The following is a 144,179-nucleotide window of genomic DNA, read 5'->3' on the forward strand; positions in this document are numbered from 1 at the left end:
CTCTGAATGGGCATGAAGGCTATAATAAATTGCCACCTACACACAGAATTATATTTTGTAGATTGACAGTGTGTGGGCAGAAGCAGCAGAAGCTTATGTTAAGATCTTATAGTTGGGCTTATTTTATATTGACAGGCTTATTTCATACTGACTGGCTTCTCTTTGGCTGCCAAAGAATGGATCACGTTCGAAAGCTAAAGCCAAGTTGGCAATCCTTTCTTTTTGCCTTTCTCTCTAAAAATTACCCTAAATAGGGGCGCCTGAGTGGCTCAGTCTCTTGAGCACCCATTATTGGTTTCAGCTAGGGTCATGAAGGCCTCAGGGTCTTGAGATCAAGTCCTGCCTGGGGCTCTTTGCTCAGCAGGGAGTCTGCTAGAGATTTTCTCTCCCTCTCCCCTTCAGCCCCTCCCTCAAGCGCACACACTGTCTCAGATAAATGTCTTTTTATAAAAAATTAATTCAAAAATAAAAAAATAATTACCCTAAATAAGTTAGGCAACATAACCAGTTTATACATGGAGGCCTGATTCAAAATTTTAGTTCTTTAAATCATTTTGCCTCTCTTCTCAGTGATACTTAAAATTCTAGGACTCCAGAGTCACATTCATAAACACATTTATAAATACCACTGACCCCCCCCACCAAACATACCACATGACCAGTATATGCCCCAATGGAGACTAGAATAAAATAACACCCTACTGTGGAAATGAGAGCTGGCACTCTCCTTTTAACCATGAATAAGGCATTTGGGATAGCTAAGACAACATTTAGCTTTCAAAAGCATGCTGCTACCAGGAATGGAAAGAAAGGATCTTACACCTCCTTTTCTTTCCTAAATCTAAAGTGGTGGGCAAAATGTCTACATTTATTGGTTTGAAACTGTCAAACCATTGCCAAAGAATGAGGAAAGCAAATTACATACACATGCTCTCCTCCTAAAATGCTACCTCCTTTGTGAAGCTGTCTCGATTCATTATTTAGCATGCATAGTTTTCTTCTCTACATCCTGTCTTATAATTTATACTTCCACTGATAGCTGCATTAATATTTTCTCAATGAGTAATGTGTTTACAGATATCTTACTAAACTGTAAACTTCCACAGCTCAGAGACCAAATTATCATCTCTCTGGTCCCCAAAATGCGACGCAGAGTGCTTTATAAATGGCAGGTGCAAAATAAATGCTTGATGAATGAATAAATATGATGGTGTTATGATTAGAAGTTACGATTTAAGAGTTCTAATAAAAGTTGAAAGTAAATAGGGTAAAGAAAGCACCCTTCTTTTCTCTGTATTTGGTATCATGATTGTGTACACTGAAGAGGGAAATGCATCTAGAGATGTCCTCTTGAAAATACATTTATATTCAACATGTCTATTTTTGACAACCTTCAAGTAAACTATCTTTAGGAGAAGACTTTCAAGCTTACACTGAACTTCATCAGGAAAGTTCCAATCAGTCAGAAAAATAGTATCTATTTCCTATGATGAAGAGTGCTATCAGATGTCTCAGAAAAAACCCGCAAAATCCTAACAGCTGAGAGCATGACGCCACAAGACTCTACCAACCAGGTGCTGCCTATATAAACTGATCAAGAAGAGAAAAAGAAGAAACCCTGAATTTAACTGAGAAGGAAAAATGGTCTTTAGTTCTCAAAAAACAAGGGCTTAACTAGGGACTGATTAATGAGGAGTGACAACTGTTTCAGGTACACAGAGTAAGAAACAGCACATGTGTCTAAAGAGAGAAAGGCAATGAAAATCATCTCAACTAAAAATTCCCGGGGCGCCTGGGTGGCTCAGCTGGTTAAAGCCTCTGCCTTCAGCTCAGGTCATGATCCCAGGGTTCTGGGATCGAGCCCCGCATCGGGCTCTCTGCTTAGCTGGGAGCCTGCTTCCTCCTCTCTCTCTGCCTGCCTCTCTGCCTACTTGTGATCTCTGTCTGTCAAATAAATAAATCTTAAAAAAAAAAAAATTCCCTCCCCCACTGTTTTAATTTGTTTTGCATGTTATCTTACTATTGGATACAGGGTTTGGCCAAACTTTAACAACTGGTTATTTGGAAATTTCTACACAATGATCAATTTCTCCCACAATGTGCATTTTTTCCTTCCAAAACAAACAAGATACTTTGCTCTGACAAGGACAATTTCCAGACTCTTATTGAAAGGTACAAGAGAAGATGGGTAATTGAATGTCATACAACACTTTTGAGTTCATTAGGCCATTATCCCCCAGGGTAGATTTAATCAAAAGATGAAGAGTACAAGCTCAAAAGCTTTTAGTTGACAAGAAGCAAGTCTTTGGCTTGGGATTTTTGTGTTTCAGCTGTAAGTCAGCTTCACAAAAAAGTAATCAGAAACTAGACTGGCCAGAGATTAGAAAAGAACCTTGAAAAGAAAGGTGTGAGACCATGGGTCCTACTTGTGATTTGGTCTCTTAACAAGTGTAGGGACTTTGCACAAATTACGTAATTAGGAATTACTAGTAATTCCTAAAGCCCCCTGTGGCACTCTCCATTTTTCATTGTCTAATACTGTTCCTTAAGTCATAGACTGGTTCTTTCAACTATATGAATACCTTCAACATAATAAAGGACAGTTTCTGCCCTCAAGGAGTGGATAAGTCAGTGATAAAAGTGAAGACTCTACCCATAGCTTCTAGGTGCTCATTCATCCATTTAAGTTCTAAACAAAGATCACAAGGAGCCCAGGAGGAATGAGAATGAGAAGTAGAAGAAACTCCACGGAAGCTTTCAGAAGGAATAAAGGAATTTATTGTTTCAGTCTACCAATGCTGATTGGTCCCTATGTATCAGGCACTGTGCTGGACACTGAAGATCCTTGAGTGACCCAGACAGATCAGGCCTCTAATAAAGCTTATTTGCATTCTTAGCGGTGAAGAAAAACAGATTAGGAAATAAATGAAATCCAGATTGTGATAAATTGTAGGAAGGAAAACAACAGTAATGAGAGAGGGAGGGGTGGGATGAACTTTAATTAGTATAGGGTTGAGGAGGAAGGCTCTTTGGAGACAGGAAGCTGAGACCCGAAGGCAGCTGAGAATGAGGGCAACCAGCATGGAAGGAAGTGGGTAAATACTGACTCCAAAAGGGCTGGGGCAGACAGACCATCTGCCAGGCTGGAGCTTAAGCAGCAATTACTTCTGGAAAGTTTAGGATTTAAAGCAGTCATTCTCAACCAAGGGCGATTTTGCCCTTGTTTGGGATACCTGACTGCATCTGGAGACATTTTGGGTTGTCACAATGTGGCAGGGAGAGTACTACTCCGGAGGTGGAGAAAACCTGAACTAAAGAACCATTACAGCCCAAATTATGGTTTTCGTGATTCTGTTATTAACTCGTGTTTTTACCAACTTGGGTCTTTTTTCCTTTGCTGCAGAAACAAAGTAAAAACAAGTTTCAAGTAGCCCCATGCTTCAGCCACTCTCTAAGAAATCCCACCGCAGAGGTTCCAGGGACTCCGCGAACCTTTGAAAAGCTACACAAGGTAGTGACTATGTACCCGAATGCGCGGGAAACGATCTGAAGAGACCCACCACCCAACTGCTCACGGGGGTCACCCCTGCGCAGAAGGGACTGGATTAGGCGCCCTGGAAGGGGAGAACGAAGTCAGGTCTCATTTGCGTAATTAAAATCGATGTTCAAGATAATGCAAACTGGGGTCCATGCTACAGAAGAAGTGGAGATGCCTCAAGGATTAAAACCTCTGCCCTAAGACCTCTAGCTCCCACTGCCGGCTTCCGCATTAACACCCGTTCCCCAAGGCTCTAGAGGCTTCTTCCCCGACGCCGCCTTGCGCTGGCCTCCGACCTCTCTGCCCCACCCCCTCGCCCCAGTCCGGGTCCCAGTCCCAGGTTTTCTCACCTGGCCCCGCCCGCGTCGACCCTAGGCCCCTCTAGGACCGGGAGGGCCTCCCCGCCGCCGCTTCACCTGGGCGGTCAGGCGTCTCCCCAAGCTGTCCTCGACGTACCGGTTTGCCCAGGCAGAGCGGCCGGGAGCGGAAGGCCTCGCCAGGGTCTGTGGGCGGCGCCACGAGCCCGGCGCAGGTCCCTAAGGCCCGGGAGCGCGGGGCCGGCCCTCGGAGGGGCGAGAAAGGCGGCAGCAGAGACACTGCGCCGGCGACCCGAGGGCATGCGGCACGGAAACCTGGGCTAAGAAGGCTGGGCGCAGAGGACGCTGACGCTGAGGGGGCCGAGCCCATGAAGGGTCCGTTAGCGGCCGCTCGCCCCTTTTTGCATATTCATGAAGCCAAACGGGGCGGCCCGCCCAGGAGGCAGGCAGTGGAGAGGTCATGAATTATTCATGAGTAAGCGTCTCATCCCGCCCAAAAAAGACCTCGTTGACTATTCATGAGCCCGAGAGGGTTTGGGCTGGAAAAGGCCGTTGGGTAGCCACCCTTCTGAGAGAGGCGTCGACGAGCTGAGGTGAGGGCTGTCCAGACGCTAGGGCTCCGGAGAAAGAGGGCGCTTGAGCGTCGTCAGTTTCTAGGCTTAGGTTAATTTTTTTTTCTTTGTTTTTCCTTTTCCTTGCGGCATCAAGTTTGATGTGAAAGTATTTCGCTGAAGCCCGAAGTACTCTGAGGAGAAACGGGAAGGTGGGGGCTGAGGAAAAAGACAAAGGGAAGCTTCTAGATAGCACCCCACCCCCTCCTTCAATTCCCGCCCTCAGCGCTCGACTTTGAAAAATTTCACATGTAACGGGGGGTGGGGTGGGGGAAGGGAATGGGGGGAAGAGCGGAGAGAATAGTAGTGGGAACACCCGCATTCCCGCTATCAAGGTAGCTGTTGAATTCAGATTTGGGTGGAAAGGAGTGAGTCTTGGTGAGGAAGCAACAGCGGTAATTAGCGGCCAAGCAGTGGGTGAGGCCAACGACGTCTGTGTATTGCTGGAGGTCGGGAGTGAAGCTTTGGGGATGATCTTGGCTAGGTCAGGTTTTCTCCAGTCACGGATATGTTCTGCCAGATCAATGCCTGGCGCAGACCCAAGAGGTGACAGAGCTGGGGATAGTTCCCCACGGAATGACGTCGGCTCCTTTGCTACCTTTTCCAGGACGTGCCATTTAATCTCCGTGGACTTTAGTTCCCCAAACAGTACAGGAGGAGAAAGTTTCTTGAAATGCAAGATCAGCCAATCACCGACATGTGTTCAAATGTGCAGCGCCTGGGACGGGGTGTGCAGTACACCGAGCACTTGGCTGGTGAAAACGGAGATAAAGCACGGTTCTTGCCCCTACAGGGGTTTTTTATTTAATTAGTCTAATTTTTTATTTAGTTAGTCTAATTTCTCCCCCACTGGATCATCAGTCTCTTGAGATGTGAGCAGTATTTTAGATCTTTGCAATCCTATATGGTGCCTGGCACATTGTAGTCACCCAGTAAATGTTGAATGAATGAATAATTGAAGTAGCCGGAAAAGGATATTAAAAAAACCAAAAGAGCATGAACAAATATCCAGTTAATATAGTGGAAACCATTTTCTCTGAGTGAGTGTGGAAAAGGGGAATTAGAGCCAAATGGGATTTGTTAAAATGGTGAATAATAACTTACAGAAGCAAACTCTGTGAAGCCTCTGAGTAACTGGGTAACCTCTGACAAACCAATTTCTTTTGTTGGACTTCACTTTCCTCTTCTTTATAGTTTTGTATTTTACATTTAAATCCATGACCCATTTTGAATTAGTATTTGTATATAGTGTGAGAATTAGGTTGAGAGTTTGTTTTGGTTTTTGAGTGTTTTGTTTTGTTTTGGCCTATGGATGTCATGTTGTTCCAGTACCATTTGTTGAAAAGACTATCCTTCCTCCACTAAGTTGACTTTCCTTTTCTCTAAAATGAAGGGATTGGATTATCTATTTCTTCTTTCCCTTCCAAGTCTATGATGCTGAGCCCATTTATGTCAAAATGTACTTTCTTTGTGTAAAGCCGTCCTTTGTATCAGGCAAGAAGGGTCACCTAGTTGCATTTTAGAATCCAGCAATTAGGTATTATTCATTTGATAGAAGGGGGATTTTCTTGTTAAAAAAGTGGTGTTGGAAGATTGGGGAAGATGTGTGGGGAACATTAGAAAATCAACTATTACTGTCTTTGTGCAAACATAGTAAACTGGTTTTTGCTTCACTCAGAATGGCCAAAGGCAGGGGGCAGGTTCTGGCTTAGGCTTTAATATGCTGAACAATAGCTGGTTAATCTTATCTGAATCTTGGATTCACACATACAAAGGTAAAATAGTAAGCAATTGTGTCACCATTTTAAATAGGGCAGTTGAGATGTAGGTCAAGAGTCTTTAAGTAGCATGAGTCTTTATCTGAGAAAGCACAGAATTCTTACCTCCATCTCCAAATCATAATTCTTGTCACAGAGTGGACATATCAAGTATTAAAGTGAATGATTATTGATGCCCTGTGAAGTTTCAGATGTTTGTGGGTCAAATATGCAAACAAATATATATAAGTGAAAGACATTTGAAAGTTAGAGTTCTGCTCTTAAAATCCATAAATATGAAATCTCTCCTAAGCTTTTAGATAATGAGTTAGAAAAAGGTGATAAAAAAAATCAGAGTTATTCTCTGAAGAGTACATGATCTGTAGTGTCATACCTCCTGGGGCTGTCAGCTTGTGAGCTTTCAAAACTAAACAGAGTTTGTACTTGAAAGGAAACTTCCACAAAACACCTGCTCAAAGAGAAAACAACAGTAGCAACAGAATAATTAGAGGTTGAAAAGAGCCTGGCTACTTAAAAAAAATTATTTAGATATGTTTTGCTTTTCTCAAGCAAGCTCATTCTAGAACAACTGAAAAAGACACTACTGTGTTTAGAAATAAACAAGCAAGCAAGCTCCACAACTAAGAAGACACTGGTAGTGCATCATTTTAAATGGAATGAAACAAAAAAGGAATTTCATTTTAGGGAGTCCTTGTAGAAAACCCCTAATTTGTGAGTCAAAGTTTCTTGAATTTCATTCTCAGTTCTACCACTAAGTGTTTGACCCTGAGTAAGTCAGTCGACTTCTCTGGACCTTGATTTCCTCATCTAGAAAATTAGATGTTTGTATTAGATGACATTTAAACCTCCTTCTATCTCTAATAATTTGTAATTCTTTTCTAGATACTTAATACTTCCTTGTTCTTATATTAACTCTATTGATGTAGCAAATATTTGTTGAGCATCTATTTTGTTCTAATACTGTGATGGTGCTGGGGATTCAAGAATGAGCTGAACCAGACATAAAAGGTCATATATTACATGATTCCATTTATATGAAATGTTCAGAATAGGCAAATCCATAGAGATGAAATGTAGATCAGTGGTTGCAAGGGGCCAGGGGAGGGGGAGTGGGAAGTAAATGGTAATGAGCGTGGGGCTTCTTTTTGGGATAAGAAATATCTTTTGAAATTAGTAGTGATGGTTGCAAAACTATGAATATACTAAAACTTACTAAATTGTACCTTAAAAAAAAAAACACGTAAAAAGTAAAGAATGAGCTAGAAAGACACAACTTTACTCTCATGTTAGCTCACAGGCAGGGTGGGATGGATATATAAAGCCAACCATGATACTGTAAATGTTACAATGGGCACATAACCCAACTTGGTGGTGGTGGTGAGTAAGGAAATAGTTCCTTGAGAACACTATACTCCATATCTAGGAGATAAGAAGGAATTGAGAATGAAGAAGGTTTCAGGTGGAAGGATTATTGCAAAAACCTGAAAGCTGGAGAGAATATGGTTTAGGGTAACGAATGTTGATAAGAATAATTGGTGCATAAAAGTGTAAGGGAAAATGGTTAGAGATGTGCCTAGGGAGGCATGATGAGCCAGATCTTAAAGCTACCTTAAGGAGACTGAATTTTATCCTTAGGGCTGTGGGAAGCCATTGAAGGATTTCAGGCTACAGAGTTACAGTCAAGTTTGCAATTCAAAAAGAAAACTCTGGCTGCAATACAAAGGACAGACGGGAGAAGGGCAGAATCAGTGACCAGCAGACTGGTAGCAAAAGATGAGGCTAATCTCATCTAAAGCAGAGATAACAACAACTTGTGTAAAGTGAGGAATGGACACATTTGATAAATATTAAGAAGACTAGATGTGTAAGTGAGGGAGGGGCAGGGTTGAGTCATAGTTTTTAGGCTTGAGAAATTAGGTATTTGATGACGTTATTTGCAGGAAACATTGAGCTAGAGAACAGGAATAGGTTTGGGGGAAAAGAATTGACATTTAGATGTGTTGGGAACATCAAAGTGGAACTGTCTCTTAGAGGTACAGATCTCTAACTCCCCAGAAAGACCTGGGCTTCTGACATTTAAGAATCATTAGAATGAAAAAAAAAAAAAAAAAGAAAAAGAAAAAGAAGAATCATTAGAATGGATATAGTAATCGAAACAATGAAAATGTATTTGTTCATCCAGGGTGGGTGTGTTTAGAAGTAGGAAGAAGAAGGAAAAAAAAAAAAGGAGCTCCTAGTATAGAACCCTGAATACCAAACACTCAAAAATGTGCAGGGGAAAAGTGTGAAGTAGAGAATGAGAAGGAACAACTAGAAGGCTGGTAGAAAACTAGGAGTTCAAATACTAACATAAGATTTTAAAAAATAAATATGCTTTGTTACTTATAATGAAAATATTTGTCAGACAGTGTTCTAAGTGCCCCATAAGTCTGACTAAGTAAGTCCTCACAACAACCCTATGAAGCAGGTACTAGGACCATCCTTATTTTACAGATGGGGACACTGGGGCACACAATTTACCCAAGATGAAATGGCAAGTTAATTGCAGACTGAAATTTGGCTGTAGGCAGTGTGGCTCCAGAAGAGTGTGTGTACTTAACCATTAGGCTATGTATGCTCTCCAGATGAATACATGCCCCCATAAACACTATAAGAGCCCTGAGAAGTTGGATTTATTGTCTCTATTTTACAAAAAGGAAACTGAGGCCCAGAATGATTGGGTGACTTAACTAAGTCGCAGAGCTACGAGGTAGTTGAGCAGAATATGGGCCTACGTTCCTTAACCCCAAAGCCTCTTTCTACTATATTATACTACTGGTTATTTCTCTCTTCATGCACACATATGTGTATATAAACTTTAACTTTTTTCATTTTATGAATATTAATTTCTTAGGTATTTACCAAATGCATTATAATAGTGACTGGCTTTGAATCCTTTCTCAAAAGCAAGTGCCATGGGGGACCTGGGTGGCTTAGAGGGTTAAGTTTCTGCCTTCCGCTCAGGTCATGGTCTCAGGGTCCTGGGATTGAATCAGGATCCTGGGATTGAGCTCCGCATCAGGCTCTCTGCTCAGCAGGGAGCCTGCTTTCCCCGCTCTCTGCCTGCCTCTCTGCCTACTTGTGATCTCTCTCTCTGTGTCAAATAAATAAATAAAATCTTTAAAACAAACAACAACAAAAAAAGTGCCCTGATTGCCTTGGAGTTTTCAATGATAGTATCAGTTTAATCCAGGTTATCTGTACATTCCAGTATAGATATAATAATGCATTATGTTCTAATTGAATGATGCTTTTTTCAGGGCTTGATTCTCTCTCTCTTTTTTAAAGATGTTATTTATTTGACAGAGAGGGAAGAGCGCAGGGGGAAAGTGAGAAGCAGACTCCCTGCTGAGCAGAGAGCCTGGCCCTGGCTGAGGACTCAATCCCAGGATCATGGGATGATGACTTGAGCAGAAGGCAGACACTCAACCGACTTTGCCATCCAGGCACCCCAGGGCTTGATTCTCTAAAAATGCCACCAGAATGTTTTATGACCAGAGAAAAAAATTTTTTAGTTTATTCATTTGAGTAATCAATATACCCAATGTGGGACTTGAACTCACAACCTCAAGATCAAGAACTGCATGCTCTACTGACTAAGCCAGCCAGATACCCCCATAGAGAAATTAAAAAAAAAAAAAAAATGTAGTGGGGCCTCTAAGTGGCTCAGTTGGTTAAGAGTCTGACTTGTTATTTCAGCTCGGGTCTTGATCTCAGGGTTGTGAGTTCGAACCCTGCATTGAGCTCCACACTGGGCATGGAGGTTACTTAAAAAAAAAAAAAAAATCAGAGCGCCTGGGTGGCTCAGTGGATTAAGCCGCTGCCTTCGGCTCAGGTCATGATCTCAGGGTCCTGGGATCAAGCCCCACATCGGGCTCTCTGCTCCGCAGGTGAGCCTGCTTCCTCCTCTCTCTCTGCCTGTCTCTCTGCCTACTTGTGATCTCTCTCTCTGTCAAATAAGTAAAATCTTAAAAAAAAAAAAATCTAGAAATCTATTTAAAAATTCTTCTTATTATTATTTATTGTCTCTAAGGCTAATAACTACCCCAGTAGGGGGCATTTATATGACTTAATTGGCCAGAACTAGAGCTTAAACTCTTATAGTTACTTATTTTGCTCATTTTATTACGTGAAGTTGTAGGGGAAACAGTTTGTGTGTTGAGTCAGATTTGAAGGTTATACATAGAAATGAAGGTCATATTCTGAAGTCAACAAAAGATACCTTGGAATCTTTAAGGACTGAAGGACTATTAGGTGGTTGTCACTGTCCTGTAAGATATTGTAAAAGAGTGTCCCCTAGTGTTGCTTTGAAGAAATTGAGAGAAATTAAGTAGTACTTGTTTATAATCTCTATCACCATCTTGTGGCAGTGTCCTCAAATAATTCTACCTTTTTTTAATTTGCAAAATCATCCAGAATCTTGCATTAATCTATACACCAAAAAGGTCACAGGCTATCCTGCGAGATCCAGAATGGAATTACTTTAGATGGGTTATTTTACAAATATATTGGTCAGAACTATATAAAACCTTGAAAAGCCACAGTATAAATTAAATTAAGGTCTTTGAAAAGAAAAAGGGAAATTTGCTGCTTCTTTTTTTAATGGCAGTGAAGCAATAAAAGCGAACTGGATGGATTTTTTTATAACTTAAAATAGAACTTTGTTCTGTTTGTTTATTTTATCTTTATTTTTGTTTAAGATTTTATTTATTTGATGGAGAGAGACGCAGTGAGAGAGGGAATACAAGCAGAGGGAATGGCAGAGGGAGAAGCAGGCTTCCTGCAATGCAGGGAGTTTGATGTGGGCTCGATCCCAGAACCCTGGAATCATGACCTGAGCCGAAGCCAGACACTTAACAACTGAGCCACCCAGATGCCCCTATTTATTTATTTTTTTAGTAAACTCTACCCCTAACGTGGGGCTTGAACCCATGACTCCAAGATCAAGAGTCACATGCTCTACCAACTGTGCCAGCCAGGTGCCCCAAAATTAGATGTATTTTTAACATTAATATTTTTATTGTGTTAAAATGCACTTAAAATTCACCACCTCACCCATTCTCAAGTATATGATTCAGTGGTACTGAGTGCATTCATGGTGTTATGCAACCATCACCACTATCCATTCCTAGAAAATTTTTGTCATCCTGAACAGAAACTCCGTGACTTTTAATCTTCCAATTCCTTCCACCCTCCAGCTCTTTGTAACCCTATTCTTTCTGTCTCTATGAAGTTGACTACTTTAGGTACTTCTACCTCATATAAGTGAAATCATGCAGTATTTGTCCTTTTGTGTCTAGCTCATTTCATTTAGCATAATGTTTTCAAGTTTTATCCATGTTATAGCATGTATCAGAATGTTGTTCCTTTTTAAGGCTTGTATATATCATTGTACATACCACATTAAAAAAAAAAACCATTTAACTGTTGATGAACATTTGGGTTGTTTCTACTTATTAGATATTTTAAATAATACTGCTGTGAACATTGGTGTACAAGTATCTGTTTGAATCCCTGCTTTCAGTTCTTTTGGTTTATACCTGGAAGTGGAATTGCTGATTAATATGGTAATTCTGTTTAACTTTCTGAGGAACTGCCATACTGTTTTTTAAGGCAGCTGTATGATTCCCAACAGCACGGATAGGTTCCAATTTCTCTACATCCTCACCAACATTGTTATTTTCCATTTTTGGGGAATAGCCACCCAAATGGTGTGAAGTGTAAATTTTAACATTTGAATTACCTTTGAAAACCAATAACCCATAAAGTTAATTCAAGAAATGTTTTTGAGCCTCTGCTACATACAGAGCACAGTTGCACTCTAAGAGAATAACAATGATGAATAAAATACATTGTTAAATCTTTAGGTGATTTACAGTTTATTTTTTTCTTCTCCAAATGTATGTGGGAACAGGCGAATCAACCTAAATTCTCACTGGGTGGTTGAAAAAACTAATCCAGAGCTCTTATGCTAAATTCATAGAAAATGGATAGTAGAGATAAAAATGTTCATTAAACTAATTTTCCAAAGAATATAGTCAAATACTAATTATATGTAGTTTTCTTTGGAAAATTCACAAAAGACATTATGTTAGGCAAAGTCTCTAATTTTTCTCCCCCCCCTCCACAGGTTTGACCTGTCAAAAGAATCCTGATACATTGTTAAAATGGCCACTGCTCAGCTCTCTCACTCTATCAAAATTCACAAAGCATCTAAGGTAATTACTAAGAATTAAAAGAAAATCAATGGCTATTTAGTACGTTAGTTCAGAATCATAACAAAACAGCAGTTTTATCGGTTAATTGGTGCATAATATTTCGTCAGAGTATGTCTACATTTTAACTGTATTAGTAATGGGCTGAGAATGTTCAAGAAATTAGGATACACTTCTACAAAGTAACTGGGTGCTTATTTCATGTTTATATATTTAGATTTTCTAGAGTGAAAGAAGTCAGAAACATAAAAGATGTTTAAGAGAATTTTTTTTTGTTAGACATTTACTCTGAAGCAGTTAGGAAATTTCTGATATAATATGATATAATTATAAGAACTGAGGAGAGAATACAGAGAAGAACTTGGAGGCTGGGACCTTGGGGTAACATGCCAAAGCCAAGGAACATTTCTGGGTTCACAAGGGCAGGTTTAACTTACCCCAAGACATTCATTAATGAATCATGCATTTATTAATGGAGAGCTCAATATTATATAATACATGTATTTACATATATATGTGTGTGTGTGTGTCTATATAATATGGTGTTATTCTCTGAGAGAATAAAAAAAAATCTTTATCTTCTAGAAGTTTAGAATCTGACAGGGGAATTACGATTTAGAGGAGTTAAGCCAATTTACAAAGCAGTATATGTATTACATATATGTGAAAAAGAGTAAAGCAATACAAATTATAGGAATTTAGAGATTTTGTATAGACTAAAATGGTTTGTGAATTACTCATCAGAGAAATGTGACTTAAGGTGGACTTTGAATAATGTAAAGGATTTGAGTAGAGGAGAGAGAAGAGAATTCTATGAGGAAAACCTACCAATGTGCCTTGGCTCAAAATAAATGAACATGGCATATTTTAGAAAATAATAAAGAATCCATCCTTATTGGAGTTGAGAGACATTGTGTTGTACAGAAGTAGGAAATAAAGTTGAATGGGAACTTTGGGGTGCAAATTAATATGGATCTTAAAAGCCAAGCTAAGGAATTTATGCTTTGTTCTTCAATCCGTAGACAGTCAGTGGGTTTGATCAGTAAAGTGAATAAAACAATTGTTTTAGGAACATTAAGCTGTAGCAAAAAAGGGACAAGATTAAGGTTGAAGGAGAATTATGGCAGAGAGAAAGCAGTCGTCTTTCTGGCTCAAATTCAGTATACTCACTGGATTCCTGATCTCATTTGGTTTCCTAAGTGGCTTCCTTCCTAGGGGGAGATGCTGAGCTGGGTATACGAATTGCAATCAGTTTAGCAGTTATTTTTCTCACTGTAAATTAACAAATTGAGTTTTTGATGTAAACAGATCTTTGCAGTTTGGGTTGTATGAACTACTTTTCCCAGGAAATTTTAAGTGACTGTATGATTTTGCTATTTAATATTTAAAACAAGAATAACAATTATAGAAGCTAACATTTATTCAGCACTTACCCTGTACTGGGCACTGTGCCAAGGGCTTTATATTATTATTTCAATTAAACCTCACATTAAGGAGGAAACTGAAGTGTGGAGAAGTAAAGTTAACTTGTCTTAGGTGGTGTAACTGGACAGCTAAGCAGTCAAACATCACTTATGTCATTAGCACACTAACTTGTTAAAATAATTTATAATAGTGTTTTCTATTATCAAGTCATAGTATTTCCATGTATTAGACATTTTTTTAAAAGATTTTATTTATTTATTTGACAGAGAGAGATTACAAGTAGGCAGAGAGGCTGGCTGGGGAGTGGGTGGGAAGCAGGCTCCCCGCTGAGCAGAGAGCCCGATGCGGGGCTCAATCCCAGTACCCTGGGATCATGACCTGAGCCAAAGGCAGAGGCTTTAACCCACTGAGCCACCCAGGTGCCCCTTATGTATTAGACATTTATAAAAACATCGATGATGACCCTTAAAACATTAGATCATTGAGCTAAGAAAAAAAAAATCTCTGGCGTATAGAGAAATAATAGAACTCTAGAGGGCTTTTTCAACTATTGATCTTCATTACTACAAATGGCTTTTTAGATCCTATATTAAAAATAAATGTCTTTATACTTTCAGGTTATTTAATTCTACAAATGGTTATTACTCAAGTATTGCCTCTAAGTTTTGGCAAGTTTTCAGTAAGTTACTATATATGCATGCCATGCCAGCTATTACTCAATTACTCAAAAGAACCGTAATTTCTCAGGATCTGTGAATACAAAAACAATTTTCTGTAAAATTTTAAATGCACACACATACACCACATACACACCTAATATCCTTCAGCTTCAATTTTTCCTACTTCTACTATAGCTTAATATTACTAAAATAATTATTTTACTCACTCTCCTGATCAAATCCACTGACTTTCCACTGATTGCAGAATAAAGCACAAATTCCTTAACCTGGCTTTTAAGATCCATACTGATTTGTCTCCAAAGTTCCTTCCATACTGCAAGAGTAATAATTTTATTATATATTTTTAATAACTGAATATAATATAGTTTGATCATTCATTGCCACTATATGGTATACCAAAGAAGAACAAAGTTTATAGAGCAAAATCTAGCAAAGACTAGAATGTCTTTGGAGTATAGAAGGCTTTTTGGGGGGATACCTGAGGGATTTAGTTGCTTAAGCATCTGACTCAGTTTCAGCTCAGGTCATGATCTCAGGATTGTGAGATTGAGCCCTGTGTCGGGTCTGCTTGAAATTCTCTGTGCACCCACCCCCCAAATAAATGAATCTTTAAAAAAAAAGTTTTGGGGGGGTACATGACTGTCTCAGCTAGAAGAACATGTGACTCTTGGTCTTGGGGTAATGAGTTCAAGCCCAACACTGGGTATGGAGACTACTTAAATACATTTAAAAAAAAGGAAAGAAAAACTTTTGGGAGTTCCTCTTCATCAAAGGCATATTTTTGGGTAGTACCTGCCTCTAAGTAACAGAATTATTAAAACTTCAATAGCTGAAACTGCTTAATATAGTAAAAAGAGCTCTGAATTTGATTAAGATAATCAGAGACTTAACCATCCTGACTTCTGACAGCATAGAAATAGTAGTTTCACCTACTTTCATATTTTATATAAATGAAGTCAATAGTAGTCACTTGTATCTGGTCTCTTTTATGTATGAAAATCATCAGTATTGTTAAGTATAGTTATAGATCATTCATTCTCATTTCTCTATAGTATTCCGTTGTGGGAATATATTACAATTTGTTTATCTATTCTTTTGTTGATGGGCATTTGAGTAATTTCCATTTTGGGTCCATTATAAATAATAGTGTTATGAATGTTCTTTTGGTGGGGAGATGTATGCGTACCTTTCAGGTGTATACTTGAGAGTGAAATATGGGTCATGGAATATGTGTGTATTTAGCTTTAGTGGATACCACTGAGCAAATTTTCCAAAGAGGTTGTGCTCACTTATTATGCTCCTATAACCAGTGTTTAAGTTTGACTGATTCACATCTTTATCAACATTTGGTATTTTCTGATTTTTAAAAATTTTAGCCTCTGTGTTAAGTGCATACTATTATTTCATTGTGGTTTTAATGTGCACGTCCCGGTGACGTTTGAGCACTACTTTTTTTAGGGCAGGGAAGGGACTGAGAGAGGTAGAGAGAGAATCCCAAGCAGGCTCTACACCCAGCACAGAGCCCAACATGGGGCTCAATCTCACAACCCTGAGCTCAGGACCGGAGCTGAAATTAGGAGTCAGATACTTAATCAGCTGAGCCACACTGGTGTTCCATTTGAGCACTATTTATTGGCCATTTGGATATCCTGTTTTGTGAAGTGTCTACTCAAGTCTTTTGTCCCTATTTTTCTTTTTGGTTGTCTTTCTTTTTCTTAGTGAATTTTAGGAGTGCTTCATATATCCTAGATATGAATCCTTTGCAGATGTATATGTTGAGAATATCTTCTCCCATACAAGTTGCCTTTTTGAACAAAAGTTCTTGAGTTTAATATAATCTAATTCATCAATATTTGGAAAATACTTTAAAATTAAAATGTATTGACACCATACCAGCTGGAGTTCATGAGACGTATTTTGTGCTTGGATTAAATAAGAGAGTGAAAAGCAGCCTCAGACTAATTAATTGTGACAAAAATGATCAAATTTTCAATTTTTATACATGTAGGTAGTAAATACTGGATATGACAAACAAGTTGAAATGATAACTCAAGATACAAAACAAACTATCAACAAATACTCTATTTTATTTGGTAGACTTTTTTAAAAAAGATTTAAAAATTCATTTTAGAGAGAGAGCAGGGTGATGAGGGGCAAAGGGAGAAGGAGAGAGAATCCCAAGGGGATTCTTGGGGAGCCCAATGTGGGGCTTGATTCCACGACCCCGAGACCACAACCTGAGCCAAAACCAAGAGTTGGGCAATCACCTGTCTGTGCCACCCCGGTGCCCCTAGATAATTCTTATACACTGAAGTAAAATTCATGCATCTGTCACTGTCTTACGACATTCCTAATATAGCACACCATTTCTTAGGGCAGACTATCCAGTCATTTAAGAATAACTGTATATGGGTGGGTGGCTCAGTGGGATAAGCCTCTGCCTTTGGCTCAGGTCATGATCCCAGGGTCCTGGGATCGAGCCCTGCATCGGGCTCTCTTCAGTGGGGAGCCTGCTTCCGCCTCTCTTTCTGTCTGCCTCTCTGCCTACTTGTGATCTCTCTGTCTGTCAAATAAATAAATAAAATCTTAAAAAAAAAGAATAACTGTATATATTTTTCAATATATCATACACACACATAAAATTTAGAAAGAAACTACTGTTAATATTGATATATTTTGTGAAAGGCTGACATTTTATAGAACCTTAATATTCTGTAGAACTCTAGCTTAAGCAAAGCACAAAAGTATGGAGATACATGGTGGTAGAATAGTAAATAGTAGTTACATACAACTAGAGTAAGGTACAGAAGAGGTGATAGGGAATAGGGGCAGAGGGGTGGGGGTGTCAGATGAGGCCAGAGAGTTAGGCAAGGATAAGTCTTTGATAGTTCTCACAGCCACACTAAGGTACTTGAACTCTATCCTTCACGAATACTAGTCATGTCATAATAATTTTGTATTCTTTAAAGTTAATAATGATGGCACTATGAAGGACAAAGTGAATGAAAGGAACTGTTGGCAGGAAGATCACGGTCTACTGCAGTAATAAAGGGGAGAAGTGAGTATGCCCTGAGTCAAGGCAGTGAGAGTGAGAAGGGAAAGGGGAAAATACATTTGAGAACTCCTTCAGAGAGAATTATAGGGTTTAGTGATTAGAAATAGGGTATGAAATAAAAAGGGAAACCAAAGACAACTCTTCTTCTAGCCTGAATGATTGGCATGGAGGCTGATTCTTTACTCTGACAATGAAATTTGGGATCAAGATGATAGAGATTAACTGAGTTTGAGGGGGCTACAAAATGGTCTAGGTGTAGGGGTTCACAGAACGGAAACACAGAAGTGGGGCTCAGAACAGTCTTGTATATGCTATAGCCGAAGCAGTGAGACTAGATGAGATTACCCAAGAAGTGAGAACTATGCAAAGAGAAAAGGACTGAAGACAGAATTTAAATGTTTAAATGTCAGAAAAACTGGAAAAAATAAAAATAAAAGAGATTGAGATAGATGTGGAGGGATGGGTGAAAAATCAAAAGAAAACAGTATTATGGCAGCTGAAAGAGAAGAGGGAAAGTGTGGGCAAAAGTGTCAAACTGCAGAGAAGTTAGTACAAATGACAGGAGAGGTCAATGATAGGATATACTTGATGACTTTGGAGAGAATAGTATAAAATGCAGGTTACAAAAGGCACATTGCATTGCATTCTGAGGAATGTGTGAAAGGGAAGGAGATTATGTAATCTTAGTAAAACTCCCAATTTTGCTTCAAACCTGTGGATCATTGTGAAATAAATTATACTAGTCTTGAATTGCTTGGGTAACTCTCCCTGCCTTCCTGCTCTGCCTTGTCTATGGAGATCAAATTGAATGCAATTTTCAAAGCCCTGTTTCCTTTTGATTACCTATAAAGGTATCAGATTTGAAGTCTTGAAAAATCTTCCCATCATTATCTGTGGTAATGGCATGATGACTGAATATATTAAAGAATAACTAATCTTCTTCATCTTTTCCCCCCCAGGAAACCGTTTTTCCATCCCAAATCACTAATGAGCATGAGTCATTGATAATGGTGAAGAAACTTTTTGCTACTTCTATCTCATGTATAACATATCTAAGAGGCCTGTTTCCGGAGAGCTCTTACGGAGAACGCCATTTGGATGGTAAACTTTAACTAGTTACCTTGCCTGTTGTAGCCCTTCCTCTACTTGGCAGGAGTAAACCTTTCAGTTCTCACAGTGTGCTAATTCCAGTTCATGGGGTTGTTCATCAAGATCAATTTGATAATTCATTTTCCATTTTAATTTCAGTATGTTTAGTGATTTTACTTATAGGAATCATTAGTTCCTGGCTAGATACCAAATGACAGACTGAAAAGAAAAATCTGTATAGACAAGCCCAGTAATTTTAAATCATACCTATAAAAGCAACAGCTGGATCAAAATCTGTTTGGGTGCTATAGATCTGTGCTATTTTGTGCCTCAGTTGAGTTTGTTCTTTGAGGTTAACTTTGGCATTGAGGCCATTTGATGGAGCCAGGTGAAAAACTCTTCTTCCTGTTAACACATATAAATATGCTGGAAGAACAGCATATTCATGCCAAACCCATTTGTTGATTAGCATTGATAGACAGTTACTATTCTAATCAGCACTTTTCTTTTCTCAATTGCCAGGTCTTCTACTTTACTCCCTTTTATTTCTGCATCTTAAACCGATGATCTCATTTCCTTATATTAGAAGCTGTTTCTGGCTCCTTTCCTTGTCTTGGATTGAAAGATAAAAATGTACCTAGGACTCTTCAATTTTTTAGAATCGTATTATTAGCTTAAAAAGCTGGATTGTGATAACAATTCAGAAAATCTTGCTGTTCTGTCACTAAAATGGGAACTGTCATTTGGGATAATAAATGGAGAGGGCTGTAAGTTCCCTTATAAGATCTCACTTTTCAAGATCTAACTTTACTTTAAATTCCTCACATCTGTATTTAATGATATACCTTGGCCTCATTCCAATTGTATTTTCTTAACATGTCATCCTCTATACTAGTAGCATCAATGAAGTGCATGTGTGCCTGTGCACAAGAGCATGACATTTGCAGTCGTGACAATTTCATTTGTGTCATGTCTTCTTTTGGTCTATAGAATATAAATCTGTAATAGTGAATATGGTTGCATTTCTTCTTGTTTGGAACAGAATTGGGAAAAACTGGAAAAAGACATGTTTGGGGTAATTAATTAAGGGCTTATTGTGTGCCAATCACTACCCTAGGCATGGAGGTTAAAAAACAAATGTTAAAAAACAAAATTCAACCGAGTACATTTGAGGATCTAATTGGTTCTATTCAGTGATTCACAAAAAGTGTAGTATCCCATCTAGCAAATAGAAAGGAGCTCTGAGGAGCAGTACAAATTGTTAGACTGTTATAGGCAGAAATAGGGCAGGACAAGGAAGTCACTAGTGAAAGAAAAGAAAGGTTTATTTCAGGCAAGGTCACCTTCCTTGCAGGGGGAAGAGTAGGGGTCTATCATGCAGATTACTTCACAAGTATTCATCAGGAAATTCCAGATTGACTGGTTAAAGGTTACATTCCTGCAATTACGTTTTGGTTTGCTCCTCCTTGTGGGGGGCAAGTGACTCCATTTTAGGCTCCCTTGCTCTTTCCTTCTTCCTTCCCTCCTTCCTTCCTGCGTTCCTTCCTTCCTTTCAACAGAGTTGAAATAATATTATTATTTAGAGCTTTATTTTTTGTGGTAGTTTTAGTAGAAGTTGTATGTCTCCCTCTCAGTTCTTAAAGTAACATACATCATAAAAATGCTCAGTACTTCTATATTACTCTCTTCTGGTAATCTCTAAATATTATACCAACATGGAGTAATTTTCATGTACCTCAATAGAGATAGAGGGAGCATCAATTTTAGGAAAACAATATGAAAAGGTGAAGTGACATGCAAAGTCATAAGTGAATCAGGGATTGATTTTGGACTGATGTAAGCCAAAACTCTTTTAATATGATTTTCCTATTCTTCTCTACCTGTAGTCAAGTAGTTGAATTTCAGATGGAAATTAATATGGAGAATAATCCATGGGAAAATTTTCATCTTTATTTTCATTTAGGGGAGACAAATGTGAGAGAACTGACTGAGATTGAGGTACACGTTTTAAATTGGAGATGGTCTCAATAGTTACTTATGGTTACTCGGAATTCAACAGAAGCGAAGAAGCGACACAGATTGTGCTGCATTGTTGAAGGGGCGACCACGAGACTATAATCAGAATTGGAACTAAGCTAGTTTTCAACATAGGACTTATTTTGAAAGTAGATATTTAGAGATTCAAAATGTTTTTATAAGCTATAAAACTAAGTTATATAAGTAAAATAGTTAAAGGAAATACCCTTTTTTAGCATGGACGATTTTAGTACAGTTATCTTTTAGTAGAGAGAAATAGACTATATTTCTTTCTGTTTTTGTAGACCTCAGTCTAAAAATCCTTCGAGAAGATAAAAAATGTCCTGGGTCACTACATATTATCAAATGGTAAGTAATTGATAGTCCACAGAAGTTGAACAACATTATTTTTATCGTGGTTGAAATTACCCATAAGATTTTATTTGGTAAGATTTTTCCTTAAAACCCTTCCTTCCTTTCTTTTTTTCCTTCTTTTTTTTTTCGCAGTTTCCTGGAAATTTACAACAACTATTCAATATAATTTTAAGATACTGATTTAGTTTTGTTTTTGAAAAAAATGGACTTGTATAAAGAAAGAAAAATATTGTACTCCTGAAACAAATATTATACTGTCTGTCAAGGTCAATAACAAAAATTTTTTAAAGAGAAAAGTATCAATCAAAATTTGATTACTCACCATATGCATGGCAGTATCTTAAACATTATGGGAGGCAAAAAGAAAAATAAGATGTGGTTCTCTACCTTTAAATTGCTTGCCTGTTACTTATAAAGATCTATCAATATATTAAATGGCATTGGGAGTTTTAAAAAAAGTTCAAGTGGGAAAGGTAAAATGATTACCAATTTAATGTACTTAAAAGCCAAAATTATAAATCAATTCTATTCTTGGAATTTTTTTGGCTTCTGCATCTTGTCCAAATTGATATCAAACATTTATTTCTTGACAGGATCCAAGGTTGTTTTGATGCTTTGGAAAAGAGATACGTAAGAATATTTTTAAGTTTATACCAATATTAAAGACTTATCTTTTATACCTTAAAAAAATTTAGTTTTTATTTTGTTTTTGTGTATTAACAGTGCACTATGCCTACATTTGCATTTATGAAAGTTTCTTTTTATGTCTTTGTTGTCCTGTTGATGTCTTGTTTTCATCAATTAGAAAGGAAACCTTCATTTTTCTCTTTTACATACTCATATCTTTTGACCACAGAATTTCCTCTGAAGTCACTGGAAGAGATCCAAAGGATGTGGGACAGGGGAGACAAGAATCTCGTATTTAGCACATTGAACATGTTCAAAATAGTTGTGATTCAATTCACAGATATGAAAGGAAAAAACGGACTTGAATAATTAGTTTTTATTCTATGATAGTTATTTTGTTAACTGTGTTTTGTGCATTTATATAACCTGTTCCCTCAAATAGCTAGTATTGTACCTTGAATTTTTATTTCTTGAAAAATTTTTTAAAAGATTTTATTTATTTATTTGACAGACAAGAGATCACAAGTAGGCAGAGAGGCAAGCAGAGACAGAGAGAGGGGGAAGCAGGCTCCCCGCTGAACAGAGAGCCTGATGTGGGGCTCGATCCCAAGACCCTGAGGTTATGACCTAAGCTGAAGGTAGAGGCTTAACCCACTGAGCCACCCAGGCACCCCTGTACCTAGAATTTTTAAAAATGCAGGTTGAATTTTAAATGTATCAGATCTTTCTTGGTGCCCAAGACTGCTATGAAGGGTATAAAAAGTAGAGGCTCTAGTTCTAGTTGAAGAGATAAGATGTATATAAATGAACCTTCTACCACTGCTTCCCCTCCTTTCCCCATCTATATGTTCTTTTAACTCCTTCTCAATTCCCATTCCCTTAAGTAATTTTGAGATGAAAAAGGCTTATATTGGATTATTTAGTTGAACTCATTCATTTCCTTTTTCAATGAACAGTTATTTTTTTGATTTATTCAACACTGACCCGGGGGACTAAGGGATATAAAATTAAAACAGATATGGGATTGTGCGTACAAAGATCTTCTAGACCATGGGAGAAGAGAAATGATACTTCATATGCTTGGGTGATGATCAGCTATTATACACTGGTCCAGCTGTGCCTGTTGTTAAAATATTGAAATACTCTGTATCAGGTGGTAAATAGCTGTTTTGCTGAGACCCTCACTTTCTCCCCGTCACTTCACCATTGTCTCTTTTGGGATCTCTCCAGACCTATCCATAATCTAGCAGCTAAAGGGTTAATATCTGGCCCGGGGGAGCTTCCAGGAACCCAGTGCCAAGGCTAAGTTGTCAGTCTTTCTGATTGGCCAGTACCTGTGCCATATTGGGCTATAAATATTGACTTTTTTTCACATCAGCTTGATATTTTTGTGTGGAAATAGGAATTTTGACAATAACTCTATCATGAGTGTAAGTATCCATAATCCTCATTAGAAATTAATGCATACTAAAGGAAAGATACTGCTTGTGTGCAATAGAAATATGGAAAAGGAGAGGTTGTATCTAGTGAGGAGCATGAGGGAAATCTTTGGGAGAAAATGGCTTTTGAACTTTGAAGGCCCTTAGTACTTGGATAGGTTTAAATGGAGACAGTCATCACCAGCATGCTGAACACTACTCATTCATTCTCCTTCATCCATTCATTTAGCAACATTTCTTGAACATCCATCATTGAGAGGCAGTGCAATAGAGTTAAGAGCACAAGTTTTGGAATCAGTCTAAAGGGAATACCAGTTCTGCACTTAACACCTGTGTGATCTTGGGCAAGTACCTTAGTTTCTTTACATACAAAATGGGGATAATAACAGAACTTCTTAAGGTTGTTTGAGATAATGAACTAATCTAAAGCACTGGTTTTCAAATGTATGCTTGCACTGGAATCACCTGGAGAACTTGTTAAAACATTGTCGCCTCTGCCTTCGGCTCAGGTCATGATCCCAGGGTCCTGGGATGGAGCCCCACATCGGGCTCTCTGCTCCGCGGGGAGCCTGTTTCCTCCTCTCTCTCTGCCTGCCTAGTTGTGATTTCTCTCTGTCAGATAAATAAAATATTAAAAAAAAAAAAAACAAAAAACATTGTTAGTCTCCACCCCAGAATTTTTGATGTGAGAATTTGCATTTCAGATAAATTTCAGGTGATGTTGAGACTGTTGGTCTAGGGACCATACTTTGAGAACCACTGATCTAAAATAGTTAGAACAATGCCTGGTGCCTAATAAGTGCTATGTAAGTGTTAACTCTTTTTTTCTCCCTCCCTCCCTCCTTCCTTCTTCTCCCTTCCCTCTATCGCACCTTCCTTCCTTCCTTCCTCTCTTTCTATCTTCTCTTGTTCTTTGCCTCCTTCTGTCCTTCCTTAATTCCCTCCTTTCCTCCCTTCCTTTCTTATCTATTTAATCTCTGCCATACATTTACCTAAATAGTAGATGAGATAAAAATGAGAGAAAGATGTGATTCCTCCACTCAAGGAGGTCACAATCTAATAGCATCACTTCTTAAATAACTACAATGTTACCTGTACTAAAAGAACAGTGTGATGAGAAAAGATTATCTAGCTAGTTTGATGGATTAATTTTACTTAAATGACTACCTGTATGACTGAATCAATTAAATTTACTGTTTGGGGAGATTAAAAGACAATAAATTAGATGGATGACTTAAGCTGTTAATGGTATTTACATTTGTTTTTCAGTTGTTAGTATCTTAAATTTCCTATTAGGAAATAATTAATGTGTTAAAAATAGTTTGAGTTGAGTCAAGTTTGAGTATCGAGATCTTGAAAGATATTCCTCTGTTGAAGATGATTATTTCTGCTTGTGAAATTTTGGGTGATTTTACGCTGTTTTCTTTGTAGTTGATATTATGTTCAAATTCTTTAAAGTAAGTATGTGTATATTTTTAGATAATTATTATAAAGAAGAGACTATATTGTACCTAACCTCCTAATCTGTCTCCCTATTCCCATTTTCAATCCCCTGCCATTCCAACTCACTATCCATACTACATTCTTTTAGAAACCTGAGTCTAATTATTCCAATCTCTTGCCTGAAAATCTTGCACAGCTTTTAAAATAGTTGAGAGTCTGTCACAGAGAACCTGTATGATCTAGTCTTTACCTGCCTTTCCAAAAGTCATCACTCTCACCACTGTTCTAACCACATTCAAGCCACACAAGGATTCTAGAACATGCCAAGTGCTTTTTTGCTTTGTATGTATTGTTGCTTTTGCCTGCAAAATTCTCTTCCCTACCCATACATTTACCTGGCTAAATCCAATTTATCCTTCAGGTCTCAGCCTAAATATTTACTTTCTTAGAGGGGTCTTCCCTGGCATATACCGCCCCACCTCAGCCTAGATTGTCCTTTTGTTTAATGTTCTCAAGCACCCTGTGCTGCTTGTCATAGCAATTAATACAGTTATAATGATGTCCCTATCTGTTTGCTTTTTTGTTTAATGTTTTCTTTCCTGTCGGTCTGCATGTTCCCTGAGATCAGGAGTCATGTCTATTTTTGAATGAGTGAATGAATGAACTATTAATCAAATAATTAATATAGAGTTTCAGTATGTAGTCTCAAAATTATATTGTATGCAGTAACCAAAATAGCCACATAGTGTCACTAAAGTTTTAGTCCCTTGGGTGAAATAGGTGAATAATTTTTCTAAAAAATAGGTGAATAATTTGATATGAAATTATGGTTGGGAAATTTTCTTTAAAAAAAAAAAATTTTTTTTTTAAACTAGGCTCCATGACCAACATGGGGGCTTGAACTCACGACCCTGAGATTAAGAGTCACATACTCTAACAACTGAGCCATTCAGGCACCCCGGTCCAGAAATTTTCTAATTTGTATTCCAGTTTTTAAATTTTTATCAGAGGCTAGATTATATCTCTATATATTGGCTTACTCTTTCAAGCAGAGGGAATCTGTTTATAGTAATATGTATGTAGGTAGGGCAAGGGTTTTATAGACCTATCAGACTTTAAAAATTTTTACTTTAGTAGATTAGTTTCAAAAAATATTTTTTGAGATACTGTGGCATATTTAATATTTAGTAAAAATGAGTTATTTTGTATATCTTTTGCCTCCCAAACTAAAATATAACTTTTAGAGAGTTAGATAGTTATCTTTTTCTTTTTTTTTTTTGCATCCCTCCTCTCCAGCAGAACCCTATGTATGTAAATTTATACTTACTTGAATGAATGAGTGAATTAATATCCCTTTTTTAGGTCTTCTACCCAAATCTTAAGAACCTCTCTGAAATCATATTTTAATTAGCCTTTATTGAAAATAATAATAATATCGGTACAAGTATATAATGACAGTAGTTTTCTTTTCTCTTGAAGCTACACATGGCAGTACTTACAGTAAGTACACACTTAAAGACCAAATCCATGTCTCTACTATATTGTTTTTTGGCAAGTAAAACATTAAAACAGTACTATCCCCACTTCTCCCTGAATTTATCTGTCCTATGACATTTTAGAATTAAAAAAAAATAGAATCTACCAGAAGTTTTTAAAAAAGATTTTATTTATTTATTTGACAAAGACAGAGAGACACAGCAAGAGAGGGAACACAAGCAGGGGGATGGGAGTGGAAGAGGGTGAAGCAGGCTCCCCGCCAAGCAGGGCTCGATCCCCAGACCCTGGGACCACAACTTGAGCTGAAGGCAGACGCTTAATGACTGAGCCACCCAGGCAGCCCTAGAATCTACCAGAAGTTTCAATGAAAGATCACAGATTATGTATTTCTTAGGTATATTACAGTACATGGGAAAGTATATAATATATACTATCTGCTTCACATATTAGTTATCGGGATTTCATTTTTTTGAATTACTTTACACACGGGAGTTTTTTGTTTTTGTGGTTTTGTAGCTTTCTTGAAATTTTGTGTGCTTCTGAATATAACATGCTATGTGTATAGTTAAGAGTAGAAAGAAAATGAGAAGATAACATGGAGAGTCTTAGATATTTGATTTATTTAAATATTTTTAAGCCATAACAAATTATCTTAAGATATGTATATCTCATTCCTCAATTAATAGAGCACAAATTGAACTTTTCACATAGAGAATGTATTCTATGAGGAGTAATTAGTACATTTCAGAAATTAAATGTTATTTATTTCTCCTTAAACAGCTTTACACAAATCCCAAGGAACCTGAGGTAAGAACACACATTGAGATGGAATTATATTTAAATATATTTACCTGAGTTGAGGCTGTTGATTATGTTACTAGATTACTATATGAGCAAAGTAACTTGTCATGAGCTCTTTCGGTGTGTTTTGTTATAAACGTCACCAATTCTTTATTATGAGATTTTAAAAACTACTTAGGAGTGTTTAAAAAAAAAAGCATAGAGGAGCCTATTCCCTAGCATGTTAAAATTTAAAATCTCTCCATGTATAAAACCATGTTTTATTATTTATTTTAACTGATTCCAAATCCTTTCTGTTTGTGGCCTTTTGGAAAAAAACAGCATAATTCTAAACTTTTCCCCTTTTTGACAACTAAATTCTCCCTTATTTGACCTTTTCATAGATTTCAGATCTTCTTCTTTCTCATAATTTCTTCCCTATTGAATCCTTCTCATCTTCAAGGTCAATTTATGTTCAAATCTTCCATGAAATCCTCTTGGCCTATGCTGTTCACACTAATTTCCTCCTCTAAATTCCTTTTCTGATGGGACCCCACAATTTAATACTCTCAGTTGATTCATGTAGATTACTTTATCTCTTCAACCAGATTCTGAATTCTTGAGGACAAGTGTCTTGTCTTGTTTTCTATCTCCCAGAGTGAATATCATAGTCCTGGACATGTAATAGTTACTTGTACTACTCTGTGGTAATGGCATAGAGATGGAGAGAAAAGTCCTCAGTTCTTTCTTTTTATTCTATTCTCTGTACTTTCCTCCTAGTTTTCTTTACTTCTTCTCTTCCTTCTTCCTTGCTTTCAATTTTCCTTCTTAAGCCTATGGATTTAGACTAATTGGTAGCATTCGAGACTAAATTAAGCATTTTTAGCCTTTCATATCCTTTCTTGGGAAGATTATAAATAACTGTTTGAACAGGTTGGAGGAAAACTGGTACATACAGGTGGGTAAAAATTCCTCAATGCCTGAGCTACCCCTTTTTATCTTTGTCTCTTGTTTAGTTTCAAAATGCTTTTTTTTTTTTTAACCTTTAGGTTTGAGGGGAAGTTTCCCAAACTAAAACTTTCTGATAAATTATAAATAAAGTGGTCATTTTCTTAATGCAATGAATTATTTTGTTTTCTTATGTATTTAAAACTCCTAATCTGAAAGCAGTGCTTTTGACGTAGTAAAATGCTGGGCATATTGGGCTTAACTACAGAAAACTCTTAGAGTGTGTGTGGGGGGGATGCTGTTAAATGAGGTTTGATGCAGGCAAAGTAATGAAGTTAGAAAACAAAACCTTATAATATGAAGTGCTGAGCTATCATTTATAACCTAAAAAAAATATTTTGAATGCTTATAGATCATTCCATGTAGCAGTGATCTCTAACCTCTGTGTGTTCGTGGTACACTTTAGACTGATAGAAATTTTAGTGGAATGTTTGAGGGTATTAAAAGACTCAAAACACACCAAATAAGTCAGCAATAAGGACAATATGACTATGGAATAGCAACGTTCACAATGCTTAAAAGTATCCGTGGGATTACACTATTTTATCGTTGATATTTAGCATCAAGTTGCTGATACAATTACTTACCCCTAATGTCATTCTTTTTTTGTTGTTAAAGATTTTATTTATTTATTTTGAGAGAGAGAGCAAGCGAGAAGAGAGCACACGCAGGGGAGAGTGGCAGAGGGAGGGGGAAGAGGAGACTCCGCCAAGCAGGGAGCCATCAGACGTGGGGCTCAATCCCAGGACTCTGGGATCACAACCTGAGCTGAAGGCAGACACTTAAATGACTGACCCACCAGGCTCCCCTCTCATTCTTTTATATACTCACAAAATAACATTCTCACGTAAACACAGTCTCTTGGTGTTTATCTGATATTGTGCCATGTTTCTTGACTCCTATCTGTAGAAGTATTTCCTTCCCTAGTCAAAACTGAAGAAACAATAGCAATATTAATATATACATGAAGCAAAAATATATTTTATGCATGGATTAAAAATTGTAGCAATCTTGTGAAGAGCCTGTCATAGTACAATAATGGCAAACCTCTGTCATATAAGTGTGCTTACTGAGTTCAGGGGCAAATGGAGTTTTGGACATTGCACAAAGTTGTGGTATTTCTGTACTAGAAGTTTTGTTCTGGTTGCTCCATTTCATGACAGAGATGAATTGACAAAAGTAACTAAAGTAGTGAAGAGGGATAGTGTAACTTTCCTATAGATAAACACTATGCATGGAGGGTATTAATAAGTTGTGTAAACCAAAATGTAAATATGTTAAGGAAAGGTTCACACAACTTAATGCATGATAGTATGGGGGGGGCGCCTGGGTGCTCAGTCGGTTAAGCATCTGAGTCTTGATTTCAACCTAGATCTTGATCTCAGGGTGGTGAGTTCAATCCCGGTGTTGGGCTCCACCCTGTACATGGAGCCTACAAAGAATGGCTATGTATCAATACTGTGAGGACAAAAATCTTACTGTCTCACCATCTGTTCCTTTGTGCCTATTGGAGGTGGTCAACATCGATTTTTAATAGATTGTTTCAAGAACTGAAATATACATGGTTCCTGTTTCTAGCCACAATTTGGTTTTAGAAATGTTGTTAAAAAAATCCTTGTAGGATGAAATCCTAATTGAGTGTGAAGTCTATCCTGACTGAATATTTAATCAGCAAATATTAATTGGGTTCCCTTTATGTGCCTAGCACTGTTCAAGGTATAAAAACACAGGAGTTAATGGGATAGACAAGGTCCCTGCTCTCTGGAAGCTTACATTCTTATATCCTTGGGGGAGAATAAACAATAAACAAAAATGAGCAAAACAGTTTCAGATAATCCTACTGCTATGAAGAAAATAAAAGAAAGGTAATGTGCTGGAGAATACTGAGGCAGGGAATGGAGAAGGAAGGGTTGGAATATAGTCTGTGGAAGGCCTTCAGAGCTAAGCCTCAAGGGCCAGAGGAATCAGCCTATGCAGGTCTGTGGGAGGCAATGGCACATGACTGGCAGAATAGCACAGTGGTTAACATTGTAGGTGCTGGAGTCAAATTCCGGCTCTAACACTTACTAGCTTCATGTATAATGAGGATAATAATACCTACAATCAGAGCACTGACTGCATAAGAATGAATAAATGTAGAGCATTTAGGGCAGTGCCCAAATATCGTCATCATCAACTGGAGACAGCATGTTCCAGAGGGTAGCTGTGCAAAGGCCCTAAGCCAGCAAGGCATCTTGTGTGTTTATGGACAGAAAGGGTGCCCTGAGCCTGGAGCTTAGTGGGTGGAGGGAAAGAAGCAGAAGATAAGGTCATAGAGGTAGACAAGGGACAGATGTGTAAGATCTTGTGGGCTAAGGTAAGTTTTTGGATTTTATTCTAAGAAAAATGGGAAACTGTTGGGGTGTTTTAAGCAAAGGAGTGACATGGTCTGATTTGTATTTTCAAAAATGCTTTTTGGCTATAGAACAGAGAATGAATTACTGAAGGAATAGTTTGCAAGCAAGGAGATCAGATGAAGAGAGATACTGGTGGTTTGGACAGGATGATAGTAATGGATGGACTTAGAATATGCTTTGGAGATAGTCCTGAAAGGTTTTGCCAATGGATTGGAATGTGAAGGGAAGAGAAAAGGCTACATATGTTACTATTGCTTTGGTATCTGAATATATTCAGTATGATTAACAGAAACCATCGCTGAGTGGTTTAAAGGCCCATCTTTATGAAGCGACACATTAATCTGAAAAGCAGGAAAATGTTTTATGCAATATTTAAGAAGAGACTAATGCCTGCTGTAAACGTATCTTCTGTCATAATCAGAGTCAGACTGAAGTTATATGGAATTAGCATCTTCTGTAAAACCATTGTAAACATAACTCTCCCATGAATTGCTTCAGGGACCAAATAACATGTTAATAAAATTATCAGCTGCTAAAGGATCTACTCTTGTTATAATTAAAAAAATAAAAGCTCAGAGCATTGAAAAGCTAGAGTTTGCTGTGAAACATGGGCAGGCAGGAAGAATAGACATTGTTTGCTTGGCAGGGCAATTACACGCAGAATGAACAAAGAGAGGATGCTGTGTATCTTGCCTATTTGGGATGAACCTGTTGTGGTAGGCACCTCTAGTGTCACATACCTCTCCTACTATACTCACGAAACAGCCTTCTAAATTTTGTTTGATTTCCCATGTACACTGTCTTGCTAGAAAAAATATTTTTTTCTTTTAAATTAAGTCCACTACAAATCAGTTGTCTTAGAGTTTAAGCAGCCTGAGCCAATTTCTCCAGGACTTGATAACCTGTGATTAACCTGTTTGCTAAGGTTTTAAGATCAGTAGAGCAAGGGGAACAAGTCTTAGAGTAAAGTAAGAGAAGCACTGAGGCTTTCTGATCAATCTAACATCCTTGTACTCATAGTATGAAGACCAAATATTGAAACAGATGACTGAAGAGCATTTTTTGTGTTCTGACTTAAACTTACATCCTTTGCCTGTCTTTTGGACCTTCTCCAGATCTGTGGACAAAGCTATGCACTGTATGTGGGCCAAACTTTGTTTCAACTACAAGACAATCATTTTACATGAAGTGTGTCTCTTATGAGAACGTGTATCCCTCTTTATTTCTAGCTTTCTAAACAGTGAGGAGAGCAAAAAGCAGTGGTATCTGAGTTTTTAGTGCAGGATCCAAAAAAAAAAAAAAAAAAAGAAAAGAGAGCTGATGTCATAGATCCTGGTTTCTTTTTGAATTTTTCTAGTTTCTTGTTGCCATTCTGGTCTTCCCTGAATTACTGTAGTAGCCTCATAATCGCTGTCATGGTTCCCACTTCTTCCTTCTTCACTATAATGATCTTAAAAACATGCAGATTGTTCCCATGCTTAAAACACTTCACTGTATTTCTGGTTTACTTAGAATAAAATCCAAACCTCTTGTCGTGGCCAATAAGCTCCTCATCCTCGTCTCCTACATTCTCTTACTTGCTTACTCATCACCAGCCACTTGGCTTCCTCTTTGACCTGAAAGAGGCTTGCTTTCCTGCTTTAGAACTTTGCAATGCTGTTCCCTCTGCCTAGGATACACTGCCCTCCCCCAGATCTGCACGTGACCCCCTTTTGTCACTGAGGCTCAGCTCAAGCATCATCCTTTCAGGGAGGCCATCCTTCGCCTTCCAAACCAAATCAGTACCTCTGCCTTCTATTCTCTGTCATAGCTTATGCTTCCTATCGTTCACAGTACTTACTACTATCTGAAATTATTTTCTTTTTTTACTTATTTATTGACTGTCTCTCTCACTAGGCTGTCTATTCTAGAAAAACAGGGACCTTTTTTGTCATGTTCACCACTTTGACTCCAGTGTCTAACACAAAGTAGACATTTGATAAATATCTGTTACATGAATGAATGGTTTCTCAGCTGGTTTTACTGTCATTTACGTACGCCAGGTCAGGTATACTTGACGCCGTGTCTTAGTTTCTCCAGCTTTGAAAGAATAACAATAGAATTTGCCATCTAACTCATTTTTAGCATGGAGGAGAAAAATTAAGTTATCTTTATATCTGGAAATATTACTCCTGAATAATGTCATGCTGTGAAACAAAGAGGTATGTAAGTAGTATAGTAGGTATACAGTAAAAATATTCCTCACCTTTTACCAGATAATGTTCTGGATTTCTTTTTTGTAAGTAATTTCTTTCTCTATTCCCTTTGATATTTCTAGAAAGTGACTGAGATATACCAGTTCAAATTCAAATACACAAAAGAAGGAGCTACTATGGATTTTGACAGGTAGAATCTAATTGTTTAATGAACATGAGAAATAGGACTGAGGTAAACATAAGCTTCTTGAAGCCATGGATAGGCTTTATATTTCCTTTGTAACTTCCCCAATAATCCTACAAAACCCCTCTATTATTAATAATAGTAGTAATTGTTTAAATTTCTGAAATCCGTGGATGAAGTTAGTGGGAGTAGAATCTTCCTTTGCTTCCTTTCCTCCTCTCCTCATAGGTGATGTTAGTGGGGTCTAAAGGCAATTAAGTTTGGTGGTTAAGAGTTCCATTTCCTAAAGCAGAGACCTAGCTTGGAACACTCCATTATTTGCCTAACTTTGGACAGATTACTCTACCTCCCTAGGTATTAGTATTGTCATCTTCACAGTGGAATTAATAATATTTACATCATATGGTTGTTGTGACTTTTAAATTACAATGCACATACAAATCTTTGCCCATGCCTGGCATGTATTAGAAAGCCAGTAAATGGCACCTTGTGGTAGTGGTGGTGATGGTAGTGGTTCTTGGAGGCAATGGTGGTTGGTGGGTGACGTAGCAGTAGAAATTATATTAATGAGACTGTCTATTGATTGAAGAATTTTATAAGATTTTTATAAGATTCTACTTAGATACTAACTAGATTTTTATAAGATTCTACTTAGATACTAACCTGAAGTTTCTTGCTATGCCAAGATATTAATCTCCTTTGCCCTCGAGGTAGCCAGATTGGATCTGGAGTAGATGAAACCCCTGAACATTATGGATGCAAACATTCTCATATACTTCTCCCAGTATGTCATACAAATGTAATTTTTTAATGTGTGTCCCTGTATGGAAAAGACTGAAAAGCACTACATTTTCCTATCAAGTTTATAATGCCAAGTTTAGATATACTAATGGTTTAAAGAGGAAAGACAAAGGTATTTGCTTAAAAAGATTCCTGGTGTAGGAGGAGATGTTTTACCAAAGAGAAACATTTTTTCCTATCCCAGTAGCTATTAGATTCAGAAAGATCTAAGTTTTGCTAATGAGATGGAATAGAAATGGAGCAGGTGGATGGTGGTGAAAAGGCGTGGGTGGTAGAGGGATCCCAGTCAGAGGAATGAGTGCCCATGAAAGGAGCAACTCTGAAGAGAAATGTGGCCTAATTCTCAATTTTCTGCTATTAGCTCTGTCTTATCATTTACTTCAAGTTTGAGGATTTCTCTCTGAGATTCAATTCCTTAATTATCTTCTTATTTGTAAAACTTATAGACAGTACTAAGATGTGCAGAGGAAGTAAGTTTTAGGAATGAGAATTAAAATATTAATCATCATAAGCTAGCATTTATATAACATTATACAGATTGTACAGCACGTTTCATGCATATTCTCCCACATTAAACAGTTGCCTTTTACTCTCCAAAATTTAAATATAAGTGCTATTAGCAACCAGATTAATCTCTTTTGTTATGAAGGCACATATGCCAAGTGATGAGCAATAAAACAGAAATGGCCAAATCTTTCAGCTATTTCAGAGAAGACAATGCATATTACTAATTTCCTAGAAACCAAAGGTAGACATTTATTTAAATGATTGGTCATACAAAATCACCGTATCACCTCTTCCATAGTAAATATAATTTGCCTTTAAAAGAGTGCAGGGAAGTCTTGAGTATGATTTTACAAGGATATGATTTTATAAATATGATGTATACTGAGAGATCCCACGAGCGAAATGCTATAGCCCTTCACTTGGGTTACCTATTTCAAAATGGTAATGTCTGTTTTATGAATCCACTCTTCCTGCATTAGCTCAGTTACTCAGGATTATTATTCAATATTGAGTGCTTATTATGTGAAAGGCATGTGCAAATATATTGCAATGATAGTCCTTCCTAGAAGCTACTCAAATATGAGACCAATTTGGGAAGAAATTTTTGGAGAGAAATAAAAAAATATTTAGAGTCAGAAGGTAATTTGTTTCAACTTGTACATTCATTCATTAATTCCACAAATATTTACTGAGTATTTACTCTAGCTGGCAACAAAAAGTACTGTGGACATGAAAGATAGAGCTATGCATAATCTAGAGGGGGGCATACAAACAATTATGTATAGGAGTAATGTATAGGAATTATCAGGGAAAACTTCCTTGAAGAGGTCGCACATAAGCTAGCTATTAAAGGATGAATTCAGGAGAGTCAGGAAAAGAAGTGGGAAAAACAAATACAAGCAAACGAAGTGAAGAGCATATGCAAATACACGTGGGTTAGAAGAAACTGGGCAGTAAATGCAGATGAGGTTGGAGGTGAGGGTGTGGGTATTGTACACCTACCATTCTTGAGTTTGATTGAAATGTGATGAGTGTAGTAGAAGAATTTTAAGCAGGAGAGTGACAGGAGCAGATTTTGCTATTAGGTGTATAATTGCAGCGGTGGGATAGAGAATAGCCATTGTTGCAATCCATGTAAGAGAAAGGGACGTCTCTGACAAATAACCAGACAGTAGAAAGGCCCAGAGCTGATGACCAATTTTCAAATAGAAAATCTGGAGAGGTGTAGAAATGTGTATAAGCTTATCCCACAAAGTGAGCTAACTGACCCAGAGTGTCTAACTGACTTGACACAGGTCATTCAGTTAGTTAGCAGCTGATCTGATATTAGATTTCAAATCTCCTAATTCCAAATCCATTGTTCTCACTATTATGGCATGTGGTTATTTGTAACTCAGATTTTTAAAAAATCAGGTCATATTTAACATGCCTTACAGAAACTTGCTACTTAAGAAATCCATTGTATATACATTGCAAAAAGTACAATCACTGCTCAAATTTACATTCTAAAAATGGTCTCAAGTGTCCTGATGTTTACTTTATATTTATTTGATCATATGGTAAAGAGTTTTGTTCTTTTTGAAAAGATTTTCAATATTATATATGATTGAAAAGTATGCTGTTTTTCTATATGGTTATAGCAGTAGTACAAGCTTTGAAAGTGGGACAAACAGTGAAGATATTAAGAAAGCCAGCGTTCTACTGATCCGTAAATTATATATACTGATGCAGAACCTTGGACCCCTCCCTAATGATGTTATACTTACTATGAAACTCCACTACTATAATGCGGGTAGGTGGATACCTCTAGTTAAATTCCTTCTTAAGTGTCAAAGTAATATTTTGTAAACATCTGAAAGAGATATCTGTTGCTACACATGAAAGATTAATTTGGCTTCTATTGAAACTCACAGTTTTCTGTCCTTTTCATTTTGCAGTGACTCCACATGATTACCAACCCCCTGGTTTTAAAGAAGGGGTCAACTCACACTTCCTTCTGTTTGAGGGGGAACCTGTAAACCTGCAAGTGGGATTGGTCGCCACTGGCTTTCATAGCATGAAAGTAAAAGTCACAACTGAGGCCGCCAGAGTGTCTGATTTGGAGAACAATCTCTTTCAGGAGAACAGCACTACTGAGATCGCTCATCAGGGTCTAGACTTTGATGAAGAAGAAGAAGAATGCAACAGTCACGTAAGGCAAAGCTTTATAGACCCTCCATTGCTTCACTTAAACCCAGCTAACATTTTTAATTCCTACCTAGGTTATATTACCGTAACAGTCCAGTGGAACATGTCAGGTATAAAAACTAAAACAAAATTAGCCTCTGACCTTGGGGAGTCTTTATTGTAAAAGAAGTACTGTCTTTTTTTAAATTTTTTTTTTAAAGATTGTATGTATTTGACAGAAAGAGATCACAAGTAGGCAGAGAAGCAGGCAGAGAGAGTGGGGAAGCAGGCTCTCTGTTGAGCAGAGAGCCCGATGCAGGGCTAGATCCCAGGACCCTGGGATCATGACCTGAGCCGAAGGCAGAGGCTTAACCCACTGAGCCACCCAGGTGCCCCAGAAGTACTATCTTTAAGAAGGGAATATATTTTGAAATTCTCCATGACTAGGAGAAAAAAAAAGTTTTTCCAATATACTTCTTTTATAAAAGGTATCCACAAATTTAGAAAAATTGGCTTTTTCTTTTTTTCATTTATAGGTAACATTTTTAGGATTTAAAAAATATTCTATGTATTTTTTCATACTCACTGGAAGAATAAATAAGTTCTTGATTACTGGGATAATTGAGTGGGGGGATGTTGGGGGAGAAAAAGTTATGGATAAATTCAAGTTAGAGTGAAAACAATATGACAGTCAACTGTTGGTTATGTAGAGAGAGAGAGAGACAAGCTTTGGGGCTAAGTCCCTGGGGAAGGCCCGGGGTCTGGGGCATTTGGAGCCACTGGAGCCAAACAGATAGTGCTCTGAGCCTTTTACTTTTCTACTTCCTCCATTAGATACTTGGAGTTGAGTACTTGCTAGGGCCCCACTTTACCCTAGGTAAATTCACACCCTGTCATCCAGATAACAAAGTTTACTGTATGTCAATGTTGTATTAAAAGGGTTCTGAGTTAGACAAAAAATTTTCAGACTCCTTAATGGTAGGTGATGCTATATAATAATCTTTTCAGGAGCTGTTTTCAAATTAGGATACTGATTTATTTGCTTGAGATAATTTGAGTCCTACTTAAAGAGATACTGTAGTAAATAGCTTTTGAAGAATCTTCTGGTTCTTTAAATCTGTGTTATATTTAATATATTGAAAAGAGGCCTTAATTAATATAAATAATATAACCAAACAACAGGATTTTGTCTTTAGTATTTTCACAATGTCACACATGCTAATGCCTTTAAAGTTTGATGCAATTCTTCTGATTCTGTTCCAGGAAAATACAGTTTATATAGGTTAGTTAACAATAAAGTTTAAGAAAAGAATGGACATGTTTCAACTGGATTTTTATCTTTTAAAATTAAGAATTTATCTTTTACCAATGGGAATGAAAGTGGACAACTTGAGAATGAATAATTCAATTGATAGGTTAAATAAGATATGTGATAACACTTTCCAAGCATATGTTTACTAGGAACTATATATACAAAATCAGGACTTTGTGGTAAACTCATTCAATTCAACTTGCCAATTACATGAAAGAATTTATTAAGTCTAGTGAACAGCTTACTGATAGTTTGTCACTGAAAATTCTGTTGTTTTCCTTCATGGAACATATACATTATGTTTTAAAAAATCATTTTATTTTGTAAATATCACTTACAGCAGAGTGTATGAGATAGTATGTACATTTAAAGAATAATGAGAACATCCATGTAGCCTCCATTCAGGTTAAGAAGTTGAACACTGTCATTTCCTCAGAAGCCACCATGTGACTCACTGTACCACTCACTGTACCACTTTCTTCTCCTCCAAATGTAACCCCACTTCTAACTTCTTTGATAATCCTTCTATTACTCTTCTTTATAATTTTACCATCTATGAGTATATCCACTTGTTTAAAACTTTTATGTAAATGTAATCATACCCTTAAGTTATTTTTCTATGATTTGCTTCTTTTGCTTGACCATTTATTTGTGTATGGTTGTTCATTTTCATTGCTGTAGAATATTCTACTCTTGATAGACATTCTTTCTTTCTTTTTAATTGTTATAAGCCTTCATGTACAAATCTCCTGGTATATATTTGCAAGAGCATCCCTAGAGAGTATACCAAAGAATCCTAGGGCTTATACATCATCAACTTTATTAGTAATGTAGAACTGTTTTCCAAAGTGTTGTTCCCATTTGTATTCCACCAATAGTGGAGGAGAGTGCTCTACATTCTTGCCACCACTCAGTATCATTCAAGTTTATGTTTTCTATCTACTGGATATAAAAGAGTAATACTTCATGATTTTTATTTGTATTTCCCTGATTATTAGTGAGTTTGAGCATCTGTTCTTGTGTCTTGGCCATTCTGGTTCTCTTATATATAAAGTAACTGTTCAAATCTTTCATTCTTTTTTCTATTGGATTATTTATCTTTTTTCCTCATTGATTTACAATATATGTTTTGATTAATAATTCTTCTTTGCTTATTTATGTTGTAATATTTTTTCCAGGTTTGTGGAATGTTTTTTCACTTTTTAAAAGATGTCTTTGGCAAAGAGAAGTTTCTCTTTTTTTTTTCTGGTAAAGAGAAGTTCTTAGTCTTAGTGTAATCAAATATTTTCCTCTAACATGTGCTTTTGAATATTCTTAAGAAGTTTTTCTTTATCTGAGGCTATTTATAATACAGTAGTAGCACCTTATATGTGATTTGGCTTTCTGCAGTTCAGTTATCCTCCATCAGCTATAGTCTGGTAGTAGATAATCCTCCCTCTGACATATTGTCATAAGGTCAATAGTAACCTAACAGTACATCACAATGCCTACATCTCTCATCTCACTTTATTTCACTACATAGGCACTTTATCATCTCACATCAACACATGAAGAAGGGTGAGTATTAAGTAAGATATTTTGAAATGGAGAGACCATACTCATATGACTTTTATTACATTGTTCTAATTGTTCTAGTTTATTAATAGTTATTGCTAATCTCTTACTGTGCCTAACTTACACATTTAACTTCACCATAGGCATGTATATGTAGGAAAAAAGATAGTATATATAGGGTTTGGTACTATTTATAGTTTCTGGCACCCACTGGAGGTCTTAGAATATATTCCCTGCAGATAAGGGGGACTACTGTATTCTCCAGTATTTTATTCTAAGTATTTTAGGCTTTTCTTTTTACATTTAGGTTTTTATTCCACTTCAAGTTTATTTTTATTTGTGGTATGAGGTAGACCAGACCCCTTTAAAATTTTTAAATTCAAGTATACCTTACAGAAAAATACATCATAATGATACAGCTCAATAAATATTCACAAGCTGAACATCAGGGCTGGGATGAGGGTGAGGCAAGCAAAATGAGAGTAAGTGGGTTCTTAAATTTTGCTTCTCAGGCAACTTGTTTGTCTCACCTTTGTCCCAGCCTACTGAATAAACATGTGAAATCAGCACCCAGCTGAAGAAACAAAACACTACCAGTTCCTCAGAAAACCCAGTCTTACTTTGAAGTCATTCAACAGGAATATCTCTATCCTGACTTCTATTAGCATAGATTAGTTTCTCTTGTTTTTTATTTTATAGATATAGAGTCATAGAGTATGAGCCACTTGTACACTCAACATTATGTTGAGAGATTTATCCATATTCTTCCATGCTGTTGTACATCATTCTCACTATTCATTCCTCGAGTGTTGATGGTCATTTGGATAACTTTCTGGTTTTGACTATTATGAATAGTATTGCTCTGAACATTCTTAACATGTTTTTCAATGAAGTATGTACACATTTCTGGTAAGAATAGAACTGCTAGAGGTAGATTTGCTAGGTCAAGGATATGTGTACATTTTAGTTTTAATAGGTACTACAAAACAATTTCCAAAGTGGTTGTGCCAATTTATACTCCCATCAGGAATGTATGAGAGTTGTGGTTGCTCCACATCCTCACCAACCCTTGGTATTTTCTGTTTTGATTTTTAATTTTAGCCATCCTGGTGGGTATGTAATGTTATGTCACTGTGGTTTTAATTTGCAGTTACCTGATGACTAATGAAGATGAGCATCTTTTCATATGTTTGTTGGTCTTGTTGTATATACTTTTTTGTAAAGTGTCTTTTCAAGTTGTCGTTTTTTTCTATTGGGTTGTATTGGATTGTTTTTCATTCTTAGTGATTTTTAGGAGTTCTGCATATATATTCTATGTATAAGTCCTTTGTCAGATACATGTATTGTGAGTCTCTCTTTGATTTTATGAGTTTCCTTTTTAGTCTCTTAATAGTATTTTGTGAACACTAATAGTATTTGAGAAAACTAGTTATATTAATTTTAATGTACTCCAATTTATTAATCTCTTCATCCATATGTGGCAGTTTTTAAATTAGATATAAAGTATTATTTGCTTGGCAGTTTTTATTTAAAAATTTTTGTCTGTCGGGTGCCTGGGTGGCTCAATCAACTGAGTATCTGACTTACGGTTTCGGCTCAGGTCATGGGATCAAGCCCCTTCCTGGGCTCCATGCTTGGTGGAAAGTCTGTGAGATTCTCTTTCTTTCCCTCTCCCCTGATTCCTCTCTCTATCTCAAATATCTATCTCTATCTCAAATAATCTCTATCTCAAATAAATAAATCTTTCTTTTTTTAAGATTTTATTTATTTATTTGACAAAGAGAGACACAGTGAGAGAGGGAACACAAGCAGGGGGAATGGGAGAGGGAGAGGCAGGCTTCCTGTGGAGCAAGAATCTTGATGCAGGGCTTGATCCCAGGACCCTGGGACCATGACCTGAACCGGAGGCAGATGCTTAACGACTGAGCCACCCAAGTGCCCCTCAAATAAATAAATCTTTAAAAAAATTTTTTTTTCTATTCCGGGATGCCTGGATGGCTCAGTCAGTTAAGCATCTGACTCCTGTTTTGGCCCAGATCATGATCTTGGGATCATGAGATCCAGCCATACCTGACTCCACACTGAGCCTGGAGTCTGCTTAAGACTCTGTCTCCCTCTTCCTCTGCTCCCAACCCCCGCTTGTGGTTTCTCTCTCCCTTTCTCAAAAAAAAAAAAAAAAAAAAAAAGATTTTGTCTATTTTGAGTTTCACAGAGGTATGTTCTATGTTTTTCTCTAAAAAGGGAAAATAATGGCAGAAACAAGAAATTTTTTAATTTATAAAAGACCTCTGTGAATAACTTTATACCCAAAAATATAAATACCTGACATTTCTCTCCCTGACATTCAAATATTCATATATTATGGTATGAAGTTACTCATGGAGGTCTCTTATAATTTAAAAAATCTCTTTGTTCCTATAGCTATTTCCCCATTTTCATATCTGGTTGCTGTTTATTTGTGCCCCATTAATTTTTCTTGGTTATATTTGCTAAAAATCAGTATTTTTTATTATTAGTCAAAGTCATCTTTTGGTTGTCCTGATCACTTCTTTTTTTTTTTTTTTAAAGATTTCATTTACCTTATTTGAGAGAGGAAGCAAGTGCAAGCACATAATGGGGAAGGAATTGAGGGAGAAGGAGAGGGAACCTGAATCAGACTATGGGCCTCGTTGCAGAGCCCCATGTGGGTCTTAATGTCATGACCACAAGAGCATGACCTAAGCTGAAACCAAGAGTCAGATGCTTAACTAAGTGAGCCACCCAGATGCCCCTGTCCCAGTCATTTCTATGGCTTTTTGTTTGTTTTCTGTTTCATTCATATTTTGACTTTATCTTTGCCTTCTATTTCTCTGGTTTGGTTTTTGTCTCCCTGACTTCAAATTGATCTTTCTAACAATATATAGACATATGTATCTTAAAGGTACCTCAATATCAACATCTCCAAATAGGATTTCAACTTCTGACCAAATATACTCTTCCTTCTCTCAGGTTCATTATGTTGATGTCATAACCATGATTTTATCAAACAGCCTGACTAGGAATGTGTTCGACTTCTGTGTTCTCACTTCTTACATCCCTTTGGTTACCTTTTCTATCTGTGTTACCCTTGAAATATTTCTCAAGTTTGGCCCTACTGGTGTTGTGTTGATTCAGTCTGTCATCATTGCTTTCTTTGCAAATGTCAGCTAAGAGTCTCCCTGATTTCAACATTGCCTCTCTAATCTGTCTTCTGGAGTACCAGAGAATGAGGATACTAAAACTATTGATAATCATTTTCACATATTTCAAGTTCATTTATTTTGTGTAATTTCAAAGGGCAGAAGAAGAGACACAAAATGAAAATCACAGATAGTAAGAAGAGGTTAATTTTGGCTCAATAGAAGGAAGAATGTTCTCTTAAAAAATTTGAAAGCAGGGGCGCCTAAGTGGCTTAGTCATTAAGCGTCTGCCGTCAGCTCAGGTCATGATCCCGGGGTCCTGGGATTGAGCCCTGCATTGGGCTCCCTGCTCAGCTGGAAACCTGCTTCTCCCTCTCCTGCTCCCCCTGCTTCTGTTTCCTCTCTCAATGTTATCTCTCTCTGTCAAATAAATACATAAAGTCTTAAAAAATAAAATTGAAAGCAGTATTATAATGACATTAAAGTAATTTAAAAAGCAATGCAAATCTTCCAACTTTCCTACCATCCTATTGATACTGTTTTCATTTTTGTATGTTCCATCACCTCCAGTTTTTTCCCACAGATACACATATTTGTTTATGGTTTTTTAAAAAAAAATTTAAGATTTTATTTATTTATTTGACAGACAGAGATCACAAGTGGGCAGAGAGGCAGGCAGAGACAGAGAGAGAGGGAAGCAGGCTCCCTGCTGAGCAGAGAGCCCAATGCAGGGCTTGATTCCAGGAACCTGAGATCATGACCAGAGCTGAGGGCAGGGGCTTTAACCCACCGAGCCACCCAGGCACCCCTGTTCTGGTTTTAATCATGGTTTATATATTCATTTGTTTTACTTTTGTACTTAACATTAACTTTATAACTATGTTCCATGTTATTCTTCACATTTCTAATTTTAGTGACCTTTTGTTTCGTTTAGGTACTTACTCTGCTTTTCCATACTTTTAAACATTTTACATGCTCTCTCTCTCTCTAAAATAAATAAATAAATAAAATCTTAAAAGAATATTTAGGCTAATTCCTGACTTTGCTATTATAGATAGTGTTTTAATAAATACTTTTGTATGTACGACAGAATTTTCCTTGTTTTTTAAGGATATGGTACAGGAGTGAAATGTACAGAACCTAAAAATTTGTATAGCTCTTATAAGAGTATTACCAAATCATTTTCCAAAAGCTTGCCAAGTTCTCTACCTCTGTAGGATGGATTTTCTGACAATGAAACTGTTAAATAAATCTGGCTGTCTTGAGAAAAGTGAACTCCTTGTCAGGCGCTATATTCAAGTATAGATATATACTGTATTCAGGATAGGGTAGAGATGATTATCTCCATGTGTTGCAAGAGAAAATCATTTAGGGGGAAAGTTAAACTAGTTTGACCTCTGAGATCCCTTCTATGCTAAGATTCTCTGGGATATTTTAAAAATTCCTTTCAAGAGTAATGCTTGCTAAGCACTGTGTGGAAAACAAAGACATACAAAATATAGTTTCTACATTTGGGAACTCTGGCTGAAGAGACAATACTTACAGAATATAATGAGAAATAATAGTGGAGAGTGTATGAATGATAGGAATAATACTAACAGCGGAGCATTGTTCTCAGGGTTTTCCATATATTATCACTTTTAACCTTTTCAGCTGTTTTATGAAGGAGATTCTATTATTTTCCTGATTTTATAAGTGAGGAACTACAGACTTAGAGAAATTAGCCAAAGACTACATATACAGTGTATAAGTAGCAGGGCCAGGATGCAGATTCAGGTGGTTGGACTCCAAAGCCTGTGTTATTACAATACAGAAATAAGGATAAATTGGCACTGTGTGGGAAGGTTTCATTGAATTGGTGATTTTATGGATGAATTATATTTTGATTGGCAGAGATCAAGGCAAAGGATGTTCCAAGCAAGTTGGAAAGTACAGTATAGTATAGAACTTCTGTCTCTGTGACTTGTAATTCCAATACTGAACTTTCCATACCTTTCCCTGTATTCTATGGCTTTGCTGTAATCTCTACGTTTGGTAACCTCTAGCTCAAAAATTTCTTTAAAACTTTTTATTTATCATAAATTTTCTATTAAAATAGAACAAAATCTTGACCAAACAGCTTATACTGCTTTTTCACCAGTGATCCGTAGTAAAGAAGCAATTTAACATATCATATTGTTGTGAGACTGTTGTAAGATTGAAAAAAAAAAGATTTTCATCCAATTTTCTTTTTCAGGTTATTTCTTATCTCAGTCCCAGAAAGAGAAATATAAAAATTTTTTTATCCGTAGTTGAAATTATTTAGTATTTATACTATTCATTGTGTGGTATGATCCTTAAGATCCAAGGAATGGTGTAAAGTGAGATTGTAATTTGACAATAAGTTCAGAAATGATAAAAGCACACAGACTTGAGGTTAAAAAATTCTTAAGTTATAAGAACTCTTAAAACCTCCACTTGGACACAGAACCCAAGTAGGAGACCAAGGAATTCTAGGACAAAATAGAGTTATGTAGAACTGTCTGGAAAACTCTATCCTAAATGTGCCCTTATCATTTTATCTACTTCTGCAACACCTTCAGGACAGATCTTAATTCCTAATAGGGATGGTTTGGACTTAAGGTCTAGCTAGTAGACAAACACAGTGACACCTCAATAGTATTCTGGGAAGCTGGACCTGTTTTCTCTGTTGTGGTCAATTGGACGGATGACAATAGACATACATGCCAGAGAGAGACCCCCTGGCCAGGTTTCTTCAAAGAACTCACTATCTGGTAACAGTCAACACATATTCTGGAATTGGATGTGGAATTTTATTTAAATTTTATGCTAAGTTTAAATGCTGATGGAAAAGTACTTCTTTCTAATAGAGATCATTAACTCTGGCTCCTTAAAAGACTAGTAATTACCGACATATACAGACACCTATAAAAAAAAAAGAGGGCTAATATTACCCAAATCTACTTTAGAAACTGATGATTCTAGTTTATTAAACCATTATAGCTGTTTTGGAATTTGAATTTTTATCAGTTTTTTAGATAAGGGTTCATATGCCATAATTTTTAAATTTTCTAAGCTCTTTATGAGCTCATGTTAGCTCATGTTTCTCCATGTTAGAAAGAGTTGCTAGATACTCTACACATCTTTTCTATTCCTTCCTTTGTACCTAGTAATCTTGATCCAGCGTGGTATATTTTCTCATCTGGGACACATTAATTTAACTGTTCCATAAATAATACAAATGATGTTTTTTGAGGGTTAGCTAAAGGCAGAAAAATTTTTTAATGTAACAGCAATAAGTATTTCTTTTTCTTTTAAAAGATTTATTCATTCATTTAAGGGAGAGAGAGAGAGAACATGCACATGAGCAGGGGAAAAAGCAAGGGGGAGAGAGAAGATCCTCAACCACACAGCTGAGTGAGGAGCCTGACTGGGGCCCGATCCCAGAACCCTGAGACCATGACATGAGCCAAAACCAAGAGTCAGAGCTTAACTGACCAAGCCACCCAGGTGCCCCCAGCCACCAATATTTCTTAAAAACCCATTCAATAACTTATCATTTTGTCTAGGTACAAAATGAGCATTTTTGGATGCATTTCTTTTTCCTGTGTGAGGCCCATTTTTCAGCCTTTTGTGCTAACACATTTGATTAGTGCAAATGATTTGTTTTTGAGAAATTAGAATGTAAAGTACATTAGTGCCAAAGTAAATGGTACCATTTAAATGTGGGCTAGAAAGATATTTTCTGAATTCCTTACAATTGCTTTGTATTCCAGCCAATGAATTGAAACAAGAGCCTTTTCATTCTGAATCTATATTCTCTTACTAAACTCTGAACTGAAGTTTTTGCATTTTTGAAGTATAGTCTGATGATTTTCATAGCATCACATCTCATGAAGCATATATGCTTTGTTTGATACAATGTGGTCTTGGCAAGGATATCTTAGATTCTTGGAAGTGGACTTGATTATTGAAGACGTTGAAGAAGGTACATTATCTACAGAAAATATTCAGTCTTAAAAACCACACATCATTCTCTATCATGGGGCTAGTCCTTTCCACAAAGTTTCTTTTTGTCAAATAGGAAAATTTTTTAATTAATTTTTGTTTTCCTTTATAGAATGTAACTATTATCCTCTGCTAACCATGCAAGGAGGAATGAAAGTTGGTTGAATGCCCCATAGTCCTTTAAGTCATTTCTTTTTTTTATATGATCATTCTATAACATATCAGAGTTATTTCTAGTGTGAAGAGCCACACTGATGATCTGTGTATATTTCACTTATATAAAGAAAAAAAGAGTATATTGATATTTATTATAACAGAAGAATAGTTGAGCATGGTGAGTAACCTTAGGTAAGAATATTTTGGATGTATTCTTATTAAATCCTAGCATTAAAAGGAATGTTTCGTTAAAAAACAAAACAAAACAGAGTAAGACTAAGAATGTTCTGTTTGTTTAAAAAAAAGATACTCCTAATAGTCTGAAATAATACAATGTTATCATTATACTAAAACCATTAAACTAAAATTAATATTAGATTCTATTTAAATTAGGATTTTATTTTCTCTTCCCGTAAGTGACCTCAGGTGATCTCTGAAAATGGTTCATTATTCACTTGGCCCAGAAAACCCAACCAAATCATGCAAATTAAGAGGTTCAAATCTTTGTGTTCACTTTAAGAACACAAGTGAAACTGTCCAGGCCATCAAGGGTATGCATAGCCAAAAAGCCACCAAGTATCTGAAACATGTCACTTTACAGAAGCAATTTGTGCTGTTCCTTCACTACATTGGTGGAGTTGGTAGGTGTGCCCAGGTCAAACAGTGGAGCTGGACACAGGATTGGTAACCCAAAAAGTGCTTAATTTTTGCTGCATGTGCTTAATAATGCAGAGAGTAATACTGAACTTAAAGGGTTTAGATGTAGATTCCCTGGTCATTGAGCACATTCAGGAGAACAAAACCCCTAAGATGCGGCATAGAATTCACAGGGCTCATGGTCAGATTAACACATACATGAGCTCTCCCTGTCACATTGAGAGGATCCTTACTGAAAAAGAGCAGATTGTTTCTAAACCAGAAAAGGAGGTTTCACAGAAGAAAGATATACCAGAAGAAACTGAAGAAACAAAAATGTATGGCCCAGGAGTAAATTCTACATAAAATAAATGCAAGTAAAAGTTAAAAAAAAGAATTTTTTCAAAAGAGAGGACTTTGTTGAGATTTAGTCAACTGCACATTGGAAAAAATATGTTATTTATATTTAGAATTATATTCAGTTGGCTGATTTTTCTAGTACTTGTTATATATGCTTCTAGTTTTCCATTTGAGACTAAATTATCTTTTGGTAAACAGATGAGATTATGGTTTGTAATAAATCCAGGTATCATAGAGAGAATAATTCTTTTAGCATTTATATTAGGATCTCAAAACTGAGATCTTAAGACTTTAGAAACCTGGTACTTCCCACGGTGGTAAGATGAACTAGAAATAGGGACACCTGGGTGGTGCAGTTGGTTGAGTTCCTAATTCTTGGTGTTGGCTCAGGTCACGATCTCAGGGTCATTGAGACTGAGCCCTGTGTCCCCTGCTTGGTGCAGAGTGCTTCAGATTCTCTCTCTCCCCTTGCCCCTCCCACTCATGCTTTCTCTCTCTCTCTCTTTCTCTCAAATGAATAAATCTTTAAAAGAAAAAAGAACTAGAAACAGAAGTTTTATGTATATACCTTATGAAGCCATGACCTCAAGTTTGCTTCTTCCTGCATGATGGAGGGAACCCTCTTTGATAATCAAATTTAGAACAAGAAGAAACTTTATAGCTAATGGCACTATGTTGATATTTAAACAAGTCTACATGAAGCTCACTGTGAAGAAAGCTTAAAAAATATTCTAAAATATTCTAATTGTAAGTTATCAGTCAATAAATTTATATTGAAGCCTATCATACATGAGTCAATGTACATAGGTAGTGAGCACAAATAAGCCAAATCCCTGATTCAAAACAGTTTGGTGAAGAAATAATACATAAACAAACAGCTGATATATAAATATAAATAATAGTATCACCATTCATTAAGTGCCTACAAAGGGCTAAATATGCATAGTTTCAATTAATCCCAACAACAACTTTGTATAACATTTTATTGATGAAGAAATGCAAGTGCATAGACATTAGTTAAGATGTCCAGTGTTGCCTGACTATAAACCATCAAAATCTATTTGAATCTAGGTCTCTCTGGCTTCAAAGTTCATATTCAATCCTAAATCTTTTTTTTTTTATGATTTATTTATTTGAGAGAGAAAGAGAGAGAACAGGAGAAGAGATGGGGGGAGGAAGAGAATCTCAAGCAGACTCCCTGCTGAGGGTGGAGCCTGACATAGGGCTCTATCTCAAAACCCCAAAATCATGACCTGAGCTGAAACCAAGAGTCAACGCTCAATTGACTGAGTCACCCAGGTACCCCTCAATCCATTAAATCTTACATTCATTCATAGAAGAGAGAATGTGAAAAATCCCATAGGACAACAAAAATCCAATAGAATGATCAAATTCCACTTTTAGTCTTGAAGGAATAAAGTTAATAGACTTATCCTGGTGTGAACAACTAGGAAATGAAAAAATACATGAAACAACTGTTTTCAGACAACAGAAGGTGCAAAATTGTTATTTCTGAGAGAAAAACAGGGTGAACCTTAAAATTGGCCTGACTTTCTGTCAGGAGGTACTTTCGGGACCACTGCCTCAGAGAGGGAAGAACCCAAGCAGAAATGGCAGTCTTGCTGAGTTGAAGAAACAGAGACTGGAGTTTGAGGAAGCTGAAGAAGTTGGGAACAGAATATCAGAAGGATGGGACCTATAAAGAGAAAGCTCTAGAAATTGGCATAGGGATCCCCTGAGTCTGTGGTTGAATATTCAGTTTCTTTTGAAATTCTGTAAGCTTGGACAAAGAAAACTATTGGGGAATTTTCTCTCTAGGTGTAAACTAGACAATTCCTATAGCTGTCATGGGGCTGGGAAATATTCAGAAAATTACCAGTCACATGGAAAGAGACCTTGTTGAAAATCTGGCGCATTCAACAGGGACTCCAGAAAGGTTATGCCTTAGCAGTAGAACTAAACCAACTCTCTAATGAAGGCCTCCAAACTTCATTTTAACAGCTTAAAAATAAATCTTGAAAGGATCAAACTTATTTGCCTGCCAAAATGTAGTTCAACACTTTTAAAAAATGATTTATTTATATATTTGAGGGAGAGAGGTACGAGTGGGGGGAGGGACAAAGAGCGAGAATCTTCAAGTATCTTCAAGCAGACTCCCCACTGAGTTTGGACCCCCTGGTCTCATGACCCCCGAGACCATGACCTGAGCTGAAACCACGAGTTGGATGCCTAACCGACTGTGCCAGCCAGGCGCCCCCATAATTCAACACTTTTTAGAGGAGGACAACTAAATCCAAACACTCAAATACATAATATTCTTACTGTCCATTATCCAGTAAAACTTTATTGACATGTAAAGCAGAAGGAAACATTCTTTTTAGAAGTAATATCTACGCCCAGTGTGGGACTTGAACTCATGATGCCAAGATCGAGCATGGCATGCTTTACTGACTGAGCCAGCCAGGTGCCCCAGAAAATTGACCTATAACCAAAAGAAAATCAGTAGAAGACCTAGGAATGTCAGCAATGATTAAAAATTAGTAGATAGGGACTTTAAAACAGCTATTATATCAAATGCTTTATTTGTAATCTCTAAAAACTGGACAATCCAAATGTTCCTTAATGGAGGAATGGATAAACTTATAAAGAAACAAGCTGTTAACACATGCAACAATGTGTTAACAATGTGGTCAATTGCAAATGGATTATGCTAAGTGAAAGAAGCTGGAATCAAAAGACTACATACTATATGATTCTATTTATATGTTTTTCTTTCCTTAACAAATTTATTGAGTTATAATTAATATATTATGCAATTTGCCCATTTAAAGTGTACAATTGAGTAGTCGTTAGTATATACACAGACTTAGGTAACCATTGCCACAGTCTTGGAACATTTTCATCACCTCAAAAAGAAACCCCAAACCCTTTAGTTATCACTTCCATATTTCCCCCTTTGTCCTCTCCCCCAAGTCCTAAGCAATCATTAATCTACTTTCTGACTCTGGATATTTCATATAAATGGAGTCATATAATGTGTAGTTTTTTTGTGACTGGCTTCTTTCACTTAGCATTATGTCTTCAAATTTCATCCATGTTGTAGGCTATATAAGGTACTTCATTTCTTTTTGCAGTGAATTATATTCCATTGTATGGCTATACCACATATTGTGTCCGCTCATCAGTGATGGACATTTGGGTTGTTTATACCTCTTGACTGTTATGAATAATGCTACTATAGCATTCATATACAAGTTCTTTTTGAATACCTATTTTCAGTTCTCTTGGATATATACCTAGGAGTGTCATCGTTAGGTCATATGGTAACTCTGTCTTTAATATTTGAAGAACTCCAAAACTGTCCTCTAAAGTGGCTGCATCATTTTACATTCCCACCAGCAGTATATAAGAGTTCCAATTTTCCCTATATTTTTACCAACACTCATCATGTTACTTTTTTATTCTAGCCATTCTAATGGGTATGAAGTAAGTAGTATATTATGGTGGCTTTGATCTGCATTTTTCTAATGACAGTTGTCAAGCATATTTTCCTGTGTTGTCCCTTTATATATCTTCCATGGAGAAATGTTTATTCAGATCTTTTGCCCACCTTAAAGTTAGATTGTTAATTTTTTTATTGTTGAGGTTAAGAAATCTTTATTTTTTCTAAGTCTAATTATCAGCTATATTATTTGCATATAGTTTCTCCCATTCTATGGGTTGTATTTTCACTTTCTTGATGGTGTCCTTTGAAGCACAAATGACTTTCAATTTTGATCCATTTAATGGATCCATTTGTTTTGGATCCATTTCTCTTTTGTTGATTATGTTTTATGTGTATGTTTGTGTGTCATATCTAAGCATAATTTGCCAAATCTGAGGTCATGAGGATTTATACCCCTCTATTTTCTTGTTAGTTTTGTAGTTTTAGTTCTTCAGTTTAGATCTTTGATTCATTTTAAGTTAATTTTTGTATATGGTATGAAATAATGATCTGACATTTTTTTGTGTGTGTGGATATCCAGTTGTCCCAACATCATTTATTCAAAAGATGATTCTTTCTTTCTAAAGTGGCCCTAGTGCTCTTGTCAAAAATCAGTTTGACCATAGACACATGCCTTTATTTCTGGACTCCCAGTTGTATTCCATTCATCTATATGGCTGTCTTTTGTGCCATTACTACACTGTCTTGATTGCCATTGTTTATTTTTTTAAAGATTTTATTCATTTGACAGACAAAGAGAAAGAGAAGCGGAAGGCATAAGCAGGGGGAATGGCAGAGAGAGAGGGAGAAGCAGACTCCCTGTTGAGCAGGGAGCTGGACATGGGGCTGGATCCCAGGACCCTGGGATCATGCCCTGAGCTGAAGACAGATGCTTAATGACTGAGCCACCCAAGTACTCCAACTACCATTATTTTGTAGTAAGTTTTCAATTAGGTATGAGTCCTCCTACTTCATTCTTTTTCAAGATTGTTTTGGCTGTTGAGTCCTTTGAACTTTAGAATTGTTTAAATTTTCAAATCAGAAATTTGTCATTTTCTACAAAGAAGTCAGCTGGAATTCATAGAGAGAATGCATTGAATCTCTAGATCAACTTAGGGATTATTGACAATTTAACAATACTAAGCTGTTCCTGATCCATGAACAAGATCCTTGATCCATGATCAAGCTGTTCTTGATCCATAAATAAATGGGATGTTTTCCCATTTATTTATGTTTTCCTCAATTTCTTTCAGCAGTTTTTTATAGTTTTCAGAGTATAAGTTGTACGCTTGTTTTGTTAAATTTATTCCTAAGTATTTTATTCTTTTGATGCTATTGTGAGTGTAATTGTTTTTTCTTCATCTCATTTTTGGATTGTTCATTACAAGTGTATAGAAATGCAATTCAATTTTTTTTTCAAGACTTTATTTATTTATTTGACAGACAGAGATCTCAAGTAGGCAGAGAGGGAGGCAGAGAGGGAGGAGGAAGCAGGCTCCCCGCTGAGTGAAGAGCCCGATGCGGGGCTCGATCCCAGGACCCTGGGATCATGACCCGAGCCAAAGGCAGAGGCTTAACCCACTGAGCCACCCAGGCGCCCCTGCAATTCAGTTTTTTATATTGATTTTATATCCTGCAACCTTGCTATGATGGTTAATTTTATATGTCGAGGATACTTGGAGGGTGTTTTTTGATGAGAGTAACATTTAAATAGGTGAACTTTGAGTAAAGCGGATTGGCCCTCATAATGTGAGTCTGCCTCAACCAGTCAGTTGAAGGCCTGAATAAAGCAAAAAGATCATCCTCCCCAAGCAAGAGGTAATTCTCTGCAGACTGCCTTCAGATTTCATCTGTACCATAGGCTCTCCTGGGTCTGCAGGTTGCTGGCCTTCTGACTAGAATTACTTCATTGGTCCTTCTGTGTCTCAAGACTGCCAGCCCATAGGGCAGATCCTAGATTTGCCAGTCAGATTCCATAATCGTCTGAGCCAATTCCTTATAATAAATCTCTCCATATACAGATACACATCCTATTCTATTTCTCTGGAGAACTCCTAACGAATATACTCACTGAACTTGTTAGTTCGAGCAGTAATGGATTCCTTAAGATTTTCTATACATGAGATTGTGTCCTACAGATAGGATACATTGTTCCTTCTAACCCCCACCTTTTTAAAGATTTTATTTATTTATTTATTTGAGAGAGCAAGAGCTCAGAGGGGAGGGGCAAAAGGAGAGGGAGGGAGAGAGAGAGAATCTCAAGTAGATTCTGTGCTGAACACAGAGTCTGATGTGGGGTTTGATTCCACCACCCAGGTATCAGGACCTGAGCTGAAATCAAGAGTCAGACACTTAACTCACTAGCCACCCACGCAACACTACTTCCTTTCCAACCTGGATGCCTTTTATATCTTTTCCTTATCTAATTGCCCTGACTAGAATTTCCATTACAATCTTGAATAAAAATGGTCACAGTGGATGTTCTTGTTTTGTTCTTGATCTTAAGGGTGAAGCATCCAGTCTTTCACCAAAATGTATGTTATTGAGTATGATTTTTTTTTTTGAAGATGCCCTATGTTGCATTAGTTCTTTAGTGTTTTTTAATCATGAAAAGCTTTGGATTTTGTTAAGTGCTTTTTCTGCATCTATTGACATGTGATTTTTGTCTTTTATTCTTTTGATATGATGTATTGCATTAATTTTCAGATATTAAACTAAGCTTATATTTTTGGGAAAATTCTACTTGGTCACAGGATATATATATATATATATATATATATATGAGACATAAAAATATAATCATATATATATATCATAAAATATATATGTATTTTATGTTCCTGGTATTGTTGTGCTAATATTTTGTTGAGGACTTTTATGTTCATATGTATAAGGGATATTAATCTATAGCTTTCTTTTCTTGTGATGTCTTTTTCTGTTTTGGTATCAGGGTAACACTGGTCTCATAAAATGAGTTTGGAAGTGTTCACTCTTCTTCTACTTTTTGGAGGCATTTGTGAGGAGCTGGTATTAATTCTTCTTTAAATGTTTGATAGAATTCAGTGGCTATCTGGGGCTGGGCTTCTCTTTGTGGGTGGGTTTCTTTTTCTTTCTTTGTTTCTTTTTCTCTTCTTTTTCTGCTATTAATTTGATCTCTTCACTTATTTTTTTTTAAGATTTTATTTATTTATTTGTGAGAGAGAGAGTGAGAGAGTGAGAGAGCAAGCACAGGCAGACAGAGTGGCAGGTAGAGGCAGAGGGAGAAGCAGGCTCCCTGCCGAGCAAGGAGCCGGATGTGGGACTCGATCCCAGGACGCTGGGATCATGACCTGAGCCGAAGGCAGCTGCTTAACCAACTGAGCCACCCAGACGTCCCTGATCTCTTCACTTATTATAGACTCATTCAGATTTTCTATTTCTTCTTGAGTCAGTTTTGGGAGTTTGTGCTTTCTAGGAATTTTCCATTTAATCTATGTTATCTAATTTATTGATATATAACTATTCCTAGTATTCTTTTATGCCTTTTATATTTTGATAAAGTCTGTAGTAATGTTTCCTCTTTTATTTCAGACTCTAGTAATTTGTGTCTTCCGTTTTGTTTTCTTGGTCAGTCTGGATAATTGTTTGTCAGATTTGTTGATCTTTCAAAGAACCAGCTTATGGGTTCATCAATTTTCTCTATTGTTTTTGTATTCTCCATTTCATAAGTTTCCAATATAATCTTTATTATTATTATTAGATTTAGTTTATACTTTTTCTAATGTCTTAAAGTGGAAATTTAAGTTATTTGAGATCTCTCTTCTTTCTTAATATAGGCATTTCTATCTATAAAATTCTCTCTAAGCCTTGCTCTAGCAGTGTTGTGTTTCGTTATGTTGTGTTTTCATTTTTATTCATCTTGAAGTGTTTTCTGACTTCTCTTTTGATTTTTTTTAGGAGTATGTTGTTTAATTTCTACATATTTGTGAGTTCCCTCAATTCTATTCTGTTCTTGATTTCTAATTTTATTCCACTGTGGTCAGAGAACATACTTTCTATTATTCTTCTAAATGTATTGAGGTTTGTTTTATGTTTTAACATATGGTCTATGCTTGCATGTGCATAGTGCTGAATGTTCCATGTGCACTTGGGAAGAATGCATATTCTGTTATTTGGTATGTGTTCTGTAAATATATTAGGTCTGGTTGGTTTATACTTTTGTTCAGGTCTTTTATTTTCTTGTTACTTTTCTGCCTAGTTGTCCTCCTCACTATTGAAATTGGGTGTTGAAGTCTCCAACTGTTGTTGAATTGCCTAGTCCTCCCTTCATTTCTGTCAGTTTTTGCTTCATGTAATTTTCTATTCTATTATTAGATGTTTATAATTAATTTATCTTCTTGATGGATTGGCCCTTTTATCATTATAAAATCATTATAAAATGTCCCTCATTATCTCCATTAGCAAATTTAATCCATTCACATTAATGCTGTTATTGATAGAGTTGGGTTTATGACTGCGATTTTACTTTTTCTTTCCATGCGTTTCAGTGTTTTTGTTCCTTTATTCATCCTTTACTGCTTTCTTTTGCATTGAGTGAATATTTTTAATGAGGCATTTAAATTTCTTTAAGTTTTTTTTTTTAACTGTATATACGTATGTTTTATTGGTTGCTTTGGGGCTAATCACATATCTCTTAACTTATCAAAATAAGTTTCAGGTTTATGCTAGTTGAATTCTAGGGAGATGTAGCATTGTTATTTCTATATAGCTCTAATCTCTCCCTCCCCATTTGTGTGGTTATACACATTGCATTTATTAATGTTAAAAGCCCAACAATGCATTGCTGTAATTATTACTGTATCATTTGTAGCCATTTCCTTAGCCCAATGCAGCTTTGCCCCCACTCACCTGCTTTGTGTTGATATCAGCAAATATGTTACTTTTCTTTATGTTATAGGTTGAAGAATACATTACATACATATTTGCCGTAAAGACCATACAATTGGTCTTTAAGTCAGTTAAGAGAAGAAAGGAGAAAATATGCCTTTATACTGCTTTTTATTTATTATTTTTACACTGCTATATATATATATGTTTTAAGTAATCTCTCAACCCAGCATAGGTCTCAGACCCACAATCCCAAGAACAAGAGCTACATGCTCCACTGACTAAGCCAGCCAGGTGCCCTTATACTGCCTTTATAATTATATAATTACCAATACCATTTCATTGTCTTTTGTTTTTTCATGGCAATTTAAATTACCATCTGGAGTCACTTGCTTTCAACCTGAAGCATTTTCTATAGTATTTCCTGTAAGATGAATCTGCTGGCAACAAATTCTCTGTTTTGGTTAATCTGGGAAAATATATTTTTTTTCTTTTTTTTTTTGAAGATGACTTTGCTTGATTTAGGATTGACAGTTTTTCTTTGAACACTTTGATTATGTCATCCTATTGCCTAACTGGCCATTGTTTCTGCTGAGAAGTCAGCTGTTAACCTTTTGGGGTTCCCTTGTAAGTGATGAGTTGTTTCCTTTGGTTGTTGTTAAGATTTTTGCCTTGTCTTTGGCTTTTAGCATTTTTATTTTGATGTTTCTGTTTGTGGTTCTCTTTGCACTTTTCTTACTTATAGTTTGTTGAACACCCTGAATGTATACATTAGTGTTTTTCAATAAATTTGGACAAGTTTTCAGTCATTATTTCTTTAAATATTTATTTTTCACTCTTCTCTCCTTCATTATGTGTGTGTTGGTGCACTTAAAGGTATCCCACATTTCTCTGAGGCTCTTGTCATTTTTCTTTTTCTCTTTATTATTTTTTATAGGGATAGATTCCCAGAGGGGATTTTCCTTTTTTTTTTTTTTTAAGACTTTTTTTTTTTTTTTTAAGACTTATTTGAGGGGCGCCTGGGTGGCTCAGTGGGTTAAGCCGCTGCCTTCGGCTCAGGTCATGATCTCAGAGTCCTGGGATCGAGTCCCATATCGGGATCTCTGCTCAGCAGGGAGCCTGCTTCCCTCTCTCTCTCCCTCTGCCTACTTGTGATCTCTCTCTCGCTGTCAAATAAATAAATAAAATCTTAAAAAAAAAAAAAAAGACTTATTTGAGACAGAGAGAGAGAGAGAGAGCCAGCACAAGTGGGCAGAGAGGAAGAGGGGAAGCAGACTCCTCGACGAGCACAGATCCCAAGCAGGGCTCAGTCCCAGGACCCTGAGATCATGACCTCGGCCAAAGTCAGACACTTTACACACTGAGCCATCCAGGAGCCCCTCTTGTCATTTTTCTTTATTCTTTTTTTCTCTCTGGTTTTTGGATTTGGTTTTTGGATTTTTTGGAAGACAGATAATTTTTATCTGTCTTCAAGTTTGATAAATCTTTCTTCTGTCAATTCAAATCTATTATTGAACCTTTCTAGCAAATTTTCCATTTCAGTTCTTTTCAAATACAGAATTTCCATTCAGTACTTCTTCTAATTTCTATCTCTTTATTGATATTTCCTATTGGATGTGAAACTGTTGTCACACCTTTATTTCTTTAGTGTTGGTTTCCTGTAATTCTTTGATAATATATATAATGGATACTTTGAAGTTCTTGTCTGTTAAATTTGATATCTGATTGCTTTCACAGTCATTATATGTTACCTGCTTTCTCCCCCCCAGTGTATGAGTCATACCTTCCTGTTTTTCTGAATGTCCCATTTTTTTTTTTTGAAACTAACATTTTAGATAATGTAGCAACTCTGGTTCTGGACCTTCCCTTGCCTCCTGGCTCATGTTTTTGTTATTTCTTTGTTTAGTGACTGGCTGTCTTATTTTAGTGAAACCTACTTCTCCCCTGTAATATTAAGCATCTGATGTTGCTACTTAGATAATGTAGCCTTGTGGATACCCACAATTACCTTGATGGTTTTGTCAGGACTTTGTCTCTTTCCCTGACCTCAACCAGCTATTAAACTCAGCTAATTGCTGGTGATTGTTTTCAACAGTGTTCCAGACCTAAACTGCTCTAGAGACTAGTCCAATCAAATTTAACCTCCTTTGAAGGGAGTTCCTGAGATCAGTGTTTGTTCTTATTTCAAGAGGGCTCCTCCCACCGTCTCTTATTTTGATTCTCTCCTGCAAACTAATTGGCCTACAGTTTAGCCTGTATCTCCAATGAATCTACAAATACCCTCTCAATTTCCTTTTAGCACAACCTCGATCATATTTAAAAGTGCCCTTTGCCTTGCATTTCTCCATGTTCTGTTGCAAATAGTCACTTTTCTTAGGAAAAGTTAGGACATATCTGTTCTATGTCCTGCTTCTACCCCCTGGTAAAATCTCTGAGCCCCAGCTCTGGAGCTGGGAGTGGGGACAACGGCTTACATCTCTCTGAGTGACAGTCCTACTTTAGGAGGTGAGTGCTAGGTGGAGGTGAGGCATTAGAGTCAGGTCTTCTCAATTAGTCTCTCCCAGTGTGGGACTATGGTCTTATGAACCAGGGGAAGAGTGATTGTGTTCCTGACTGCATCCAAATTAGAACCTTCAACCCACCAGTGAGGGCTGGGTAGAAGAAAGGAGCCCTCAACTTTTGATCATAATGACATAGAATTTAGTTTCAACAATGTATAGGTAGGGCCAGGATGAGAAATGTGGATGTTTAGACCCTCTCATGAAGATGTAAGGGAGAGGGGAGCTATGTGTACTTGGCTATACTAGTCTGGAGTGGAGTGGAGTCTCACCGAGCTCAGAGGGTGGAGGGAGTGGTTTTGGTTCAAATACCACAGACTTGTTCTTACCAAATTTTAGTAAATTTTCTGAATAGAGGTTTCTTCATTTGCTGTATGTCTTTGGGACCATTCTGAGGCTTGAATTTTTTTAAATATTTATTTATTTATTTAGAGAGAGAGAGAGAGAGTACAAGTGGGAGGGGCAGACAGAGAGGGAGAGAGAATCTCAGGCAGATTCCATGCTGAGCTTGGAACCCAATGTGAGGCTCAATCCCAGGATCCTGAGATCACGACCTGAGCTGAAACCAAGAGTTGGACATTCAACCGACTGAACTACCCAGATAGCCCCAGCTGCTTCAATTTTTTAAAATAGTTTTATCAGTTTTTCTGAGAAGCAGGTCTGTGGAGCTCTCCATACTGATATGCTAGAAGTTGATCTCTCTCAAAACATTCTTACAAAGGCAAAACTTAATTTTAAAATATATGTATAATTATATATAACATGTATAATTGGTTGCTCTGGGCAAAGAATTAGATTAGTAAGTTCCAGAGCTGGGTGTAAGTTTTGGTCACAAAGTGGGCGCCTGGGTGGCTCAGCGGGTTAAAGCCTCTGCCTTCAGCTCAGGTTGTGGTCTCGGGGTCCTGGGATCGAGCCCCGCATCAGGCTCTCTGCTAAGCGGGGAGCCTGCTTCCCTTCCTCTTTCTCTGCCTGCCTCTCTGCCTACTTGTGATCTCTCTCTGTCAGATAAATGAATAAAATCTTTAAAAAAAAAAAAAAAGGTTTGGTCACAAAGGGTCATAGTGGAGTTTTGAGGGTAATGGGTAAAAATTTTGGTCACAAAGGGTCATAGTGGAGTTTTGAGGTAATTATAAATTATTTTATAATTTTATTGTGCATATGTTTGTTAAAATTCACAGAACTATATACTAAAAGGGATAGTTTTTACTGTATGTAAGTTATACCTCAATAAAACAAATGAGGAAAAGCTATGATAAATATGCTCAATGATTTAAAGAAAAATATGAATATAATGAGAAAAATGAAAAAATATTTTAAGAGTAGGGACAGGGCCACCTGGGTGGCTTAGTTGGTTAAGTGTCTGCCTTCAGCTCAGGTCATGATTTCAGGGTCCTGGGATCGAGCCCCATGTCATGCTCCCTGCTCAACGGGAAGCCTGCTTCTCCCTCTCCCTCTGCCTGCGGCTCCCTCTGCTTGTGCTCTTTCTCTCTGTCAAGTAATAAAGTAAACAAATAAAAAGACAAAAGTGTAAAGTAAATAAATAATAAGTAAATAAAGTAAATAAGTAAGTAAATAAAGTAATAAAGTAAATAAATAAAGTAAATAAAGTATAAAATAAAAATAAATAAATCATAAGATGAAAGTGGGGACAAATAGATTGTAGAGTTTAAGAACACTATATCTGAAATTTAAAAATATCATTAGTGGGTTTAACAGCAGATTAGACTCTACTAAAGAATAGGTCAGTGAACTTGAAGATAGAGACAATAGAAAATATCTAAACTGAAGCATAGAGGGGGAAAAAAACCCAAACAAAACAAAATAGTGACTCAGTGACTTGTGGAACAATATCAAGCAGTCTAATCTGTATGTGTCATTGGAATCCCCAAAAGTCAAGTGGAGATTTGAAAATATAGTGACCATAAGTTTTATAAATTTGATGAAAATTATAAACACATGTTTAGCAGAGACAATATAAGCCATAAGACAACGGAATAACATCTTTTAACTTCATGAAAGGCAAAAGCTTTCCACTTTGAATTTGTGCCCAGCAAAAACGCCTTCAAAAATTAAAGTGAAGGGCACCTGGGTGGCTCAGTGGGTTAAAGCCTCTGTCTTCAGCTCAGGTCATGATCCCGGGGTCCTGGGATTGAGCCCCGCATTGGGCTCTCTGCTCAGCAGGGAGCCTGCTTCCTCCTCTTTCTCTCTGCCTGCCTCTCCGCCTACTTGTGATATCTCTCTCTGTCAAATAAATAAATAAAACCTTAAAAAAATTAAAGTGAGGGCGCCTGGGTGGCTCAGTGGGTTAAGCCGCTGCCTTCGGCTCAGGTCATGATCTCAGGGTCCTGGGATCGAGTCCCACATCGGGCTCTTTGCTCAGCAGCGAGCCTGCTTCCCTCTCTCTCTCTCTGCCTGCCTGTCTGTCTACTTGTGATCTCTCTCTGTCAAATAAAGAAATAAAATCTTTAAAAAAAAAAATTAAAGTGAAAAAAAGACATTTTTAGGCAAAAAAAGACAATTTGTTGTCAATAGAGCGTACTACAAGAAATATTAAAGAAGTTCAAGGGGCATCTGGGTGCTGCACTGAGTTAAGCAACCAACTCTTGCTTTTGGTTCAGATTGTGATCTCTGGGTCATGAAATCGAGCCCCACATTGGGCTCCATGCTGAGCATAGAATCTGCTTAGAGTTTCTCTCTCCGTCTCCCTCTGCCTCCCCCTACTGCTTTCTCAAATAAATAAATAAATAAATAAATAAATAAATAAATAAATTGTTAAGGGGTGTGTGTGTTTTAATTCATTTGAGAGAGAGAGAGCAAGCAAAAGCACAAGCAAGGGGGAGTGTTAAAGCAAGAGGGAGAAGCACACTCCCCATTGAGCAGGGTGCCTGACATGGAGCTCAATCCCAGGATCCCGGGATCATGACCTGAGCCGAAGGCAGATGCTTAACCACCTGAGCCACCCAGGTGCCTCAATAAATATATCTTAAAAACAACAACAACACTCAAATTGGAGGAAAATTATATGAGATGTATACTTGGATCTATGTTAATATGTGGTTAAATTAGGAATTTGTGTCTTGTTTTTGAATTTCTTTAAAGACAGCTTCTGTTTAGAGCAAAAATAATAACAATATATTATTGAATTTATAACATGTAGGAGCAAAATATATGACAAGAGGACAAGAGGCAGGAAATAAGAGTACATTGTAAGATTTTTGCTTGATGTGGCACAATGTTATTTGAAGGTTAATTCTTTAAGTCAGATATTCATTTTATAAACTCTTGAAGAAATCATTAAAAAGTGGTATAATTAGTAAGTCAGTAGATGAGATACAATGAAAATTTCTTTAAACGAAATGTTCTTTTAAATGCTGAATCCAAAAATGGCTAGAGAAAAAGAACTAAGAAGAGATGAGACAGATAGAAATAAAGTGGTAGACCTTAAGCCAATAACATAGACATTTTAATTAAAAGTAAGATGTTTGAACACTTCAGTTAAAAGGCAGAAACTGTCAAATGAATAGACAAATGCTATTTACAAGAAAAATACTTTCTATATAAAGAAACAGGTAACTTAAAACTAAAATGATAAAAAGATATATCACACAAAGACTACTTGTTTTTGTTTTTAAAGATTTTACCTATTTATTTGAGAGGGAGAGCATGAGAGAGTGAGCACGAGTGGGCTTGATCCCAGAACCCTGGGATCATGACCTGAGCTGAAGGCAGAAGCTTAAATGACTGAGCCACCCAGGTGCTGCCATACAAACGCCACATGTAAGAAAGCTGGAATGATAATATTAATATCAGACAAGGCAGATTTTGGGATAAGGAATACTATCAGAGATAGAGATATCACAAAATAGTAAAAGAATCCATCTTAAATGTATATACAGTTAATAACAGAGTTTGAAAATACATGACTCAAAACCTGACAGGACTAAAGGAGAAATCAATAATTACAATTATTTTCAGCACTCCTCTCTCAATGATAGAGCAAACAGAAAATCAATAAGTGTATAGAAGACTTAATACACCATCCACTTGACCTCAATAACCTTACAAAACACTCCGTCCAATAACTACAAAATACATATTCTTTTAAAGTGTTTGTAGAACCAAATTAGACCATAATCTGGGTCATAAAACATGTTTTAGTGAATTTGAAAGGATTATAATAATAAAGTATTTTTCTGACCACAGTGGAGTTGTATTAAAAATCAATAACAACACATCTAGAAAATATACAAAAATTTGGAAAATATTGAAAATATCTATATTTGATAAACCTCTAACTAGACTGCTAAGAAATAAAGAGAGAAGATACAAATTACCAATATCAGGCATGAGGGATAGATATTGCTACCAATTCCACAGACATTAAAAACATAATAAAGAAATATGAAAATTGTACTTTGTTAAATTTGACAACTTGGATAAAATAAACACATTCATTGAAAGACAGAAATTACCAAACTGACACATGGAGAAATAGATAAACTTAATAAACTTATATTGCTTAAAGAAATTGAAGTCATTACTAAAACCCTTCATATACAGAAACTCTAGACTAGAGAGTTTCATTGGTGAATTCTATTAAACAATTAAGGAAGAAATAATGCTAATCTTAAACTCCCTAAGAGCATAAAGGAGAAGTCTTCAAACTCCTCTTATGAGACCAGCATTATCCTAATACTAAAGCCAGACAATGACATTACAAAAATAGAAAACAGTGGACTAAATAATATCTCTCATGACTATTGATGCAAATGTCCTTAGCAAAATATTAGCAAATCAAATCAAGCAATATGTGGAAAAGATAATGTTTCATAACTAAATGGGATTTATCCTAGGAATGCAAGTTTGGTTTAAGATTTAAGAATCGATGTAGCGGCACCTGGGTGGCTCAGAGGGTTAAGCCACTGCATTTGGCTTAGGTCATGATCTCAGGGTCCTGGGATCGAGCCCCATATCGGGCTCTCTGCTCGGCGAGGAGCCTGTTTCCCCTCCACTCTCTGCCTGCCTCTCTGCCTACTTGTGATATCTCTCTCTCTGTCAAATAAATAAATCTTAAAAAAAAAAAGAATGTAACTCACCATATTAATGTAATAGAGGAGAAAAACTATGTGATCACCTCTATGGATGTAGAAAAAGTATTTAACAAGTTGAATACACATTTGTAATTTTTTAAAAAAGAAGCTTCTAGAAAATAAGGAATGGAAGGGAACTTCCTTGACCTTCTAAAAGACATTTACAAAGAACCTAAAGGTAACATCATACATAATAGTGAAAGACTAAACGCTTTGCACCTAAGATAGACAATAAAACAGGATATCAACTCTTATCATTTCTATTGTACATTATAGTAGAGGTCCTAGTCAATGAATTAAGGTAATTTTATTTCTTTTATTTCATACAAGAAATAAAAGGCATACACATTGGAAAGGAAGAAATAAAGCTGAATTTCTTTGAAAATGGTGTGACTGCATACATAGAAAATCCCAAGAAATAGATAAGAAACACACTACCAGGATTAGTAACATGAATTTAACAAGGTCACAGGATATAGGGTCAATACATAGAAATCTAGTTTCCTTCTGTATACTATTAATGATAAATTAGAAAGTGAAATTTTAAAATACCATTTCAGTAGCATAAAAATTCAAAAACTTAGAGCTAAATTAATGACATTAATTTATTAATTTATTAATAGTTAATTAATTTATTAATTAATAAATTAAAGACAAATGGCAAGACCTGTATAATAAAAACTATAAAACATTGCTGAGATAAAGAAGAGACAGATAAATGCAGAAATGTGTCATGTTGATGGATTAGAAGACTTGAATAAGAGATCACTTTTCCCCAAACTGATCTGTATATTCAATAAAATCATAGCCAAAATTCCACAGGCCATGTTTGTAGAAATTGACAAGCTACTTCTAAAATTTAAATGGAAATGCAAAGGACCCCAAAAGTCTATAATTTGAAAAAGAACAAAGTTGGAAAACTTACTCTCATATCAAGACTATAAAACTACACTAAACAAGATAGGGTGAGATTGTGGTGAAGAATAATGTACAAATCAATGGACTGGAATGAAGAGTTCAGAAGTATACCCACCTATATTTTATCAATTGATATTTTTGTGAAAGCACTAAGGTAAAAGATCATCTTTTCAACAAATGATGCTAGAACACTAGATATCCATATAGGAAAAATGAACCTTAATCCTAACCTCTTACCACACACAAGATTAATTCAAAATAGACCTAAATGTATGAGCTATAACTATAAAAATTCTAGAAGGAACAAAATTTTCAAGCAAGAATTTCTTAGTTCCCCAAAAGCACTAATCATAAAAGCAAAAAATTGTTGATAAATTGGACTTTATCAAAATCAAAAACTTTTCTTCCAAGGACATTGTTAACTAATGATAATACAAGCCAATACTGGGAGAAAATAGTCTGAATACATACCTCTGACAAAGAAGTTGTGTTCAGAATATGTAACTTTTATATATACAGATTATATTTATACAGATTATTTTCAACTCAATAGTAAGATGACAGCCCCATTTTTAAAAATGTCCCAAGAATTCAAACAGGCACCTTACAAGAAATATGTACCAATGGCCAAATAAATGCATAAAAAGATCCTTAATATTATTAGTCATCAAGGAAATGCAAATTAAAACCAGAATGAGATACTAGTACACATTCACTAAGATGATTAAAAACTGACAATACCAAGTGTTGTCAAGATGTAAAGCTTTTAAAATTTTCATGTATTGTTGATGGTTGTAAAATGGTACAACCACTTTGGACAATGTTTTGTCACTTTTCTATAAAGTTAAGCCTACACTTAACTATATGGAACAGCAATTTCACTCCTAACTATTTACCCAAGAGAAAAGAAAACACGTAATCACAAAAAGACTTATGCGCAAATGTTCATAACAATTTTATTCATAATAGCTCTAAACTGGAAACAACCCAAATGCTCATCTTCAGATCAAGGGATCAGCAAATTGTGGTACCTTTGTACAATGAATTATTATTAGCAACAAAAAGGAACAAACAATGGGTACTTGTAAAACTGTGAATGCATTTTTAAAAATCAGAAAAGTTAGATAAAAGTATATACTGCATAATTTCTTTTACTTGAAATTTTAGAAACAAAACTAATCTGAAATGATAGGAAAAAAACTGGTGTTTGCCTGGGGTCAGAGTTGGGTGGGGATTTAATGCAAAGCAGCATAAGGAAACTTAAGGGTAATGAAATATTCTCCATCTTGATCATGGTGGTGGTTGCAAAGATACATACATTTATCAAAGCTCATAAAAATGTACACTTGATATAGATGCAACAGTGTGTATGATAATATGTAAATTTTGTTTCATTACAGTTGAATTTTAAAACATAGTGATCACAGTGTTAATCATTAAAGCCCTATTGATAATTGTCCCAAGTTGGAAACAACCATGAAGGATTGGTTCAATAAATTTTGATAAACCAATAAAATGAAGCACTATGTTGCCATTAAGAAAATACTAGAGAAATAAAATTATTGATCTGGAGATAGTATCCATTCTTCTTTGGTAAATGAAGGTAAAATAAGACACCTTTTGGGGGGTTTATATAATTTGGGTTATGTCAGTAATTTGTGTTTATATTATTATAAATATGTAATTCTATACAGAGCTGAATTATGTAGTAAGCCACAATTGCTTTTCCTTTCTTGCATAAGTTTTTCATTTACTTAGTTTTCTTTATACTTACTTCTAATTGAACTTCAAACTTTTCTGCTGATAATCTAAACTGCACTGTCCAATATGGCAGTCACTCACCACATGTGGCTATTAAAATTTACATTAAGATAAATTAAATAAAACAATAAGTTTGTTTCCTCAAAAACACTAGACACATTTCAAGTTCTCTGACAAGTGACTACTGTATGTGCAGATATAGAATATTTCCATCATCACAGAAAGAGCTAATGTGTAGTGCTGCTCTAAATCTCCTCTCAGATATTCAGAAGAAATAATTTTATCCTCACTGAGAAATTCCTCCTGGAGCTTTTCACCTTTGACCAAATTTGGATGATTGTTCTCTGGCTGGTGCCTCACACTCATCTTGGAATCTGCCTTCACCAATTTCTGGAGAATTCTTTGCCTTTCCTGTGTTAGATCTCTTTGTTTGTTTGTAAGTAATCTATATGCCCAATGTGGGACTCAAACCACACTGAGATCAAGAGTTGCATGCTCTACCTACTGAGGCAGCCAGGTGTCCCAAGATTCCTGTTTCTCATTCTTGGTTTGCTCCCTCATTTTTGTGGAGTGTGTCCTCTGGTAACTTTTTTAGAGAGAGGTGATGGGAAGTAAGTTTTTGAGATCATACATGCCCTAAAAATATCATTATTCTACCCTTATATTTGATTGGGGGCTTGGCTGGCAATAAAAATCTAGGAAGACATTTATTTTTAATAAGATTATTGAAGCATTGTTTGTTTGTCTTCTAGACTCTGTTGTTGCTGTTAAGAATTTCCAAGCCAGTCTGATTCTGACTTTTTGTATAATATCTGTTTTCTCCTATTTGGAAGATTTTTCCTCAGGTTTTTGAAATTTTATAATGTACCCTGGTGTAGGTCTATTCTCATTCATTATTTGTTCTTATCACTCAGTGGCTCATTTGAATCTGGTAACTTGGATATGCCTTCAGTTTGGGGAAATTTTCTTGAATTATTTCCTTGATAAAAATTATGCTTCCTCAAATTTCTCTATTCTTTCTTTCTGGATTTTAAAAAAATTTTATTTTTTTTTCAGTGTTCCAAAGTTCATTGCTTATGCACCACACCCACTGCTCCATGCAATATGTGCCCTCCACAATACCCAACACCAGGCTCACCCTACCCTCCACCCCCACCAAACCCTCAGTTTCTTTCTTAGCATCCACAGTCTCTCATGGTTTGTCTCCCCCTCTGATTTCCCCCAACTCACTTCTCTCCACCTCCCAATGTCCACAAGTAAGTGAAACTGTATGATAATTGACTCTCTCTGCTTGACTTATTTCACTCAGCATAATCTCTTCCAGTCCCATCCATGTTGATACAAAAGTTGGGTATTCTTCCTTTCTGATGGAGGCATAATACTCCATTGTATATATGGACCATATCTTCTTTATCCATTCATCTGCTGAAGGGCATCTTGGTTCTTTCCACAGTTTGGTGACTGTGGCCATTGCTGCTATGAACATTGGGGTACAGGTGGCCCTCCTTTTCACTACATCTGTATCTTTGGGATAAATACCCTGTAGTGCAATTGCAGGGTCATAGGTAGCTCTATTTTTTAATTTCTTAAGGAATCTCCACACTGTTTGCAAAGTGGCTGTACCAACTTGCATTTCCACCAACAGTGTAAGAGGATTCCCCTTTCTCCACATCCTCTCCAGTACTTGTTGTTTACTGTCTTGTTGATTTTGGCTATTCTAACTGGGGTGAGGTGGTATCTCAATGTGGTTTTGATTTGAATCTCCCTGATGGCTAATGATGGTGGACATTTTTTCATGTGTTTGTCAGCCATTTGTATGTCTTCTTTGGAGAAGTGTCTGTTCATGTCTTCTGCCTATTTTTTGACGTGATTATCTGTTTTGTGTGTGTTGAGTTTGAGAAGTTCTTTATAGATCTTGGATATCAGCCCTTTGTCTATAGTGTCATTTGTGAATATCTTTTCCCATTCCATGGGTTGCCTCTTTGCTTTGTTGACTGTTTCCTTTGCTGTGCTTTCTGGGTTTCTTTTATTTATTTATTTATTTTAAGATTTTTATCTATTTATTTCACAGACAGAGATCACAAGTAGGCAGAGAGTCAGGCAGAGCGAGAGGGGGAAGCAGGCTCCCTGCAGAGCAGATAGCCCGATGCGGGGCTCTATCTCAGGACCCTGGGATCATGACCTGAGCCGAAGGCAGAAGCTTTAACCCACTGAGCCACCCAGGTGCCCCTGTTACCTCTGTTTGTTTGCCATTTCCTCCTGTACTTCAATCCATCTCCTCTATCCCTCTCTCCTCAGAAGTCTGGAGACAGCTGGTAGTCCTAGTTCCTTGGCTGTCTGCTCATATTTAAGTGTAGAGGAGCTAGAAAGCCCTGAACTTATTATAAATTATTGTGATTGTGACCTTCACTCTAGAATGATCTGGTCAAGTCTTTGGGGGTAATTCTTAATATCCGTATTTAATCTGTATCTGGGGCACCTGGGTGTCTTAGTCAGTTAAGTGTCTGCCTTTGGGTTGGGTCATGATCCCAGGGTCCTGGGATGGACCCCTGTGTTGGGTTCCTTGCTCAGCAGGGAATCTGCTTCTTCCTCTCCCTCTGCCCCTCCTCTTGATCATGCTCTCCCTCACTTGTGCTCACTCTTACTTGTGCTCTCTCTCGCTCATGCATGCTCTCTCTCAAGTAAATAAAATCATTAAAAAAATAAAAATAAAAATTTTTCCTCTTGGTCAGTTTCCTCAGAATCTTTTTTTTTTAAGATTTTATTTATTTATTTGACAGACAGAGAGAGATGACAAGGAGGCAGAGAAGCAGGCAGAGAGAGAGGGGAAAGCAGGCTCCCCTGCTGAGCAGAGAGCCCGATGTGGGGCAGGATCCCAGGACCCTGAGACCATGACCCTAGCCGAAGGCAGAGGCTTAACCCACTGAGCCACCCAGGTGCCCCTCCTCAGAATCTTTGTTGGCCACAAGTATTTTGGGAGCCAAATAAAGATAGGAGGACTGAGGGTCACTTTTACTTAATTCCTCATAAGCTTTCCTCAGGGGTGCTTTGTATCCCACTATCCAAAGACTATCACCATCTCCAGAGAATAAACTTGTGATTTTATACCCTGGTGGGCAAGGGGCAACTGCATGGTTCTGCAAAGTTGAAGAAGGGATCTGAAGATTCCAGCTGCTTCATAAAAGTCTTTAAGTTGATCTTATTTTAGCTCCTCTACTCATCCTCTTAATCCCCTCTTCCAAAAGTATATGATGCTGGACATTCCTTAGACTAATGTTCATTTGGGTGGTCTTTGGTTTGCTCCACTGCTGGTTTAAGTTACCAGCTTTTAGTTACCTCTCATGTATTTGCTTTCTAGCTTCCAAAATTTCAGTGCTTTTTTTTCTTCCTTCTTATTCTTTCTATCATTTGGGGTTTCTGCTCATTTGAGGTTTAGGAAACTATCTCTACCCAGAAGTCAGTAAATATGTTTCTAAAAAATAAATATGTCAAGAATTAGTTTAAAGGACATGCAGTGCATTTTTTCTTTAAGTATTTTTGTCTGAAGAATAAAGATAATACTTTGTATAGGAATTCTGAGAATTGATAAAATATTGTTTAATAATTTAAACATGAAAAACACTTTATAATACTATAAAAATACTACAAAATTTTACTTAAAGAATTTAAGTCTAAACCATCTCAGGAAGAGAATATAGACTCCTAGTCTTCATTTGGAAATAAATACCTCAGCTGGGTAGAAGGCCACTGGATATAGTAAGATATCTGAAAATATTTTCATGTTTTAAAACTTCTCACTCTTACTGTATCTTTTCAGAGCTTGTCAGAACACTGTAGCCTCATAGTCTGAAAGTTCACAAAGATACTTCCTATTAATTTACGAGAATGTACAAAGAGATCAAATTCCTCCACTTGGTTTTGGATGCTTTGTGTCATGATCCCTGATTTTGCTCAAAAGGAAAACTTTGAAATTCTGAGCCAGGAGAGGAAGAAAATTTAAGTGAAGTTGTTCTAAACTTTACACTAAAAAAAGACTTTACATGATCCTGATTACCCCCCTGGGTAATATGCTGTTTCCTTCCTTTCCTTGCCAAATTTCTCACAAAATGTTTTCTTTTTTTTTTTTTTAAGCTTTTACTTATTTATTTAGAGAGAGTGAAAGAGCATGTGCATGCATGTGTGCACGTGCATGAGTAGGGTGAGGGGCAGAGCGAGAGGAAGATAGTGTGTCAAGCAGACTCTATGCTGAGCATGGAGCCCAATCTCACAACCCTGAGGTCATGACCTCAGCCAAAATCCAGAGTTGGATGCTTAACCAATTGAACCAGCCAGGCACAGCTCACAAGACTCTTTCCATTTACTGCATACTCCTCACCTGTTCTTTGGCTCAGAAAGCTGGTCACTTCACTTATCTTCACTTTCCTAACTATTCTCTTCAGAATAAACAATGACTTTTTAATGAATAGATCTCACAATCTTTATTCTTCTTGACCTATTTTATGATATTAACTATATACCTTTTTTTAAAGATATTTTTTTAATTTATTTGACAGACAGAGATCACAAGTAGGCAGAGAGGCAGGCAGAGAGAAAGAGGCGTAAGTAGGCTCCCCACCAAGCAGAGAACCCAATGTGGGGCTCAATCCCAGGACCCCAGGACCATGACCTGAGCTGAAGGCAGAGGCTTAATCCACTGAGCCACCCAGGTGCCCCAACTATATACTATTTTTAAATGTTCCTTCTTATTTCTACGATATTATTCTGTTCTCATTCTTTTTCCATCTGCCTGACCTGTCATCCATTTCTCTGTCACTTTTGTTCCTCCCCCCACCTCCAGTTGCAGGTAAAATCCAACATCTCCACTATTTTTGACCATCTATGCTTTGAGCTATACATATTTTCCTTTGGAGGATTCATCTCTTCTCTGGGCTTCACATATCATATCCACTCCCAAATGGCTTATCTTGAGGCCTCTTGCCCCAGAACTCCAGTTCTATAACTTTCTATTGGGAATTTGCACTTTGATGTCCCACCAATCTGTCAAGTCCAATGTGCTCATCTCTTTATTCTCCACTGCCCTCCCCTTTTCACACCCAGAATGAATTTTCCTGCCCAGTTTCCCTGCCTTTCAATGTCAACTTTATTCTCTCAGTGTCTAAAGTTCAGAATCTTGGGATTGTTCTCTTTATTTAGTCAGGTATCAAAAGTTCCCCAAGCTTTCCCTTTCCAGTCAGATTTTGCTACTAAAACTTGAATCCAGGCCTTCTTCCTCCAGCATTTAAATTGCTGCCACAGCCTCCAGGCTCTCCCACAGCCTCCTGCACTATCCCTCATACCATTACGAATCTGATATTTTTTATAACCTTCATCATATCACTTCCCTAATTAAAATATCTCATGACTCCTATTTCCTACTACATCAAGTTTAAACACCTCAACCTACAGGTTACTCATGATATGGCTCTATGTTACCTATTTTATTTCCCACTATTACCCAACATGTTTCCCTTCCTTGAGTTATGTCTGTTTTCTCACGTCAGGAACAAGCCAAGTTCATTTCTTCCTCCATATCTTAACAAATATACTTTTCTCTGGCCTGGAGTGCCTTTCTTCTTTCCATTGACCCAAATCATATCCACCTTGCAAGAGAATTGTCCTTGTTTGCTCTGTCCACTTCCCTGTTTTCTGTTCTCTTTAACACATTTTAACCAGGTATATTTTTCCCCACTATTCCTCAATTCATACTATTTTTCTAGTATTAGTCACTTCCTCAGTCTTTCCCATCTCAGTAAATGAAACCATCATTTACCCAGTTGCTCTAGGACCCTAGCAGACATCCTTGGCTCTTCTCCCTTATAACCCATATCTACTCCATCAGCAAGTCCCGTGAGCTCTCCTTTCAAAATGTATTTCAAATCTGACCACTTCTCACTATCTCATTGTTACCATTCTAGCTCAAGTAAATAGTACTCATGTAGGGTCTCCCTGCTTTCATTTTTGCCTTTGCTAAGTTTGACAAAAAGCATCCAGAATCTTCCTTTAAAGATATGAATCTCTTTATATCACTTCACTTTCCATAGTCTTCCAGGTGATACCTGATCTGCTCTAGCCTAAGGTACTAGCTTTAGCTTGTGCCAGTTTCCCCTCACTCCTTTGTCTCTAGCTTTTCTGGATTTCTTTAAGAACAAGCCAAACTTACTGATACCTCACTTACATGTAGACACATTTAAAAATAATCGCTAAATAAGTTTGAGCAGAATAAATGTCTTCAGTTTTCACAATATTTGTCTCTATAATTTATATAAATAGATTTTTATGTGTAAGACATATATCAACAGGAAAAAACAAGAAAATATACAGTTTTTTCTCTAGAATAGTCTTTTGTGTATATTTATGTTTATGTTGAAACAACCTCTAACTTACAGAAAACTGTAAGTACAACACAAATGATTTCCTAAACCAGTTGCTTCATCACTTCTGAAATACTGTATGTAGTATGCAATCCCTAGAAACATGGATAGTCTCAAAAATAATCACAATACAACCATGAAAACTGGGAAATTAATTCTGACACATTACTATTATCCAACCCTCAAAATCTATTCAAGTTTTATCCTAATAATGTCAATGATAGGGAAAGGATCCACATTAAATCAATGTTGTATTTAGTTGTTGAATTTCTTTAGATTCCTTTAGCTTAGGGTTGTTCCTCAGTCTTTCCTTGATTTTTCATGACCTTGACATGTTTTTGTGTATATGTATTTGTTTTGTTTTTATTGAAGTATAGTTGACACACAATGTTATATTAATTTCAGGTGTACAACATAATGATTCAACAAATCTGTATATTATGCAACTTGACATGTTTTTATAGAATGGGCCAGTTATTTTGTAGAATGTCCTTCAATTTGGGTTTGTCTGATATTTCCTCATGATTAGATTCAGGGTATGCATCTTTTTCAAGAATACCACAGAAGTGGTACTTAGTACTTATTGCTTCCTGTCAAATGGCATATGATTTTGATCTGTCCATTATTGATAGATGTTTATTTTGGTTACTTGATTAGAGTGGTTTCTACCAGGGTTCTTTACTGTAGTTATTCTCTTCTCTTTGTAATTTTAAATAGTTTGTAGGGAAGTTCTTTGAAACTGTGTAAATTATCTTATTTCTCATAAAACTTCTCATTCATTATTTATTTATATCAGTATAGACTCATGGGTGTCCGTTTTATCCATTACTATCATTATTTTTATTTATTCTGGTGCTCTCATTGTCTCAGATTTTGCCAGTGGGAGGCCCTTCAAGCTGGCTTCTGTGTTCTTTGACATGTCCCCTCAATTCTTTGAGACTTCCCTTACATTCTGGTACATCAACTTGTTTCAGGCTCATCTTGTACTTTCCTGATTCCGGTCCTGGAATCAGCCATTTCTCCAAGGATACCTAGTTTTTTATTGGTTTCATTTAGTAGCCAAGACATGGTCTCTCTCAGTGGATGAGCTGGAAAATATGTGTATGAACATATACACACACACTCACACACACACACACACACACACACACACACACACACATCTATATGTCTCTTTATGAAAATCCATGAGTTCACCCCTATACTGCCAATTCTAATCCAAAGCTATAGAAATCATTCCAATTTTTTCACTTTCCATATTTGTAATTTTTTCTCCATTAGTGAGAAACCTGGCTCTCATTATGCTTTACATGCTTACTTACTTTATCAGTCCCCTCAAACGTAACCAAACTTCCATCCTCGTTGCCTTCCCCTGCACACATATGATACCCATCTTACCCCTGTAGGGCTCTGACCCTCCTGCTCTGTGCCTTTTCCCCAATGTAGATGCAATGCCCTCCTCACCCTGCTCAGGGTGCCTTTCTTGCTCTACTACACCTAACACTAGTATTTTTTTTTTAAGATTTAATTTATTTACTTGACAGAGAGAAAGAGAGACCACAAGTAGGCTGAGAGGCAGGCAGAGAGAGAGGGAGAAGCAGGTTCTCTGCTCAGCAGAGAGCCTGATGCGGGGCTTGATCCCAGGACCCTAAGATCATGACCTGAGCCGAAGGCAGAGGCTTAACCCACTGAGCTACCCAAGCTAACACTGGTATTAAGACTAAACTGTTCATTAAAGGATGGGAAGAACTAAGGACAATACTTTATTTAGAAAATGCTTTCTAGTTAGCATAGATTTGACTACCAAGTTGAGAAGGCTGTAACATTTTTGTTCCCTTTCCCCTAACAAAGCATATATTATCAATATTAATCAATTTGAAATACCATAGCAATCAGTGGACAAGAAACCAAATTCATTTCTTGAAGAGCACCCAGTGTAAAACAGAACACCCAGATTTTTAAAAAATTCCTTCACAGTTTTTCATCTTTTGTTAAAATGTTTCAGCGTTATAGACACAGCCTCAGAATCACTATTAAGCACTAAAGATTATAATAAGTTCATGAACCTCACATTTTGAAGATGGTGGTTTTTGATGCCTAAGGCCCTTGAATCAAATTAATTTTATCTTTTAAAACTGAGAAATGCAAATGTTTCATCACAATTACATTGATGTCATTCAGTTATACCACAAAACTTTGCAAGACAATGTCTACATTGAATTGATTGTCCTTTGAAACTTTAGAACTGAAACTTCTGCAAGATTGCCCTTGATAACCGTTTCACAGAGATGGAGCTGTGATGAGGAGTCAGGATATTGCCATCAAAGAGACTACAACCCCTGGAGACTAAAATGTTCCCAGGACCAAAAAACCCAAGTTTGCCTCCAAATCCTTTAAAGATATAAACTAACCATTCCAAGAAGTAGCTCTCTCATTCCTACTCGTATTCCAAATTTTCGTTGTCTGAGAAAGGCAAATTTAGCCTTTCTTCTAAATCAAGATATGATATGACTGCACTTTTGTTTAATTCTAAGTCAAAACATTCCCAAACTCCCACTGCATTCCTGAGAAGCCCTAAATGCTGTTGAAGTGCTCTCATGGCCATGTCTCATTCCTTCAGAGAGCGGAGCACTCTCCATCTGTAGCTTCTCAGAGGCCATGAAAAGGGAACAGCCTCTGTGACTGCTCTGACCAGGTGGGTCAGATTAGCTTTTACAGTCCACTTATGAGGCCGCTAACAAGGCTCCTCTGTGGGTGTTTGAGTACACCTTACAAAACTGCTGATGACCTCATGAGCCAAAGAAAGCAGGTCTCACATTGTGGACTAAGCCTAAATATTAATACTACTTTATATTTATGTAGTGTCTTTTTTCCAAGGAGCTCCAACCTCTTTACAGACATTATGTCATTAATCCTCAAAGCATCACTGTTCAGTACATGGCAAATATTATCTCCCCCTCCTTTTTTTTTTTTTTTTTTTTTACTGTGATGGAAACTTGCAAGTCAGTGATGGAACCCAGCACCCTAGTTCTGAGTCTTTGTGCTATACCATGAAAAACCAGATGAATAATTTTTCAAGCTTATTCATTGCTTCTTGGGTGGGATTTGAGAGGATGTCTGCTTGTATGCATTTCAGTTTTCAGTGTCTCTAGGTTCTGTGTTCCTCTTTTCCTTCTTCATTTTCAGTCAAGCATTTTCAACCATATGTAGTTCATCTTCCACTGTTGCATTTACAGGAACACCCGAAGTTTGTAGCTGAAATTTGAAATGAAAGATTTTGTTACTGAATATGCAATCTGGCTTATCTCTGAGAGATACTTTATGCTCTTCATACCCCAAGATAAGTTAGATTTTTTTTTAAATCCCTTGGCCAGCTCAAGGGACATTTCATTTATAGCAATCACATATTCACCAAAATCAGGTAATGTTCAACTAGATACAACCAATTTGTAATGAGTGATTAACATGTACCAGATTGGGTGCCAAACATTTTCAAATACATGATCTTATTTTATATATAATATTCCATGAGAACCTGTTAGATTAAGTCTTATGTGTGTGGAAACACTCTTTTAGAGTAGGGCAAGGAAAAAAGACACTAATAGAAATATGGCCTCAGCTGCTTTATCCCCCAGAAAAGAGCTCAATTAATTCTAATTCCCTTAGTGGAAATCCCCAGCATAAATATTTCCACAAAAAGGGAACATGTGAAACAAGATGGGATTGGGAGGGAGACAAACCATAAATGACTCTTAATCTCACAAAACAAACTGGGGGTTGCTGGGGGGAGGTGGGATTGGGAGAGGGGGAGCGGGCTATGGACATTGGGGAGGGGAGGCGAACCATAAGAGACTATGGACTCTGAAAAACAACCTGAGGGTTTTGAAGGGTCAGGGGTGGGAGGTTGGGGGAACAGGTGGTGGGTAATGGGGAGGGCACGTTTTGCATGGAGCACTGGGTGTTGTACAAAAAGAATGAATACTGTTACGCTGAAAAAATAAATAAAATGGAAAAAAAAAAAAAAAAGGGAACATGTGGCTAAATTCTAAAAACCACCAGGAATTAGCTCAATACCCACACACTTAAAAAAAAAACCAAAACTTTAAAAATTGGCTCCTGCATCCTCAACAATTAATGCAAAGCCCCAAAGGAACAAAACACAGCCATATCTACTGATGATATTTCTTGATTTCACCTAGTTAGACATTTCCTAGTCAGAAGTATTAGTATCTGGAGTTAAGAACAATAGTGGAATAACTTTAACCACTCACAAAAATCAGTTTCACATCTTATCTTTATATGACCCACTGTCATGTTGTTTTCCAAATTGGTGGTTGTCTGTACATCGCTGAATTAGATAATGGAAGTGAAAAGAGAGATACTGGAGAGAAATCAGAAAAATTCTTCTAAAATAAGGAGAAACTTTCAACTTTTACTCATTAAATTCTGAAAGCCTCAGAGTAAAAATGTGCCAGATGCCCGGCAACAATAACACTATTCCACTCTAAATAATATTCTAAATAAATGATGTTTAATTTGAAACTGAGCAGCCCTTACCCCATCATGGAAAATCTTTATAGGTTGGAAAATATGTACAGTATGTCATACTTTAGGTATATAATTTAGCCATATTCTGTAGCATAGCTACCCTGCAGTTTATACTCAACAACCTTGGTTTTTAAGAAAATATATTCATAACATTCTAAATGTTTGTTTTTTCTTGTCATAGGAAATGTTAGCCAAAAGGAATACCCTGTAACTCATAAAAATTTAGTGATGGGGAAACTTAGAAAGTGGTAGTCAAAAAACTGATGTCTGCCCTAGCGGACATAATCATGTTGATTGTGCACTGCACAATTCCAGGGATACCTAAAACATAGACAACACTTTAAATGGCAACTCCTGGAGGGGAACAATTCCTGGCATCCCTGATTAGTGAAGCTTTTGAAAATGCTCATGGGTTTTTCTCTGATTCACAATCGAAGACCAGTTGTAAACTTCCGTGGGACTTTTTTTTAAATGATTTTATTTATTTATTTGACAGAGATCACAGGTAGGCAGAGAGAGAGAGAGGAAGGGAAGCAAGCTCCCCGCTAAGCAGGGAGCCCGATGCAGGGCTCGATCCCAGGACCCTGGGATCATGACCTGAGCCGAAGGCAGAGGCTTTAACCCACTGAGCAAACCCGGCGCCCCTCCTGTGGGACTTTTATTATTCTTCCTTATATTTTTGCGTCTGTGCAAAATTCTAAACTAATTTTTCCTCTCCATATTGGTTCCGAAAGGCTTCCCTGACTGACCGAGCTGCAGCACACTGGTCTGGCATTCTCCCAGCCCTAGGTTTTCATGAGTCAGGGAAAACGTGTGCAGTTCAAGAAGAAGCTTGTCAGACGTGCTCAACCAGCCATGGGCTAATTTATGAAGTCCTTCCCCCTCTTCTTCTTTTCCCTCCACATTTCTACAGCATACTGCTTGTAACTTTATTTAGCCCTTACTTCATCTACCTGTGTTAGATGTTGGTTAGAGTTCATTGTTTACACATCTGTGCTCTTCACTACCTTGAAACACTGTTGTCTGTCCCTGTCGTGCCTTCCTAGTGCTCCCATCACCATCGCAGCACTTAGCATGGTACTCTGAATCTCTGCTTTCCTGACCCTCCTCTTTTACCCCTCCACTCTTTGGTTCTCTCTCAATTCCTTTAGGCAGGGGGAAAACATGTGGCATCTAGTTGGTGAGGATAATTGGAAGCACTGGGAAGAAAGCCCACCTTCATATGATATGAGACCAGGAGTGCCCCCACAAATAGGTCTGTTATTTGGTCACAACCCTCCACTTCCTTGTGTACTCTTACTGTGGCCAGGCCTGGTCCAGTTTTAGTAAAGCAATTAGGAGAGAATGATACTGGTAATTTTACAACAGTTTAGTGGTACAGTAGATTTCAAAATGAAAACAAGAGTAACTGATAACAGTGGTTGCTTTCTAGGGGGGAATTGAGTGGTGCAGGGATGGCAAGGAAAATCTCACTGTCTAACTTTATTTTACCTTTCAAACTTCTTACTCTGTGATTGTATTAGTTAATAAAATAGATAAATAAAACCAAATACAAAAAGTAGATGTGAATACAAAGTAGATGTGAACTAAACTGATGCCATAGAAAATTCTGAAAGGATTAAAATATATTAAAAAATCAAAGTAGATCAGAAAGAGAGGTATGATTGTTTTTATTTTGTGTTAGAAACTGAAATGTTTCACCATTTGCTGAAAAAGTAATATAAAAATTAATTTTAGGGGGTGCCTGGCTGGCTCAGTCGGTGGAGCTTGTGACTGTTGATCTCGGGATCTACACCATGTTGGGTGTAGATGTTAGTTAATTTTTTTTTTTAATATTAAGTTTAGCTGTCTGCCCCTCATATAAAACTTATCCGTCCTCTCAACACCCAACTAGTTCTCTTTTGAGGTTTTCTTTTACTTTTTTCTTTTCCTCTTCGAATGAACTCAGGGCCAATTTAAAGTGAAAATCTGACTTCTGAGTGAATGTGTCTTTGCCATTCTGCCTCCACCTTGTATGGAAGAGCTATTGGAGGTGGGAGCAGAGCCCTTAAGTGCCATCTACTTCACCCTCTCCTTCCTGCCAGTGAGATTAGGCAGTTATAAACTGAGATTTGGAAGTCACACCTATAGAGACCTTCCACTTGAGACACTCTTCATATCAGAGTGGCCCTTTTCTGTTCATTTTATGGGACCTATCTCTATAGTCATTTCTGTACTTACAGTTATACTAGGTTCCTTTCGACACCTGCTAAAACACTTTATAGAGACTCAGATTCAAGCAACTGACCTACATAGCAAATATATAAGAAGCAAGTTATCACATTTCCAATTCTGTATCTATTATCTCTTCATCTCTTTTTTGAAGAATCAGCAAACCCATGTCAAGTTTAGTACATCTAATAACACCATCATGTCATTGCCTGTAGGTTTCCTCCTACATGCCACAAACCAAGAAACAACTTTTTCATATTTTAAAAGATTTCATTTATTTATTTGGCACAGAGAGCCTACAAGCAGGGGGAGCGGTAGGCAGAGGGAGAGGCAGACTCCCTGCTGAACATGGAGCCTGAGGCAGGGCTCCATCCCAGGACTCTGGGATCATGACCTGAACTGAAGGCAGATGCTTCTGAGCCACCAGGGCACCCCCAACTTTTTCATTTTTATAATTACTTCAAGTATGTGCTTGAATGTATTTATATATGTGTGTGTGTTTTTAAAGTAAACTCTACCCCCGACTTGGGGCTCAAACTCATGACCAGGATCAGGAGTTGCATGCTCTACCTACTGAGCCGGTACACCCCTGTTCATGTGTGTTTTATATGTCTGCTTTTAGCTACCACAGAATTAATAGTTACTCACTAAGGCATTTGAAAGTAGGAAAGTACATGAAATTTTTCTATTGAAAAGTATCTAAATATTTTAGAATATTTTATAATTTATGAAGGTAAGCCAAATAATATTGAAGTTTTTAATATTCTTTTTAAATTTTTAATAATACACTTTATTAATATATCAAAAATATTATAATTCTAACATGTAATAAATATTAAAAATTATGAAGGTTATGTTTATATTCTTTGTCTTATATGTAGTCTACTTTATGTTCCTTTATTACCTTTCTAGTTTACAAACAAAAGTAATTTCATAATGAAACTTTCACTATATTGAAATAAAGGAAAGCAATAAGAAGAAATAAAAAGCATGTTGGTTGTAAACATATCAAGTAATAAGACAAATTTTAACAGAATTTATAAGCAAATTAATAGGGAACTTCATATTTTTAGTATAACCGTATACAAGTTACACATGAATACATTCTCATAAATAAGTCAAAAACTACCCACAAAAATATTTCACACCTTTGACTTGGCATTTAAAATACACATAGGCACACACACACACACGCACACACAAGATGTACTGTCCAATATGGTAGCCACGAGCTACATGTGACTATTAAGCATGTCAATGTGACTAATTTGAGTTGACATGTGGTATAAGAGTAAAATAGAGACTGGATTATGAAGATTTGGTATAAGACAAAAAGAATGTAAACTATCCCAATAATTTTTACATTGATTACATATTGAAATGGTAGTATTTTTGATATATAGGATCAAATAAACACAATGATTACAGTTCTTAATTTCATGTTTCTTTTTACTTTTTTTTTCTACTTTTTAAAATACATCTACTAGAAAATTTAAAGTTATGTATGTGGCTTGTAATTGTATCTTACATTCTTTTCCTTTTTTGTTGTTTAGGTTTATTTATTTTTTTAAAAAGATTTATTTTTATTTATCAGAGAAAAAGAGAACACAGGGTGGATAGGGACAAAGGGAGAGGAAGAGAGAGAATCTCAAGCAGACTCCCCGCTGAGCATGGAGCCTGACATGGGGCTTGATCTTACAACCCATGAGATCATGACCAATGCCAAAACCAAAAGCCAGACACTCAATTGACTGAGCCACCCAGGCACCACTAAATCATCTTTTTAAAAATTATCTTTAAGAAAAATGCCACTTTAAAAAATTGTGGTAGAGGCACCTGGGTGGTTCAGTGGGTTAAGCCTCTGTCTTCGGCTCAGGTCATGATCTCAGGGTCCTGGGATCGAGCCCTGCATCCGGCTCTTTGCTCAGCAGGGAGCCTGCTTCCCCCTCTCTCTCTGCCTGCCTCTCTGCCTACTTGTGATCTCTCTGTCAAATAAATAAAATCTTTTTAAAAAATTGTGGTAAAATATATATATAACATAAAATTTATTTATCATTTTAACTATTTTTAATGTACAGTTCAGTAGCATTAAGTTCATTCGCATTGTTGTAAAATCATCACCACCATCAATCTATAGAACTTTTTCATTTTCCCAAACTGAAGCTTCATATCTATTAAATAACTCCCCATTTCTCTCCCTAGCCCCTGGTAACCACCATCCTACTTTTCTTCTATAACTTTGACTAAATGCTTCATATAAGTGAAATCATACAATAGTTATTCTTCTGTGACTGGCTTATTTCACTTAGCATAGTGTCCTTAAGGTTCACACATGTTGTAGCATGTGTCAGAATTTCCTTCATTTTTATGACTAAATAATATTACATTGTCTGTGTATGCTACATTTTGTTCATCCATTCATCCATTGATGGACATTTGGGTTGCTTCTATCTTTTGGCTATTATGAATTATACTGCTATTGACATGGGTATACAAATATCTGTTCGAGTTTCTGCTTTCAGTTCTTTTGAGTATATACCTAGAATTGGAAATGCTGGATTATATGGTTATTTTATCTTTAATTTTAAGAGGAGCTTCCATACTATTTTCTTTTCTTTCTTTCTTTCTTTCTTTTTTTTTTTTTAGGATTGGGGAGGGACAAAGGGAGAGAGACAAGCAGACTTCTGGCTGATCACAGAGCCTGACAGACACAGGGCTCTATCCCAGGACCCTGAGATAATGACCTGAGCCAAAGTCAGAGGCTCAACTGACTGAATTTACCCAGGCACCCCCATATTATTTTCCATAGAAAATGTATCATTCTACATTCCCATCAGCAATGCTTAGAGTTTCAGTTTCTCCATGTCATCCCTAATACTCTTCCATTTTTTCTTTTTTCTTTTTTTTAATATTTTATTCATTTATTTGAGAGAGACAGAAAGCATTGAGATGGGGGTGGAGGGTCAGAGGAAGAGGGAAAGCAGACTCTGTGCTGAGTCCAATGCTAGGCTCTATCCCAGGACCCGTGATGGTGACCTGAGCTGAATGTAGACACTTAACTGAGTGAGTCACCCAAGTACCCCATCAATACTTTTATTTTCTGTTTGGTTTTTAAAAAAATAATAGCCATCCTAATGGGTATGAAATAATATGTGATTGTGGTTTTGATTTGCATTTCCCTAATAATTAGTGATGTTGAGAATCTTTTCATTTGCTTATTTGGCCATTTGTGTATCTTCTTTGAAGAAATGCTTATTCAAAGTCCTTCACAGGGTTTTTGTTGTTGTTGTTGTTTTTTAATAAATGTTACCATTCCTTTTTTTTTAAGATTTTATTTATTTTTTTTATAGAGATCGCAAATAGGCAGAGAGGCTAAATGTTACCATTCTTTTTTTTTTTTAAGATTTTATTTATTTATTTGATAGAGATCATAAGTAGGCAGAGAGGCTTGCAGAGAGAGAGAGGAAAGGAAGCAGGATCCCCACAGAGCAGAGATCCTGATGTGGGGCTCGATCCCAGGACCCTGGGATTATGACCTGAGCCGAAGGCAGAGGCTTTAACCCACTGAGCCACCCAGGCACCCCTTTCACAGAGTTTTTAATCAGGTTGTTTTGTTGTTGTTGAATTACAGAAATTCTTTATATATTCTGGATTATTAATCACTTAACAGATACAATGACTTACAAATATTTTCTCTTATTTCATGGGTTGTCTATTCACTCTCTTAGTAGTATTCTTGGATGTACAATTTTAAATTTGATAAAGTCCAGTTTATCTGTTTTTCCTTTTGTTTCCTCTGTTTTGATGTCATATATAAGAAATTCTTGCCAAATCCAATGTCATGCGCTTCCCCCTGTGTTTTCTTCTGTGAGTTTTGTGGTTTCAGCTCATATGTTTAGGTCTTCAATCCTTTTTTTTTTTAAGCTTTTCTCTTTTATTTTCTTCTTTATTTGTTTATTTATTTATTTTAAACAAACTTTACCCTAGGGGTTTGAATTCAACAACCCTGAGATCAAGAGCTGCATGTTCTACTCATTGAGCCAGCTAGGTGCCCCCTTTAATTCATTCTGAGTAATTTTTGTATATGACTTAAGGATCCAACTTTATTCTTTTACATGCAGGTATTCAGTTTTTCAGCACCATTTACTGAAAGACTTTCTTTTCCACATGAATGCTCTGGACACCCTTGCTGAAAACCATTTGGTCATATAGGTAAAAGTGTATTTCTGGGCTCTCCATTCTATTTCTTGACCTATATGTCTGTCTTTACACCAGTACAACATGCTTTGATGGCTGTAACTTTGTAATAAGTTTTGAAATCTGAAGATGTGTGAGTATCCAAAGTCCTCCAAGTTTGTTTTTCTTTTTCAAGATTATTTTGGCATTTTGGGAGCCTTTGAAATTCCATATGAATTTATGAATTTCTGCTCCAAAAAATGTCATTAGGATTTTCACAGTGATTGTACCCCATCTATAGATATTTTGGGGTAGTACTGACGTCTTAACAATATTAAATCTTCAGTTTAGGAACACGGTATGTCTTTCTATGGTTTTATCATTTTATGTCTTGCTTGAGAAGGTCTTTCCAATACTGAAGTTATAAGCAACATTTTCTGTAAATAATAAGTTTATTATTTTTATTATTATTATTAATAAGTTTATAGTTTTGCTTTTTACATTTGCCTTCTTAAACTTCCTGGGATTTTTTTTTTTTTTTTTTTTTTTTTTTTGGTGTGAGAATGTTTTCCCATTGTATCGGTACTACTTGAATTTTCTGCCCTTTCCTGCTAGTTTGAATGACACTTTTTAAAAAAATTTTTTTTAATTTAATTTAATTAATTTATTTTTTAAAAGATTTTATTTATTTATTTGACAGAGAGATCACAAGTAGGCAGAGAGAGAGGAGGAAGCAGGCTCCCCACTGAGCAGAGAGCCTGATGCGGGGCTCTATCCCAGGATCTATCCCTGAGATCATGACCTGAGCTGAAGGCAGAGGCTTTAACCCACTGAGCCACCCAGGCGCCCCTTGAATAACACTTTTATCATAAATTATAGCCCCATACATACATAGGTTTGTCTTCAGACTTGCTGTTCTATTTCACTGATCCATATGTGTCCTCCTGTATTACTGCTGTAATGTGTTAATTGATCTAACTGTATTATGTTTTGCTGTCTAGAAGGGCAACTCCTTTCCCCTCATAGTTCTTTTATTTTTATTTTTTTAAAAGTTTTCCTATACTTTTTGTCTTCTAGGTGACTATTAGAATCAGCTTACTAAGTTCCAACAGACATACCATTGGAATTTTGAATGGGATTGCATTGACTTGATAAAATAATCTTGGGAAAATTGACATTTTTACGTTTTGAAGAAAAATTATTTCTAGTTTCTGTATTTCTATTGTCACCATGGCCCCTGGAAAATTTCCTTTTTACTTAGATTATATCCAGATTGCCACTGTAAAGCAGTTATGTCCTATAGAACTTTCTGTGATGATGAAAATGTTTTATATCTGTGATGTCTAATATATGGGTACTGAACACTGAAATATGGCTAATACAAGTGAGAAACTGAATTTTAAATTTTATTTAATTTTGATTAATTTAAATTTAAATGGTCACATGTGGCTAATGACCTAATGGCTACTGTAATTGTGCGCTTTAGGATACATGAGTAACTGTGTAATTGAGCACTTTTGTAGATAGTAGAGATAGGTAGCAAAAGAATTATTGATACCTACTGGGTGAAGGACACTGAGTAAAGCATTGCAGTGCAGAGTCTAAAACCCATAATATTAATACAAATGGATTCCTGAAGAACTTAAACCCAGACCCATGTAAAGGACACATTGTTTACAAACATTTACGCTATCAGAAAAATACAATTACGAAAGCACGATGGGATTTGCTCAAGAAAGAAAGACCGTATCTGATTAAAGGAGTAGGAAAGTCTTTATGGATGAAGTAACTTTTAGAGAGTGGAACTCCCGGGTGGCTTTTTCTTCCGCTCAGGTCATGATCCCAGGGTCCTGGGATTGAGTCCTGCATGGGACTCTTTGCTCAGCAGGGAGTCTGCTTCCTCCTTCGCGGGCCACTCCCCCTGCTTGGGCATGCACTTGCACACACACTCTCTGTCTGACAAAAGAAGGAAGGAAGAAAAGAAAGAAAGACTTTTAGAGATTAACCTTGAAGGAATTATTCAAAATTTAAAAGAGAATAAGTCATGAAAGATTTCTATTTTCTGAAGTGTAAGAAATAGTGAAGAAGAAAAAGAATGAGGTGTGTTTGGAGAATGTAACTATTAGTTTCATAGGGCTGCTGTAACAAATTGCCACAAACTTGGTGGCCTAAAACATTAGAAATCTATTCTTTCACTAGAGGCCAGAAGTCCAAAATCAGTGTCATTGGGCTGACATACAGATGTGGGTAAATCCAAATTCCTTCTGGAGATTCTAGAGGAAATTCTGTTCTTTGCCTCTTCCAGCTTCTTATGGCTGCTGGCTTTCATTGGCTTATGGCCATATTACTCCAGTCTCTGCTTATGTGGTCACATTGTCATCTTTATCTATGTTCAACTTTCCCTCTGCTTCTCTCTTATAACTATACATGTGATTATATGTAGGGTCTACCTGGATAATCCATGATAACCTCTCCATCTCAAAATCATTAATCATACCCGCAAAGATCTGCCCCCCTCTTTGCCATATAAGGTAATGTTCATGGGTTCTAGGGATTAGGACATGGACATCTTTAGGCAGCTGATTTTTCAGCCTACTACAGCAATCCACTCTGGCTGGAGTAGAAGATGCCTGTGGCAGTAGGAATAGTAACAGCTGTCAGTCACTAAATGACTTGTATACGTCTGATGCTGTACCAGGTGCTGTATCTGTGCTATTCCATTTACTCATTACAAGAATTCTGTGTAGGCATTAGATGAGAGAAGAATCTAAGGTGACTATGTTTTCCACCTTTCATGACTGGGAAATGGTGATTAATAGAAATTGAAAAGTCATGAGCAAAAATTGGTTACAAAGGAAAAAAAAATGAACTCAGCTTTGGCTGTCTTTAGTTTGAGGTCCTGCTAAGTTATGCCAAAAAGGATCAACCCCAGAAGAAGCCTAAGAACCCTATACAGAGATCTCCTGCAATTTTCAACTTGTGTTTTCCCCCTTTGAAATGAATAAATAAATTATAAGGAACACTAAATTTGAAATCAGGAGACCTGGGTTTAAGACTTAGACTTACTGTGTGAACCGAACAAGTCATTTCACTTTTCTGAACTTCATCTGTCAAAGAGGAATAAAAACCCCTTCCTGCACTCATAGTTATTTGTAGGGAATAAACAAGATCATCTTTGTGATGCTCTTACTGCAGTATATGGTCTATTGTAAGCATTTAATTGTAAAAAAGCAAAATTATTAATACGTCAGATGTTTTAATTTTAAGGTGATATATCTTAAAGCTATCCAGATTCTAAGCAACAGTTAACATTAGTTTTAAATGTCTATTTATTGGCTGCCTTTCTCATTGTTCAAACTTTCACCACTCAAGTATCTTAAGCACCACCCAAGACCAAGTCCCTCCCTTTCTAAGTGGGTGACCTAAATTCTACCTTGTAGAAATAAGTATGGCCATCAAATATGAATCATTCAACTTCCTATTCCCATATTTTAAAATGTACATATATCTATATCTACTTTTACTTCCTTCCAGGCCTCAAGTAATAGCCCATCTTTTGTCCAAAGCGAATGTATCTTTCTGTATGTGCTTGTGATGCAGTTTCCTCCATCCTGAGCTCAAGGTCACATAGTCAATGCCTTGGGTAGACATCTTCATTTCGATATCTCACTTCTAATTCAGAATCCTTCTCACGATGCTACCAACACTCACTCCCTCAGCTTCCTCTGTTTCTTATCTTGGTCAATGCCATTACCAGAAACTTGGAGAATTTTTTCACTTTTTACTCCTTTATTTGCCATCCTTGTGTTCATTCACTAAGTAATTCATTCAAACATTAACATAATTAAGTTATGTTAGTGTTTGGCTTAAGCATTTGTTCTCTCTCTCCTCAGTCTCTGCCTTATTAATCCTCTCCTCTCTAACTTCACTGTTTCTCTTTTTCTTGCTCAGATCAGTTCTCTCTGAAATAGCCTCATTGCTCCTTGTCTTATTCCTGTCCAGTCTACCCTTTACTCTGTGGCCATAGGGATCTATCTAAAACAAATCTGCATTTAGATCCTTTCCATGGCATTCCACTACAGTACAAAGTCCAAACTTCATGTACTCCATCCTTTGTCACTCATTCTCCCATCCAAGTACTAACCAGACCCAGCTCTGCTTAGCTTCTGAGATTCGAAGAGATTGATCACATTCAGGGTAGTATGGCTGTAGAAAGTACCAAGTTCAGAGAACTATTCCCAGTTCTCTGGAGGTATCCTGCTTTGTAACCCTGTGCCTGTGCTCCTTTTGCCTAGAATGTTCTCCCTGCAACTTCAATTTCTAATGTCATTTGCCTGGGGAAGCTCTGCTCATCTTGCACTAATTGATGTAAGCTTCACATCCCCTTTGAAGCTTTGCCAGGCTTCCCCAGGAAGAGCTAATAAGATCTTTTTGGAACCTCTGCTGTACCCTATACATGACTGTCATTTCATCTGTAACCAGTTTGTTTCCCCAACCAGATCCACACACGGGAGTATGTCTTGAGCACCTTTGTAGTGTTCATGCACAATATTATCTGGCACAGAGAAGGTACCCCAAAAAGGTGGTTTAATAACTGAATTAATTCTAGAGCTCTTAAAGTTATATGATGCTTTAGAACATATGGAGAAAGGGAGAATTGATATGACAACTTTTGGAGATTAATGGAAATACATGGTTATGACTCAAAGAAGAATACATATTTATCTCCTAAGTAGAGATAGCATTGGTCCAGAACCCTGGTGACAAAAATCAGGAAATCAAGAAAGCAAATAAATGAACAAACCCTTCATAAATCCCACTAAAACATGAGGAACTTCCCAACATATAAAAGAGCTCACAGCTCTGCTGGAGTTGGAGGGAAGTGTTCTCTTTAAGAATTCACTTTCTTGGGGTGCCTGGGTGGCTCAGTGTGTTGGGCCTCTGCCTTCAGCTCAGGCCATGATCTCGGGGTTGGTCATGATCTCAGGGTCCTGGGATCGAGCCCTGCATCAGGCTCTCTGCTCAGTGGGGAGCCTGCTTTCCCCGTTCTCTCTCTGCCTCTCTGCCTACCTGTGATCTGTCAAATAAATAAAATCTTAAAAAAAAAAAAAGAATTCACTTTCTTACTACTCATTCATCTTAATGTTAACTTGAGCTACATTTATGCTAATAGCATTTATTTTGTAATCCCTGTTGATTTATCTTTCATTGTGCAAAAAAAAAAAAAAAGGATAAATGTTTAGGGAGAAGAATCAAAACTAACATGAGTGCTATAACTTACTTACAGGGACACGCACCCTCTCTGAACCATAAAAGTTCTTTCTTAATCTGGGAACATCCAAATCCAAAGATTCCATGCTTAACACTTGATTATAAATCTATACTGGTAAGGACTGGTTTTCTAAAGGGAAAACATTTTGTCAGATCTGACCTGACAAATAATTTTGAAGTAAGCAAAATTCACTGCATGCTCATCTCACCCCAAGCACATAAAGTACTCACAGTATTTCCTGCTTGCCTGGGGCTGCCTCCTCCCCCCCTTGGCTCCCTACACAGATCTATCTCCTAATGCCAAGTAAGTACTGTATCCTTCCTATATTGAAACTTACCTGTCTGCCTTCCAAAGCCTGCGAGGCCCAGGTTTCTGCAGGCTGCCACTTGGAGACCATTTGATGTGTTAATTTACACTAACATATTGAGTAATAATTCCAGGGGAATGAATACATACATATATATATGTGTGTGTGTGTGATTTTATTTATTTATTTGAGAGAGAATGAGTGAGAGAAAGCATGAGAGAGGAGAAGGTCAGAGGGAGAAGCAAACTCCCCAAGGAGCTGGGAGCCCGATGCAGGACTCAATCCTGGAAGTCCGGGATCATGACCTGAGCCGAAGGCAGTCCCTCAACCAACTGAGCCACCCAGGCGCCCGGGGAATTTATATTTTTAACAGGAGTATATTAGAGGGGGTGCCTGGATAGCTCAGTTGGTTAAGTGTCTGCCTTTGGCTGAGGTCATCATCTCAGTGTCCTAGGAGCCTAGGAGTGGGGAGCCTGCTTGTACCCTCCCCCTCTGACCCTACTTCCTGCTTGTGCTCTGTCTCTCTGTCTCGCTCTCTCACTCAAATAAATAAATGAAATCATTTTTAAAAATTTAAAAAAAAAATTTTTAAAGGAGTGTATTGGATAAATAACACTTAACCCTAAGAGCCGATCTAATAAAGGGACATTTCTCACTGTCCCATATATCTTCCATGTCTTTTCATGATTTAGTGTCTTTAAACATACTGAACCTTCTGCCTGGAATGAACTTTCTTACCCCACCCCTTCATCATCTCCAGTCTGGTAAACTCCTACTCATTATTTAAGACCCAGCTCAGTGTCCCTCTTTTGCTAAGAAGGCTTTTCTAAATTTCCCAGGCTGAGTTGGTTACTCCCTGTTGACTTTTTTTTTAAAGGGAGGAGAAGTAAAGGAAGAAGGAGAGAGAGAGTATCTTAAGCAGGCTACATGCCCAGCAACCAACCTGACACGGAGCTTGATCTCACAACCCTGAGATCATGACATGAGCTGAAATCAAGAGTCCTATCCTCAACCAAATGAGCCACCTAGCCGCCCCACTCCGTCTTGACCTTTATAAAATTTTGTATACTTGCTCTTAATTTCTTTTACTTCATATGTACTCTTCAGCTGACTTCAAGGTGACTTCTGCCCCTACAAATTCAATGCACCTTGTAACTTCCATGTGGCTAAATCAAGTGGATATATATCTGTCCTCATCTTTCTTGACCTCTCAGCAACTGACACTACTGACCACCATCATTATCTCTCTTATTTTCTCCACTCCTTCTTAGAACTCTCTTCCCTTGGCTTTCTTTACATGATAGACAGCTAGTCTTCTTTTATCTCTCTCTCTCAAACTCCTTAGTTGGCTTATGTTCCACATAATCTCTAAATGTTAGAGTTCCCTAAGGCTATGTCTTGGCCCCTTTCCCTTCTCACGCTCTGATCTCTCAATAAGCAAACTCTTCCACGCCCCTGGTATTAATTAGTGTCCATATGCTGATGGTTCTCAAATTTATATTCTCATCACAGACCTCTCTCCTGGGCTCCAGATTTCCATAAATAGCTCCCTATTCAATATGTCCATTTGGGATTACACATGTGGTCCAAACTCCGCAAGTTCAAAACTCCCATTTTTCTCTACCTGAGAGAACAGTACCTTCATCCATTAATTTAGCTAACCTAGAAGATGGGAGTCACTATTGGCTTACCTACCTGTTCTTTACTGTCATATCCATTTGGCCATCCTTCTGACTCTAAATATTTCTCTCATTGTTGACTTCTCTTTATCTGTACTGTCACACAAGTTATCACCTGACTACTACAGTAGTATGACTCATCACCCTGCGGCCACCTACTTGATGCCTCCTGTACCTTTCTACACTGCAGAGTACTCACTCATCCATTTATTCATTGAGAAATATTTATTGAGCCCCTACTATGTGCAAGTCATGACCAAGGCAGGCATGTCCTTGATCTCCTGGAACTTTATTAAGAACTTAAGGTTGGGGGACCTAACTTAACTGGAATGAAGGTAGGGAACGTTTCTTTGAGGAAATAATTTTTCATCTGAGATCTGAAGAATGAATACAAATTTACTGGGCAAAGGAGGTTGAGGGGAAAGGACATTTTAGGTAGAAGGAGCATCGTATGCAAAGGTCTAGAATGAGGAAGAAGTCAGTTGTAAGAAAACTGAGAGGACAGAGCAACAGATCAAGTGAGGGGGTGAGGGTGGTACTGCTGGGCAGAGCTAGGCCCTGGGTTGTAGTGATTCTAACTGAGAGGTATTCATGGGCCTGGAAGCCCCCTCAAGTGTGTGAGTTGCAGGTGTGAGCATTCTGAGAAGAAAGGTCGTAGCCTTATAGTCAACCTGTGACACCTCTCCCTCCCTAGAAATATTAAAAAAAAAATCACTGATGGTGTATGGGAAAACCAAGGTATCAACTTTGGACTTCGTCCTAAAAACAGTGAGATGCCATTGGAAATTATTAAGCAGAAAGTAGCACAGCTAGATTGTAAAATCCACAAAGCAGGGATTTTTACCTCCTTTGTTCACTGATGTGTCCCAAGCACCTACAGTAGTACCATGCACAGAGCTAGCACTCAAGAAATAATTGCTGGATGAATGAATGTTTATTGTGGCCACTGAATAGCTATCTGTTATATCGTATTGTATTATACTCATGTGCTTAATGCCTCTTCCTTATAATACTTGATCCTTGAAAACTACTGGGTCTTATTCATCTTTTTATCACTAGAGATATGGTCCTAGTACCTAGTACAGTACCTGACTTAAATTCGGCTTCAAAATGCATTCATTCCTTCAGCCAGTAATTTAAGAACATCTACCAGATGTCAGGAACTGGGAATACAACAATAACTAAGATACTGTCACTAACCCAGAGGAGTTTATCCTCTGGATGAGAAGACTGGCAAGTAGGCCTAGTAATACTATGTAGTAATTGCCACAAATGGGCAAGAACAAAACATAGCCCTAGAGGTGTCACAGAAGGCCAGTGGGCAGAAGAAAGTCCAGGGCTGACCCTGGGCCTGGTGAGGAAGAGAAAAGGAGAGTACAGGAGTGGGCATTAAAGGCAAAGTCCAAAGGAAAGTGTGAAGAGCCATTTGGAGAACTGCTAGTGGCTCAGTGAGTCTGGGGCAAGATGAAGCAGCAAAGGGGGCTGAGGGCCATACAGAGTCTGATTTTATCCCAAGGACAATGGAAAATCATTAGTGGATGGGTGACAAATCAGAAAAATGACATGGTCAGATTTAATAGACTCCTACTTAGATTCCAGAGTGGAAAATGGATTGGAGAAGCAGTAGTAGTGGGAATTCAAGACTTAGTACTTGGGATAGATGATATTGGCCTGGGCTAAAGTAGAAACAGTGGCAATAGAGAAAAATGGATGGATCTGACAGCTATTAAGGAGGTAGGATCAACAGGAATTAGTGCTTAGGTACTTGTTAGGGTGAGAACAATGGAGTTGCCATGGATGAGTCCCAGGCTTTTAACGTGGACTCCCCCAGAGGACTCACCAAGAGTGAGAACAAAGATTGGGAGCTGGCATAGAGAGGCAGATGACAAATTCCAATTTTGAACAAATTGCATTTGAATTTTCTTAACATCCATGTGGAAACTTTTAGTAGGCAATTGATTACACACATGGATCTGGAGTTCAAAAGGAAGGTCTGGGCTGAATATATAGAAGTGTAAGTCTTTGGTTATAAATGGTAACTGATTCCCAGGAGCCATACATGAATGCAGAGAAGGAGAAAAGATGGTCAAAGACAGAACTCTGGGAGAACATTCAGGTAACAAACATGTGTTTTTTTTTTTAGTAAATGAATAAAGGAATACACGATGAATGGAATAATTTAGACGAAGGGACCCTTTCTCATGCTTTCAAATACTGCTACCAAGTCAGCTAGGTAACTTGTCTGTGCTTAAGGCAAAACCTGCTCACTGGCTTCTCAAAAGAATATGTTACTGAACAAAAAATGGGAAGTAGGGAAATACCATACAGCAGAAAACATATCTTCAGGGCTTTTTTCAGACATACATGTAGATACTTCTGAGGTTCTATTGGTAAATGGATCATAGTAGCCTCTTGTTAGCCCATATACAAGGAACACTTTAAAGGCTGTTTAAAATATAATATGACATGCAGTAGAAATCATTTGATGATCCCCCATTGTTGCTCAAATCACCAAGATAATCTGTCTAGACTGCCTCATCACTGGCCCTTTGATTGCCTGGTTGGCTTTGGCATCAAATATGCAAATTCAGCCACTTGGAATACACCCAAAAAATGTTTGTATGGATAAAATGGCCTCTGACTGATCACATACTTGCTTTTGAAACCACTAGTTTCCCATAAACCATTGAGAGTTCCCAGGCCTCACTGGTTGCCTTGAGATTGTATACATTATTAAAGATGTTTTGATTAACTCACTGCAATAAATTTACAGTTCTGAAATTTGTAATAAAACTCTAGTATACTTTTGAGTAAAGAAGAAAAAGAAAACAAAACTATTAAACCATCAGACCAACTTGTCACTCGAGGATTTGTACATCCATCTTTCTTCCTTTCTTCTCCATATACCCAAACTTGATTGAAGTGAGGGAAATTTCGTTTGAATGGAAAGTATGCCCAAGCAACATTTCTAGAAAAACTGAATTTTACCAAGTGCTTTTTCTTACAGCCACACTGTAACAAATTCATCTTGTAGATAAAGAAATTGGTTTTTGTGCTTTGGGTTTTATGGTGCTATTTCTTTTCCTTTACAGCAGGCCATTTCAAATTTTTACATATCTAAGCAAACCAGTTATTTGATGAGCAGCTCTATTTTCTCAGAGTTTTATTGTTCTATATAATCGGTGTGTCAGTTTAAGCCAAAGAGAATTTGTGGCTTTTGAGATCAGAAATTCAAATGCTTTCTAAAACTAAAAGATAGTGATCAAATTAGCCATTTGTAGACCCAGTCTGTGGTTCTAAATGGTACTTAAGTGTTTTATTGACATTCCTGCTATTTTGTAGTAGTAACATATCAATAGTAACAATAGCCTGTATCTGTAACAGAAAAAGGGATAATGTTGGAAACTCTACTAGATATTCTAATGTGTCTTGCTTAAAAATATATGCTTTAGGGGCGTCTGGGTGGCTCAGTGGGTTATCCCGCTGCCTTCGGCTCAGGTCATGATCTCAGGGTCCTGGATCAAGTCCCGCATCGGGCTCTCTGCTCAGCAGGGACCCTGCTTCCCTTCCTCTCTCTCTGCCTGCCTCTCTGCCTAGTTGTGATTTCTCTCTGTCGAATAAATAAATAAAATCTTTAAAAAATATATATATATATGTTTTATTCCATTTTCCTACCAAAGACAGAACAGAGGACATTGAAAAACCTTTCCTCCCATCTAGTGGCTGGAAAATAGAAAAACTCTGTGTTTCTTGGAATTCTAGGCATTAGGGATTGTCTGACAGATTATAATACAACCATTTGTTTACTTAGTTAAGCAAAAATAAGCTTTAAAATCTTTACCAAAGCTGAACCCAACGGGAAAATATATATTCATGATGATTTGCTGATTAACTTCATCAATAATGTATACCTCTCTTCCAGCAGAAAGAACGGCCATGGTCCTTCCTAATTCATTAATCTGACTTAGGATTTAAAAGGCTGTATATTTCTGCTTACTGAAATTGGGACTGCAGTTATATTTGCTTCTAAAGCAATCAGTGCCCTAGATCTCTCCTGACCCTAATTGCTCCTTGTTGGCCCCACACCTTGACAGCTCTTCCCTTAAGTGTTGGATGTGCTGAATTTACCAAAGAGAGCCAAGAAACTGTCCCTGAAACTGGCTGCCTCCAGGACCTCAGCTCCTGAAACTTGGAATGCCAGACTCTGATACTGGCAGCAGGGCCAAACCAACTCACGGGAAAGCAGGTTTAGATCCGTTATGCAGCTAGAGGGATTAATGCTTGGTCTACCTGTCTTGTATATGCCTTGCGCAGACGTCAAAACCTCTGCTGAAATGTGCCTCTCTGGTGATTCTCACAGATTCAAAGAATGAATTTCGCGTACAGTCAGCAAAGTTCTGAGATCTCCAGGAAGAAGAGGAAGGTCAGCGAACCAGTGAAAGTCTTCATCCCTGACAGAAAATGAAAGTTGGATGTCTTCACTGCATTTACTCTAAAATGATTTTATTTTGCAACAAACATGCATGAAGTGTCTTAAGTAGGAAAGTAAGTTCCTATCACCAAAACCTTTTACTGAATTTGTTGCTCAACTTTTTTAGTCAGTTTACTAAGTGCTCAATTACTGGGTAGGACATGGGTTCACTTTGCCAGAAGGAAACAAGGTCACCAGGGCTGCCTTCGATAGCAGTACTTCAAGGCTGAGTTGGAGACGAGACACCCTTTACATCTGTAAAAGAACCACAGTAGCTATTTTGAAAAGAAATAGGCTGTTGTTCTCAAAATGAAGGAGGGTTTTCCTTGCATAACTAAACTCCCCAGGTATTTAGTCTACTGTGAAATGTTGTAACTTGTTGTAACCTGTGTACTGGAATCCCTCTATTGCTTTATTAGAATTCCCACAGAATTGCATAGGTTGCATGTGGTGGTGCTTATGCAGATGTGATTTTTATGTTAACTCCAATTACGAGATTGATCAACGAAGTGTTGGACCAAAATATCCTCTCCCTGTAAAGTTCCTTGAATCTGGCCCTCCGCCCGGCTCTGTTGGCCACCTGAGACAGGCCTTCTGAAGTCTCATGTTGAATGCTTCCCGACAAACACTTCAGTTTATCAGTCTGTAACCTGCAGGTGATGTTATTAGTTCCCTCCTTATTCTGAGACATTTGATAAACCCAATGATTAGTATTAGACACATAATACAGGACTTAAAAGTGTTTTTATTATTTAATAACATAGAATTTAAAAATTTAATTTAAATGGACAGGACCAGTGGGTTAAATGTTGAATGTATGTGCTTTCCAGTTAAATAAAACCAAAACACAAGGTATTTTTTTTTTTTTACTCATCTTTTTTTTTCTTCACTTAGTTTGGTGTTTCTTCAAACGGAGTAAGGACATCTGCACCTGGAGTGCTCATTGAAATATGGATTATTAGGCCTATTTCATTTCTCTGAAATGAAAATCTCAGGGGGTGGGGTCTTGTGGAGAACTCCCAGGATTCTAATGCACATGAAAGAATCCTGGACCTCTGACCCAGACTAAGAGGAGAATCTCTGGGGCCAGACATGTACTTTAGCCAGCAGAAGGCTGCGGGTTATCATAACAGAGAGGAAAGTATGAGAAAGCCTGCTGTCCAGCACTACCCTTTGCCAGACTGATCTAGGGCCTGCCAGGGAGGAGCATTTCCCCCTCTCCCAGTGTGATAAATATACTCACACAGGCTTACTCTACAAGGAGGAGGGAAAGGTATTGGGTTTATTATATCCTTGATAGAATTGTAGCCTGAGTCACCACAATTTTTTTAAGAGAATCATTTATAAAGAGATTAGCTGTCTAGTAGAGGGATTAAGTTTATTTTGTGTCTCTCCAGAGAGTAGATCTAAGACCAAATTGGTGAAGCTGCAGGAGGTCAATCTGGCTCGGTATAAAGAGGAACTTTTTAACTCCACATGTTGCCAAAATTTTGAAATGGACTGCTTATGAGGTAGTTAGCATTCCTCCACTATAAGTGTTTGAATTCAAAGGAACTTTACAAAGATTTTAGGAGTCCTTGACTCGACCCTGGATTTCAGGAGAAATAATTTTGTTTAAAAGGGGAATTTGACTCTCAATCTATATTTATCATTTTCATAACTTAGCCTAAGATATTTCAAGTCAAAGTATAGAATCTGAATTTGTGTAAGAAATTTCTGTAGTGATTTTATTGTCTCCATTATAAACACCTCTTTCTCCCCCAAAGGAACAGTCTTTTATCGATGCCAATAGGTGGAATGTGTTGTGTATATCCTGTGTGTGTGTGTGTATGTGTGTGTGTGTGCAGACAGAAGTTGCTGGGCTATGCCCTTGGCTGGGCACAAACACACAAAGAAGGAGATCTATTGTAAGAGGATCTGAGGGGCACCTGGCTGGCTCAGTTGGAAGAACATGCAATTCTTTTTTTTTTTTTTTTTTAATTTTTTTTTATTTCTTTGACAGAGAGAAATCACAACTAGGCAGAGAGGCAGGCAGAGAGAGAGGAGGAAGCAGGCTCCCTGCCAAGCAGAGAGCCCGATGCGGGGCTCGATCCCAGGACCCTGGGACCATGACCTGAGCTGAAGGCAGAGGCTTTAACCCACTGAGCCACCCAGGCGCCCCAGAACATGCAATTCTTGATCTTGGGGTTGTAAGTTCATGCCCCATGTTGGGTATACAGAGTACTTAAAAATAAACTCTTTTAAAAAGAGGATCTGAGAACCATGAAAATGTGAACTAGCTGATTGTATACAGCAGAGTTCATATATGCAACTAGCTATCAAGATTGGAGGGTATTCAATTCTATTTATTGAATGATTTCTGGTCTTAGATAGGAGTGGAATGAGTAAACAAGTCCATCAAGGAGCTGGATTTCAGTGAAAAGAATGAAAACTTGGACCCGGAGCTGGGGAGTCTGAACTGTATCACACTAGCCATTCCCTCACCCTGACTATGCTTGGTTCATCAGTGCACTTAGAAAGACTAGATGACGACAGCTTGGAAACTGGGACATTGTTAAATTAAAAATGATGCAGGGGAAATTTGATTTCAGCTGTTTGGGGTTTTTCTGTCTTTACAGAAAATTGGTTTAGCTGGAAAGAGATGGGGTTAAGCTCATGATTGCTGCTAGCCTTTGAAGCCAGGCACCGAAACCGCACCTTCATTTCCCCTCTTGCAGGTCCCTCTGGTGTCTGGTTCTTTCATTCTCCAGCTCACTTCTGCCAGGAAGAGGCTGGAAATGTTCATCAGTGTCAAAGTTGCATTCACACAAGTTCAAAGTTGTGTATGTGTTTCAAAAATAACACCATTAGAGGGGCGCCTGGGTGGCTCAGTGGGTTAAAGCCTCTGCCTTTCAGCTCAGGTCATGATCTCAGGGTCCTGGGATCGAGCCCCGCATCGGGCTCTCTGTTCAGCAGGGACCCTGCTTCCCTTCCTCTCTCTCTGGCTGCCTCTCTGCCTACCTGTGATCTCTGTCTGTCAAATAAATAAATAAAATTAAAAAAAAAAAACTTAAAAATAACACCATTAGAGCCAGTTTGTTAGAATGTATCTTAGAATTGTCAATTATGGTTGCAAATCCAATAATACTGGATCTTTAGAGATTTCCACAGATTTTTATAGTACAAATAATTCTCAGTTATAATCATCACCATTCAGAAGGAAGATCCAGATGATAAAACGAGGCTTAACATACTGCTTGTAAGAGGTAAGGCACGGTCCTCTGCACTGTATGAATCTAGAGTCTATACAAGTGAGAAAATGTTTATCCCAGGCGTATCCTCTTTTTTTTTTTTTAAGATTTATTTATTTATTTATTTGTGAGTGAGAGCGAGAGAGAGAGAGAGAGAGAGAGAGCATGAGTGGGAGGGGCAGAGGGGGAGGGAGAGAGAAACCCAAGCAGACTCCATGCTGAGTGCAGAGCCCCACATGGGGCCAGATCTTACAACCCCGAGATCACAGCCTGAGCCAAAACTGAGTCAGACGCCTAACCAACTGTGCCACCCAGGCACCCCCCAGATGTATACTCTTTAGAAATTATTAGCTTGTATTTTTTTACTTTTCTTTTTTTATTAACACATAATGTATTATTTCTTTCAGGGGTACAGGTCTGTGAATCATCAGTAGTTTGTGTTTTTTTAAAAAGGCAATATTTTAACTATGATTTTATGTTGTGTAATGAGTCCCTGGCTGAGAGTTCCTATGCACTTCTCAGTTTCTGTAGGGGATGAGGACACCCTTGATGGCCTTAATTAACGGACTCTTAGGTTATGCAATGGTAAAGCCAAGATCCTATCCTGAAATGGAGAGGCTTGAGATATTCATCTGGTCATGTAACTTCCCCTTGGGTGCACTACATCTCTGCAAATAAGGTTTTACCTTCTGGGAGTGTCACAGTTGTTGAGACTGACTTTTGTAGGAGGTGGTGAGCTCACAAGAACTACTGGTTGACCATGTGGGAGGTGGTAGGTAAACATCCCTGCAGCCTGGCTGGAAATTGCATGTGAGACTTGCTCAGTGGGGGATCCTGGGGGAAAGTCTCATTAAACATTATAGTCTGGTCTTAATCATGCCATGAGGTTCAGCAGTACTGGGGTTTCCTCATGGCAGGGGTTGGGAGGGCAGGCTGACTGAGATGGTCAGAAACGTCTAGGACAGACTGATGGAGCATGGAACTTTCCTTGGGAACTGAAATATTTAGGGACAGAAACAAGTGAAGGAGTGGACTTTGGGGGGTCATTATTTGGGTATTGCAGAACTCCTTAAGGCTGCAGAAATCTTGGGCTTCTGAGTTCCATTTAGATAATTACTGGTCAGCTTTGGGGTAAGCAGGCAAAGTTAGGTCTTCATCTTCCTTTTCTCAAAGTAATATAGGAAAAGCCTAAGCTGCTGGCTTCAAAACCAGACTACCTTTTTCTAGACAAGTTATTTCACCTTCTGGCTCTCAGATTACTCAATCTGTACATGTAGATAATGATGGTACCTACCTAGTGATCCTGTTGTGAGGATTAAGCAAGGTAATGAAAGTTAACTTGCCAGCATACACAGAGCCAGTGCTAAACAGGTGTCCGTCGTTTTTGCTGTTTTTTAAGTCTTGGCATGTCCCCTTCCTTAGTCTCAGGAACTCATGATCACTGCTTTGCTTTTTGGCCGCCTGGAGATCATGCACCAACACTCCATCCAAATCTGTGCTAGCAGTTGAACCGTGCTCCCAGCTGCCTCTGTTCTCAACACCCTCCCTGCTCCTTTCCCCAGATCAAAACTACCTTTCTCTCAAGACAGTTGATGGCAGGGAAGCATCAGATTAGGTTTAATGTGGGGCGTCTGGCTGGCTTAGTCAGTTAAGCGGCTGCCGTCAGCTCAGGTCATGACCCACAGTCCTGGGATCAAGCCCCACACTGGGCTCACTGCTCAGCTGGGAGGTCTGCTTCTCCCTCGCCCTCTGCCCCTCCTCCCTGCTTGTGTTCTCTCTCCCAAATAAATAAAAATCTTAAAAAAAAAAAAAAGATTAAGTTTAATATGGTGCCCTCCCACATTTGCATTTTAAAACAAGCTTGTTAATAAGAAAAATGAATCTCACTTAGGGAATGCGATCTGAGAACAGATTGAATAAACAGGGAAGAAGAGAGTCTAAGGAGAAATTTGTAGCTGTCTTCAGATACATATGGGGCTGTCATGACATGTAGGGAATCACAAAAGCAATCTGTGCTCCAAAGAGTGGAACACGACCCAGTGAGAAGAAGTTGCAGAGAGGCAGATTTGGGCTTGGCATATTGAAGAATTTCTATTCCATGCTCTAGCAAAAGGCCTAGCACGTGGAAGGCAATCAACGTTTTAGTGCTTTTGTTAACAATTAGAGATGTCAGCTAGTGACTACTTCCAGCTATAATGAGTTCCTCATCATTAGAGGTGTTCAAGCCAAGTAGTCAGGATATCGTCCTTTTCGATAAGAATTGAATCCAGTGAATACTGAGATCTCTTCCACCTGTAAAATTTTATGACAGTTTTAATTTTTAAAAAGATTTATTTATTTATTTGTGGGGGTCAGAGGGAGAGGGACAGAAAGAATCCCAAGCAGACTACCTGCTGAGTGCAGACCCTCAGCTCAAGATCTGGTTCAGTGCCCCATGACACTTTTATTAATGGTAGAATTTCAACAGCTGTTTTGGAGCAAAGGGACATTTTATAAATCCTTTTCTCCAAAAGTAGTGAAGGGGTTAAAATGAAGGGTTCTAGGGTTCAAACTCTGGTCATCTGCTTACTAGCTTGGTGACTCTGGGCAAGTTATTTGTTCTCTCTGTACTTCAATTTACTCATCTGTAAAATGGGGCCAATAATAGTGTCTTCATCCCGAAGTTATTATGAGATGTAAGTGAGTTAATACAGGTAAAGGGTTTAGAAACATACCTGGTACATGGAAAATTAATGCCCAGTACTTGTTAGCTATGAGGTATTATCTGATATCCTTGCTACTTTATACTTTCGATGTCTTTTCAGTATGTGGAAGGAGATCCTTTGTAGCATATTGACCCTGACCTGGTTTTTCCCTAAATCATATGCCAGCTGTGACCAGTGCACTTTCAATCTCCTATAAGCAAGCCATAGAGCTAACCAAGCAGACAGGGCTCGTGACGCACTGTTTGTGAAGGATCCTGCTGATGAAACACCATGATGGCCACGGACACGTTAATTCTGCTATATGCTTGGCAAGTGGTAGGTGCCCAGTAAATATTTGTTGAATGAATAGATGAATTTGGCAGGGTTCTTATTATTTCCTACATTTTACTTATTTATTTTTGATTAGGTAATACATCCACATGATTTAAAATTTAAAAGGAACAAAAGGCTTTATAATGAAAAACATCCCTCCCACCTTGTCCCCAGCCACCAAGTTCCCCTCCTCGTAGGGTAACTAATATAACCACTTTCTCATATATCTTTCCAGACCTATTTTAGGCATAAATAAGTAAACATACTAACATATGCACTTTCATTTCTTTCCCTCTTTATTAAATAAATGGCAACGTACACCATTCTAGGCCTGTGCGCTGAAGGGGCCCCAAAGGGGGTGAGCATGGGCACGTTAAGGAGGAATTAGAGAAGGTGCTCATAGACAGAAAATCAACCAGGAGACTTTGGCATTAACCCATTACCCATACCCATAACGCATTTACCCAGATGCAGAGTGATTAGGGCCCTCACTACGACATTAAAAAGAGTTTGTCAGGGAAAGAATTGTTTGAGTGGGTTTTTTTTTTTAACTTTACCCCAGGGTAACCGCCACCACAATCAAGATATAGAGCATTTTTTTGTCACTCCCAGAAGTTCCCTCACGTCCTTTTGTAGCTAGTGCCCCTCCCTGGCCCACACGCCCACTCCTCTGCTTTGTCAGTTTTTCAGCCTCTGTGTTTCGGGCCTACGTGGAGTGGTGGGACCTCTACTCCGCAGAGCTAATCACCTTATTAGTCAACACTAGGGGCGCTGACTCTGGGCCAGACACTTGACTAAGCACCCACATGTGCGCATTCATTTGATCCTCTCCAAAACCAAATGTGGTAGGTACTGCTGTTATCTCGATTTCAGAGGAGATACCTAAGATACAGAGAAGTTCAATCACTTGTCCAAGGTCACTCAGCCAGCAAATAGCAAGAGGCAGAATGTTGAACCCAAAGACTCTGCTTCCAGAGACCATATGTGAAAATAATCAAGAAAAATATTCAAGCTCTAACAGAAGGACTTCATTACTATTTCACAAGATCAAAGGAGGGAACAAAATCCTTAGTAGGGTAATATAAAACGGATTTGTCCATCAGCCTTCAAGTGTGCTTCAAATGACTAGTGGCCTTTTCTCATAGTTTCATTCCCCTGCCTTCAGTGCTCACCAGCCATGCTGCTTTCTTCTAAGAAATTATAACATTTAGAACTACTTCTTTATGTTAAAGAACTAGTGCGGTCAGGGCATTACTGAGAATGACAACTATCTCTGCCTATCTATGGGTCCCAGAATATGCATGTCATTCTGAAACCGCAAGGAATGTGGTTAAGTCTCCTGGCCACATCTCTCAACAAAGATTTATCTGTTTCACTGCTGCCTCCAAAGAGCTTTTCTCCTGGACTAAGATGTTAATTCCTAGTGATGTCTACTAATGGGCCTTCCCTAAGGAGGAGCCTATTAAAGGAATTAATTGCATTGCAGGTTCAGAAACTCACCAGCATAATGAAATGGCTCCCCAGCTGTAAGAGTATGAGAAAGAAGCCACTGAACTAAGTCATAAGGCAGACAAGTTCCTATAAAGTGAGAGGCAAGTTCGCTAAGCTAACTGCAGACCCTAGGAGAAACAGGATGGGGGAAATAAGAATAATGAAGTCAATTTTCACTCACTGATGGGGTTTTATTAAATACAGATCATATTTTTCCAAACATTTCAAAAATTTTATTACCATTTGCACCTCTCATTTGAGGCCTATGTTTGCCACTTATTAACATTGCCAATTAACCTAACGATGCAATTTTAATGTGTTTATTTTAATAAGAAAATAGTTATTTCCAGTCAACATAGAATAAAAGAGAATAGGTTTGGGATGTAGTCGGTGTGATCCGAATTTGAGAGAAGGTGGTAGAATTTTCTTTTCTGGAAGTCTGGATTGGTTTCAGCGCAGTGTGCCTAAAGCCTGGGGAGTAGATTAGATGATTCTCTGGTCTTTTGTTCCTCTGTATGGTCCATCTCCCACTGTCTAAATCTCCAGAAATAACAATACCAGAAGAAAAAGGTAATGGTAGATTAACTGTAGTGCTAGGAGTTATGCTTGTTACTGGTGAATCACCAAGCCCTTGGTTTCTGGTTGATTGGGGAGGGTGGTGCAGGGTAGGATAATGTGGGGAATTTACTAGAGATTTGTTAGTCAAATTCTGAATTTTAACCTTTGTTCTCCCTTTATTTCTGGACGAGACATTTATCTCCTCTCTTCCTTGGTTCCTTTCCTTTTTTTTTTTTTTTTTAGATTTTATTTATTTATTTGAGTTCTTAGAGGGAGAGTGAGAGGGGAGAAGCAAACTTCCAGCTGAACAGAGAGCCCCACATGGGGCTTGATCCCAGGATCCTGAGATCTTTTTTTTTAAAGATTTTTTATTTATTTATTTGAGAGAGAGAGAGATCACAAGTAGGCAGAGAGGCAGGCAGAGAGAGAGAGAGGGAAGCAGGCTCCCTGCTGAGCAGAGAGCCCGATGTGGGACTCGATCCTAGGACCCTGAGATCATGACCTGAGCCGAAGGCAGCGGCTTAACCCACTGAGCCACCCAGGCGCCCGGATCCCGAGATCTTGACTGGAGCCCAAGGCAGACGCCTAACCGACTAGCCACTCAGGTGCCCCTCCTCGGTGTCATTGGATGGTGATCCACCTGGGCCTTTTAACAACTATGAGGTAGAAGCAGTGGGTGGGAACAGTCTACTCAAGACTGATGTGGTGCTTGGAATCCCTCTGCTTGGGCTTTGGGTTAGCTTGGAGGAGGAATGGAGAGCTCTCTTAGAGGGCTAGCCCATTCATCAGTGGTTCTAGAGCCAAGGGTGACCAGACCAGTTCTCTGGCCTCTCCTCCCGATATTGAGATTGTTATGGAGCAAAAGTGAGATTCATCTGAACTTAGTCTTATGGTTACCTGAAACATGGGGCTCCTTTAGAATGAGCTCAGCTTTAAGGATGGCGCTTGGGGGAAAGTTGTGTTTGTTGTTGTTGTTTTAAATTAATGAAACTAATTTACAATTACAGAATACACGGAACAGCCATTTGCATGCTAGGAGGAAAGTATGTGATGACACACGGTGTAAACTAACTTTTAAAAAGTTAGAGGTTGGGGTGCCTGGGTGGCTCAGTGGGTTGAGCCTCTGCCATCGGCTCAGGTCATGGTCTCAGGGTCCTGGGGGTCGAGTCCTGCGTGGGGCTCTCTGCTTGGTGGCGAGCCTTCTTCCCTTCCTCTCTCTCTGCCTGCCTCTCTGCCTACTTGTGATCTCTGTCTGTCAAATAAATAAATAAAATCTTAAAAAAAAAAAGTTAAGGGCGCCTGGGTGGCTCAGTGGATTAAAGCCTCTGCCTTTAGCTCAGGTCATGCCTGGGATCGAGCCGCACATCAGGCTCTCTGCTCAGCGGCGAGCCTGCTTCTCTTCCTCTCTCTCTCTCTGCGTGCCTCTCTGCCTACTTGTGATCTCTGTCTGTCAAACAAATAATAAATAAAATCTTAAGAAAAAAAGGTTAGAAGTTGTAGGATAATAAAACACCTTTCACTACTTTGCTATTGCTTAGGTTTTAAGTGTTTCTTAGAATGGACAAGCTACATAAAATCTAACCCAGTTCTAGCTAAAGGGCTAAGAGTTCTGATGGAAACTGTTAAACCAATTCTGTAACCAGAAAGATAAACATTTTAAAAGTGTCAGGTATCAGTATTATTGTAATATTCCCTTTATCAAAAACCTATAACTGAAATTTATAGGTAAGAATTTACAGTAAGCAGCAGGCACTTGGAAACTTGTCAGTTAAGGTTTCCCATTATACAAGAACTTCTGCTGTAAGCCTTTTACCCCTCCCAAGTCAGAAATTAAAAGAAAAAAAAGCTTTCACAATTAGTTTCTAAGGAAATTATAGAAATGTTATGATACTAAGAGAAAAGCTTTAGATTGTCATTTCCAATAGGACATACATAGACTCCTAAAGAAAAAAAAACAACCTCTTTTCTTCTTGTGTGGGGGTAATATATAAATAACAACCAAAATCTATATTCTTGATACATTTCTAAAGAAGATGGTTGACTAAATTACTTAAAAGTGACTTCATTTCCTGCTACTCCCCCACCCTCCTTAATATTGAGAATACAACAAATATTTGCATAGGTTTATTATTCACATTTAATCATGAATAATTCACTTTGTACAGACAGCTGGGTAAACAAGAGATTCGGAGTTTCCTTTTTCTAGGCTATTTTTCCCTCGGCTCAAAGGAAACAGCATCGGTGTGGTTTTATAGGATTTTCAGTACCATCTTGTCCTCCCACCCACAGGCAGGAGGCACTCTCCGTTTTGTGCTGCTTTCTTTCCAGTTTATTTCTTTCTGTCATTCTTGGGTTACACCCCACCAACACTGAGCTCAGTTCTTCAATCTGTATGACAACACGTGTTAAGTTTATGGATTTGCTTTCATGTAGGTACTCTTGACGCTGGGAAAAGATCCTGCTGAACTCTTTCTGCCTTGTCATTATATCCTTCGTCCTCTCCTATCAGTCATTAACAATTTCACAATTATTTGACTATCTACCACAAAGCCGGTTCTCATTTCCCTCTGCTCCTCCCAGGCCTACGTGAGGAAGTGAAGCACGTATCACTTAACACAGGTTTACCCAGGGCATTTCAACCTGGGCAAGGGGGCAGCATTTACCAAAGGTCAAGGATCCTTCCAGTTCTGTGAATGTCATCAGCCAAATTGTGATAGTATAACTTGTGGTTTAGGAGAGAATTAGGCTTGCTGTAACTCAGTTATGACCAAATGAGGGGAGGGGAGGGTCATAGTATACTCTTGGGAAATTCCTGTTCTTTGTCATGGCCTGGCAAATAACTTTAAGAATTTCAGCTACCCATCAAATGTCATGTATCTATCCTGACTATATCCGTTGAGGACAAACATAGGTATAGGGATATATGTATCCTCCACTCATCAACACCTATAAAATATGAACTGTGTAGAAATATGGCCAGTAACATTCTAGAGAAAGTTAACCATAATTTGACTAAATTAAAAATTACTCTTTTTTCATTTAGCAAATACTTGGATAGTGCTTAGTATGTGCTAGACATTTTCTAAGCACTTTGTACATAGTAACTCTTTAATTCTCATAACAACCCTAGGAGAGGAATATGAGGCACAGAGAAATTAAGTAATTTGCTTAATGTCACTACAAGAAGTGGTAGAGCCAGGATTTGAACCAGGCAGTCTGGCTTCAAAGTCTGTGCCTTGAACAGAACACCATGCTCTATTACGAGTATTATACCTGCTTACAGTAGAAAGTTTGAAAAAATAAGACAAGTATGAAGAAGAAAAAATTACCATACTCCCCCAGCCATTATAGCATTTTAGTGTGTTTCTTGTATGTGTGTGTGTGTGTGCGTATGTATACAAAAGCATAAAATTTAATAGAATCTCTCTCTTTTCAGTTAGCTATACCTTAGAACATTCTCCCATAGAAAGATATTAATTTGATTGAACATTCAGACAATTTTCATAGTCTCCTTTGGAAATACCAGCTCAGCCAAGTGGGGAAGCATTTACCACGATTGGTGGGGTGGGGGCTGCTGATTTAGTAGATGTATTATTTCCCCAAGCTCAAAGAGCTTCCTTGAAAATGGTCTCAGCATGATTTCTTTTAAGAAACCTGAAGAAAGTATCGTAGCCTAGAAACATAGCGTGACTTTTCCCATGAAAGCACTTTATGTTGTCTGTACTTTGTATTGTTCAGTTTTCTTAGGGGTGGGGTGGGGGCTGGTGAGTCTTAGTGCAAAGGAAAATGTAGGCTAGTCAACAGGAAACCTGAAGTCCTTGATATGGCACAGTAGCCTCTAATCATAACTTGGCATGGCTGCTTTCTCTTTCTTTGATAGGTGTTGCAAAAATAATAATAAACTTACAAAAAAAAAAAAAAAAAAAACAACCATTTACCTGGTAAACAAAACTGTGATTATATGCCAAAACATTAAAGAGCAGTCTCTGAAGCCAAGACAGTAGTGGTCATTGCCATGGTCAACGACAGCTTTTGGCCAAGTCACATGCCATCCTGTTAATAGCCAGAGAGGTAAACAGCCCAGATATGTGCTGACCTAACCTCAAAACCTCTCAGGAACACAAGGAAATTGGCTTGAAAAGAATGTTTCTCTCTCTTTTTTTTTTCCCTTTTAATTGAGTTTCTAGCTCTAATTAAAGAGGCAGAAACAGAAAACAATAGTCAAAAGGGAAAGTCAAAGAATGACCCCCATCTCTGAAAACAAAACAAAATAAAACAAGTCATTGCATTAGAAACACAGTTGCACCAATCCTCACTCTTTCCTTAAGCTGTGCTAGCCTTGCAGGTGAGTAAGTGGAGGGGGGGCCAAGGGCTGACCTTTTCAAAGGGCCTCTCTGGACATTTCTTTCTTTTTCTTTCTTTCCTTTCCTTTTCTTTCTTTTAAGCCTTTTACTTTTTTATGATCATTTTTTCAGTTCAATTGAGAACCATTCATTTATTTATTTGTTTGTTCATTTGTTTTAGTAAGGGAGGTACAAAGGGAAGGAGAGAGAGGATCTTTTTTTCTTTTTTTATTTGTTTCAGGGGTACAGGTCTGTGATTCATCAGTCTTACACAATTCACAGCACTTACCATAGCACATACCCTTCCCAATGTCCATCACCCAGCTACCCCATCCCTCCCACCCACCCTCGCCTCCAGCAACCCTCAGTTCGGTTCCTGAGATTAAGAGTCTCTTATGGTTTGTCTCCCTCTCTGGTTTTGTCTTGTTTCATTTGGAGAGAGAGACTCTTAAATGGGCTCCATGCTGGGCATGGAGCCCAGCACGGGGCTCGATATCACAACCCTGAGATCATGATCTGAGCCGAAATCAAGAGTCAGATGCTTAACCGACTGAGCCACCCAGACACCCCCTTACTCTTGCGAGTGTTTTGAAAACTAGTTCTACTTTTTTCTGTCAGAATCTTCTAGGCCTGGAGAAAAAACAAGGCATCAGGATAGGGAACCGATCAGCTCTTCCAACCAACAGCTTGCCACTGCTTCTCTCAGATTTACAGAGATTCCTTCAAGGGAGGGGTTGAAGATCTGGGGAAAAGTGTGTGGTTGAGGACCAGACTACTATGACTCAGGTTGATATAGAACTCATCTTTACCTAGGATTTACAAAGTGCTTCCCAAGTTTCATAATTGTGTCATGGGGGAGGTAGGGACCATTCTCCCCAGCCCAGAGAGGTTGTGTTGACTGCCCCAGATCACACAGATGATGTAGAACCTGGGTCTGAGTGCTGTGACAGGTGCACTGTGGCCTCACTCTCCCTTCACCTTTAGTGTCCCTTGTCCACACCCTGTCCAGTTCTCCCGTAGCATCATATCATATGCCACATTCAAAGGCTATCTCTCCAAGGCATATCGGTCTGTTAAATAGTGTTTGATTTTGGTGTTCCTCGAACCCTGTCTGAAGGCTCTTCTCCCGAAACCCCCATTGCCTGCTGTCCCCATACCTCCCATTCTTCCAGGACTCCCCAAGGCAACACTATACCCAGGCTTGTTCTCCTATTTAACCACTCATGCCTTGAACCTAGACCTCTTCTCCCACAATTAACCTCACTTACTCTGCCTCTCATCTCTCTAAGTCCTGTGAGGGGGGAGTTTGTGCTGAGACACTAAGAACTGGCACTGGCCAAATAGTCTATTACCCCTACCCCTCACTCTTTGGGACCACCTGATGGCTCTCTGAGCTCGAGCAAGTGTGTGAGCTGAGCCACATCTGTAAAATGGGACAATAATTCTTTACAAGTGAGGAACAAGTGAAACCAGCTGGGGGTTATATAGATCTCAACGGAATTCCTTGTTTCCCCCTAATCCTGTCTTTCTCTCCTGAAGCAGAGTTCAGGGCACCCTCCTGTCTTGCCCCAGTAACTGCAGCGGCCTCGCTTTCCTCCAGACCTGGTCCCTGCCACACATGCTCCACCCTGGGCCGAAGGTATCATTCCAGAGTACAAATATGACCAGAGTGTCCCCTGCTTCAACCCCCCAGTGGCTCCACAGGGCCTGAGTCAAGGGCAGGCTCCCTGGCATGGCCCAAAAGTCCTGCGTGCTCTGTCCCTGTTCCCTTCACCAGTCCTCAGTGCTCGCCTCTCACGCTCCGTGCCAGGGGTGTGTCACACCCTCCTCTACCTCCGGGCCGTCGAGCAAGCTGTTCTGTCTTCAACTCTCCTTCCGCTTTCTAATTTCTAACTATCCTCTTCATTCTTTCATTTAAGTATCATTGCCTCCTGGACGTCTTCCTGACTTGGCTCAGATGCCTTTCTCTGTGGCCCTCTCCCGTCCTTCCTCCCATTCTAGCCCAGAACACAGCCCAACTTTAATCTTGCTGTCTGACCCTCGCTTGCCCATAAGCTCCTTTGGGGTCTGAAACACATGACTCCCCAGCCCCTGACTCGGGGCAGGCAAGAAAGCAGTGAATGAATATTTCTGGCCCCTTTCCTGAAACACATAAAATGCTCAATTATTTTTTCAAGCGTGTGACTCTTACTTGAAAATATTTGCATTTCAAACTCCCCACCCTCTTCTTTGCATTTGAAAATTCCTCCTGCCTTCAATGCCTTATTTCAAATAAAAGAATAACTTTGGGATATTGAGTCTTACCAACAAATACAATATTTTTTAATCCAAAGAGGAAAAGGGAGACTCAGATAATAATAATGATACCATAAGAGAAATTAGAATTAATACTTCTATGTCATGCTCATACAAATATCTCAATTGATTCTTATAATACTGTGGATTGTATTGGATTCATATTTTACAGTTAATTATACAGTTGCAAGTGGTGGAAACCATCCTTTGTTAGCTTAAACAAAAGAAGCAGAAGGGAAATTTTTAAAAAGATTTTATTTATTTATTTATTTGAAAGAGTGTGGGGGTGGAGAGTAGAGGAGGAGGAGCTGAGAGGGAGGGAGAGGGAGAAGGAAAGAATCTCAAGCAGACGCCACACTGAGCATGGAGCCCGATGTCGGCTGTGGATCCCAATGTCAGCTGTGGAGCCCGATATGGGGCTTGTTCTTACAAGCCTGATTTCATGACTTGAGCCAAAACCAAGAGTCAAATGCTTAACCAGCGGAGCCACCCAGGTGCCCCATGCAGAAAGGAACTTAGAACAGAACAGGGGTGTCCCATGGAACCCAAAGCACAGAGTCAGTCATTACAAAGGTTTTTGTTTCTGCTTCTTTCCACACTTGCAGCTCATTCTTCTCATTATGCATCTTTGATACCCAGTCCATTTGACCAAGATGGCCGCCCATGGCTCCAAGGTCGACAGTCACAGACCCAGCCACATGAGGGGGCTGACAAACTGTCCTTGGATCCAGGCACAGGCCCACAAGGGAGCTGCTCTGATGCCAGCTGAGTCAGGTCAGGGAGTGACTTCAGCAACAGGGCAGGGTGGCAATTGCATTGCACAGATGCCCATTCTTCTGAACCTGTAGCGATGATAAGGGGGTCTGGGAAAGGAAGGAAATTTCAAGAGAAAGGGGTCCCCTACAAAAAGGTTAAGGGACTTGTCTGAGAGCAAAGGAGGCCCAGGTGAAACCAAGATGAGAGTAGAGGTCAAACATCGACTTTGCCCAAAGATCTCCGATCATGATTTATAATTAAAAATTAGAAATATGGAGATTAGTTATGACATATGGACTGAAATGTGCATTCTATAGTGCCCATGTAGTACTAAATTTACAGAAATGGGGGGCACCTGGATGGCTCAGTCATTAAACATCTGCCTTCGACTCAGGTCATGATCCCAGGTAGATGGGTGTGAATCAAACCCCACATCGGGCTCCCTGCTTAGTGGGAAACCTGCTTCTCCCTCTTCCACTCCCCCTGCTTGTGTTCCCTCTCTTGCTGTGTCTCTCTCTGTCAAATAAAGAAATAAAATCTTTTAAAAAAATTTTACGGAAATGGCCTGTTGGCAGCTTGGCACGAAAAACATCCAAATGTCTATGGAAACCTTTCGCCAGAGCTTAAAATTAAATTAAAGCAACATTATGTTAAATAGCAAACAAGACAATTAAGACAAAACCAATTAAGTTTGTAAAACAATCATTTTAAAGCCCAATGATCATTTTAAAAAATGTAGTAATTTTGAGATTCATGTAGTTTCCCTAGAAGTGGTTTTTAATATAGATTTTACTGACTTTTAAATTTGCTTTTAAGAAATCTATAGACTCTTAGTGGCACAAGAGATAAAGCAAGAAGGGACGGGGACCCCAAATCCTGACTTTAAATTTCCCCTTTGCTCTGGGCCTCACACCCATCTACCTGGGAGTCCCTGTTGTCCCTCTACAAAACCCTGGCATTCTTCTGAGCAAGGGTGCAGCCCGGTTTGAAAAATCTAATCTAGCCTAGGTGAGAGAATGAGGCCCAGAGCAGTGGTTCTCAAACTGGAATATAGGAAAGTACCTGGAGCTTTTTTTAGAGATGCAGATTCTAGGGTACCCACCCTTAGAGAGTCAAGGAATCTGTGACCCTCCCAGGTAGCCCAGCTGGATCTTATGCAGGGGATCCTCGAACCCACTTCAGCAGGAGCCATCTGTCCAAGGTCACTAGGGGCAGAGCTGGATCTAAGACCCAGGTTTCCTTAAGTTCTGTTCCATGCTTTTCTTACCATATTTCAATGACACAAGGGAATATTATTCAACCTTAAAAGGGAAGCAGATTCTGACACATGTTATAACATGGACATTATACTAAGTGAAATAAGCCAGTCACAAAAGGACAAATAGTGTAGGATTACATTTACAGAAGGTACTTAGAGTAATCAAATCATAGAGGTGGACAGTGGAATGGTGGTTACCAGGAGCTGAGGGAAGGGGGGAAAGGGGAGTTGGTGGGTTTTTAAAAAAAAGTAATTTATTTATTATTTTAGAGAAGGGGGAGGGACAGAGGAAGAAAGAGAAACCCAAGCTGACTCCTGACATGGGGCTCGATCTCACAACCCTGAGATCACAACCTGAGCTGAAATCAAGAGTCAGATGCTTAATTGACTGAGCCGCCCAGGTGCCCTGAGTTGGTGTTTAATGGACACAAAGTTTTAGTTTCAGAAGATGAAAAAGTTCTGGAGGATGTTGGTCATGGTTGCACAACAGTGGGAATGTACTTAACACCACAGAACTGTATGCTTAAAAATTGTTAAAATAATGAATCTCGTGTTATGTATATTTTACCACAATTTAAAAAAAACCCACAATCAAATTTTTCTCTGCACTTCAAGATTTCATTTACCATTTTGTAGATGGGAAGACACATTAGGAAATCAGCTGACTCCTGGTTGTGGGTTCTGGACAGTGAGTTCCCTCAACTGCTCTAACTGTATGCCTTTGGGCCCCTTCCCCTGCCCTCCTCCCCTCCCATCCCCCAACCCTGAGAATGGTTCTCTCTCATGGTCACTCCCTTGATGCCACCTTTTAAGTCTCTGTACCATGACCTGCTCATGGCTCAGCCTAACACCTACTAAGAGAATAGCCAGGCAGCATGATAGTGAGGCTCAAGGCACTCACCCTAGAGGGAAAGAAGAGCAGAAGGAAATGGGAGATGGAAAAGCGAAGCTGGAAACAACTCTGGAAATGGTGAACATGGACCTAAGAATTCATGGAGTGAGAGCTGGGCAAGTGTTAAAATGGGAAACTTTAATGTGGCCCCTTTTTGAGAATAGCTGTAGAATAAGAATTTCCTTGAAATATGGATTGACCTGTTTGAAGACAGTGAAGCCTTGCATGGAAGTAACTGGAAACCAGGCTTCCTTCTGGTTTTGGGGATGTCCCATCACTGAGAAGTTATAAGAAAGAGAAAGCTGGGGCTCCTGGGTGGCCCAGTTGGTTGAGTGTCCAACTCTTGATTTCTGCTCAGGTCATGATTTGGGGTCATGAGATGGAGCCCTGCATGGGGATCCCCACTCAGCGGGAGTCAGCTTGAAATTCTCTCTCTCCCTCTGCCTCTCTCAAATAAATAAAACATTAAAAAGAGAGAGAGAGAGAGAGAAAGCTAAGAACAGGCTGAGAAGCCACATGTAAGCTCTTGGTCATAGCTGGGAACACAAATTCCATTCTTAGTTGAAAAGGGAGGAATGAATTGCCACGAGCAAGAAAGGGGAGCAAGGAGAGAGAGAATGAAAAATAAGGGAAAGGTCAGTGCTAGCCTTTGAGACTGATGCTATGATGAGTTTTCTTGCTCTGCTCAGCAACGAAGTTTATCTGGTAGTCGTAAGTTCATGGTGTTGGGCAACTGTCCAAACATTTGGGGAAGTTACTCATGAAGAAGAAGCCAACTCCAGACAGCTCGTTGAGAAATGTGGAGAGTCAGTGCCTGGGTGGCTTTCATGCTAATCCAGGATTTATTAAAACTCAGAAAGCAAGCAGCAGAGAGGGTTTTCGTGAAGAGCCAGAGTCATCAGCATTTTGACAGGAAGGCTTTTTTCCCCTGGTCTGAAGGAGGTGGCAAGTCCCAGGAGGCCGCGAAGAGGAGGGGGCTTCTTCTGTGAGGGCTATAGGAGGTCCCGAGGACTCCAGCAGTGGCAGCCCCCTCCCCTCCACGGTAAAGAGTTTTCTGCTGCAGTTGGGAGAAACTGGAGCCCATGATCTAATAGGGCTGAGTTTTTCCTCTCACATACAGTCTGATGTGACATCAGCATCCCTGCCAGGTTCTGTTGCTACCCAAGGGAAGTTAAATGCAGGTGGACTGCATTTCTAACGTTGATTTATTCCTCCAAAGTTATATGAAAATTAAGTCGTTTTAAATCTACCCAGGCAGTTAAAGAAGCCCTACTTGAAATCTTTTAGAAATCTAAACGTGCCACTGAAAAGTGAGTAAACAACTTTGAGAATATTTCGCTTGTGGCTCTGAATTTTGCTTTGTCTCCTTTGCTGGTGGAACATTCAGAATGTTGTAAACGTTGTCGTTTAGGTTAATCATCTGTCACTCTCTATCTTGATGTCCCAGAATGTTTTATCAAACAGATTGGTTTCTTTCAGTGTGAAAAATCTAGTAATCCTACAGCTTCCTTGGAACTTTCTAATACTTTACCAAACTTTTCCTTAAAAAAATTTTTTTTTTAAATGTCCAAACACACTGGGAGATCACATCATCTGGCCCTTGAACATAGCTTAGGTAGAAGTTTTAATGAAAGGCTAGTTCCTGGGCGTAAGTGGATGGCAATTTTCTGTGGTCAGCTCAACCCACATGCCTTGTTGGGAGAAGGTTCTGTGCAAGCACAGGCTGGGCATCAGGACAGGAAGGCCTGCACTGTCCAGAAAGTCAACCCAAGCAGTAGCACCAAGCCCTCAGGAGAGATGGCGTCCACAAATGTCACAGGGACTCAAAGCATAGACAGGCCTGCAGTGTGAGGGACAGCATCCTAGAGGGGCTGACTTTCCAGCTAGATCTTGAGGGGAGCTCAGGGTCCGGATACTCCAGAGTCAGGAAGAACATTTCCTACCAGGAAGGAGCAAAGGAGAAACTGCTCAGAGGCATGAGGATGGAGGAGAGTTTGGGGACAGAAGATGGACCCATGTGGCGTGGTTTCCAGAAAGGAGAGGAGGGTAGATCCTGGAAAAGTTTCAGAAAAAAATTATGAAATAAAGGTTTGTAAACATTTATGAGAGAACAATAATTGTTAGGAGTCACTGAGCATAGATTCATTAAGAACTAGTCATTTCCTGTTTTTTATAAGGTTACTAGACTGGTAAACCAGAGGACGTAGTCAGGGGGATCCGTATGATTGGCTGGAAGTTTTTATGGTCCTGCTCAGGAGTGGAACGGAAAGCCCTGAATTCTACCATGTGTCTCATTTCAGTAGGGTCTCTGACACAGACAGGTGCAGTGAGATTCTTGCTAAGAGTGTGGTTTGTATGACTAAACATTCATCCCCAAAAAGAGCTGAGGAGAGATGGTTGGTCAGAGAAGGGCGGGCTCCAGTACTGACTGCTCCATGGTTGGCCCATTTCTTTTTTCCTTCTTGCTCGATGTTTGCCAATGACATAAGGAAACACACAGGGTGCATCTTTTAGAGTTTCCAATATTATACAATTGGAAGGGAAAAATAAATGTCCATTGATGTATCGAAAAAGATCTTTTTCTGCTAGAATAGTGAACAAAACCAAGTAGCTAAAATATAATAGGTATGAATGCACAATAATATAAGTAGGGTTAAAATATCAACTACTCCAGAAGCAGATGGAGAAATATATCTTGGCAACAGTCAACGTGAAAAGAGACCTTTTAGTTTACCACGATATGACCTAACATAGTGATGGGCTTGGCAAAAAAACACTATTTAGTAAACATACAGCACGTATATGTTCTTTAATCCAACAAATCCTTGTTTAGCTCCCCCTTGCCCCCCCCCCCCACACTCCACCAATATGGGTCAGGCTCAGGTTGGGCAGTGAACACATTGGAGAACAAGACAGGTAGAGTGCCTGCCCTCAGGCAGCCTGTAGTTCACTAGGGAAGGACACAACCCCACAAAAAATCACTATAACTTGTGACAGAGGACTTAAGGTCAGAAAGAGGGTGATGGGGGACCCCCTTTTCCTGGGGAGGTCATGGCAGGCCTCTTTGAAGAAGTGACTGTCAAGCTGAGGCCACATGAAGGGAAGGCGAGGCAAGGGGGCAAGAGCGTGCCAGGCAGGACAGCGAACATGTTAGCCCTGAGTACATAAGGAGCTCTGTGTGTTCTGGGAACCGAAAGACCCATGAGGCTCGTCCATATTTGCGGTCACCAACATCCATTGTCTCATTCTTGTGACACAGTCATGGGACACCTACCTACCTACCTACCTACCTACCTACCTACCTACCCTGGGCTGCCTGGCCATATTCTGTTTCCCAGAATACCTTGAAGTTGCACATGGCCATGAGACTGGGTTCTCACTGGTGGAACGCTAACAAACAGTCTGTGTTGGGAGCTGGTGCCCATAAGAGGTGTGTACACAGTCCCCCACCCCTGTTCTCTTCGTCTCTTCATGGCTGCATCCAGGACTTGGCAGCAACCCAGCTTGGACAGGAAGACCCCAGGGTATAGAAGAGCCCCAGTTGGGAGGCGTCTGAATCCCCGGATGACTGCAGAAAGCAGGGCACTTGCTCAGCTGGGTCACTCACCTCAGTTACTTGAGAAAGAAAAAATGTCCTCTACTCTTTAAACCATTGAATTATTGCCACACCTCTTACCTAAACCTAACTATTACAGAAACAAAGGAGATAATACCCCTACCAACCGCTCAACGTTTAGACAGTGCATTTGGTTCAAAGGGTCACTTTTTTAAAAAGAGACACTGGCCATTTGAAGCATATCCATGGAAAAGTAAGAACCATTTAGGAATCAAGAAACCAAGTCAATGAAAATCTGTTAAAGATGCTGTGGTTGTTTAGTCTGGAAAAGGGATTTCTCGGGGTGACATGATTAATGGCGAACTTCAAACACTGAGGAAGAAGAATGAGGCTGAATTGGGGTGGCTTCTCTTGGACTTGTGGGCGGTAGGGATTTACAGTGAGGCAGGTTCTAATTCGATGCAGGGGAGAAGCTTCTAATGATGAGGGATTCTTAGAAAATTCCAGACTGCTTTGAGTGTCAACAGCTTCTCCCCCAACTATGCTCAAACAGAGTCTGGCTGCCCCACTCATGAGAAGATATTTACAGAGGCAGTTCTGGCATCGCTGTGGGGATCCTAGTGATTCTAGGATTTGGGGATTAATTAATGCAAACCCAAGTCATAATGGGACCGAATGTCAGTTTGGATTGAATCCTGGAGGCAAGGGGACTCTTGGGAGTTTTCTGAGCAGAGGAGCAACACAATAAAAGCAAGGGACATGGCTTTGGCCAACACGGGGAGAAATCCTGATTATGACAGCACGTGTTTGTCATTTGGTGTTTGCCTTCCCTGAACCAGTAGCGATCTAAGGAAAGCCAAGAGTAAAGAATATTGATATTCATTACTCTATTCTTGAGATAATCCAAAAAATATTTGGGGGCTTTTTTTTTTTTTAACTTATCTTCCAAGATGAGTGATCTTTTTAGTCCAAGGAACTCAAAGTACTTCACACCCTTGTCTCATACTTGTCACATATCTGAACTGCTATGTCAGGGGCAAGATTGTCAAACCTCCTCTCTCAGATAAGGGGAAGGCCTCACAAAGAAGGCCAGTGAGTTGTTCAAGGTCACAGCAATGAGTCAGTGGCAGGGCAGGCTTCTTGACTGAGATCCACCACACTGCCCAGAGCCCATGCTAAGGGTACCCTCAACTAGGAATGTCTTCCACGTACCAGAAAGACCAGCTTGAACCAGTGGTCTCTCCAGCATTGGAAATGACCTGAGACATTTCAGTGTCAACCAATTTCACTTTGCCGGACAGAAGAGAAAGATGATGCTCCTCGAGGCCACACAGGCAAAGGCCTGGCTATGACTTGAACCCAGTTCTTGGGTTCCTGGCACTAGATCTTACCATCCCCCCTATCCAGACAATGGTGGACTCAGGAACAACCCTCCACACCATTACCTGGAATCATCAGGGCCATCGGCATTTGCTCCACTGTCTGGAAATGTAAAGGCTCATGTTGGCTTTGGCCACCAAAGAGAGGAAACATTCTGCAATCCTTGAAATCTCACAGCTGAGGGGGGCGGGGAGGATTGTTTGAGCCTTGTAACTACAAAGTCAAAAGGGAAAACATGTGTTTCACATTTGTCTTGGGATGGGAAAGAAAAACTTTTCCTTTCACTTAATCTCGGTTTAAACAAACAGAGAGACAGCCCCTTTTGTAAACTCACCGAACGTCAAATATTGTTTGCTAACATGGCATCAGTTTACTAAGCCACTACAGAGTCACTTTCCTCACGTAATCCCCTCGATTAGAAGGCACTTCAGCTTAAAGAGGGGCAACTAAAATAATACACGTTTCCTCGGATGAATTGGACGCGAGTCAGACGATGGAGTCAGGTTTCCAAATCTATAACCTCCCGGTTTCAGCCAGAGACCCGAGGCAATACGGCTTCAGTCATGACTCAGGATTTTGGGAGTGAAAGCAAGCACGTCAAGTGATGTAAGAAAATTCCCCCACTCCCCCATCCCGCTGGCTTCCTCCTCCCTGGGGGAATTCAGTCTGAGCCGCACTGTGGGGGAGGGGTTGCCAAGTCACTGGGCGCTGAGTTGCCCCGCGTGCCTCCCATCACTGTGGCGGTGGCCAGCGTCAGCACTTGACAAAGGCAGTACTCAGTTACAATGACTTTCCTGTTGGCCTGCGAGCTCAGATAATTGCTTTGCGATGTGTGTGTGTGAGAACCTCATAAAGTAAACCAAGAAACAGAAGGGCCAGGTCTGGGCTAAAGGGAAGTGTCAAGTGGGGGGAGGCGCGTGATGCAAGCCTACCTTTGAAGTCACTTTGTTTGTGAAAAGTCTGCTGGGCTCTCTCTTAAGGAAACTCCACTGGAATGAGGTTTCTGTGCATGTGGGGTTTAAGGCTATTGTTTTTGGCTCCCATTTTCACCTCAAGCCCTAGCTAGGACATGTATAAATCCCGTAACAACAGCCTGACATGAAATTGCTCACCCTCTCAGAGCATCAGGGGACTTTTACTCAGGCGGATTTTGAATGCCTCATTGTTCATTAGGACAGGAAGTTTACTCTCAATGTAAATGAGGAATCTTTATTATTTTTTTTCTCCTTACCTCCTTGGAAGATTTTCACAGAGGACTGCCTTGTCATCATCCCCAGTCTAGCTCCTTCCACAGCAGCTGTGGCCTGGCAGTGCTGTCCAGGTTCCTTCTCCGAGTAGGGGTTTTCTTAGGACCAGGGTTTTGGGTCCAGTGTTTCCCTGGAGGCGACACTGGGTGGTGGTCTAAGGGACACCTAGAGACAGGGAAGAGTTGGGTTTCTTTTTTCAGTGTCTTCAATTCTGATCTTGACCTAGGTTTGTTTCTTACACACACACAGAGGGAAGCCCCCTCCCTAAACCTTACAATGAGTTTCTTCTTAGGACACACCACATGGTGACCAGCTCACAATTGGAACATCGAACTAGGACTCTGATGTCGGAATGTGTCCACTTAACTGGCATGAGCAAGTAGATGCTTAATTCAGAACCATGACCCTCCCATCCACTGGAGCAAATCCCTGAGAAGGCTAGAAACTTCTAGAAAAAGCATGGCAGGCTCTCCCATCTCATGACATATTCTGTAGACAAAATCTTAAAAAGACACAAGAAGGGGGCACCTGGTGGCTCAGGGGGTTAAAGCCTCTGCCTTTAGCTCAGGTCGTGATCCCAGGGTCCTGGGATCGAGCCCCACATCAGGCTCTCTGCTCAGTGGGGAGCCTGCCTCCCCCCACTTCTCTGCCTGCTTGTGATCCCTGTCTGTCAAATAAATAAAAATCTTAAAAAAAAAAAAAAAAGACACAAGAAGAAGCTTCTCAGCCTTTTGTTGATGCCCCTAGTCAAGAGACTGGCCAAGAGAGACCCTCCAAAAAGAAGGGGTTCACAGACATAACTACATCTAGTCAGAGGAAACCACACAAGGATGATGAAGAGGTAAGTGACAGTGACACTGACCTTGTAAGATGAGTAAGACCGAGTTTGTTTGGTTCTGTTATCTCCCAAATCTTGTCTTTTCTACATATCTGACAAGAAATCAGCTTTTCTGGAAAAAAAAAAAAAAAAAGTGAGCACTGCTCATAAGACCTACAGATCAGTCTGAAGTCAAAATACCATTGCAATTGTCTTCCGAACCTTCATCAGCACGTTCCCCCAGTCGTGATGGTACCAGACGGCATACATGCTGAAGACTTCTGTTTGTTTGAAATTGCGATGTTGACCAGGCCTTTCCCATGTGTGCGCGTGTCTCTGCGCGTATTACGTTTCCATTTGCACCAGGTCAAGTACCATTAAGCAAGAAAGAGTAACATCCCTCCTGGCTGGGGCTCTGTGCTCAGACCCGCTTTCACATAAGAAACCGCGGTAGAGGTTTGTCTCCAACACAAGGAAGCCTGAGTGTCTCTGTCAGAAATTCTGATTTGATGGGGCTGGGCTGGGATCTGGACACGTTCCTACCTCCTTGGCCATGTGCCTCTAGTCACCATCCACTAAACCGGTCCAGCCCCTAACACAGCCTCCCTCCACTGGCTCCCAAGGCCCAGAATCGCCAGCTGCTGGGACAACATCCCTCTGCTGTGACATTTGTTTCCTCTCCCAGGTGCTAACCCTGGCTTCCCCCTAGGCTTCAGCATCTGGGATCTGGTCTCCCCTGTGACCATCACCGTGGCAAAACAGCTCTCCAAAATGCCCTCAAGTAGAAACCAACATTCTTAGTTACTCCTTCATACTCAATAAAAATGACTATATTTGTAACACATCTGGTCATCCTTATGTAATGAGGTGAGGAACGCCAAGCTGTACTTTGTGACACCTGATCGTAAGGGCCCAGCGCAAACCCATCCCATGTAAGTCACCCGTAGTTACATGTGGTGAACCTTCAGGGCCCGGGGCCCAGCCCAGAGCTTGGCAGCTCAGAGATGCTTAGGAAACTTCTGAGGAAACTCACATTAAGTCTGCAAATTCAAGGTGCTTCCCCAACTTAATATGGTTCTGGAAATTCAAACGACTGGATTAAGAAAAAGATGTCTGGGTGACTACGAACCCCTTCTCAGAGAACACAGTGAGTGGCAGAACCTAGCTGAGGAAACACAGTGGGTATTAGACGTCCATGCTCCTTACCCTCCCCACCTGCCCCACCTTGAAAGCTAACCTTAGAACAGCATTTTGTGCCACTGCAGACACAGGACTCGGCCGGGGAGCGGGGGGTCCTTTCCACCAAGAAAGCAACCAAGTTGATGGGGTTATAAGCCACTCCTCTGGGTGAGGATGATGTTCTGCATTGTAGATTGTCAGTGGTAGATTCTGGAATGTTCTTCAATTTGTGTAAGCACCTAGGTGCCTCAAATCTAAAGTTGCCATTTCGTCGTCTTTGGGCCCCATCTTGCTCACCACACCCACTTGGAACCCATTTCTGGAAGGGGGTAAGAGATGTTGAGGCAGCATCTGTTGGTTTGTGGTTCTATTTTGGTCATACTCACATTTTCAATGTCTGCTAGGACATTCATACTCATATATTCAATGTCTGCTAGGACTGGCCTCTCCCAAACTCACCTCACCTGTCTTTTTCAGAATTGTCTTTGTCATTCTCTCTCATCCATTCAATGGCGATCTGTTTATTTATTTACTTTTGAAATCAATGACTCCTCTGGGGTTTTGATTGGAATTACAATGAATCAGCAAATTAATTTGAGGCGATAGAATTTTTCTAAATTGAACTTCCCCACTTGCCAACACCTATATTTTTTCACATCTTTTTAAAAATTTCCCATTAAAATGGTGTCAGATTCTTTCCTGGGATCCCAGGTGGGTTTATCCAGAAATGGTTTATGGCTTTAGGTAACACCGTGACCGGGGTTCTCAGTAGCTTACCGGCATAGAAGAATGCCTTGACTTTGGCATGTTTATCTTGTGTCCAGTCATTTTTCTAAATGTTTTTATTATTAATTCCAGTAGTTTTTATCTGGTCCCTTTAAATTTTTTAAGAGAGCAACCACAGGGTTACAAAGAATTGATGCTTTGTATTGTTACATGAGTCAAGGGGATAGTGGTCTAGTATGTTCGTGCCACAAAGTGGGTGGCTTCAAACAACAGAAATGTATTTTCTCACAGTTCTGAAAGCCAGAAGTATGAAATCAAGGTGTCAGTAGGGTTCGCTTTTCCTGGAGGCCCTGTGGGAGAATGTGTTCCAGGCCTCTATCTTAGCTTTCCCTCTTTGTCAAGGATCCTTGCTTGGCAATTCTTGTATCACTCATCCTCTACTTGTGTTTTCACATGGCCTCCTTCCCCATGATTGTGTCTGCGTATCTCCAAATTTCTTTCTTTGTAAGGTTATGAGCCATTGGATTTAGGGCCCACCTCTAATCCAATATGGCCTCCTCTTAATGCCTCTTAACTCTATCACCAAATAGGGTTACATTCACAGGTACCAGGGGTTAGGACTTGAACATGTCTTTTTGATGGGACACAATCCTGCAATAGCCAGCGTGCTTGTCTCTGACCAGGTTAATTCTAGAGTGTTGGGTCCAATTCATGAACCCTATTTTCAAGATGTCCATTGGAAATACTGCTCATAGTCCGTGCGATATAAAGGATGGTCACGGTGACTACATTCAGTTTGGATCCAGGAGGCACCCAGAGGAGCATAATGTCTGCTTTCGCTTCATTACAGGGCTTTGGTGGTACCCAGAATCTGTGTTGTTCCAGAGGGTGACATTCAGAGGGAAGCAAATTTTGGCTCAGTATAATCTGACCAAATCAAAGGGATCTTTGGATTAAGGCCATCTTCCAAGAGCCATCTATGTGCAACAGTAACAAGTTCCATCACCCTTCACCCACCTGACAGATATGTACTGAGGCCAGGCACATGCTGGGCAGCAGGCACTGAGCCAGACACCGGGGCGGCGACAGGTTCCAGAGAGACCCAGACCTTGTCTTCAGAAGTGTAGTGTAGTGGACCCAGAAGGGCCCAGGCAGGGTGTGTGGGAGCAGCGCTCAAGGGGTCATGAAGTAGAGTCTTTCAGGAGAGAAGGTGGTTAGATGACCACCATATTCCCCCAGAGCTAAGGCACTGGGGTCTTTATGAGCCCTGAGGCCAACTGTAAAGGAGAGCAGAGGTTTGGAGTTGGAGTGTGGGGGTGAAATGAATTCATGAATGAAAGAAAAAAGGGTTTAGATGAAACCAGAGGGGCTCTCCCTGGCAGAACACATGCAAGAAAGCAGGCTCCCTTGCTCCATTATGCCTGTCTACCCACAGAACTTTATCTAGGCTCTCCTGCCTCCCACTACAGCGTTCTCAGCCTTACACCGCCCACCCGGAGGAGCAGACGCTCAAAAAACAAACAGCCCAGACCCACCATGGCTGCTCCAGCTGGGGCCACCTCTGTGGGGAAACCAAATCCCTTTCCCCAATGTCAGCAGACAAAACAGCCTGGGCTAGGTGTTTCCCCTTCTGCCTGGGACACCCAGCCAGGGAAAGCAGAGCGAGAAGCTCTAAATCAAGTGTTTTCCGCAGAACCAGGCCCGGGGGTGGAAGGGAGAGGCCTCCGCTCTCAGCGGCTCCTCCTCCTTAATGAGCCAAAATAAAGCCAGTGCCAGGGAAGTTAATCTGCCCTGAGATAGGGGAGCCACACCCCGAGGTGGAGAGGGAGCGGGCCCAGGGCACCGCAGGCCCAGGAAACTGGACCTGTGAGTCGGACCTCGCCAAGGGAAACGTGGGTCTCTGATGCCCGGGAGGGAGCAGGTCCAGTCACCCAAGAAAAGAAACCCCATCTTCGCTTGATTGCTGCCCTTTGACCATGTGACGAGATAAATACATTTTTTTCAAAAGATCTGTCATCAGTGCTGGGAAACGCCTGGTACTCGACACCAGAGAGGTCTCCCAAGACGAAGAATCCATCTGGTCGTGATCAGTGTTCCTGCCCCCACCATCCGCTTCCCCATGCGTGCACACATGTCTTCACATGTGAATGCACACACGCATGGGTGCACAGGCTCTGACATCGATGCACACGTGGGCACACCCACGCCCCACTCGTACATTTGCCCTAAGCTTCACCCTTCCACACATGCAGCCCCACACACATACTCACACGTGAACACACGCGCATTTACGTGAGTGTGCCTGCCTCTACCCTCGCACCCAAGAACACACATGTGCACCCGGATATGCAAATGTGCAAGGCTCACGCGTCCTCATGCAAAGCACATGTTTCCTCACATATGTTCTCACATGTACACGTATTTCACACAAACAGCCTCACACACAGACAACCCTATTTTGAGGATGCTTCTCCAGGAGTTGATTTAATCCTCTGCTCTGTGATCAGGCAAAGCCAATGACTTCCTTATTGGGCCAGATTTCAGTCTGAAACCCATGGCCTGGTCCCCAGGCCAGCAGACGACTGGTCACAAAGGCCCAGAGCCTAAGACATACTCAGGCCATGTAGGATGCTCCTGCCATCTGACTGTCTGGAAAGAGCTAGGGCTTTGGAGTGGGGAGAATATGGTTCTCAGTGACCTTGGACAAGTTACATAGCCTCTGCCAGTCTTAGGTTCTCAAAAAAGAGGGGAGCTAATATCACCCACTTCATGGGGTTGGGAAGAGGGACATGACCTATGTGAAGCGGCCATGTGGCTTGGGTGTTTGGGAGAAAGCTTGGGCCATTCTCCTCCCTTGGGAGACTGTTGCCGTTTGTCAGGGCTTCCGGCACGTGCAAGATGGGACTAATGAAATCTAAGTGCAAAACACAAAAGGCATTTCTCATTGTTGCTGCAAAAGGAACATTTTATAAGCTATCCAGCTTTCTGGCCAAAGACATAGCCAGGGATCTTCTCTGAGAAAGGGACCGTGGGCAGGAGATTTCGAAGGCAATGAGCAAGATGTCATTTTTTTTTCATCTCTAAAACTGCGGTAGCCCACTGGGGAAAAGCAGAGGAAGGAGAAGCCACAGGAAAGGAGAGCCAGAGAAACAGAACCTGAAAAGAATTCCACGGACTGCTGCCTGAAACATCTGGAAACACGCTAATGGGCATAAAGGAAAAGGCGGTGCCAAGCCATCTCTTGGCAGGAGCTCCGAGAGCCGCCCGAGGGAGCTGGAGCAGACACTGTGGGACTTCTCTCTTGAGTTCCTGTAGCTTCCTCCTCAGGCTGGCCTGGAGTGATGGCTGAAACATGGAAACGTGGCCTGACTTCTCTTCCCACCAACCAACTCCGGGCCTTGGGTTTTCATCCAGTAAAGTGAACGGTTCGGTGAAGATGAACAGGCCCACATTTCCGGGGGGGAAATTAAAAATCTAACATGAATGCCAGGCACCCTGCTGAGTTCTGCACACGCATCCTCTCAGTCCTTACACTAAGTCTGGAGGGGGCGACAGTGTGAAAGGTATGCCCCTTTGACAGAGAGGATAACCGCTCAGAGAGGGTCAGGGCGTTGCCTGAGATCACAGAGCCAGCCAGGGGACAGGGTGAGATTTGAACCCGGAGCCCACCCCTGTGTTCTCCTGCTGAAGAGGAGTAAGTGTTAATCTTCCCGGCTCTCCCCCGCACTCAGGGGCCAGAACCCCCTGGGACCAACTGCCGGAAATGGATGACCTCAGCCAGCCTCCTCCGTTCGCAGACAGTGGGGAAAGTGAGGAAGCCAGGGACTGGCCCCGGGTCGCGACGCGTCCCGTGTCCAGTCCTCATTCCCGGACTTCACGCTCCCTAACAGCCCCAGGACGGAGCTGGGGAAAAACTTCAGAGACATCTCCTGGGAAGGCGGCCGGAAGGCGGGGCCGAGCTGGGGGCTCTTGTGACGCGGTGATGAGGTGATGTTGATGGCACTGTATTTCCCGCTTTTGAGAAATTCTCTGGCATCAGAGAAGTCGTCGGGGGAGGCGAGAGGAATTTGGCAAGGATCTGGTTATAAGCCATCTGGAGGCTGGTGCGAGGACCAGAAAAGTGGCTGCCTGTTCAGTGTGGTGTCATTCCCTGAGTGCGGTCACAGCTCTCTGTTCACAGGAGGCGTGGTTATGACCGGGGAGACTCAGAGAGAAAGAGAGGGTGGCTCTACCCTGAATCCCAGAGCAGGGCAGGGACATTTCGCCATGCCCTTTTGCAGCCTTTGTCCTGCGGGACCGCACAAGGGCCCGTTGCACACTCGCCTGCCCGCATACAAGCGATTCTCACGTCATTGCATCAGAAGCGTGACACGCTAGCACGACTCATCGTTGTTACGCAACTCCTGTGTGCCGGGACGGGTGCTCGGGACCTTATCCACGTTCTCTTGCTTCATCCTCAGCACCTGGCTGTGGAGTCAACAATTACCACCCCCGTTTCTATGTTTCCACTCGAGGACACAGAAGCCGGGAGGTTTGATGAAGTTATAGAGATGATAAGGACGGAGCTGGAACTCAAGTGCAGGCATCCAAGGTCCCAGCCCAGACTGCCACCCTCGACACCGGGCTGCACCTGCATCACTTCCAGGCACTTCAAGTGACCCCTGAGTATCACTCAAGCAGGAATGGCCAGAATCCTGGCTGTCGCGACCGCCCCCCCATCCTGCCACTCTGCCGCTTTCCTCTCTGAATTGGGGACATCGGCAGAGGCAGAGACCCGGGAGACTCTGCCCGTCCCCTTGTGTTGGCCTAGCTCACCCACGGATGAGTCAGCTGGAATTTCTGGACATCGCGAGCTCACAACCGTGGTACCAGGAGCTGTCAGGAGGCAGGAATGCGCGGAATGTGGCTTCAAGCGCTCCGCCTGCACCCCCCTCCACCCCTGCTCCCTGGGGCCGAATCCACAGAGAGGTTTGGAAGGTGAATGACACAGTGTTTGTCAAGGGTTTGGGACGACAGGTGCATTCGAAGATGAAGACAAAGACCGATTCTTTTCTGGGGCTGCCGGCACAGTTTCCCATCCCGCCCGCCCACGCACGCATGTCTGCTTTCCAGGCCCGGATGCTCCGTGCCCCGGGCTCGGTGAAGGGCAAGAAACCACTGATTAGGAAGCGAGAAGAAAAAAATGTCCTGGGCTCACAAAAGATGGAATGTTCGACCTCTTTGCCCAGCTCTGACCTGGCCTTGCGACTCCACCATCCTGATTTTGTCCCTTGCCGGCTCACATGCCTTTGTGGACGCCGTGGGGATTTGCCGTGGGGATTTGCCCCGTACTTTGTGTAGGGGGCTGTGCAGTCCCTGGGTAGAGGGCAGTGAACCGGACGGTGACCCTCCTTCTCTCTGGGACCTTTCCCTCTAGAGGTGGGGACTTCAGATAACAAAACGAGCAGCCGCACAGTTACAGAAAGCAGTCAAGCTGCTGAAGGAAACCAACCAGGGCCACGATGGAAATGAGGGAGAGGGGGTCACTTTAAAATGAAATGCACCCCTCAGAGCTGTGTACTGTCAAATGTGTCACCTGCCCCACAGCTTTAGCTCATGTCATTTCCCCACCTGGCTTCCCTTTTTCCTCCCACCTTTGCAGGACGGGGTGGGGGGGGGAGTTTCCTGCCTCCCGGAGCCCTTCCCACCCACTTGCCGCTTTGCCCTGTGGATATTGGATTACTTTATTTCTCTCTCTGCCTTGTGAGGCTCTCAGGGGCAGGAAGCCGAGTTGTCTCACACACCAGCGCCGCGTGGGAATTCCCTCTGACACACGTGCCCCAGAACCTTTTATTTTGGTGCCAGGCCCTGGGGAGATACATAATAAATATTTCTTTAGGGAACGGGCATCCCCAGACTCTGGCTACCTGTGGAACGTTGGGAGGAGTTGGGGGTCTGAGCAAAGAAACCGTATTTCAGAGACACTCGGGGCATGGGAACCAGCTTGGAGCCTCGTGGATTCGGAAAGTCACATCAGACGCATGCCTTTTAGGAAGGAGGAAGGGTTGAGGGTAAAAACTGTTTCATCAGCCCCTCTTCCACAAGTCCGGGCCCACAGATGTTGCCTTGATTACCTATCAAAATGAGCAAATGCCAGAATTCACCCAAGGCCTTGCTGACGCAGGGCACTGGAGAGAGAGAAACCGCTAGGCTGATTATCTTGGCTTTATCCACCACATCTGGTCTAGCTCAGCATCTCTGCTTTCCATCTTTAAAGAGACGGCTGCGGAGTTCGAGAATCTCAGAGCAGCAGAGGCCTGAAAAGACCTCACATCTGACCTCCTCCCTTTGTAGATAAGGGCCGTGTCACTAGGAGAGGCTGTGACTCACACACGGCCACACAGCTGGTGGGAGACCCAGCTGAGACCATCCCATGGCTCTCCCCTCCCAGGCCAGAGCTTTTCCCGGTTTTCCAAGCTGCCTCTTAGATCTTGCCAAGTCATTTCCACATTCTCCTCCCTCAGCCGGGCCAGCGGTGGGCCATTAGTAAGAGAAGCTGGCCATAGTCCTTTCTCCCTCCCTCCACAGGACCTCACCAAAAAAGAAAGAGATTTCGTTCCAGAACCAAACAGGGATCGTTTTTTGTTTTTGTTTTCATTTTTCTCGTCATCTGCTGTATTGTACTACCCAGTCTAGGCTCCCCTTTCAGGGTGCAGCTCCCTGTCTTCAAGTGATGCCATGAAAGTGTCATCCACCCTCCTGTCAACCCTGAGAACAAGAGGCCATGTCTCGGCTGGGCAATCAAGCCACCATGAGTGCTGAGGTGAAGGAGGGATGCCACAGGCCCATCCGCGGAGGCCTCGCCTTGGAGAACAGGTGCTCCCAAGGCTTTACAACCCCATTTTCTGAGCTCCTCTTTTGAGACTGTCTCCTCGATCCCAGGTGAAGTAGAGCATCTCCCTGGAAGGTGCTTCCTAGCCATTCTGGAATGGAAGAGTGCCCATACCCACTCCGTTTTTTTTTTAAACTGATGTAGAAATTGAGGCTCAGAGGGGTTAATTTACCTGCCCATGGTCACCCAGCTAGTGAGTGGCAGAGTCAGAATTTGAACTCGGGTCTGACTCCAAAACCCATCTATTCCCAAGACACCTCCCCCCACGTGCCTCAAAGGCGTTGGAAGCGTCTCAAGAGCCCCCACCTGCCCACATGCTCAGTAATAGTGCCCCCAGGCTTGAGGCCCTCAAGCCTCAAGGGCTTGAGGGAGCCATCGCCCAGTGACTTCAGTCTCGGGTGGCCAGGGCAGGTCAGGGATGGCAAAAGGAAGGTATACGAGAAAGCCCTCAGCAAAGCTTCGATTGTGGTAGGACGGACCTAAGGGTTGGGAGGAGGAAAGGGCCCAGAGGCTAGTGGGGCCAGGCATGAGGGCAGCCCCCCTCAAAAGCCCACAGGGCCACTCCAGGGCAGGGACTGGTTTTGGGGTGGAAGGGCCCAGCGTGACTGGGAGGCATTAGTCAGCAGCGGCGGTTTATGAAAGGAGGGATTGTCTGAAGCCTCCTTACTCACCGGGCCAATCGGGTCGTCCCCAGAGCCCAAGAGCAAAGCTGGTATCAGAGGGGACCGGGAACTCGGCGCCGCTCACTGCCCAGGTTGAATGACCAGGGTATCGGGGGCTGAGTGTGAGGGCCTGTGAGTCACAGCCCTTGGCTGGCAGGCTGAGTGTCTTCATTGTCCACTCAGCCGTGGGACGGTGGACCCAGAGCCCTGCCAGGGTGGGGGAGGGGGTGGGGGAGCCCGACTCCCTCCTCTTATGTCAGAGGAAACCAGGGGCTGATTCACGGGGTGCCTGCCCTCACTTATCACTCTGCCAACCTGCTCCCCCCAATCAGAAATTCAGATTTGGAGTCACTCCCCAGCAGCCCTCTGGGTTCACCCACCCGTTGCTTCTTTGATCATTCACATGCTCTTTCTGTTGTTGGTTTTTTTGCGTTTTGTGGGGGTTTTTTCCCCCCGATTTTTATTTTCTCTGACTGTGAAAGTCTATTGAATACTATCCAACCTTATAAAGGAAGGAAATCCTGACCCATGCTATGACACGGATGAACCTTGGAGTGAGATAGACATTGGCTGTATGAGCCCATGTTCGTGAAGCACTTAGGACAGTTGGAATCATAGGGACAGAAAGTAGAATAGAAGTTGCCAGGGGCTGGTGGATGGTGGAGAGGAGGCACGGGGAGTGAGTGCTCGGTGGGTCAGCCCAAGTGTGGGAAGATGAAGAAGTTCTGGAGATGGACGGCGGTGATGGTTGCACAACAGGGTGAAGGTACCTAACGCCACTGAACCGTTGAAAATGGCTAAAGTGGGAAATTCTCTATTTAGTATATTATATCACAAGAAACACAAACCAAAAAATGTAATCTGTTGTTCAAACAATACATAAAAGTAAGAGATAGCTAGATGTCCTCATCCCACCCTCTGTCATTAATAGTTTGGCATATTTCAAACCTTTTTTTTTTTAATTTCATTTATTCATTTGACACAGAGAGAGAGAGAGCAGAAGCAGGGGGGAGTGGGAGACAGAAGAGCAGGCTCCCCGCTGAGCAGGGAGCTGGACGAGGGGCTCAATCCCAGGACCCCGGGATCATGACCTGAGCCGAAGGCAGACGCTTAACCGACTGAGCCACCCAAGCACCCCTTCAAACCTTTTTCTATTCTTGCATAAACATGCATGTGTGTGTGATAAAAGTTCCCCGAGGTGGGAAGGGAACACAGTCTCCAGGCGCCAGCTATGCTCCCAGTCTCTCGTTCTCTCTGTGTCTCTTTGAAGGATAATGTCACATCTCCATCTCACCAAACCCCAGGTAACCCCTCAGAGCCAGACAGCAAGGTCACGGCAAGGTCACAACATTGACAATGACGCCATCCAGTGAGAGGTGAGCCCTGTCTGGCTTGGGGCTAAGCCCTCACACACACACAGGAACGCACTTCATCCTTACACCAGCAATGTGAGGAAGGTCTGCTTTATGCCCACCCCAAAGCCCATTTCATACACGGAGACTCAGAGGCTTTGAGAGTGAGGGAGCTCCCAGGTCCCAACGTTAGAAGGAGAAAGGAAGTCAGGTTGTACCGCGGGACTCAGAGTCACCCCAGCTGCCTCGTGCCCCTCTCCTTGAACAAATGATCATTTATAGGGCGCTTGTCTGCTTCGCAGGAATCCCTTCATTTCTGGCTTCCCAGAGGGAAAGGACTCCTGGAGTTTTGTTCGCTGTTGGTCCTCCTTGAGCCTGGAACACAGTAGGTGTTCAACAAATATTTGCTGAGAGAATAGTTCTCATTCATGCCTCTGTTTGATCTTCCCCCACACCCCTGTGAGGTAGCAAGTTAGGAAACAGGATTGCTGCTGGTGTTAGTCATCTGGCTAGCAGGCGAGATGGAGTGACTTCCTCCTGGTCACACGGCCGGGCCCGGCTGCCGGACTGGGGCCCCCCGGCTTCTGGCATCCTTCCCAGGCCTTTCCAACTCTGTTGTCAAGACCTGGGCCCCCGCTGTTACGGGACAAAGATATTAATTGGGAGGAGGAATCCTTTGAGTCATTACCAGCAATAATAATAATAATTGCAGTCATAGTCGCTGTAATCTTTAACTCGTGTGAGCCTCTTATCATTGGCACCAACAAGGCACTATTATATCCGTTCTACAGCTAGGCCCAGAGAACTCAAGCAACTTTCTCAATGTCGCACAGCTAGGAAGAGGAAGAGGTGGGATTCAGACTTCATCTGGCTCCAGAGCCCATACGCCACATCCCAGTAACATTTCAGGACAAGCTGGCATCCTGGGCTGGACCCCACAAGGATCACAGCACAGCTAGGCTGAGCTTTGGTGAAGGCTGGTGCTGAATGGAATGTCCACCCTTCCCTCCCTCCTTCCTGCCGGGCATCATGTCTTCCCTGAGTTCTACCTGTGCGCTCAGCCGAGCGGCCCCAGGACACAGCCTGAATAGATGAGGGCCCTCCCTGTTCTGACTGAGCCTTTGGCCTGCCTGGCGGGAGAGGTTAATGTCATAATTATGTGGTTAATTGTTTCATTAGAGCCCAGACGAGTGCCGCCGAGGAGGGCTGAGGCTCTGCCAGTCTGTGATGGGCACAGACCGGGGCTGGGAGCTGGGGAGGACTGCCCCATGGGGCTGACCTCTCGACTGAATGCCGAAGTGCGGGTTGGGGTGAGGCGAGCCGAGTGGAAGAGCATTCTGAGCAGAAGGCACGGCCTGGGCAGCCGCAGGGGCTCTGACTGTGGCCCAAGCTGGTGTGGGAGGAGGACAGGCGTTGGGGGTGGGGGGAGCCAGGGATGAGGGCCGTGCAGCCTGCCCTGGGCCCGAGGCCTCTCATACGGAACTGGGGCCACTGTCATCATCTCTCCTTTCACTATTATCCTTAGAGCACACGTGGGAAAGGGGACTTTAGGAATTCCTGTTCCCCTCAGCTCGCTGGGCTTGAATGGATTCTCCCATAAGCATTTACTCCATCACACTGTAAGTTCAGGCAGCTGTTTGCACTTGACAACGTGCCTGCTGTCCTGTTTGACCCTCACAACCACCTGGAGGGAGGAAAGGTGAGCAGGTGTCAGGCCCCGGTGCAGCAGAGGAAACTGAGGCAGGAAGAGGTGGTGTGACTTCCCAGGGTCCCCCCCCCCCCCAGCACACCTTCCTTTCATGGTGGCCTTTTCTCCTCTTTGAGATTGCACTTAGCAGCACCTGAGTCCCTGGGCTGCTGGAGGGGTTTACGTGACAGAAGCCAGGAAAAGGGCTGAGCAGGTAAAGGCTCAAGGTCAGTGTTCCGGAAACCACGGCTGCCCTCATTATCATCACAACCATAATCATTACTCCCTGATTCCGGTGCTTGGCTTCTCCCTGAGCACCTGCTCTGCTGTGTGCCAGGCACTGTGCCAGGTGCTGAGAGGCGGGAAGGCGTAGAATGCCTCCCCTGCTGCTAAGGAACTTACGGTCTAGTGAGGGAGGCAGTTAATTAGCAACCTGGGGCAGCTAGCGAAGCACCCACAAAGGAGCCGGGCACAGGGCAGGCGTGGCAGGGGAAGCCCAGAGGACATGAAATCTGAGCTTCACCTTGATGGTAGTTTGGCCCTCGGAAGTGGGAGAGTGGGCGAAGACTCCGCAGACACCTCTGGCTGGAGGTGGGTGTCTCTGACGCTAGGGCAGGCGGAGCTGAGTTAGTGCCGGCCACACTGAAGGGCCTCGAATGGCTGCTCCATGCCGGCCCTGTGATGAGCAGCAGCACACGGGGGATCTGGTGTAAGACCTTCTGCCCAGAGGGTCACGATCCTCACAACAATGACAAACGCAAAGCTGCCTCGGTGGGTGAAGTGGACCAGATCCTTCTCGACAAAGTATTTGCAGTTCTTTCCTAATTCTAGGGGTAAATGATGCACAATGCAGGAAAGAAAGACTGCATGCCCACCAGGGGAAATGTCGAAAAAGTTTCTAGCTCACCACACCCAGATAGCCCTGATTAATCCTGTTCAGCAGAGTACATCCTTCCAGCCTTCAGGCAGATTCCAAGTGCCCGGAGCTGGGGAGCCGGGGTTGTGGGGCCGGGGAAGGTCTGGGTTGGCACTGGGAGGGGGAGGTGAAATTTGGACTCAGCCTTAAAGGAGAGGCAGGGCTTGGAAAACCACAGAAAAGGAGAGAGATTCCAAATAAGGGAACAGTATGGCTAAGACACAGAGCTGGGAGAAATGGATAAAACAAAAAAAAACTAAACAAAACAAACAAACAAAAAAACGGGCTGTCTGGGTACCTGCTCACGACCAGCCTCTGTTCTCATGCATATCTCATGTACCCTCATTTGATCTTCCCAAAATCTCGTGGTACAGAGACAAGAGAACCCTCATGTTAGGGTAAGAAGCGGAAGCACCCACACCCATTGGCTGAGACATGGCTCTGGTCCAGACCCAGGGCCACCTCAGCCCTAAGCCCAGAGAACCATCAAGAGGGGTGGCCGGGAGTGGGCCCCTGAGAACAGGGGCCTGGGCACATCTGGGCCCCCTCTGAGCAAGGGGGAGGAGCTGAAGGAGCGGGGCAGGAGGGACTGAGGGAGGGCCGAGCATAATGGAACCTTCTATGAGGCTGGATCTGTGCTGTGGTGGCTTTATCAGGACCCCACAGGTCTTGACAATCGCTGCTGCCCATCTGAAACCGGGCTTCTCAGAGCACGGGTCTGCTGCCCCCCAGGAGATAAGGCAACTCTGGTCATGCGGCTGTAACTGTCAGTGACCGAGCAGAAGGCACAGCAGGGCTGATGGCCCGCTCTGTGACCACGGGCAACTGACATCGCCTCTCTGAGCCTCAGTCTCCTCGTCTGTCCAACGAAAGCAGCCACACCACTTCTCTTGCCCCAAGCTTGGTGTGCAACCAGCCGCTGCTGCTGCCTTCCTCCCGGCCCTGTTCCCTCCCCCAAGCCCCCACCCCCAACCAGTTTCCCCAGAGGGCACCACCTTTGCACTGCACCAGACACCAGGCTGGGAGTTGAGTCAGACCGTGGTCCACCAACATGTTGCTGGGGTGGACGGGCCCAGACAACCAGAGGATTCTTGTCCCAACTCCCATCTGGCAGCCAGCATTTGCCAGGCCCAGCTGAGGCTGGCTGAGCCCGAGGGAGAGAAGGGGGGTGGGGAGCCCCGGATGGGGAGGCTCTGATTTTGCCAGCAAAGGCTTTTGTGCTCTGGAATGCCAGGCCAGGGCAGTAGGCTCTGCCAGCAAAGAGACCGGCCTCCAACAATAATGTTTTTCCCTGGGTTTTCCAGAAGGCACCAGCTGCCTTCTAATTCAAACCATCAGGAGGAGGAGCCTTACATGTGCTGAGTCTCAAAACGCTTGTATAAAGAAAACTACTCCCTGTGCCAGACAAGAACCGGCTTGGACAGGAGCTTTGGTCAAGGAGCCTCCGAACCAGAGGCTGTGAGGGCCTCCCTGGGCTCCCCCGCCACTTCCAGCCCCGGCCCTCAGCTGGCAACCTCTCTGGGGCACGTTTGGCACCGATCACCCCATCCAAATCCATGAGGGCCCACCATGCACCAGGGACTACAAGATTTTTGGAGAAATCATTGTGACTGTTACTGTGGTTCACACGGCTCGAGTCTGTGTGGTACACCAGCAACTATACTCAGTGCTTTCCGTTCACCATCTCTTGACCACCTACTGTTCTCCCATTTTGCAGAAGAGAATGGTGAGGCTCAGCAAAGCAAAATGACCCTGCCTCGGGTCCCCCAGCAGAAATAAAGAGGTGGGCTCCCCACTGTGGGTCTACCTCCAGGATTTCACTGCCCCACGGCCTTGCTGCGCTGCAGATAAAAGATTGTGTGCCTCCCCACACCAGCCCCCCAACACACACACAAGCACGCATGCACGCGCGTGCACACGCACACTCTGTTCATTATGAATCGTATCAATATCAAATGCCTGCCATCATCCCAATAAATGCAATTCCTTCCTCCTAGTTCATTATAATGTCATCTCCTCTGTTCTAAAATTTGTATTCATCCAATAGATTGTTTATGAAAAGCACATCTGTTTGAGGGGTCCATAAATAAATTTTTGAAAAAACCCTGGGGAAAAAAGGACCCCCGTGTCCCTTCCTGGGATGGCTGGGATCAAAAAGTCAGATAATAGCAAGTGATGGCCAAGATGTGGAGAAATCAGAGCCCTCGGAGCTGCGGGTGGGGGTAGAAGACGGTGCAGCTGCTTTGGAAAACAGTCTGGCAGGCCCTCAAACAATGAAACACAGAGTTCCCTATGACCCAGCAATTCCACTCCGAAGTATGTATCCGAGAGAAATGAAAACATATGTCCACACAAAGACTTGCACAGGAATGTTCAGAGCAACATTGTTCCTAGTAGCCAAAATGTGGAAGCAATCCACAGGAATAAACAAAATGTGGTCTCTCCGTAACATGGAATATTATTCAGCCATAAATAGGACTCAGGTACTGATAGGCACTACCATATGGACAGCCCTTGGAAACATTGTGCTGAGTGAAAGAAGCCAGTCACAAAAGTCACATACTGTATGATTCCATTCGTAGGAAATGTCTGGAATAGGGAAATCCACAAGGATGGAAAGGAGATTCCTGTTTGCTCAGGGTGGGGGCCCAGGGGTGGGGTGGACACCTGGGGAGTGGTAACAGCCAAAGCGTAGGGGCTGTCTTTCTGGAGTCATCAAAAATGCTCGGAAAGTGTGATAGTTTCACACATCTGTGAACACGCCCAAAGCCATTTAAATGGGTGAATGGGATGGTATGCAAATTTGATCTCAATAAAGCTGTTAAAAAGAAAAGATTGAAAGTGGGGCCCTTAAGGGTGAGGGAGGTCAGAGGAGCAAACGCTTTTATTCACAGCATCAAAAAGGACAAGCCAGGGTGAGGGAGACAATCTGCGAGTCTGCTTGAGGACAGGCGTTTTTGAGTCCTCGTGTGGAAGTGACAAGTTTTCCACACCAGTGGAAATGAGTGGTACGTGTAGGAAGAGAGGGGAACGGCTCTCAGCCTGGGGAGCTGGGGTGAAGGAAGAGGCAGTCTAAGGAGGCTTCCCGGAATAAGTGACGTTCGCTGTGTCCTGAAGAACAAATTGGGGAAGAAAGTGAGGGTCGGGGCGCCTGGGTGGCTCAGTCATTAGGCATCTGCCTTCGGCTCAGGTCGTAGTCCCAGAGTTCTAGGATCGAGCCCCATGTCAGGCCCTCTGTTCAATGGGATCCTGCTTCTCCCTCTGCCTGCTGTTCCCCTGCTTGTACTCTCTTGTCAAATAAATAAATAAAATATTTTTTTAAAAAAAGAAAGAAAGAAAGTGAGGTTCAGGTGGCGGTGACAGAGGCATGCTCAGGGGATGTTCTGAGGGGCTGATGGGAATGGGGGAGAGTTTGAGACAGGATTCCTTCCTGGCACAGTGGGAAGGGCAGGGGGCCCCATTCCCCCTAACTGGCTGTGTTCCCTCAAGCAAGCCCCCACCCCTCTCTGGGCCTGGATTCCAATAAAAAACCCTCCCTTCATCCCTGATTCTGTGAGTCACTGAGGCTGAGATTGGAGAAAAGAGGGCAAACCAATGACAGATTGGGGGGGGGAGTGGCAGACGTAGAGGGGGGTTTTGAGTGTCAGGGCCTGGCAACAGAGGGACTAGGGCCTCTCAGACACAAGCTCTCCAGCTTGTCAGAGCCGGACAATGACTTGCTGCCCATGGGCCATGTCCCATACCTTGACCTCCCCAGGAAACACGGGTGCCTGAGAAGAAATCGAAACAGAAACACAGGTGTCTCTCCCTGGGCAGATTCCAAGAAAGAAAAGAAAGTGGCTTCTAAAAGAGAGAACCCATGAGCTTTGAAGGGAGGAAGGAAACCCAAGCCACCAGAGGAAGCGAGGGAGGAGGGGAGCTGGGAGAGAGCAGCATGTGCCCTGGGTGTGGGCACGTGGCTCACGGCTACCCCGCCGCTACTGTCAGAGCGACCCCAGCCCACGGGTGACTCCGAAGGGGCGAGAGAATCATGTGTGGAGGAGGCGCAGGTCCTGCCGACGGTGGGGGGCTTCCCGCAGATGGTGCCTGCCAGGCTCCCGTGTTCTCAGCCTCCCTCAGCCCTCATGGCTCAGACATTTATGGTCCTGCATTTGGAGCCAGAGGATCTGGGTTCAGCTTTGAGGTCTTAATTGCAGTCTCTGCCACCTCAGTTTGCTTATCTATGAAATGGGATCGCCTGTGCCACTCTGCCTCTGCTATCAGAGAAAAGGGAGGAAGACTGTCGGTGGTCAGTCTTGTGGAAAGAGCTGGCCCATGGAGATCTGGGGGGTGGGTGAACTCTGGGCTTGAGGACGGTAACCACCTGAGCCGTCCCGTGCAGCGCTTTTACCTGTCAAACACCTTCCCCTGTGCTGAGTCCTCTGCGCGCACCGGCCCTGAGCAACGAAGGCCAGGGTGTCCTTCTGTCCGTGTGACAGGAGACTGAATGGAAGCTCCGAGAAGCTGCATGACCGAGGGCGCGGGCTGCAGGCAGGAGAATGCCAGCACGTTGGGCTCCCGGGCCTGGACTCACGGCCAGTGGGCCCTGTTCTCCAGAGAGGGTTTGGGGAGATGCTGATGCCTTTCATCCAGGCAGGGGATCGATCAGCCCTGGTCCTGGGTCCGGGGTCCTGCGGGGGCTGTTTGACCTGGCAGCAGAGAAGGCTCACAAACAGGCCCTCAAATACGTAAAGTTTTCTTGAGCAGATGCTGGGTTACGCTAGTTCCGGGGCTGGAACCAGGGCAAACTCTGAAAGGCTGTAGGGACATGGAGAAAGATCATGACGAAGCCACTGACCTTAGAGATGGAACAGGCTGCCTGAGGGGGTAGTGAGCTTCCCGTCACTGGTGGGTGCTCAAGGGCAGGCCTGATGTAGCTCAGAGGGGGGTGAATTGCTGAGGGAGGGGAGCCTAGAGGCGGGCTTCTCCACCGGGGCATGGTTGGTATTCTTTGCAGCAGGGGGCTGTCCTACAGGCGCCTGTAGGACGATCAGCGACATCCCTGGTCTTAACCCACTAATACTGGTCCCACCCTCCACCTCAACACACACACATTTCGTGATGATCAAAAATGTCTCCAGACACAGTCAAGGGTCCCCTGGGGCAAAAATCACACCCCCGGTTTGAGACAAACTGACTTAGGTGTCCTTTAAGGTGCCCTGAGATGCCCTAATTCCGTAATTCTAAAGAAGGAAACCCAAGAATCCCTGATATTTTTTGAGCCCCTCGTGGCGTGCACAGATGCTTGGACCCATCACCTTGTTTAATGTCATGATCCGTCCTGGTGGTTCCGTCTTCTTACTTACTCGGTTCTCCCCCACTCCTCTGCCTGCCTTACTCCCATTCCTCCTTATGTCCCAGCTTAGGTGTCACTCTACCTGCAGCCCCTTCCTGCTCCCTGTCTCATTCATGCCCCTCTTCGTAATTTAATCCCAACATCCTCAGCTCCCCTAAATAACGCAGTGTCGGAGTGCCTCCCTGTCTGTCTTCTCGCTAGACAGTGGATGCCCAGAGGCCCCTGGGGGCTTGCTCCCCTCTGGGTCCCCACGTGGTAGGGGCTCCACGCACATGCCCTGAGGGACAAGGGAAGAGGTCAGCTCAGCCCATCACGAACCTGTCGCGGTCTGCGGGACTGCCTCAGCCTGCAGCCGGAGCTGCCCACTGCCCATGCTGCCTGAGCCAGCCCTGAACACCCCCTCAGGAAGCCACCCCCTGCCTGGCCATCCCCGGCTCCTCCTGAGCACAGGACTCTGACCCAGACACTAGCCGGTGTCCGGACAGCCAGCTCCCCAGGAAGGACGAGGGGCAGGCCATGTGTGCAGGACCCTCCCTGCAGGAGGAAATGACCTGCCTGGGGAGAGTGACCACAGACTTGTTCAGTAAATCCCGGGTGCCCAAGCGGGTCCCTTTCTTCAAAGCGGGAAGGAGGTCACTCTGGGATAAACAAGGGAAGCCTGGTCAAATCCTGGCCCGGGGATGGCCAGGGCAGAAGGCGTTTCTGTTGACTGGCTATTCTGATGGAGGCTGAGCTGTCGCACAGGAGTACAGGAAGCTCGCCGCCCTTCGTGGCTCAGGTTGGGGTTCGAAATGCAGCTGCCCCCCGCCCCGGGGGCCCTTCCACCAGGTGACCTCTGCTAGGGCTCTCTGGGACTTGGATCCACAGAGATTTCTTTTGTAAAGTGAGGAAGATTAGAACAGCATTGGTGGTTTCTGAGTTTTGTGGGGGGGTTCATTTTGTTTTTAGCAAAAGAAGCCCCCCTTCTTAAAGGAAAATCTCATGGGATATCCCAACATGTCATAAAAACCCGAGGTCTGTCTTCTCGGTGTGCTCTATTCCCCCCACCCCAAAATAGTCCTGGGTTAGCTCTCCTTCCCACAGAGCTCTCTCAGGGCCCAGTCTGAAAGCCACAGGGGTTTCTCTGAGGCCCTTCTAGCTCCAATCATCTGCAGTTCTACCAATGACCCCACCAAATGGTGAAATGCAACCGAACATAATGGGGGGCTGGGGCATATGTGGTGGCCCTTCAGGGTCTTCCAAGCCCCCCAGGATCAGGGAGATGGCTGTGACTTGGGTTATCTTTGAACATGCTGAGATGGAAAATTCTGGTCATCTGAGTATTCTGTTTATTTCTGTGGGTCCCTGGATAAACAGGAATTCACAGTACCCAACAAAGATAAACTTATGGAACTCATTACCCCAAAAGGGGTTAGAAGCCCAGGACGTGAGCACACCCCAGCAGGCCCCGCTGTGTTTGGATGACTGGAGCCCAGAGTGGAGACACCCAGGTCTGGTCCCAGCCTGACGCCGTGGCCACAGCTGTCCTGAGGCTGGAAATGTCGCACAAGAACAAGCACTTTCTCATCCCTTTGCTTAAGAAACTCAGGCTTCAAAAATTGGAATCATGCTCAAATAGCAGAAACCAGAGCCCTCGGCTCCCCTGTCAGAGGCCTCCCACACCATCCACTGAGTGGCCAGCGGTAGATCCCAACTTGGACTCCTCACCTGGGAACTGGGAGTGTTTGACTGGAGTGTCCTTTCCCACCCACATGTGTGGGCCTGGATGGCTCCGGGCAGGGGATTGAGTTAGCTGCTGGTAACAGAGGGACCAGAGACCAGAAGTAACTCTTCAGCCAGGCAGCTGGTCAGTGAGCATCTGAAGAAGGTTTCATTGAGAAGGGATGCCTAAGTCTACCTGGAGCCCAGGTAGTCAAAGGGCAGATAGAGGCAGCAGGGAACAGCATTCCCCCAGAGGGAAGAGCCTGTGCTAGGGTTCAGAGGCATGAGGATTTTGAAGGATTCCTCCAGCTCTAACTGCCTTGGGTGTTAGTGGGTCATTAAGAGTTGATGAGGAAGAAAAGGTGGGTGTCCCAGATCAATGTCTCAGAGGAAGAATAAGGGTCTCTTACCTGAGTCAGATTCTTGGGCTTCAGGGACCCTGGGGCTGCCCATGGGAAATCTGATCATCGTAAGACTGTCTTTTTTTTTTTTTAAGATTTTTTATTTATTTATTTGACAGAGAGAGAGATCACAAGTAGATAGAGAGGCAGGCAGAGAGAGAGAGGGAAGCAGGCCCCTGCTGAGCAGAGAGCCCGATGCGGGACTCGATCCCAGGACCCTGAGATCATGACCTGAGCCGAAGGCAGCGGCTTAACCCACTGAGCCACCCAGGCGCCCCATCGTAAGACTGTCTTAATCAGTTCTCACAGGAGCTAGGAGAGCCCTTTAGAGATTATAGGAGTTTCCTGGGTCTGCCATAACCAGTTCCCACAAACTGAGTGACTCAAAGCAACAGAAATCTATTCTCTCACTCCTCTGCAGGCCAGAGGTCTTAAATCAAGGTTTTGGCCAGGCAGGGCTTTGTCTGCAGGACCTAGGGAAGAAACTTTCCTGGCCTCTTCCAGGTGGCTTCTTGAGAAGGTGGCTCTAGGCCCTTCTTAGCTTGTGATGAGTCTACATCACTCCAGGCTCTGCCACTTCCCTGTCTCAAATATCACTCTGCCTTTCTCTTATAAGGATATTTGTCATTGGATTTAGGACACACTTGGATAATCCAGGATGATCTCATCTAGAGATGCTTGACTTAAGACATAAGACCACTTTCCCAATAAGGTCACATTGACATGTTCTGGGTTGTCGACACATTTTTTGTGGGGGACACCCTTCAACCTGCCACAGTGATCAACTATGCCCTAGCCTTGTTTTCAGGACGCCAAGGCTTAGCCAGGGAAAGGCTTTTGCCTGTGGCTAGCTGGTCAGTGACAGAGCTGGCACAGGGACCCTGGTACTGATGTCACCATTGTGACCATAGCATAACACGCATATCACTTAGCATAGGCCAGACGTGGTTCTATGCTGCGCATTTACCCATTCAGAGTGGCCCCATCCTACGGAAGAGGACAGAGGCACAGAGAGGTCCAGGAACTTTCCCAAGGCCACACAGCCCATCTGTGAACCTACACTGTCCCCCGAAAAACCCCATGTGTCTCCTGATATGTAAGAGTGAGGGCCAGCCACGGGATGGTCTTTTGTGCAGCTCAGAGGCTTCAAGGGGATAGAATAGGAGCCTGCGGTCTAGATGAAGAGATAGACACGTACAAGATCATTTCCTAGAACCCAAGGGAGACACCAGCCTGGGGGTTCAGGGAGGAATCTCACAGGAGAAGAGACCAATGTTAGGAGGCCCTCCAGGGAGGAATGAAATCGTACAGAGGAAGAAGAATGGGAAGGATGTTCTAGACACAAGGACTGAGCACATGGAAGCAAGGAAGCAGGAATGAGCACAGCATGGGCTGGGGAACTCCAAGTTTGGTTTTTCTGGAACAGAAAATGAAGAGGAATGAGGCCCGGGGGTGGGCAGAGCATAGACTGAGGTTCTAGACTCCATCCTGAGGGTACTGGGGAGTCACCAAGGGTTTTCAGCAGAAGCTACATTGCTGACTGGTGTTCCAGAAAGATTCTCTCAGGGGCTTAGATAGAGGAATTAAATGGAGAAGTCTCTGCAGAGACCCCACTCGAAGGTGCCACAGGCCCTGCACCTGAAGTTTGGCCCTGGTCCGTGGCTGGGCAGGCATGAGATGAAGCTGAGATTTGCAGCAGGAGAATCTGCACCTGGTCAATTCCCCTTCCTCTCCCCTTCTGTTCTAGAAGCCCAGGTCATGCTGAAAGAATAGAGGCACAGAAGAGAGAAGGTCTATAGACAGAATTTAGCCCTGCATGCATCTCTGTGTGGGGTAGGCCAGTGGTGGCTTCTGGAAAATATGCCTAGGGGGTATTTAATAGGGTATTAAAGGAGGATGGCAGATCAGCATTTTGCAGGCTGTGTCCATGGATGTAGTTCTGAAAGGTCGATGAACACACTGTTCCATCCACATCTGACTGTCTTTTTTTTTTTTTTAAGATTTATTTATTTGACAGACAGAAAGAGATCACAAGTAGGCAGAGAGGCAGGCGGGGGCAGAGAGCCCAATATGGGACTCGATCCCAGGATGCTGAGATCATGACCTGAGCTGAAGGCAGAGGCTTAACCCACTGAGCCACCCAGGTGCCCCACATCTGACTGTCTTAAAGGCTCTGAGAAGTCCCACAATGAAGACTTTTTTTTTTTAAAGTAAGCTGTACACCCGGTTTGGGGCTTGAACTCACAACCCAGAGGTCAAGAGACACACGGTCTACTGATGGAGCTGTCCCTGAAGACATCTTTTTGATTTTGTTTAATCCAATGTGCCCCAAACTTTTTTTTTAAATTGAGGTATGGTTGACACACAGTGTTATATTAACTGATGCGGGGTCCTTGTCAATGAATGTCAATGAACTTCCCTTAAGAACGGAGAGCAGCGGAATCCACTTTGGGCCATGCTGGTGCAGAAAAAGGAACACCGGGCCAAGAGTCAGGGCAGAATTAGAGTCGGTCCTAGCGGAGACACCCGCCACTTCTCTAAAAAGCCCCCATTTCCTCCCAGCTGCCTCCTTTGGGGGCAGTTGTCTTCTGTAGTATAGAAACACTTGGACTCCATGTAAAAGGGGTTTTGTGTTCTCACTGTGGGAATCTAGTGCCTGACGCAGAGCCAGGCACCTAATGAATACATGAATGAGAGTCTAAAATGAGACCCGCCACTCCAATAGGATTATTAGGAAATTAAATAAGTGCATGCCTGCAAGATGAGTTTTATGTTAGTAAACTTTATGGCCTTATTCACCTGTAAGGGACGATTTTTTATTTGCCCTGTAATCCAAGGCAGCTTTTACCACCACCACCCCCCAATAACTTGCCGTGTGCCTAAAATTCCACCGTTTGTCACTCATTCTCCTTAAGGCGCTGAAGATCCCAATTACAAGGTAAATGTGTGACCTAGGGGTGTCATCTTTGGGCCACCAGCATTCTGATACGACATCAGACCATCGTCGCTGGCAATTCGTCCATCAGATGAATCTCATCCAGACAAAGGAACTCGAAAGTGGGAAGCTCCTAAGTGGAGGGGGGAATGTGGGACATAAAATGATGTTGCTGGGGATTCTGGGGGAATTTGGGGAGCAGGGGTGGGCTATAAATTAAGCTCGATGGTCACAGTGCCAACCTCTATCACGGTTCCCATCCAGGCAGGCCTGAGCCATGTTCTTCCTTCCCGGGACATCAGGGTCAGGCAAGTTAGAGGGGGACGGGCCAGGGCTGGGAGAAAGTCTGGCCCATTTTGACCAGGGCTGCCGGTCTGTGCAAGGGGTCTGAGCTGTGCTCTGTAGGAAGTCCACACAATACAGCCTTCCTGGTTCCCTGCCTGGCCCCTGGGTCAGGT

General features: G+C 40.8%; 1 protein-coding gene and 1 pseudogene across 2 annotated transcripts; both read left to right on the forward strand.

Annotated features, from left to right (window-relative positions):
* Positions 1-4,415: 4,415 nt before the first annotated feature.
* On the forward strand, positions 4,416-95,951 carry HORMAD2 (HORMA domain containing 2). Of its 2 annotated transcripts, XM_046024184.1 has the most exons (10): positions 4,416-4,448; positions 12,414-12,501; positions 18,618-18,759; positions 21,069-21,132; positions 21,732-21,768; positions 26,925-26,951; positions 32,646-32,713; positions 35,656-35,807; positions 35,953-36,206; positions 95,006-95,951. In XM_046024184.1, exons 2-10 carry the CDS (start codon positions 12,451-12,453, stop codon positions 95,108-95,110), a joined length of 900 nt encoding a protein of 299 aa, XP_045880140.1. In that variant the 5' UTR covers positions 4,416-4,448; positions 12,414-12,450; the 3' UTR covers positions 95,111-95,951. The 2 variants fall into 2 exon arrangements, with proteins under 2 accessions (XP_045880140.1, XP_045880139.1); XM_046024183.1 differs by lacking the exons at positions 21,732-21,768; positions 32,646-32,713.
* Positions 46,809-47,360, forward strand: LOC123953808 (annotated as a pseudogene).
* Positions 95,952-144,179: the final 48,228 nt, after the last annotated feature.

This window comes from Meles meles, chromosome 12, assembly GCF_922984935.1.
Source record: "Meles meles chromosome 12, mMelMel3.1 paternal haplotype, whole genome shotgun sequence".
NCBI classification, from domain to species: domain Eukaryota; kingdom Metazoa; phylum Chordata; class Mammalia; order Carnivora; family Mustelidae; genus Meles; species Meles meles.

Excerpts from the sequence above, each read along its gene's own strand:
- HORMAD2 (XM_046024184.1), top strand. The coding sequence starts at position 12,451 with ATGGCCACTGCTCAGCTCTCTCACTCTATCAAAATTCACAAAGCATCT. Across the intron at positions 21,769-26,924 it reads ATGCTTTGGAAAAGAGATAC|CTTTACACAAATCCCAAGGA; the intron begins GTAAGAATATTT and ends CTCCTTAAACAG. Across the intron at positions 36,207-95,005 it reads AAGAAGAATGCAACAGTCAC|ATTCAAAGAATGAATTTCGC; the intron begins GTAAGGCAAAGC and ends TGATTCTCACAG.